Below are 123563 nucleotides of genomic sequence, written 5' to 3'. Positions count from 1 at the left end.
GCTGTGGGATGTTCAATAGAGGCATTTCAACTGCACACTTAGGGAAAATAACCTGCATTTATCCAGCTGTATCTCTCGCTAAGGAAAGTATTTCTGGTTCAGTGAATTCCACTGTGTTCATGACTAGTTAAATGGGTAAATATGGCAGGACCTTGGGCAGGAGGTGCCACAAGCAGCAAGAGATAGTCAATCTTTAATGAGGGAGGAATGGTAGCCAGGATGCGGGAGAACTCTTCTCTGAATCGTAACAGGGTTCATTCGGATCCACGATCAGGAAGCCGCAAGAGTGAGGAAGGGTGTAGGAGGCAGGAAATGGAGCTTTAACATAAAATTATGATTGGGCAACGGGATAGATAATAAGACCATTTTTTTTTAGCGATAATCAACCTGATCAAAACAGAAGATGCAGCTATATTTTATATCTAGTTATCGGAGTAGAAATGTCCCATATTAATATTAGAGTGTAAACCATTGCAGCCATGAGTTTGCACTCATTTGCACTTCTCATGTCTAATGACGAAGCCATTTGCATGCCTCATGGATGTCCCCTACAGCAGCATCCTGACCGACTCCCATGAGCCTCCCCCCGACTGGATCTGGCCAACTAAATGGCTGCACGGAATTACATCATCGTTGGCAAGGTGGTCAGCACTTGCACGATTTGAGTTTGTTTCGGAAGAAAGATGGCCAGTTGCTTAAACAGAACCGATCGAGACTCCTTCACCCCTCCTGACAGTTCTGCAATTTGATTAATTCCCTGAAGTTAAGTGCAGAAAAACTGTCAGTGAATCGTACAGTGACCAAATCTGTGAGAGCTCTTGCCCCACCACAGTGAAAGGTGCAAACTGTATCACAGAAAGACCACAGAAACATCAATGTGCCTCTGCCACCCCTCTTTCCCCTTACCGCGTTTAATTCAGCTCATCTTTGTTATGACAAATATTTTTAAAAATAAGATTCAAGGCATAATGGTTCTACTAAAAATCTGATACAAGTTTAAAATATTGCACAAACAGTTATCCTTTCTACCCTCGAAACAAAGGTTTGTTAACATGACACAAAGGGTCACCACTGAGGAGACATGATGGCCCACTACGAGATTGGTCCTGAGCTTTGCAATGCAGGTTCCATGACCTGAACCCACGCCAGTAAATAGTGACATTACGATAAACCCTCTTCAACTGAACACTGTCAAACTTGGCTGTTCATACAATATGGTGGTGGTGGTGAGAATGCACAGCACTGCACAAAACAAGATCCTGAAAGCCAAAGTCTCCACTGCACAGACCATTAACTAATCTTCACCTGCTTGTGAGCAACTCTCCTACTGCCTCAGTCTTGCAATTGAACCTAAAGATGTTACTACAAACTCTTATTTCAACCATTGTGGGGAGGGAAGAAAGATGAATTTAACAGACACGAGGAAATGCACATAGCTAAGCTTCAGAGCGATGGCCTATTTCAGCAAAAACAGAAATTGGAACATACAGAATAAATAGTACAACTAAATTTGAAATCAGACTGCTCTTACATGTCAGATCAATTAATCATTAAAGACAATACTGAGAGTCATTAGGATCAGTAGTGACGTTTCAAGGTCTGAAGTTAGCATTCACAGATAGCAGTAACAGGTTTAAAAGTGCAGATCGTGCGGTGGGTGACACAGGGAGCACACCAACCCCTGGAGCCCATGTGATCTAACATTCGCCGGCTCTAGGTTGTCCAAGTGCAAGAAAGCATTGTGAAACTCCTGTTCTATTCCAATTACACCTTCAACAAGAACCACGCTTCAGTCACTGGTCTTCTGCATGGCCCACACCAACATCCAGTGGCCCGAATGAGATTTTAATGCTAGTTCGTGTTGAGTTAGAGGCACTAGTGCGTTATTAGGCAAGGCCTAGTTTGAAAGCAGGCTATAGCAAAGAACACATCCCTGGACAAGCTTAGACTTTCAACTCATCACCAAGGAAAATGTGAACCAGAACCCCCAGGTGAAAGGCAACTGAACCCTTTTAACACCCAAAGTAAAATATTACCCAAAAAGAAAGGGTGGAGCGTTAGAAATTTAAAAATGTCACTGCACTGCGTCTGACGGCTGGTATGGATTTGATAATAAACTAAACTTTTTTTTTTAAGTCTAACATTCTTTCCTTTGTTCATGCTAGGGCTCTCAGCCTACAATTTTATACATAAATCTACCAAGCAAAATAGATAAATTGTACCCCATCCGTAGAGAAATATTTTGCCTTTCCTTTTCCCAAAATGAAGATGTGGTTTGGCATTCACACAAAACATTCAGGTCACAATTTTGCCAATGTAATATTCAAACAGAACGTCGTGGGGTAACTTAATGAGTAGCAGCGGCAAAGGAGTGCGGACAGTCTGTGTGCTAACAGGGTACATCCTGACACTCGAGTAAGAATGAGTTGTGAATGGAGGTACTACGGCTTACACACTGTGTGAAGGAGGGTGGCAGAACTCCAAGGGGCAGTTCCGCGGGCTGAGCTGTTTACCTGCCGAGGAGAAAACTAGAGGAATAAAAAATGGCAAATTCAAAGGATCCACAATCAGCCAAAAGGGGAGGAAGGAACTGCAGATGGTGGTTTACGACGAAGATAAGGCACAAAATGCTGGAGTAACTCAGCGGGACAGGCAGAATCTCTGGAGAGAAGGAATGTGTGACGTTTCGGGTTGAGACCCTTCTTCAGTCTGAAGAAGGGTCTCAACCCGAAACGTTACCCATTCCTTCTCTCCAGAGATTCTGCCTGTCCGCTGAGTTACTCCAGCATCTCGTGTCTATCTTCAAAGGAATAATGGGACCAATTAATGGTTCTCAGTGCTCCTGCCCTGGGGAAGCGAGGACGGGCAGGAGTTCCTGCCTTGACTATAATTCAAGCAGAATGGATTGCAACGACACCAGTGGAAGATAGTATCAGATTCAACAACCATTCCTGTCTCTCCTATGAAGCCGAATCCCTCCCTTGCTCACTAATTAAGATCATTAGATGTTAATGATTGGGCAAATCCCAGTGCCAGCACCTCAGCTACATCTACAACAAACCTGTTGCACAACCCGTTTCAATATCAGCCCGCCTGAAATTGCCAATGGCTCAGAGGACCTGCATCAAGCAGACCCACGATCGACACACAGAATTTCAGCACCATTATAAAAGGGAAGGAAAAGGCAACAAGAGCATTCTTAGGAAGAGTTATACCAGTTACCCAGAAAGGTTAATGATTGCCGTGACTCCAAGTCATTATTTAAAGACAACAAAATATAAATATCAGAACATTCGGAGAGGTTCCCAAGTTTGTTCCCTGCTGAAAGGCAGCAGGCACAGATATTTAATTGCGAGTCCATTGCTCGTTAGAGGAAAACAAACTCGTCAGTGCTGTTCCGCTTTGACTTCCCTGGTCTTTCAGACTTGGAGATTTGCACAGTAGTATCCGGTTTGCGAGTGAAGATTTCATCTAGACCATAATCCTGAGCACAGCCCGCTGCAAAGGTGAAAATAGGGTACTTCTCTTTCAAAGACGAGGAACCCAACACCTGAAGGACAGAGAAACTGTTGTTATTAAATTGAATTTGTATTGTTTAAATCATTCTCGAGTTCTCCATGTGTCACAGATGCAATGGTTACGTACAGGTAGTTTAGATACTACTTCAGCATTGGGCTTGGTTTTCTTGGTTGAACACTTATCCTGCTGTTCCAGCACAAGTACTTTGTGTTTTCAATAGTAATTCAACAAAAAAAAATCTTGACACACCCACTGTTTTCCAATCCAGTCCAATGTAGCTCCTTCAACAACATCCATGGCTTTCGACCAACATTTTCCTGACCTCTACGACCACTGAGAACTCTGCCATTCACAAATAGCCTGGCAAGTAGAACCTTATCAAGTGCCGTAGACTGTTTGCCAGAAGGTCAGCACCCTCTATATACAATTAAGAGTGCTTTTCTTTTTTTTATCAAAACTGACCTGGTGCAACAACAGGCTTAAACACCATGTGTTCAAAAGCCTGAACACATCTCAAGCTATTGGTAATCGAAAGCCAACAAAAAATGACTGGTTTACTTTAAAGCTAACTACTCCACTTACTGCTGTGATATCTGACCAGTTACACTTCCTCAGATACCAATACAAGATATTGCATCAATTACTTACTTACCTTTGAAACATTTTCACACAAATTTTCAAAGTCCTCCCTTGTCTTTGCATAAAATCCTATGGTACAGCTGGGATCCATCTTACTGAAGGACAGCTTTCTTGGAGAGATGCAATGAAATGACTGTGGAACAAAATCAACCATAAATAAACAGTTCCCCATGTTGCATGTTACCTTGTATTACAGGTGCACCATTGAAAGCAATTATCGGGATGCATCACAGTGTGGTTTGGGAACAGTTCCATCCAAGACTGCAAGAAATTGCAGCGAATTGTGGATGCAGCCCAGACCATCACACAAACCAACCTCCTTTCCAATGACTCCATCTACACCTCACGCTGCCTCGGCAAAGCCAGCAGCATAATCAAGGACGAGTTGCACCCTGGCCACTCCCTCTTCTCCCCTCTCCCATCAGGCAAAAGGTACAGAAGTGTGAAAACACACATCTCCAGATTCAGGGACAGTTTGTTCCCAGCTGTTGTCAGGTAACTGAATCATCCTACCGCAATCAGAGAGCAGTGCTGAATTACTATCTACCTCATTGGTGAGCCTCGGATTATCCTTGATAGGACTTTGCTGGCTTTACCTTGCACTAAACATTCTTCCCTTATCATGTATCTATACACTGTAAATGGCTCGATTGCAATCATGTATTGTCTTTCCACTGACTGGTTAGCACAAAAGCTTTTCACTGTACCTCAGTACACGTGAAAACAAACCAAACTGAACCAAATGCCTCGAAGCATATCACCAATTAACATTTAAGGAAGCTTTGAGAAACATAACTGCTCTTAAATAGCAGACCATGTAAAGATTAAATAAAGTAGTAAGCTCGTTACCCTGCCTGAAAAAACCTCAACCCAAATATCAAACTATGTTACAATATAAAATTTCACAATGTCAAACAGCAAACACCACTGTGAACTAACAACTTTCCATTCCTCTGCACTAATTCTGGTGCACTGTATAATTAACAAGATTCAATTTTCTCTCTAATAATGTCGTTGTTTTATTTGTAATAAACAAAGAAACTACTGTTTTTAAAATAGCACACACATAATAGTTTTGCAAATGGGCCAGAAAATGAAAAACACCCTTCTAATGCCAAAACAGACAGCCTAATTCTGCTGTCATGATTCAGTCTTTCTGCTCAGTATCCTCCTGACATAAATGTCTCAGCAGCAAAATGCTGAAGTAACTCAGCGGGTCAGGCTGCGTCTCTGGAGAAAAGCAATAGGTTTCGGGTCGAGACCCTTCTTTCTCCTGCTCTACAACACTCATTTGTCCTGAGTACCGTCTATATCTCTCATTCCCCTTTCCCCTGACTCGCAGTCTGAAGAAGGGTCTCGATCTAAAACATCATTTATTCCTTTTCTCCAGAGATGTTGCCTGACTCGCTGAGTTACTCCAGCTTTTTGCGTCCGTCTTCGGTTTAAACCAACATCTAAACCTCCCTACACATAAATATCTCAGCAACTTCTTGGCTAATGGAAACCAGGTGAGCAGCAGGCATGGGGCCCATCCTGTAGCAACGGCCAAGCATTGCTTACCTCCAGTAGGAAGTTGTATTTAGTTACATCCACAACCGGCTGGCAGTAGTGAGGGTCCAAATACAGCAGAAAATCATCTGCAAAGTAATGAAGGTATGAGACGGGAATTGGTTCGGATAGAAGGGCAAATTATACTTAAAAGGCTGACAGTGGAAATGCAATGGTGAAAATTTAAAGACCACATTAAGTCCAGAAATTGTTCATCCCTGTCTGGTGAAAAAATAAAACTTGGAAGGCGGCTCAACTGTGGCTGACGAGGGAAATCGAGGATAGTGTTAAAGCCAAGGAAGAGGCATATAAATTGGCCAGAAGAAGCGGCAAACCAGAGGACTGAGAGAAATTTAGAACTCAGAGGAAGACAAAGGGGGTTAATTAAGAGGGGGAAAAAGAGCATGAAAGAAAGCTTGCAGGGAATATAAAAACTGACTGTAAAAGTTTCTTTAGGTATGTAAAAAGGAAAAGATTAGTGAAGACGAATATAGGTCCCTTCCATATAATCATATCGAAAGGCGTTGCTGGCTCAAAGGGCTGAATAGCCTACTCCTGCACCTATTTTCTATGTTTCTATGAGAATATGTATAACTTCACTGTAAATCAAACTTCCACTGAAAACATGCATCCTCAGCTGGCAGATTTTTGGGGACAATTTGCCAGATTTCTGTGTTCGCAGGCCTAGTGAGCCTTTACAGTTAACACAACTTTCCACTTTTTTCCTTATTCTGTTCAGCATAATTCGCACCTACATATCCAAAATCTCTAAAGGTTATCAGTAGTGGCGGAAAAAATAAAAACTACAGTTAAGGAAGTGGTAACAAGGCACAGAAAATAATTGTTGGAATAAACAATTAATCTGGATTATTGAAACTCTTACCACATTGAGTATATTTTTGAGGTTGTAACTACCAGAATTGATTTGGACTTTAGAGATACAGTAGATAAAATATCCATTGATTTGGCCAAGTGGAATTCTTTGCCACAGAAGGCTGTGGAGGCAAAGTCAGTGGATATATTTAAGACAGAGATAGATAGATACTTGATTAGTACGGGTGTGAGGTTTTGGGGAGAAGGTAGGAGAGTGGGGTTAGGAGGGAGAGATAGATCAGCCATGATTGAATGGCGGAGTAGATTTGATGGGCCGAATGGCCTAATTCTGCTCCTATCATTTATGATGAACAACATACTGATTTAGGCTTTAGAGATACAGTGCGGAAACATGCCCTTCGGCCCACCGAGTCCATGCTGACCAGCAATCACCCCACACACTACCACTATCCAACACACCAGGGAGCTTTGAGGATCTTCAACACTGGAATTTATGAAAATTTTGGATTACATGAGATTGTGGAGAGACAGACAGGCACAGATTGATGAGGGAACATGGGGGGGGGGGGGGGGCGGAAAGGTGTCACAAAGGAAGGATAAATGTTGCAGCCATTTGGTGTTGGACATCGGCTGCTCCCAATCCAGTGAGATAACAAACATTCATAAATCATCATAAAAATACATTAAAGTAAAATAAAATCTCAAGTACCCACAAGTGAAAGTCAGTGGGTTCAATCCTTCACCACTTGCACGCTTCAATTGAGAACTGAATGCACCAAGTGTTTTTCATTTGTGTGAAATGCAAACGTACTATATTCCCTCCCAGCAAATGTTTGCCAATGATGCAGATGCTGTTGTTACTTCCAGCATTATTCCCCTGGTCCTGAGCCCCACACAAATCACTGTCCCTTCCCAGCCAGATGAAGAATAACTAAGATGAGAGCAGGTAGATACAAAATGCTGGAGTAACGCAACGGGACAGGCAGCGTCTCTGGAGACAAGGAATGGGTGGCGTTTCGGTTCGACACCCTTCTTCAGAATCTGTAGGAATGGGTGACGTCTGAAGAAGGGTCTCGATCCGAAACGTCACCCATTCCTTCTCTCCAGAGATGCTGCCTGTCCCGCTGAATTACTCCAGCATTTTGTGTCTACCTTCAATTTAAACCAGCATCTGCAGTTCTTTCTTACACATAAGATGAGAGCAGTCCTGAACTACTATCCACCTCAATTGGAGACCCTCGGACTGTCTTTGATTGGACTTTACTGGCTTTACCTTGCACTGAACTTTCTTCCCTTATCAAGTATCTGTTCACTGTGAATGGCTCGATTGTAATCATGCATAGTCTTTCTGCTGACTGGTTAGCACGCAGCAAAAGCTTTTCACTGTACCTCGGTACACGTGACAATAAACGAAACTAAACTAAACTGCATTAAACATCAATACCTACCTTGAAATCCAATGAAGTAAAGCGAGTGCTTTGGTTTCCCACCAATGATTCCAATGCAACATTCAAGCTTCAGGATCTCCTGCAAACGTACAATAATTAGATGCCTGGTACACTTCCACAAGATCATAAGAAGGCCGCAAGGATATCATATCATATCATATCATATATATACAGCCGGAAACAGGCCTTTTCGGCCCTCCAAGTCCGTGCCGCCCAGCGATCCCCGTACATTAACACTATCCTACACCCACTAGGGACAATTTTTACATTTACCCAGCCAATTAACCTACATACCTGTACGTCTTTGGAGTGTGGGAGGAAACCGAAGATCTCGGAGAAAACCCACGCAGGTCACGGGGAGAACGTACAAACTCCTTACAGTGCAGCACCCGTAGTCAGGATTGAACCCGAGTCTCCGGCGCTGCATTCGCTGTAAAGCAGCAACTCTACCGCTGCGCTACCGTGGGCCAGGGAGATGCACATCAGCAGGGAAGCGGCAAGAACTGGAATCAAAAGGAGCAAGACAAATTGCCTGAAGGGCAGGCACATGTCAGGGACACGTGTTTATTCAGAACTATGGTATCAACCCAAATCCAGGTAAAAGCATGCACCCTTGAGATGAACCTTAATGTACACAGCATTTAAAAAGCAAAATCACTATCAGAGCTGATGGGCGTGAAGGTTACACATACACAATTGTTCAAAACATTGATAATCCAATATTAACCGCACTGTTTACCTTTACACATTGCATGTACACCGGGTTGAGACTTTCACCTCCGAGTCGAACAGGCACCAGGATAATGACGGACTTCCAATCCAAACCAGGAACTTTTCTACCCTTCAGTTGTATCTCACAGAGATTCACCACATCACCTTTGTACACTGCCACAGAGGGAAAAATAGTTGGCAACTTCAAACATGCAAAAACAAGTATTCTCCGAGTCCGTGCCGACCAGCGATCACCCCAAACACTAGCACTATAAGAAAATAACTGCAGATGCTGGTACAAATCAAAGGTATTTATTCACAAAATGCTGGAGTAACTCAGCAGGTCAGGCAGCATCTCGGGAGAATACACTAGAACTATGCTACACACCAGGGAAAATTTATCATTTTTACAGAAGCCGATCAACCTACAAACCTGTACGTCTTTGGAATGTGGGAGGAAACTGGAGCTCCCAGGGAAAAGCCCTGCGGTCACAGGAAGAACATACACACTCAGTCCGAAGAAGGGTCTCGACCCGAAACGTCACCCATTCCTTCTCTCCTGAGATGCTGCCTGACCCGCTGAGTTACTCCAGCATTTTGTGTCTACCTTCAATTTGAACCAGCATCTGCAGTTATTTTCCTACACACTCCGTGTAGTCAGGATCGAACCATGGTCTCTGGTGCTGTAGGCAGCAACTCTACCACAGTGCCCCTTTCATTCACCAGTGTGTACAAATCACCGTAATCTGATTACCAACCCTCTACAAATGAAAAAAAAAAGAAAAGAAAACGCAACGTGTTGGAGTAACTCAGTGGGTCAGACAGCATCTCTGGAGAACTTGGATCAGTGACATTTCAGGTCAGGACCCTTCTTCAAACTGATCGTAGTTTGGGGGGGGGGGAAGCAGAAAAAGCTGGAAGAGAGGTGGGGGAGGACAAGGCCTGGCAAGTGATAGGTGGATACAGGAGAGGGGGGGCTTTGCTTGGCAGATTGGCACAGGAAAGAGATAAGAGTGCAAGGTAAAGAGAGGTGTGAAATATAAAACCAGCCAGGATGTGGGCAGGGGTGTTAATTAAATTTGGAGAATACAATGTTCTTACCATTGGTTTGAAAACTACCAAGTGGAAATAGGTGCCGATTATCCAGTTTCCTGTATCCACCTATCACTTGCTACGGTATGTGGTGCCTACCTCTTTTCCAGCATTTCCCACAAAAGCTAACCCTGCCCCTAATGTAGAAGGGTGCCGAACCAAAACGTGTCCATGTACTTCAGAAAGGCTGCCTGACCCAGTGAGTACTCCAGCACTTTGTCCTTTTTTTTTAAACAGCATCTGCCTTCTATCAATAGAAAGTATTTTTATATTTACTCTGCCAACATTGTGTATTTTATGAACCTTGATAAAATCTGAAATAATTAAAATTAAATGTATATACCTCTATCTGCAGTAAGTAACCTCAATTTAAAAGCGAGTTCTAATCTCACCAGGTTACAAGTCGCGCAGCGCTCAATGTTTACACCCATGAAGAATCAGTGTGCATGTTCACCTGTGCAATCCTGTGATACATAGACAGCAATGCCCAGTGATTCAGAGTCTTCAGCTTTTTCCACTGCTTTTCTAAAAACAAAATGGAGGCCCAGTTTTATGATAGCACGTGACAACGAAGGCACGACTGCAAACCAACTTAGCTTCCCAATATTTCTTCAGGCCCATCTTTCCAAAGGTCTTTCTGATTCTCAACCATGTGGCATTCCCATACACAGCAGAGTGAAAAAAAAACAATTCAATAATGAGAATCACTGCAGCCCCAATCTGAACATGCAGAGTCTTCAGCAGAGGCTGCGATCACTGAAGAACACTCAAGGGAAAAGAGTTCTGGATAATATTTGCTCTCTGGCCAATGAATAAATTCCACTAGATTAACTGGCAAGATCAGGTAATTTAACCCAGATAAACCACATTAAACCACACCCAGATTCCAACAACTCTCAACGTGAAAGAATTTCTCCCTCAAATCACCTATAAATCCCCCTACCCCTTCTACCTGTGTCCTCTTGTTTTGGAGAACCCCACCATCGGAATAAAATTCTTACTATCTACCCCATTCATCCCACCAGGTTTATATAGCTCTATGTCATCCCTCAGCCTCCTCTGCTCTATGGAAAATAAACCCAGCCTGTCTAATCACTCCTTATAATCTATAGGCTCCAATCCAAGCAATATCCTGGTGAATCTTCAGTTACTACTCTAGCACACTCGCACCTTTCTTGTAGTATTACTTTGGACTCTGATTGGTAATGTGCTACACAAATACAACTTTCCATTCCCTTTCCCAAACTTCACTTACTTGATTATATGTGCTACGATGGATGGGCCGTACCAGTCTCCAGCCTTCTTTCCAGAGCTCTTTCCGTATTCTACGAGCTGATGTACTCCAAATGGGGCCTTGGGGTGGTCACCAAACCAGGAAATGATTTTTCGATGCTCCATTTCCTCTTTGTCCATTCTGAAGGGGTCAGCGTTGGCCCGTCTCAATGTCCGTGCCCGGGCCTGTGGAACCGCGGATCCTTGGCCATGGAGGCTTCTACTTCTGTCCAATTGCGAGCCAAGGACTTCAGAGAAAGCTGACCAGTTTGGGATGTTGGACCTGGATGGCGATCTGGTTTCGGCCTCTGACTCAACAGACAGTAACACATCGGGCCAGATCCAGTCTAAAGGAAAGACGGCCATTTAAAACGAGGGCTAGCAATATTAGAAAATAAATTCATCCAAGATAGGAAGTTTACAATGATGTAAAAGCAGAAAATGATGGAAATGCACGGCAGTTCAATCCATGGATCCATGGACACAAACTATTCAATTACCTTTCATCAAAACTGAGCTCGAAATAAGCTGTTTAATTATGTTTAATTAAGCTCACACCGGGTTTTCCCAATGTAGGTGGCAGAGGACAGAAAGAACACAGCAAACATTCATGGCCGCTGCCCATCCTCTAGTATACCCCAAAGTGGCAACTTTTCATTAGAGAAAAGACAGTCGCAAACACAAAGTTATATATGGTAGGAAAAGATCCCATTAAAAGACATTTGGACAGGGACATGGATAGGAAAGGTTTAGCGGGATAAGAGCCAAACGCAGGCAAATGGGACAAGCTCAGACGGGGCTGAAGAGCTTGTTTCCATGCTGTACGACTTCAAGTCAAGTCAAATTTATTTGTCACATACACATACACGATGTGCAGTGAAATGAAAGTGGCAATGCCTGCGGATTGTGCACAAAAAATTACAGTTACAGCATATAAATAAAGTTAATAAGTTACTATAGTGTAGACAAAAATTTAGTCTCTGGGGTTATAAAAGTTGACAGTCCTGATGGCCTGTGGGAAGAAACTCCGTCTCATCCTCTCCGTTTTTACAGCGTGACAGCGGAGGCGTTTGCCTGATCGTAGCATCTGGAACAGTCCGTTTTACTGGGGTGGCAGGGGTCCCTCATGATCTTGCTTGCTCTGGATCTGCACCTCCTGATGTATACTTTGACTCAAATCTGATCCTGTTTTCACCAGGAGTGGATTGGCACTGACCAGGAGCAGGAGTGATTCCTCCACTTTAGTTTAAGGACAGGGAACTGCAGAACCTCTATTGCTAACCTCAGTACCAGGTGACGATTTAGTTCATAAGTGATAGGAGCAGAATTAAGTTATTCGGCCCATCAGGTCTACTCCACCATTCAATCATGGGCTGACCTATCTCTCCATCTCAACCCCATTCTCCTGCCTTCTCCCCTTAACCCCTGACACCCGTACTAATCAAGAATCTAGCAATCTCTGCCTTAAAAATATTCATTGATTTGGCCAAGTGGAATTCTTTGCCACAGAAGACTGTGGAGGCAAAGTCGGTGGATATATTTAATGCAGAGAAAGATACTTGATTAGTACGGTGTCAGAGGTTTTGGGGAGAAGGTAGGAGAATGAGGTTTGGAGGGAGAGATAGATCAGCCATGATTGAATGGTGGAGTAGACTTCATGAGCCGAATGGCCTAACTCTCCTCCAATCACTTATGATGAACAACAATCAGGGGTAAAACATAAAACAAAATGCAAAGTTTACTTCGAGAGAGAAGATGGACAAGTAGTCCTTGGGCAAGCAGCATCTGTCCGCTGCGTAACATGCAGCCCCAGCCACAATCCGTGGTCCAAATTGAACCTTCCAGCGGTGGAAATTCACGACGGTATGTCAACCAGATTCGAGAGCCAAAGTCCTTCCTGAACAACTCCACTACGGGAGGAGGAGCATTTTGGTTGTCTCTTGCCTCGTGAACAGATTCTGGACTTGGTGGCGAATCATCTGATGGTGGGGAAAGAGATGGTTTTGTTATTACTAGTTCTTGATGGTTAGCAACATTCAAAAGGTCACAGTGCGTCCCAGACCCAGAAATGAACGCGTTACCTTCTGACTCAAACTGGTAGCACCGTCCCAGCAGAAAAATAGGGGAGGTTTTGCTGAAATTTGTCCTTCCTTTCACCACCCAGCCTGCAGAAACACAAATCGGTTAGTACAGCCCGTTACTAAAGGCAACTCTTTATAACTCAAGTGCTGACAACACTAGGTAAAAAGGAAGATGGTTGGGAACCAACACGGGACAATACATTCAGGGCTGAATGGGAAATTAAGTGAGAAACAATATATAGGTGTGAGAAGACACTATACACTGGGATCAGCCAATCATCCCTGTCCCGCCTGCAATTGGTCCAAAACGCTGCAGCGAGACTCCTGACGGGTACCCGTAAAAGAGACCACATTACCCCGATTCTGACCTCTCTCCACTGGCTCCCAGTACAGTACAGAATCAACTTCAAGCTCCTCCTATTCACATACAAAGCCCTAAACTGGCTTGCCCCCCCCCCCCCCCATATAAAAAATCTTCTAACCCACCACTCTATCTCCAGGTCCCTCAGGTGGGCTGACTTGGGGCTACTGAGGCTTAAGCTCAGGGGTGACCGCGCTTTTGCGGTTGCAGCTCCTAGACTGTGGAACAGCATCCCTCTCCCCATCAGAACTGCCCCCTCCATCGACTCCTTTAAGTCCAGGCTCAAAACCTATTTCTACTCCCTAGCGTTTGAGGCCCTCTGAGGGGGCGCTGTGAACTGTTTATGTATGTGCTGTTATGTTTGTGTACCATTGTATGTTCGTTCTTAGTACCTGAACTGATGTACAGCACTTTGGTCAACGTGGGTTGTTTTTAAATAGACAATAGGTGCAGGAGGAGGCCATTCGGCCCTTCGAGCCAGCACCGCCATTCAATGTGATCATGGCTGGTCATTCTCAATCAGTACCCCGTTCCTGCCTTCTCCCCATACCCCCTGACTCCGCTATCCTTAAGAGCTCTATCTAGCTCTCTCTTGAATGCATTCAGAGAATTGGCCTCCACTGCCTTCTGCTATACAAATAAAATTGACTTGACTTGACCAAGTGCCCTCACCATATTTGACATTGTTCCATGCCGTCATAAACTTAGCTTTAATCTTGTCCACCTCGTCTGGTTCGTTGGGTTGGGGTCTCTCTGGCAAATTATACTGGCCATTCCAGTTGTTCTCTCGCTCACTGGCTCCTAGGGGCAGTCGCCTCTTAGAATCCGAGGGAGTCACATCTTCTTGGCTCTGGATGTACTGAACGGCAGAAGGCGAGACAGAATTCATTGGTCACGTGGTTAATGGTCAAAAGACACAGCATCAGTGAGCAGTGCATTGATTCCTTTGCCTCCTGGCCATCTAAATTACACAAAGGAAATCCTGGAAGAGAAAAAAAATTACACAACATATTAAAAACCAGCAAATGTTTGGTCATTTTCAAAATTCAAAAGGAACAGATCTAGAACCAAAAGGAACACAAAATAGGCTAAAGACTCAGCTGAGGGTGAAAGACACAAAAGGCAGCAACATTTGCTGGACTGTGTCGGAAGGAACTGTAGATGCTAGTTTACACTGAAGGTAGACACAAAATGCTGGAGTAATTCAGCGGGAGAGGCAGCATTTTTAGATAGAGGAACGGGTGATGTTGCAGGTCGAGATCCTTCATCAGCCAGTCTGTCCCACTGAGTATCTCCACCTTGTTAAATATATAGTATTTCCTTCTTCCCCATGAACTTGCCATTGTGCTGTTTAACTCTCCTTCTCCGTTCCATCAGCTCCACTTCTCGAAAGCTTCATGGAAGACATTTCATCTAAATTTCTATCATATTTATGGTATATACTTTAGATTCACATCTCTACTACAACTACCAAACTCTACACTTTAGTGGCAGCGCAGTGGTAGAGTTGCTGCCTCACTGGGTACGATCCTGACCTCAGGTGCTGTCTGTACATTCTCGCTGTGACTGCCCGAGTTTTCTCAAGGTGCTCCAGTTTCCTCCCACATCCCAAAGTCGTGCAGGTTTGTAGGTTAATTGGTTTCTGTAAAATTGTCCCTATGTGCATAGGATAGAACTAGTATCACAAAATGCTGGAGTAACTCAGCAGGTCAGGCAGCATCCCTGGAGAGAAGGAATGGGTGACGTTTCGGGTCACCTATTCCTTCTCTCCAGAGATGCTGCCTGACCTGCTGAGTTACTCCAGCATTTTGTGATACCTTCAATTTGTACCAGCATCTGCAGTTATTTTCCTACATAACTAGGACAGAACTAGTATATGGGTGATCGCTGGTTGACGCGGACTCAGTGGGCTTAAGGGCCTGTTTCCAAGCTGCATCTCTTAACTCAACTAACCTTCACCACATTGCGGCTGCTGTTTAAAGAAACTCCAAGTGGATTATTCTATTTTAAAATAGGAAGTTATGTCCTTAAATAGATCCATTAGTTGCTGCCTTAATACAACCATGTGCAGTTCTGACCTTGATAGCCTCCTCTCTCTCTCCAGCATGCTGCTACTTACAGAGTGCATCACAGTACCTTCTGAACCTTATTACCGACAATTACAAAATGTGTGATATAAAAACAGACTCGATCTCCAGAGTCATCCATGTTCCATTTCCTCCAATCACCTGTCTAACCAGTTCTGAAATACTAACGTAGTCTGTTCTGTTCAGTAATTATGTGCTACATTCCACTGCCTTAAATGTAGACACAAGGAACTGCAGATGCCGGTTTACAAAGAGTAGAGTATGAAAAAGGGTGCTGACTTGAAACGTTGCCTATCCATATCCTCCAGAGATACTGCTTGACCTGCTGAGTTACTCTAGCACGTTGATTATTTTTCTCCCAGCTTTGAAACCCCGTTTTAAAACAAACTACTTCACTGTCGTAAAACTGCTTACATTTAGCTTTGTATCGACATACTCTTGCTCCAGACCCGTCACTGAAAACTAAGCGTTGGTTTCATCTGTCTCACCCTTTTTGTCATAAATACATCAAATGTTTTGTTAGCACGCAACAAAGTGTACTGTGATACACTCTGTAAGTAGCAGCTGCTGGAGGGAGAGGAGACTATCAAGGTCAGAACTGCACATGGCTGTATTAAGGCAGCAACTAATACGATCATGTATTGTCTTTCTGCTGACTAGATAGCACGCAACAAAAGCTTTACACTGTACCTCGGTAAATGACAATAAATAAACTAATCTAAACAAATCAGGTCTTCATCTCTGTTCTAAAGAAAACAACCATAAGATGAAAGATCTCAAATGATTGTGAACCTTCAAAATTCTCTCCCTCAGAAAGTATGGAGAATGAATCACTGAATATGTTCAGGACTGGAAGAGAAAGATTTGTGAACTACAGCAGAGCGGATTATCGGAAATTCAGTAGACTTGAAACCATGGTCAGAGCAGAGTTGACTTTATTGAATACTTAAGATAGACACAAAATGCTGGAGTAACTCAGGCAGCATCTCTGGCGAGAAGGAAAGGGTGACGTTTCAGGTCTAGACCCTTCTTCAGACTGAGAATTCTGAGAAGACTGAGAAGGTTCTCGACCCGAAATGTCACCCATTCCTTCTCTCCAGATATGCTGTCTGTCCTGCTGAGTTACTCCAGCATTTTGTGTCAACAGCTGCAGCTCCTTCCTACTTTACTGAATAGCTCATTAGGCTCAAGGGGCTGCATGGCCTATTCCAGCTGCTATTTCAAGTTCTTAAGAGCAGCAATGTCACAGGACCACCATCTGTACCAAGTAATACACCATCCCAATCTGCCACTAATCCAAATGCTGGGCCTATACTCAGGTTGTATTTAGAGCTGCTGCAAGATCAAATTACAAGCTTGCCCCGGCGGGATTCAAGATGGCAACCACCACCTTAAGGACTGAAAGCATACATTGTGGCTCCATTGCTCCTGTAATGAGTTCCACAAGATGTTTGGGACAATAGTGCATTAGCTTAGTTACTCTGAGTACATTCCAAAGATTTTAAATTGAACAGTTCTTTTGTAGGTACAGCGCTGCCCTTTGGTAGACAAGAGGAGAATTACGGTACTATTGTTCTCTCCAAATGGACCATACTTAAGGCATTATCCAGGACATTAAATACTAAATTACACTGTTATGGTGTGTAGAGTTGCCCATTTCAATATGTTGTAAAGCTTGTGCCAGGACTGTCTGTGCTACCACAGGTACAGTCAGTACTGGGTTATTAATTTTTCTCATAAATAACAATCCCCAGGCAAAAGGAGCTCAATTATCCCAGGTTTAAAACCAAATTTCCAAAGCCAAAACAAAATGTTGAGGCACAAAATAATGAGCACTGCTCAATAATAAATAGGAGATTAAACTATCTATTTGCTCTGCTGGTTGACATCTCAAAGCTTTTGTTTGGAGATCTGTTTGAGGAATTAAAGTTCAAATTGTAGGAAAGAGCCAAGACTGAAAAGAGTTAGAAAATGGAAAGTAATTTACATTGCATGAAATTCACAAGACTCAACTTAGTCTTTAAGACATCATGGTAGGAAAAGCTGACGGATGAATTCAAGAGATTTAAGATTCCAATAAAAGACAATCTACAATGGAAGACAGTGCAATGTGCTGGTGCTTGTTGACTTACGCCAACATGCCGTTTGGCAAAGCAGGTTACATCCTGGTTTCCAAATGCTTCAATGGTTTCCACATGGTTATTGGAACATCGTCCAGCCCAACCACAAAATAAAGATTTCCACTGTATCTCAGTACAGGCGACAATAAAAGACTAATATAATTTTTTTTCCACTTTTTAGAAAATGATTTTGATACGGTAACAGAAGTAGCCAGTTAGCTGAAGTTGCTGAATTCAGAATTGATTTTGGAAGCCTGTAATGTGCACAGGTGCTGCGTTGTTTTAAGGGAACAGGAGCTCACAGACAAGAGGTGAGATTGAGAGGCAGAATTGAAGTGACAGATAACAGGAAGTTTGGGATTACCTCTGCAAACTCAATGCCGATACTTTACAAACTGCTCATCTAGTCTGTATTTGGTTTCTCTAATACAGAGAAGACCACATGGTGAACAACCAATGCATACTAAACTGGAAACATAACCTCCAGAACTGACTACTTATGTTGTAATTCATTTATTTGGAACATTGAGTCCAATTTTTTCCCCCTTTCCGTTAGTAAAGCCTAACTTGTAGGGCATTTCCTATTCTTATAATTACCCTCAATTGGGATACAGTTCCCTTATAATTAAAAGGCTTTCAGTAACATTCACCACCAGCTCTGCTGAATTATCATCCGTACAGCTATTGGCCTTTTACAAATTGAATTATATACAAATTGAATCAAAATTATGAACTTTAGAATCAAACTAAATATACTCTCCCACTTAAAGAGTAATGTAATAAATATTGACATTTCTTGATAGATCATTTAACAAGCTGATAAGTTCTAGGAGCAGAATTAGGCCATCCGGCCCATCAAGTCTACTCCACCATTCAATCATAACTGAGTCACGGCAATTGTTTTACAAACATTGCAATTACAACTTCACCTTTTGTGAAGAAATCTGGCAGCACGAAGAAACTTCCATATAGTGATCAAGGTAAAAAAGAAAACACTCACAGTCGAGTCGAGTGGTGAACAGCTACAAATGGTTCGGGATGTCTCCGTGAAAGTGAGAGAAGTTGTAAACGCACCCAAATCTGCCACTGGGACATGTAGCTACAATAAGCCTGTGGGTATCATGAACTAACACAGCCTGCCTGCTACACACTACACCACTCCTGGATGCTCCATTGGCAGTTAAGAGTGAGAGGGATGGCAGAGGGATGGCAGGAGGCAGAGGGATGGCAGGAGGCAGAGGGATGGCAGGAGGCAGAGGGATGGCAGGAGGCAGAGTCAAGGAGGAAGAAGCAGATGGATGGGAGAAGGTAGAGGGATGGGAGGAGGTAGAAGCAGAGGGACAGGAGGAGGTAGAGGGAAGGGTAGAGGGATGGGAGGAGGTAGAAGCAGAGGAGGTAGAGGGATGGGTAGAGGCAGAGGGTTGGGAGGAGGAATGGGTAGAGGGACGGGAGTAGGTAGAGGGGAGGTAGAGGGATGGGAGGAGGGGGATGGGAGGAGGTTGGGAGAGGTGGAGGGACGGGAGGTAGAGCAGAGGGTTGGGAGGAGGTTGGGAGAGGTGGAGGGACGGGAGGAGGTAGAGGGACAAGAGGAGGCAGAGGGTTGTGAGGAGGGAGGAGGTTGTGAGGCGGTAGAGGGACAGGAGGAGGTTGTGAGGAGGTAGAGGGACAGGAGGAGGTGGAGGGACAGGAGGTTTCAGAGGGTTGTGAGGAGGGAGGAGGTTGTGAGGAGGGAGGAGGTTGTGAGGCGGTAGAGGGACAGGAGGAGGTTGTGAGGAGGTAGAGGGACAGGAGGAGGTGGAGGGACAGGAGGTTTCAGAGGGTTGTGAGGAGGGAGGAGGTTGTGAGGAGGGAGGAGGTTGTGAGGCGGTAGAGGGACAGGAGGAGGTTGTGAGGAGGTAGAGGGACAGGAGGAGGTGGAGGGACAGGAGGTTTCAGAGGGTTGTGAGGAGGGAGGAGGTTGTGAGGAGGGAGGAGGTTGTGAGGCGGTAGAGGGACAGGAGGAGGTTGTGAGGAGGTGGAGGGACAGGAGGTTTCAGAGGGTTGTGAGGAGGGAGGAGGTTGTGAGGCGGTAGAGGGACAGGAGGAGGTTGTGAGGAGGTAGAGGGACAGGAGGAGGTGGAGGGACAGGAGGAGGCAGAGGGACAAGAGGAGGTAGAGGGACGGGAGTAGGTGTAGAGGGTTGTGAGGAGGGAGGAGGTTGTGAGGAGGTAGAGGGACGGGAGTAGGTGTAGAGGGTTGTGAGGAGGGAGGAGGTTGTGAGGAGGTAGAGGGACGGGAGTAGGTGTAGAGGGTTGTGAGGAGGGAGGAGGTTGTGAGGAGGGAGGAGGTTGTGAGGAGGTAGAGGGTTGGGAGGAGGTAGAGGGTTGGGAGGAGGTAGAGGGTTGGGAGGAGGTAGAGGGTTGGGAGGAGGTGGGGGGACAGGAGGAGGCAGAGGGACGGGAGTAGGTGTAGAGGGTCGGCAGATGTCGAGGCAAGGGGGGGATGCGATGCCCTCTGCTCTGTATGCGGCCCGGTCCTTGTCCTGTCGCGTCCGCAGCGTTAAAGGTCCCGTCTCCACGCTGACCCCTGCCCGCTGCGGGGCGGGTGAGCGACCAATCACAGGGCAGATAGGATAAGGGTATGATCGACGCCCTCACGGCCCAATCGCGGGGCAGATATTCAGATGATTGACGGCCGACAAGCCATTCACAGGGTGCTAAAGGGGCGTGTCTACACAAACACGGACCAATCACAATGTGCCAAAGGGGCGGGGCCGCAGCAGCCAATGGCCGCCGGGCCCGCCCCTATACTGTACCGTCGGGCCGAGCCGCCGCCGCCAGTGCCGCGCTTTAAATTAACGCTCACCTCCACCCGCATCTCCTCGCGCACTCGCCTGCCGGGGAGCGTGGCGGCGGCGGCGTCGTCGCCGAGTTTTTAAAACGGCCTCTTTAGGCCATGGCGTGTGGACGGACGAGGGATTAAAGCGGCGGCGAGCGGCCGTTCCACAACAATCGTCACCACCGGGAACCAACTGTGAGGAGCGGCGCCTTCACCGAGGTCTCCGCCTCGCCGCCGACAGCGCCACCCGTGGCCACGGAGGAACTGCAGCGAAGAGGGGACGCTGACTCGTGCCTGAGGTTTCAATGAATGAATGAATGTTTTACACAAGTGACAGTGAAATTCTCTGCTTGCATACCCAAGGTATGCAAATAGTTGCCCATAAAGCGCGTTTACAAAGTTATGTAAGCATTCGTGCATTTATGTAAGTCAGTCTTTAGTCAGAGGGTGGTGAATCTGTGCAACTCATTGCCACAGAGGGATGTGGAGGCCAAGGCAGTGGATACTTTTAAGGCAGAGATAGATTCTTGATTGGAACAGGTGTCAAGGGTTATGGGGAGAAGGCAGAAAAATGGGATTATGAGGCTGAGATCAGCCACGATTGAATGGCGCAGTGCACTCGATGGGCCAACTGGCCTAATTCTGCTCTTACAACTTATTAACTTCTGAATAGTGTAAGAAAATAATTGCAGATGCTGGTACAAATCGAAGGTATTTATTCACAAAATGCTGGAGTAACTCAGCAGGTCAGGCAGCATCTCAGGAGAGAAGGAATGGGTGATGTTTCGGGTCAAGACCCTTACTGAAGAAGTGTCTCGACCCAAAACATCACCCATTCCTTCTCTCCTGAGATGCTGCCTGACCTGCTGAGTTACTCCAGCATTTTGTGAACTTTGGAATAGTGGTAGAGTTTCTGCCTTACAGCGTCAGAGACCCAGGTCCGATTCTGACAACAGCTACTGTCTGTATGGAGTTTGTACGTTCCCCCGTAATCTGCGTGGGTTTTCTCCGGGAGTTTCAGTTTCCTCCCATACTCCAAAGACATACAGGTTTGTAGGCTGATTGGCTTCGGTAAAATTGTAAATTGTCTCTAGTGTGTGTAGGATAATGTTAGTGTGCGGGAATCGCAGGTCGGTGTAGACTCAGTGGGCTAGTTTCTGCACTGTATCTCTAAACTAAAAAAACTAGATGGAAAAGGGCTGATTGGGGATAGTCATCATGGCTTTGTACGTGGGTGGTCATGTCTCACGAATCTGATCGAGTTTTTTGAAGTATTGTGTTCAATTTCAAGCATCATGTTGTCAAGCTCGAAAGGGTACAGAAAAGATTTACAAGGACGTTGCCAAGACTCGACGGTCTTATTTATAGAAAGAGGTTGAGTAGGCTGCAGCTCTATTCCTTGGAACACAGGAGGATGAGGAATGATCTTGTAGAGGTGTATAAAATCATGAGAGGAATAGATCAGGTAGATGCACAGTCTCTTGCCCAGAGTAGGGGAATCGAGGACCAGAGGACGTAGGTGTAAGGTGAAAAAATTTAATAGGAATCTGAGGGGTAACCTTTTTTTTTTACACAAAGTAAGGTGGGTGCATGGAACGAGGTGCCAGAGGAGGTAGTTGAGGCAGGGACTGTCGCAACATTCAAGAAACAGTTGGACAAGAACATGGATAGGATAGGTTTAGTGGGATATGGGCCAAATGCAAAGGAATAATGGCAGCAGCCCAATTAAATGGCTTAATTTAACCATATCAGAGGCAGGATGAAATATGCTCCCCCTCCCATACTGACCTTTCTGTCCTGGGCCTCCTCCACTGCCAAGAGTGTGACAAAATGCAAATTGGAGGAACAGCACCTCATATTTTGCTTGGGTAGCTCTTAACCCATAATTACGGGTGTTGTCAGAATGGAGTTTGTGCGTTCTCCCTGTGACCGCGTGGGTTTTGCCTGCGTATGTAGGTTAATTGGCTTTGGTAAAATTGTAAATTGTCCCTAATGTGTGTGTGTGTGTGTGGGATAGTGTTATTGTGTGGTGAACGCTGGTTGGCATTTACTCGGTTTGTTTAAACGCGGTATCTCTAAACTATACTTGAGTGTAAATTATGGTTTTGTGTGTTGTTTGAATATATAAGGCTGTGATTCTGCTGCAAGCGAGATTTTCGCTGTATCTGTATCTCACTGTATTTGCACCTGCGATAATGAACACAACTTGACCATTGTGCATCAGGGTGGAGACTGAATGGTTTGACATTTTTAAGAGACATTACTATGAAACCATCTTTTCAGTTTTAGTTCAAAACACAAATTAGCCTCAAGAGTGACGACAAGGCTGTTGTTGAACTACATGGAAATTTTGGTGGAACCTGCATCAGGATTGTTAGCGAGGCCAGTGAACATAAATGAAGGCTGGACAAAGGTTAATAATGAAAATTTTATTTCTCCTCTGGTGCTTTTATCAAGACAGATTACAACTCTAGAAACTAACTGGCGACCACAGGAACTCCATAACTGTAAAGCACTCCACAAACCAAGGTACCAGCACAAAAGTAAACTGCATCAAAATTGCAGCAGCCTCGTGAAACAGTTTGAAATGTTGGAAAGTCTTTGAAACGAAACCTTCCTAATACTGTCAGTAAATAGAAATATAAAAATATCAGTCTAAATAAATTAATTGAAACATGAAGACTCTGCTTTTCCCAGTGGTCTAGAGAGGCAAGAAACAGGAGCAGGATTCTGGATGTTTTCAATCAGATTTTCATCTCTTCCCTCATCTCCCTCTGTTGATTTTGCTTTTCATCATATTCACTTTCTAATCAGTTGTTTAGGGATTTCATTGTACTTTTTCCTTTTTTGTTTTTGTTTCAGTCGAGAGGGTTGATGAGCAAGGAGAGGTGTGTGTTGAATTGTTAACATCTTGTGTGCTTTGGATTGTGAGAGGACCATGCCAAAGGAGGAGCCTTGCAGAATAGTCTCAGCACAACCTGTGGTGACTGGTTTAGGGGATGGGGGAGGCGGGTGGATGCTTTAGGGAAAAGGTATGGGGAGAATCAGGATTGAAACACGTGAAGCAAGTTCGAGGCGGTTTCAGAACCGGGGGTGGTGGAGGGAGTGGAAGATGAGGGCATTTGGTTTTACAATGCCTCGGGTGGGTGGGGGGGGGGGACAAGGAGGACACGCATATGGGACACACAGATGGAACACACAGGACTTGCACTTGGTAGTATCAATTCATGGTTGTCTGGAGCCATTTAGCTGGATTCAGGGAGAGGTAAACAGCAGAGTGAGTGAGTGGCCACCAAGAGCTGCGAGTTCTGTCTTCTCAACATCAAGACACCAAGCCTCAAGTCAGCCAATTGTCACATGCACACAGCACAGAGGTGATCTAAGGCACAGAAGGGAGCTGGAGTTGCCCATCAATATTTAAAAGATGGAAACGCCCCATGACTGTGGGACATGCCATACATAGAGGGGAAGGGAATATTAAAGAACCAAAGGCTGTGGCTACACTAACTCATCACACTGATGCCAAGGAAACCCCCACTGTCCTGCTCTCTCTCCAATTTAAATACACAACTTAATCTTAAAACATGTTATTGCCTTTGCTTCAATCTCTCCCTGCAACAAACCACCTCACCCTCAATGTACAGAGTCACTACTGACACCCTTCTTTCTCGCAGTTGGCCCATGAATTAGGTCAAGGGGGAGAGATCAGCTGCCAGGAAATAGAGAGATATGAAAATTGTCACAAATGATAAACTTTATTTTCAAAACAAACAAAGCTCCGAAATAAAATTACCCTAGCCGAACAGTGTGACGTTACTGAACGAGTCAAATATTCTTCGCAGGCTGTCAGCAGCCAGCAAACCAGCTGGTTAGCCACACTCCACTACCCAGCACAGCAGTCGAAGGTTTGTGCATTTGGTTGCTGCACCATCCTGCTGTGTATTTCCGTACAATTTGCACCTGAATGCATTCCTTCCTTGCAATCTTGCTCACCTCTGTACATATTTCTGCAGTCCCACCAACGCAAAAAGAATTGGCACACAACCCAAAGGCAGAGCGTCACTAAACGTCAGATGCTGTCTGCCCGAGGCCGGCAACCAAACATCGCTTCCCATTCGGCAATCTGCGCCGGACTCATCTCAACACTCTCCAAACAGGCTCCCCCCCACTTGCATAAGAACGGCAGGGTGCCCGCTCTCCGCCGCGCCACAGATACCACAAGGAGTTCACTGCACGAGAAGACGCGGGCTGCGGCAGCCAGCTCCTCAATGCAAACACAACGCTGTTGGGGACTTGACCAACCGCACAAATATCCATGCAAGCCGCGGGGAAGAAAGAACAGCCCGGGTTACTTGGTGCAGTCGGCCTGTTCCCAATCCTCCTGGCCAAAGCCAGAGTACCACCAGGGTGAGAACAGCCCAATGGTTTAAAACTTGAGCATGGAGTCCATGTCAGGGAAATCGTTGGTGACAGTGCAGTTGGGCAAACTCTGCCGGATTTTCTGCAGGTCTCCGTCGGAGTAGGGGTTCCCGTTAAGGTTGAGCTTGGCCAGGGACGGCAGCCCGGTGCACACGGCCAGGAGCTTCTCCACCGTGATCTGGTAGCAGTACTCGAAGCAGAGGGACTGGAGCGAGCGCAGGTCACCGAGGCAGGCCAGGCCCGCGTCTGTCATGGAGCAGAAGTTCGTGAGGTCCAAAGTGCGGAGCTGCGTCAGGTGCTGCGAGATGTGGCGCAGCGACTCGTCTGAGATGTTGCATCCGTGGAGCTTGAGGTGGACCACCTCGGACAGACACTGGGCGGACTTCTCGATGCCGGAGTCGGTGACCCGGTACGTGCCCGACAGGATCAGCACCTTCAGCGCCGTCCGTGACGCCAGGTTCTGCAGGTGCTGATCCGAGAAGTTGGGGACGTTGTCCACCTCCAGGTTCTTGATGCGGGGAGGCAGGCGGGTTCCGTTGGCTGCGGCTGCCGCTGCTCGGAACCAGTGCAGGGGGATCTCGCAGTGCGTCAGCTCCAGGCTGAGCAAGGAAGGCGGCAGGCATTCATAGTTGATGCCCCGCAGGTTCATCTCAATGAGCCGCAGCTCATTCAGGTTCGGGCAGCGTTTCCCGATCTCCAACAGCAAGGCTTCAGTCAGCGACTCATGCTTCTTCACCGAATGGAGGACGCCCTTCACTCTCAGGGTCCGCAGAGTCCCACCCAGGTAATGTCTGACCAGGTGCCAGAGTATCCGCGAGTTCACCTGCGGAGCAGAGTCAAACCACAAGGTTCAGGTTTATGACTGTCACGTGTACCGGGGTACAGCACAAATCCTTGCTTTGCATCCTATCCAAACAGTTCAGATACACTAAACAAAATACAATCAGTTTAAAGTACAATAAGTAGAGCAAAGGGGAAGATACAGAGTGCAGAATAGTTCTCAACATTAGAGTCAGAGAGAGTCTTACAATGTGGAAACAGGTCATTTGGCCCAACTTGCCCACACCGACCAACATGTCCCATCTACTCTAGTCCCACCTGCCTGCGTTTGGCCCATAATCCCTCTAAACCTGTCCTATCCATACATCTGTCTAAATTTTTCTTAAACGCTGCAGTGGTAAAATTGTAGTGCATCAGTTCCATAGACAAAGATCAATGTCCTGAATGGGGCAGTTCTGAATCAGACAGTACCCTGGCTTATGGAAGAGCCGTTCAGAAGCCTAATAACAGAGGGCAAGAAGTTGTTCCCCAGTCCGCTGGTGGGACACTTTTTCAGGCTTCTGCCAGGGGGGAGATGGAGGAATGACCGGGGTCAGAAAGGACTTCGATTACTTTGGCTGCTTTTTCAAGGCAGCGTGAAGAGTGGATAGATTCATTGGCGGGGAGTCTGGTCTGTGTGATGGAGGCAAATTGTGCAAGAGATATTCTGAACAAAAAAAACACACCGACACATGCTACAGGGGGTTTTCAGCTGGGAAACTTTCTCAGTTGCTACACGCTGTGTCACCCATGCGTATCTAAGTGCCATCTGCACCAGTGCCAATGTAGAGAAAATATCACCACGGATCAAGGAAACCCAGAGTGTTCAGAATGGAGCCAACAGGTAGGTCTTCATTCAGGAACTAAATGTCTGGAGTCTCTTTTAGCTCTGATTTATTTCACTCACATGTTTATACTGTAATGTTGTATTCTTAATGTTTTTTGCTTTATTGTTTACTGTATGTTCGTGTTGTTACTTGCGAGCAGAACACCAAAGAACATTCCTTGTATGTGTACATACTTGGCCAATAAGCTTATTCATTCATTCATTAATCATTCATTCATTCAGGAAAAACCTGACATCTAAAACATCACGGTCTTTTTATTATTGATGACGATGGCCTGTTGCAAAATAGAACTCCTAACTGAAAACTAATACTGTTTTTTAAAACAAACCCGATAGCTTCATTTGACCACCAAATCATTTGTAAACTGACAAATTGTTTCTTTCAAGGTGAGGACTTCATGGACAACATTTCAATTTTGAAATCTTACAGAAATGAGCACCAGAATTGCTCCTTACCTTGTATGGGGTTAAATTGACATCTTTCCACAGACCTTTGTCATAAGCTAATCTTCTCCACCTCTTGCAAACTCTGAAAACACAAAGTACATGTAGTTCTGCTAATAATACAAGTTTCATTAACACAAATTCAATATAATGCGATTGATAAACTAGGGAACACTATTTTTATTTTGCGGGTCAAATTTCGACTGGGAACGAGAGAACCACAAAAGTTGCCGAGTAGAAAAAAAGCTGCCGTAGAAAAAAGAATAGTCTTGGATAAACACTGTTTCCATGTCACCTCCATGTAGTGATCAGACAACATTGTAGGAACATAGTCACTCTGTTTCACCACAGGTAGACATTGACAAACAATTGCTTCTATTCACAGTTGTGCAATGATACTCTATTAAAATAGACAATAGACACAGGAGTAGGCCATTCGGCCCTTTGAGCCAGCACCGAAATTCAATGTGATCATGGCTGATCATTCACAATCAGTACCCCGTTCCTGCCTTCTCCTCATTCCCCCTGGTATATATTATAAGCAGCCTTTGGTATTTATAGATTGCAGCAGTAACAAAAATAAACTTATAATTATAAAAAGGACATTTAAAAAAAAAATCCTGCAGGGGAAAAGTAACTTTGCTTTTGCCAATCTGAATCTCTCTAGCCCCGAATCCCATTTCTTCATTGACAAAATCGTTTGTATAACGCAATTTTCTTTAACACGGGGTTTCTTGGACATGCAACTATCTCGTCAGAACAATTGGTCATATTCCCAGGCTGCTTTGAAATTAAAATCCCAGTTTACTGCTTTGTGCCACTTTTGTGCTGGGTTAGGACATTGACCCTAACCTCTGCATTCTGCTTGGTTAGGTTGGTGAACCCAAGGCCTTTTGCGACTTCCCAGGAGATGAAGCTCACTTTTCCACCTACCCCAAAGGGGCAAGTCTACTTGCCCACACCCACCTCCGCCTAAGGGCTGGGCCTGAATATTTGGCCGTAAATCCTATTTCTGTGGGAGGCAGGTTTGTTGTCCCGCTCCTCACCTTCTCTTGATCGGGCCATTCTCAACTTGGTTCATACTTGCCACGAAACGGCAGTTGGCAGCGGCGACTGCGGATGGTTCAACAACCCCGACCGTAGGTGAACAAAGAGGAAGTTGATTGAACTTTATTACCTTCCACCACAGTGAGGAATGTAGAATCCACTGTGGTGGATATTTATGTTAAATTTTATTTTCTGTGGCTGTGTGTCTTGTTGCTTTTTTACTTAGTATGGCTGTATGGTAACTCAAATTTCACTGTAACTCTATTGGTACATGTGACAATAAAGTGATCTTGAAATCTTGTGACCAGAGGCATCATTCAGCATGCTTTTCCACATAGTATGTGTGTGTGTGTGGCGTGGGGGGGGGGGTGTTATGGAATGAGCTGGCCGGTACAATAACAATGTTTAAAAGACATTTGGACAAGTGCATTGATAACAAAGGTTTTGAGGGATATGGGCCACACAAGGGTAAATGGGACAGTCTTGGGTGGTGCATTTTGATCAACATAGTACTGGTAATGGACACAAAAAGCTGGAGTAACTCAGTGGGACAGGCAGCATCTCTGGAGAGAAGGAATGGGTAATGCTTCGGGTGGACACCCTTCTTCAGATGTATTGGTATATTTGCTCTATAACTATGAATCCATGCCCACCCCTCCCCACCTCTGCAGGCCAGTGATGTCTTCCTCTTCCTCCCAGTGATCAGGAACAAGACCATCTCCACCATCCTCTGGGGATCCAAATCAATCATTTTACTCGTGTCTTTCCACACTCCTCCGCAACTGCCCTGGGCAGAGCCCGTCCTCTCCCTCTCCCTCCCCCTCCACATCTGTCGCAAGAGGCCTCGCTCAGCCATGGGGAAGGTGCTGCTTGTTGGCTGGGTTTGCCCCTCTACCCTCCAGGCCTGTCACTTGGGCCTTGGGGAAGAGGCTGGGGGTCTCCCCCCTCCTGCTCTCCACCCTCTATCCTCTCTCCCCCTCCACCCTCAGCCACATCCCCGCCCTCTCTTCTCCTGCTCCGGCAGCCGGGCTCCCCCTCCTCACCGGACGAGCCTGTCTACTCCCACCGTCCCCTCCGCAGGGCTGACAGCTGCCCCCTCCCCCCCCCCGGTCCCCCGGCCTGTCCCCCCCCAGCCCCCGCTCCCCGGGCTCGTCCTCCGCCGGCCGCCTACCTGCTGATGCGCAGCAGGTCCCGAGTGGAGAGGTAGGACAGGATCTCCACCAGCACGTTCTCGGGCAGCGAGTTCAGCGCCGCCTTCTCGCCCAACACCGCGGCCATCTTCAGCCGGAGACACAAAGTGGACGACAACATCCGCCTTCCGGAGCTCAGACCGACTCCCGGCGCCGCGGCCTCCCGGAGCAGCGCCGCCAGCGGTCCAGAGCGGCAGCGCCGCCAGCCCGGCCTCCCTGAGCAGCGCCGCCAGCCCGGCCTCCAGGTGCAGCGCCGCCAGCGGTCTAAAGTGGCAGCCTGGAGCCACAGCGCCGCCCTCGAGCTGCAGCAACGCCGCCCCGAGGGTATCGGGGACTCTGCTCATCCAGAGTCGCAACGCCCCCTGCCGGCCTGGAGTCGCATTTCCCAATCGAGCGCATCCTGAGTCACAAACCTTGTCCAAGTGTCATTGACCCAAAGGAATTGTAGCAGATCAACAAACCTCCTGAGAGGAACAACATTTTGTTGCTCACTTTCCTCTTTATTCTACAGTTTGGCCGGGGCAACAATTCCCAGCTCTGTCCCCTGTGGTTCAAATACCACAGAGAGGATCCAGGGGGACATGTGGACAGAGCAGATGCTGACACCAGCAGTTGCTTCTTCACCGAACAATGACTTGGGTGGAAGGCCGAGACTAATTTCAGTCTCAGGGTTCTCAAATAAAGGAATTACACACACTGGTGACAAAATTGCTTCATGTTTATTCTTGACCCTTTTAAGTGATTCATAAAATAATGTGCACAAAATGTAATTCCCAATGTTTAAAAATCCAGCCACGTCCTACAAATTACAAAAATAACAGACCCTCTGAAATGTGTCGGAAAGAACTGCAGATGCTTATTTATACCGAAGATAGACACAAAATGCAGGTGCAATTCACCAGGTCAGGCAGCATCTCTGGAGAAAAAGAATAGGTTTCAGGTTGGAACCCTTCTTCAGTCCGACCCGAAACATCGCCTATTCCTTTTCTCCAGAGATGCTGCCAGACCCTCTACAAGTAACAGGAGTAAAACTGCATTGAACTACTGAAACAAATATTTAAATTAAAAATAATTAATGTGTGTAATGAATTGCAGTAACGAAGAAACTGATCAAATAGCAGTGAGATGATGGAGTGACTGACAATCAGCACCATCACTGCACCATTTACACATACGTTGCCAGAGACAAGGCACTAACATTAGTATGGCATTTGTGGGAGGGGAGGTATTCACTTTCCACAGCCGACAAAGCTGTATCCTTAAACATTAGGCAAGCACCCTAAATTTTTTTTTTTTGGGGCTTCAAAAACATTTCAATACACAGCTTCAACTTATAACTCTGGTCCCATTTGTAGGAATAAGAGCAGGAAATTGTAACCGTCTCACGGGATTCATACAAAACCATAACATATAAATATGGTCAATACAGATTAATGATGTGCAGAGAAAGAACACTGGATAAACCAAGAGAAGAAGGACGAGAAGGAAAGAGGGACAAAGAGGGAATGAGGCAGGGCGAGGAGAGAGGAAAAGATAGCAACAATAAATGATCGCATGAACCATTCCGTTCTAATCTCATCCCATTGGCCAAAGGCACTCAACTGGGTGAAGCAGAAAGACTGATGAGAGGAATGCACGCCCTCCCGGAGATATCTTGTCCTCCATCTTCTCTCCAGTGCAGATTTATCCACTTGCTTCTGATGTCCACTCGGCTCCTGTGTGGAGGTGGTGGCACGGCCCATCGTCACGTTGTGCGTTAGAAGCATGAGTGGAAGCGCAGAGGGACCTCGACTGCCGCTGCCCTTCAGTGGGGCTTTGGCACATGCCCATCCACATAGAAGTTCCTGGTGATTTTAGGCAGCGTGAGCTCCATGCCTTCCAGTTCTTTGGTGAGGATAATCTGACATCCTAGCCGAGAGGTGATCTGCAGGACGGGTGCCATGTCCAACATGTCTTCCTCGCTGGAAACAAACACATTCATCTCATTGAAAGTTGCAATCGCCTCACCCCTTTGCAAACTTTATAAACACATATTGGTCGGCATGGACAAGTTTAGTTTAGTTTTTTAGTTTAGAGAAACAGTGTGTAAACAGGCCCCTTCGGCCCACACCAACCAGCGATCCCTGTACATTAACACTATCCTACACACACTAGGGACAATTTACATTTATACTAAGCCAATTAACCTACAAACCCACATCTTTGGAGTGTGGGAGGAAACCAAAGATCTTGGAGAAACCCCTAGCAGGTCAGAGGGAGAACGTACATCTCCGTACAAACAGCACCCGAAGTCAGGATCAAAGCCGAGTCTCTGGCACTGTAAGGCAGCAACTCTACCGCTGCACACCATGCCACCCTTGGGCCAAAGGGCCTATTTCCTTGTTACATTGAACAGGAACCGGTTTCCTCCCACACTTCAGCCTACAATGTTTGTGCCAAACATGATCTAAGTTAAACTGACCTCATCTGCCTGTACATTACCCATAATCATCTATTCCCTGCACTTTCATGTGCCTATCTAAAAGCTGTGCTGTATGATTCTTTGGCTCAATCTGTTGATGTGTTAAAACTATCACATCTCGCTAACAAAATATCTACCCCTATCTTTGGATACATTTTGCCACGACTTCCTACCCTGAGCGACAATGAAAGCCGACTGTGAGAACATCACATTTTAATTACAGGCTTTTCACTGCAGAGCTCTGAAGTGTTTTTGTCTCCTTCATGACAGTTACGCAACTTAGGATCAAATAACTTTGTTTCTCAACTTTTCCTGGAATTTGATATGCCAGTGTGTGTGTGTGTGTGAGGATATCAATGCAATTGAACTATGCACAAACACTAAGGTAATTAAATACACCAGTTGAAGTAATCCCCAAGCTTTAGACCGCCTACGCGGGTTACTAAACATGCTTCTGTCTACAGTGGCACAGCTGGTAGAGATGCTGCCTCACAGCATAAGAGAACGGGGTTCAATCCTGACCTCGGGTGCTGCCTGTGTGGAGTTTGCACGTTCTCCCTGTGACTGCGTGGGTTGTCTCTGCGTGATCCGGTTTCATCCCACACTACAAAGACGTGCAGGTTTGTAGGTTAATTGGCCTCTGTAAATTGTCAATAGACAATAGGTGCAGGAGTCCATTCGGCCTTTCGAGCCAGCACCGCCATTCAATGTGATCATGGCTGATCATTCTCAATCAGTACCCCGTTCCTGCCTTCTCCCCATACCCCCTGACTCCGCTATCCTTAAGAGCTCTATCCAGCTCTCACTTGAATGCATTCAGAGAATTGGCCTCCACTGCCTTCTGAGGCACAGAATTCCACAGATTCACAACTCTCTGACTGAAAACGTTTTTCCTCATCTCAGTTCTAAATGGCCTACCCCTTATTCTTAAACTGTGGCCCCTTGTTCTGGACTCCCCCAACATTGGGAACATGTTTCCTGCCTCTGACGTGTCCAACCCCTTAATAATCTTATACGTTTCGATAAGATTCCCCTCTCATCCTTCTAAATTCCAGTGTATACAAGCCTAGTCGCTCCAGTCTTTCAACATATGACAGTGTGCAGGGAGTGGATGAGAAAGTGGGATAACATAGAATTAGTGCGAATGGATGGTCGGCATGGAGTCAGTGGGCCGAAGGGCTGTGTCTTTTCATCTATAGAAATGTGTGTACTTGTTAGTATGTGTGTATATATACACAGATTTTTTTTCTCTCTCTTGTTTATCATATTGTTTACAGTGTACTATGTTTACATATTCTGTTGTGCTGCAGCAAGAATAAATTTCATTGTTCTATCTGGGGCATATGACAATAAAACACTCTTGACTATTTTACTGTGCAATATATTTGGATTTTTTTTTAGGTACTTGAACTGCACTATCTGACTGTATATTCACACTTCACCAGTGGAAAGGAGTAGACTCATGACAAGGTATCCTAGCGATATCCAACATTAACTCTAGTGGCAAAATAGTACACTGTTAGTTCATTATTACCACAGAATGCATTTTTATCATGCACATATCAAAAACAACAGTTAGACAAATGGAAGCTAAAACAAAGCACATCGCGCATCAGTAAATAAGCGTGGGTACATTAGATCCCGCACAATAATCTTTACCTTTCAACCGCTTCAGGTAGTTTATCAAAATGCTCGTCATTCACATAGACGTGGCAGGTCGAACACGCCAACGAAGCTTCACAAGCACCTAACAGGGAAAGAGAATGATGAAGTGCAGGAAGGAACTGCAGATGCTGGTTTAAACCGAAGATACACACAAATCAGACCAGACCAGGTCTCCTCCATTGTCAGAGTGAGGCTAAACGCAAATTGGAGGAACAGCATCTCATATTTCGCTTGGGCAGCTTACAGCCCAGTGGTATGAATATTGACTTCTCTCACTTCAGGTAGCCCTGACATTCCCTCTCTCTCTATCCCTCCCCCACCCAAGTTGCACCAGCTTCTCGTTTTCACCCAACAAACAATGGCCTGTTTCCTTTATCATTGTTATTTTTTTTGCATCTCTTTTATTCATTGTTCTTTATCTCTCTACATCATCGTCTATATTTCGCATTTCCCTTATCCCTAACCAGTCTGAAGAAGGATCTCGACCTGAAACGTCGCCCATTTCTTCTCTCCAGAGATGCTGCCTGTCCCGCTGAGTTACTCCAGCATTTTGTGTCTGTCAAAGGGAATGATGAGTTGTAACTTTCTCAAGAGTGAAGTGTGTTGCCTCTGCAAAATTAGGTGGATAAATCTGAGCAATGCTGGGGGAGGAGAGGCAAGGGAGAACTCTCTACCATTGTTCAGCTACACCTGATCTTGCTCGGTATACAGAGTACACACCACTGACTCATCACATGTCCAGGTGCTTGCACACACACACACATGCCTACACAGTGCTGGGGTCACTCGGCATGTCAACCAGCATCTCTGGAGAACACAATTAAGTGACAGTCTGAACAAGGGTCCCGACCCGAAACACCACCTATCCATGTTCTTCAGTGATGCTGCCCAACCTGCTGAGTTACTCCAGCACTTTGTGCCTTTTTTTCTATCTATCCATCTCTTTTACGAAACTGCACAGGCGAGGAGTTTAAAGTTCTCTCCACAAATACTCACCCTCTAGATCAACCCCATGTTCCTGGGCCAAGTAGAGGACGTTGTCTCCTACTTTCCCCTTCACGGGAACTCTCTGCCCGGATCGGTCGATGAAAGTTACATTTACTCTGAAACAAGGAGAAACAAGGTTGGTAACACGTGTAGGAAAAAAACTGCAGATGCTGCTTTAAATCGAAGATAGACACAAAAAGCTGGAGTAACTCAGCGGGTCAGGCAGCATCTCGGGAGAGAAGGAATGGGTGATGTTTCGGGTCGAGAACGTTACCTATTCCTTCTCTCCCGAGATGCTGCCTGACCCGCTGAGTTACTCCGGCTTTTTGTGTCTACCAAGGTCTGTAACACCATCGTTTATTCATGGTTAACATTAATTATCCAAGATTTTCCAATTTATTGAAAGGTGGCAGTTAAAATTAACACAAGAGCGAAGGAATTGGGCCATTTGGCACATCGACTCAGCTTCATCATTCAATCATAGCTGATCTTTTTTTCAATCTCAACCCCATTCTCCTGCCTTCTGTTCATTACCTTTGATGTTCTTACTAATCAAGAATTTATCAATATCCTAAAAATACCCAATAATTTGGCCCCCATCACCGTCCTTGGCAGTGAATTCCAGATTCACCACTCTCTGGTGAAAGATATTCCTTGCTATCTCCATTCTAAAGATATGTCATTTTATTCTGAGACTGTGCCCTCTGGTCCTAGACTCTCCCATTACTGGAAACATCCTCGCCACATCCACTCTATCTAGGCATTTCATTATTTGCTAGATTTCAATAAGATCCCCCCTCATCCTTCTAAACTCCAGTGAGTACAGGCCCAGAGTCTGCTCATAGGTTAACCCAATCATGACCGGAATAGGTTTCGTAAACCTACTCTGGACCCTCTTCAACGCAAGCATCGACATCTTTCCTCAGATATTTTAGTTTAATTTGGTTTAGAGATACAGTGCGGAAGCATGTCGTTCAGCCCATCGAGTCTGCGCCGACCAGCAGTCCCAGTACACTAGCACTACCCTACACACTAGGGAAGAATTATCATTTTTACTGAAAGCAATTAACCTACAAACCTGTATGTCTTTGGATTGTGGGGGGAAACCAGGACACACAGGAAAAACCCACGCAGTCACAGAGAACGTACAAACTCAGTATAGACAGCACCCGTAGTCAGGATAGAGCCCGGGTATCTGGCACCGTATGGCAGCAACTCAACCGCTGCGCTGCGCCACCGCGCCGACCTGGGTATGGGCCCAGTTTACTCCTGAAGGTGATTTCCTGATTGGAAAGGGGTTCTGGTTTCTTTGTCAGGTTTTAGGTTGTGGCTGTGACAGAGGCTTTCTCTCAGAAGTCACATTCACAGCCACCGCAAACTCACAGCAAGTCAGATCCCTGGGTTTCATTGTACATCAGGGTGGCACAGCGGTAGAGTTGCTGCCTTATGGCGCCAGAGACTCGGCTTCCATCCCGACTGCGGGTGCTGTCTGTACGGAGTTTGTACGTTCTCCCCGTGACCTGTGTGGGTTTTCCCCCGAGATCTTCGGTTTCCTCCCACACTCCAAAGACGTACAGGTTTGTAGGTTAATTGGCTTGGTAAATGTAAAAAATAAATAAAAAATTGTCCCTTGTGGGTGTGGGATAGTATTAATGTGTGGGCATCGAAAGGGCCTTGCTGTATCTCTAAACTAAAGTCAGGCCCTGTGTAAATACCACACTGGGAATAAGTATGAGCTCACCATGACTCTGCAGATCTGAAGCCAAAGCTCACAAGGAAAGAAAGTGTACATCACAGCATGATGCAGCACATTTTGACAAAAGAATAAGGAAACAATCTGTGAGCAGAGCACAACGGGAGATGAATCCCCCAGTGCTGAGTTCTTGTACTCACACGTCTGTTGAAGTCTCCGGCTTCTGGCCTGCGTCCTCACACTGATGGGCATCTGGAGGCAAACGAGAGTGATCACCATGTTTAACCCCAGAACACACAATGTCACACTCAATCTGCCCTTCGGTCAGTCCACAATCACTCTGGGTATGCCAGTGCATATCTGCCACGTCCATGTGTAGGAAAGAACTGCAGATGCCGGTTTAAATCGAAGGTAGACACAAAATGCTGGAGTAACTCAGCGGGGACAGAGAGCATCTCTGGAGAGAAGGAATGGGTGACGTTTCGGGTCGAGAGCCTTCATCAGATCCGATTGATGCACAGAGTCTCTTGCCTAGAGTTAGGGGAATCGAGGAAACAGAGGACATAGGTTTAAGGTGAAGGGGAAAAGATTTAATTGGAATCTGAGGGAGTAACGTTTTCACACAAAGGGTGGTGGGTGTATGGAACAAGTAGTTGAGGCTGGGACCATCCCAACGTTTAAGAAATAGGCAGGTACATGGATAGGACAGGTTTGAAGGGATATGGACCACATACGGGATATATGTGGGTAGACACAAAATGCTGGAGTAACTCAGTGGGAGAGGCAGCATCTCTGGAGTGAAGGATTCTCTAGAGATGCTGCCTGTCCCACTGAGTTACTCCAGCATTTTGTGTCTACCTTCAATTTCAGGATATCTTTATTTGTCATCCAAAAAATAAGTTTTTTGGACGAAATTTAGTCACCCACAATCTAACAATAAAAGCAATAAAATAAGCAAATTACACAGCCCCAACCAACACAAAATGTCACCCATTCCTTCTCTCCTGAAATGTCCCGCTGAATTACTCCAGCATTTGTGTCTATCTGCAACATCCATGTTCAGGGACAGCTTCTACCCAACAACAGTCTGAAGAAGGGTCTCGACCCAAAACATCACCTTCTCCATCTCTCCAGAGATGTTGCCTGACCCCCTGACTTACTCCAGCATTTTGTGCCTACCTGCCTCTACCCCCAGTTCCCACCTGCTTCCCTTCCCATTCCCCCACATTTGCCATTGACACCTCTCCCACCTCCAGTGGACCCCTCACCGGCCTCTCTCCACCCCTGTACCCGGCCTCTCTCCACCCCTGTACCCGGCCTCCCCCTGTACCCCGGTGCCTCTCTCCCACCCTGTACCCGACCCCTCTCTCCCCTGTACCCGATCTCTCTCCCCCCCCCCCCCCTGTACCCGATCTCTCTCCCCCCCCCCCCCCTGTACCCGGCCTCTCTCTCCCCCTGTACCCGGCTTTCACCGGGGAGGGGGGTGAAGACATGATTACAACCGAACCATTTACAGTCCTGTATCTCTAAACTAAGATGTACAGATACACAATAAGGGGAATAACGTCTGGTGCAAGGTCGACATCACAGACACAGTCTACCCCGGGCCTCCCTCTCCCCGGGCCTCCCTCTCCCCGCCCGCCCGCGGGCCTATAAACCCAGGCTTCGCACCGCCCGGGACCTTGGCCGTCTCACCGGGCTGCAGGTGGAGGTGACGGGCCCGGTACAGGTGGAGGTCCCGGGTCCGCTCAGGCCGGGCCCGGTGCTCCCACCTACGGGCGGCCCCCGCTGCGAGTCGCAAGCACCGCCCCAGCCCGCTGGCCGCCGCCATGACAGCGCGACGCCCGGCCCGGCCTCTTAAGGGGCACGTCGCGGCCAGCCCGCCCGTCCCGCCTCTTAAAGGACACGTCGCGGCCAGCCCGCCCGTCCCGCCTCTTAAAGGGCACGTCGCGGCCAGCCCGCCCGTCCCGCCTCTTAAAGGACACGTCGCGGCCAGCCCGCCCGGCCTCTTAAAGGACACGTCGCGGCCAGCCCGTCCGCCCGGTCCTGCCCGGCCTCTTAAAGGGCAAGTCGCCGCCAGCCCGGCCTCTTAAAGAGCACGTCGCGGCCAGCCCGCCCTCTTAAAGGGCACGTTGCGGCCGGTCGGCCAGCCCGTCACAGCCTCTTAAAGGGCAAGTCGCGGCCAGCCCGGCTTCTTAAAGGGCACGTCGCGGCCGGCCCGCACTCTTAAAGAGCACGTCTGCCGACGTGATCGGTTGCCAAGGCAGACACAAGATGCTGGAGCATAGATGCTAGAGGAGCAAGATAGACCACTCGACCCGAAAACCCGTAGTGCGTCACGGCGCCATTTCGAGTAGGCAGAAACATATAAAAATAACAAAAATCTGTGAATTGATAGATGAGATATATTCTGCATTTTAATGGTATCATCACACATACTGTTCCCCCAAAACACTGATTACACTGCGAGAGGCAGAGCGAACGGCGGGTTTTGCTTACTAAAATGGCGGACGTTACGCTCCTTTGCGGACTATACTTCCGTATAGGCGATTTCAACGGAGTGGTCCATCTTGCTCCTCTAGTATCTTTGTGCTGGAGTAACTCAGCGGGTCAGGCAGCATCTTGGCTGACGTTCCGGGTCGAGACCTCTGATGCCAAAGTTCCCATGGGGGTATCGACACAGGTGGGATTCTCTGCCACAGAAGTCAGTGAAGGCCAATTCACTGGATGTTTTCAAGACATCTACAAGCCACCAGCATCTACAGGACTCCACACACCCATGCCACCGTCTGTTTGAACTGCTTCCATCTGGCAGACGTTACAAAGCCTTCTACACCCGCACCTTCAGACTAAGGAACAGCTTCATCCCTAGAGCTATAGCTACTCTCGAGTCCTGCTGAGAGCCCGCCATGATCTGTCTCTGCCCCCAGGATCATCTGGCACAACTGACCCCTGCATGAACCTTTTTTTGCACTTTACCTTGTTCCCCCTTTTTCTCCCCCTCCCCTCCCTCCCCCTTCCCCTCCCCTCCTCCCTTCTTGCTGTTTACAAGTTCGCTGTGATTTATTTAAATATTTGATATGGAAGCAACAATCAAAATCTCATTGTACTTGTACAAAGACAATAAAGGATATTGTATTGTATTGAGTTAGATTTAGCTCTTAGGGCTAAAGGAATCAAGGTATATGGGGGGGGGGGGGGGAACAGGCACGGGGGACTAATTTTGGATGCTCGATGGGCCAAATGGCCTACCCCTACATTATTTTTTAATGTTTCTATGACACAATGCTGGAGTAACTCAGCAGGACAGGCAGCATCTCTGGAGAGAAGGAATGGGTGACATTTTGCGTCGACACTCTTCAGAGGATGATGAATCTGTGTAATTCTTTGGCACAGAAGGCTGTGGAGGCCATCAGTGGATATTTTTAAGGCAGAGATAGATTCTTGATTATGGTGTCAGAGGTTATGGGGAGATGGCAGGAGAATGGGGTTAGGAGAGAGATAGACCAGCCATGATTGAATGGCAGAGTAGACGTGATGGGCCGAATGGCCTAATTCTATTCCTGATGAGAAGCAGCAAGATGGTAACAAACAAGGAACTGCAGATGTTGGAATCTTGAGTGAAGAGTGATTTGTGCATCGATGGAAGGAATGCCCCCTTGAGCAACTGGTGACCAGACAACTAATATGACAAAATGGAATAAAAAGATGTGAGCGATTCATATATATAGAGTGAACATGTTGCCGGAAATGGATTAGGAAATAAAGCTGCTTACAGGAAGCAAAAAGCACATATAAAGTTTAAAACATTTGGTCTTTAAATCATATATGTAGGACCAGGTCTGAATACCAAACAGTGGTGCGATTATTTTTTAAAGATTTAAAGACCACTCAACACATGAGAAAATTCCAATTTTATTAGAGATGTAACATATACTCTCCAAACTTGAAATTGCATTTGTTTTCTAACTAATTATGCAGCTAAACATAGGTCCAATGATTAAGACACTATCATCCTTTCAGGCCCTTTAATTATTTCTTGCATCTCTCAGAAGCTGGATGTTCAGATGTACCTGAACAAAGGGAATGCAACCCTCCAGATCTGGGCTCCCATCTGCTGTTATCTCCTCCCCCACATGCTGTTTTGCTGCACATGATGATGATAGCAGTACATTGAGTTTCTCCTCCATCTGTGCATGGCCAAAGGGCTAAACAGTCAACATTCGTCCCCATAATACTGCAGGTGTATTAAAAGGAACGAGTCCTTTATATTTATTCCAGATCCATGCTGCACACGTTATAGTCGCCTGTTTTATTCCTCTCCTTATTCCTTCAGAATGCCATGGCCATTCCCTCCAAGTGCAAGCAGGAACCTTGAGGCAAGCAATTTAACTGGGGTCATCAGACACCAAACCCATTCACTTCCAATTTAAGGCCAAACTGCAAGTGAATCACCATGACTCAGGAGTCAACATCAACCCTTCGAAGAAGAACCAAGGCAGTCAGAAGCTCAATCTCCATCTGAAGTGGGAGAACCAAGCTAAGGGGTCACAACTGGCCAGAGAGGAGGTTGGGGTGCCGGGGGCGGGGAGGGGTTGGAGAGGAGGAGATACTGGGGGCTGGTATCCAGAATTGCTCTTCAGCATTTCATTGAAGAGAAGTTGCAACATCTTGTTGATGTTGGACACCCACTCTTCATTGCAATAAGCCCTCACAATGGCGGGGAATCAAGCCCAATTAGGACTTTATCAGAGTGGATCTGATAGTTTGGCTGTTCTGGAGCCTTGCCTGATGTAATTGCACAGAGTTCCTGCAGTAATATGATCAGGTTAGAGTCAAAGCACAAAGTAAATATGTTGTTGGACGGTGCAACAATATCAGGCTAGGTAAGGTACAAAGGTCTTTATTCATTCATAGTAAGCACTTTCTCACATGCAGTTTATGCACATCAGAACTTTTTTGGGCCCACATTTAGCTATGCCTCTGCACTCCCCACCCTCCCCTGTCCTAATGGCACAAAAAGGTTTCTCAGCCCTTCGCCATTGCCGGTGTTTTTTGTTGGGGGGGGGGGGGGAGTTGGGGGCAGGAGAAAGAGAATAGGTTCCTGCAGAGGAAAATCATCGTTTCTGTAACTCTCGCTGTTCATCGTACTCTTATGATCCCTCGTGAGATCAAGGAAGCCGAGAGAATTTAAATTCCGCTGTGTTGAAATTAAGCAAATTAGACAAATGCTGAGTGAAACCAATTCATTTGCAACTCCCAGAGGGGAGCTAAAGGAGAAGATATATTCTGCAAGCTTCAGACAAAACAGGCCAGTTTACTAGAAAACACAGAGCAGCACAGGTAGTTACTAGTTTCTGCAGCTTTAACCTGGAGCCAGTATCTGAGAAGCTGAAACTATTTCTTATTTACATTTACGCTAGGGTCCCATATTTGCTAGTTTAGGGTTTCTGCCCAAGCCTCACAGGGCAATGCTCAACATAAAAGGACCACGAATTAGCCGACATCAGAAACTTAACATAAAATATTTGCAGAACAAACTTGCGGTAACAAGAAACTAACACAGGCACAAATGCATGCGCCAAATGAAACGGCAAGGACGAAAATAAGTTACCCCTACCACTCAGATTTTTTTTTTTTTTTACGGTAAAAAGGATGAGCATGTAACCCTTTCACTGCAAATAATTCCCTAAAAATTGGATTAAAAATAATTTCTAAATTAAGGCAAAAGTTGATTCACAGAATGAAACGAAAAATTAGGAAAAACACCAAAAATAAATCCATAGATGTTAGGGGTATGCACAAGGACCAGAATCCAGACCAGACAGAGTCATGACAAGCTTTAAAAGCCAAAATTGTGGTGCGGACCAATTAAAACAAAGGGAAAAAACTCAAAAAGAATTCCACTTCCTGGGAAACACTTAAACCAAATAGTACTGTAAATCACGAAAGAGAAATTACAGCTTACAATCCCGGGCTTTGAAGTAAAATACTCGGTTAAAATGTTGATATATAAAGTGCACATTTTGCTGCAGCACCACACACAATGTGGCCACTTACACAGAGACAGGGTCAAATGAGGTTTGTCTGTCACAGTTGCAAGGTAGATATGGTATTTCACAGTTTTAAATTTGCAGAGAACGTACATGCTACATGCACGGTTGAGGTGTTTACTCATCTGCCTCATTCACAGGTCTTCACGACCATGATGTTGTTGACGGGAGACAGAAACGGTGAACTGTTTCCTCCCTTGCTGACCCAGAGCAGGTTTGTCTGCAAGCCCACACTGGGTCATTGTGGAGTTGCCATTCTGAGTGCTGCAGGGCCATGATTCAGTCAGTTCTGCAAGTCCTAGCTTTATGCATATCCCACGCTCAGATACAAGATAGTCCCCTTCCCCCAAAAACATTAAAGGAAACAAAAATGACAGATTAAAAATATCTATACAAGATTTACACCCTTAAGAAAAAAAAAAGAACTGCGTCATTCTAGATGGAAACACCAGGTCCCCAGCTAAAATATCCTCTTCCTCTTCAAGTAAGAGTCGGCGTAATGGCCGCCCAGCCCCTGGGAATGCTGGCCAATGTAGCCTCCCTCTGGGCTGGGCTCAGGTGATGGGATCAGATGAGAAGCACCCCGCTTGTGACCGATCAGTGGAGTCTGCAAAAGAAAGAATCAAGTTTGTGAGTTAATAAGTTGTAGCAGCAGAATTAGGCCATTCGGCCCATCAAGTCTACTCCGCCATTCAATCATGGATGATATACCTTTCCCTTTCAACCCCATTCTCCTGCCTTCTCCCCGTAACCCATGACACCCATACTAATCAAAAATCTCTACCTTAAAAATATCCATTCACATGGCCCCCACAGCCTTCAGTGGTAATGAATTCCACAGAATCACCACCCTCTGACTAAAGAAATTCCTCCTCATATCCTTCCAAAAGGAACGTCCTTTTATTCTGAAGCAATGACCTCTGGTGCTAGACTCTCCCACTAGTGGAAACATCCTCTCCACATCCACGCTATCCAGGTATTTCACTATTCGATAAGTTTCAATGAGGTCTCCCCTCATCCTTCTAAACCCGAGCGAGTACAAGCTCAGTGCCATTAAAAGTTGATCATACATTAACCCACTCATTCCTGGGATCAAGGTCATTTATAGACCAATGTTTAGCTTTTCCATTCCATGACCACCCCGCAATCAAATTTTCAATTCTATGATCCACGCTTCAAACGTCAGCCGTACATGGTGATATTTTACCCCATTACAGCAAGTGACCAAGAATTTGACAGGAGAAAGTAAAATAATCCAGCAAGAAACCTGAAAGTAGACTATAAAAACTACCAGTCTGAAGAAGGCTCTCAACCCAAAATGTCACCTATTCTTTTTCTCCAGAGAGGCTGTCTGACCTGCTGAGTTACTCCAAGATTTTGTGACCATCTTCGTTGTAAACTGACATCTGCAGTTCCTTCCTACACATTTTGTTTATAAACTACCATATGTTTATGAAAAAGATCATCCAAAGTTAAACTTGGCCCTTACAGTCTAAGACTGGAGAAGCAAACAAAGCTCCACCAATGTCTCAATGACTGCTGACCAGTAGCTCTAACATCGACTATAACGAGGTGTTTTGAAAGATTGGCTATGGCCTACACTGACGTCAGTCTTCCAGATAATTGAGACCCATGGCATGGAATACAGGTATGTATTCTTATGAACCTCGGATGATACTTCTGGTGACGCTACTGATAAGGACAAGATTTGCGAGCTCAGCATGCATGAAACTCATTTATACAGTAAGCTTTACGTGGTAACACCAGGAAAAATGTGAACAATCTCATCCATCTTTTGAAGACAACTGGATTTATACCAACGCACTAGACAAATGCATCACCCTGTGGCTCGCACCACCATCACTAACATCATTCCAGCCATGCAATATCCCGACGTTCCTCTGCACTCTCTCCAGCGCAACCACATCCTTCTTACAGCATGGCGACGAGAATGCACTCAATGCTCCAAGAGTAGTCTAACCGATCTTTTATAACGTTGCAACATAACTTACCAACCATTATATTCAGTGCCCCAATAACGACCTCACAAGTTTATAGGAGTAAAATTAGGCCATTTGGCCCATCGAGTCTACTCCTCCATTCAATTATGGCTGATCTCTGTCTCCTAATCCCATTTCACTGCCTTCTCCCCATAACCCTTGAATTTGTCTATCTCTGCCTTAAAAATATCCACTGACGGCATCCACAGCCCTCTGTGACAATGAGTTCCACAGATTAACTACCCTCTGACTAAATGGCTTCTACCCATTCATTCCCGATTTGCAGAAACCTAGATCAGCGGCTATAGCACGAAGCACATTCCTGTGCTCTACAAGGTCATGGCACGTTTCCAACATAAAATGCAAATACATAGAAGCAGGTCAAAATGCGAGTGTTACCTTCAGCAGGGAGCCGGGTGGGGAGTTGGAGGGCCGAGCACCCAGGAGGCCTGCCCCGGAGCTCAGCAGTGAGTTTACCTGCAACAGGACAAAGGGAAGATATCAACAATTATTTAAACAGTAGGAAAAACATAATCATTGGACATCTAGCCCTCATAAAAAGCCTGAGAAAGCTTCTTCCCTCAATGCAAAAAACACATTATTTCTCTAAATTATTAACCAGCCTGAAGATAGAATACAAACCTCAGTCATTTTAAGATAATAGATTTGTTAGTGTTAAAGGGACAAACATTACGAGGATGTTGCCAGGACGAGGGTCTGAGCTATAGGCAGAGGTTGAGTAGGCTGAGACTCTATTGGAGTGCAGGAGGATCAGAGGTGATCTTAGAGGTGTATAAAATCATGAGATGCACAGAGTCTTGCCCAGAGTAGGTGAATCGAGGATCAGAGGACGTAGGTTTAAGGTGAAGGGGAAAAGATTTAATAGGAATCTGAGGGGTAACATTTTCACACAAAGGGTGGTGGGTGTATGGAACAAGCTGCCAGAGGAGGGAGTTGAGGCAGGGAGAAGGGTCTCGACCCAAAACATCACCCATTCCTTCTCACCAGAGATGCTGCCTGCCCCGCTGAGTTACTGCAGCTTTTTGTGTCTATTTTCGGTTTAAACCAGCATCTGCAGTTCCTTCCTACTCTTGAAGAAAGTTAGACAGGTACCCCGATAGGGATGACCTGAGATGCAACTTATTTTGTGTATTCAACTGTGGCATGAGATGTACAAGAAACCCGTTCAGCAGCTGCATTCCACACTTGTCAACGTGAACATAACAGCAAGCTTGCACTCTTAGTTGCTCACATTCCCCCCCACCCCGGCTTTGCTGATAGAATCTTATGCATTGGAGAGTCCATCATACAACAGCCTCGACAGTGTGGGCTATCATTTAACCTATTGTGTCATTGACAAAATATTGCACTTCACAACAGTACGAGTGTGCATAGTGATGCAGCTTCTATCATTGGTGTTCTACCTGGGAGGAGGAGGGGCCCTGTCGGAGTCCCACTCTTAGACCACTAGCGAAATAGGATGTGGGCGAGCTGGAGTACAGTGGGGGTGTGGCAGATTCCAAATCATTGTAGCCACATGGAGTTGATCGCTAAAAAAAAAAAAACAGATGAAACAATCCTTCACTATAAACAGAGATAACTCATTCAACATTTAATTCATTTAAGATCATGCATAACTTCAGGGATGTTGAAAGCTCAGCTAACGTTTACTACTTTATATTCTCCCACCTATAAGGAGCATGACCAATGGAGTCACACAACTGCATTGGTCTCTCTTCAATGGCTCAACTATGAAGCACCCATATACAATCTGGACAGTTTATACTGGCAGGCTCTCTTTCCATGGTCACCATAGTAACCAAAGATGATCTCATTTAGCACAGACTTACACACAAAGCTACTAGGAGGAGAACTTAGATAAAATACCCTCCAATTCTCATTTGTAAGTGGACAAAGATAACTTGATGAACCACTCATGTGGGTTTCTCCAAACAGAGTCAAATACCCCACAGATTGACCTCGGCAGGCTTGAGCAGATTCACATTGTGCATTTAATAGTATCGGCTAACTAATTTAGACACTCCGTAGCTCTGTGCCAAAACAAGAATTTATAATTTTGTTTCCTTAATTAACAACCCTAATCATTCCAGTTCCTGTCAAGACACAAAGCTCAATGGCCGATGAGTATTTTAAAACTAATCCTTTAAGCATTTGAAAGGTTCTTTAGATTAATCTTTACCTGATTTGGGTCAGATTCGTAACCTCCAAGTCCAGAGTCAAGTGGAAGTTGATATCGCTCCATCTCCCTTTCCTACAAATAAAGCGTTGATTAGTTAGACATTCCCAAACAATTCCCCTTCTTAATACATCGTCTCCTTGTTGGGTCAATCCAAATAATATCCAACTGGCCATTGTACACAGGTTATTCAAACATCTATTGTACCCCTATCAACACCATACATTGTTTGCCTCTCTGTCAGTCATAATTGGGAATACCTGACTGCTAGCAACCTTTCTTAACTCAGAATAGCTGAGGCAGACTGTTGTTATCCAACCACTTCAATTGATAGGAATCAGCAGCAAACTCTACGGAGGCACAGAGTCTGAAGAAGGGCCCGAACCGAAACCCATCCTTTATTCTCCAAAGATGGTGCCTGACCCGATGAGTTACTTCAGCACTTTGTGTCTATCCGGTATAAACCAGCATCTGCAGTTTGTTTCTAGAGTCATAATTTTCATTGCTGTGTATTAGGTTAGTACATTATCTTGAACGCTCATTTCGAATCGGGCATTTCCTTTGTAATACTCACATCACTATGATCACGTCCATAGCTGCGCATTCCTCCCATGCCATGGTCACGGGACCTTGAGTATCTCTCCAGCTCTCTATCCTAAACGGAAACAAAATTCAGTCAAACTGTCTTCACTGTAGAAACACTTTGTCAAATTCTCTCTCCTTACATTTACTTGCTCGTCTCTCATTCAGTTGGCTATTATAATCAATCTCAAAGGGACAGTTATCAGATATTTACCCTTCATTGGTCAAACAGCTAAGCCTCGAATCAGCACTCTTGCTCCAACTGGTATTAGCCCCTTTTAGCTCAGTGGACAAATAAAAACCTCAGATTCGTAACTGTTGCTCTGGTGGACAGAAGTCAACTCAATGCTGACATGAAACGGCAGTGGCACAGCGGTAGAGTTGCTGCTTTACAGCAAATGCAGCGCCGGACACCCGGGTTCGATCCCGACTACGGGTACTGTTTGTACGGAGTTTGTACGTTCTCCACGTGACCTGCGTGGAATTTCTCCGAGATCTTCGGTTTCCTCCCACACTCCAAAGACGTACGTTAGTAAATTGGCTTGGTAAATGTAAAAAATGTCCATAGTGTAGGTTGGATAGTGCTAATGTACGGGGATCGCTGGTCGGCACGGACCCGGTGGACCGAAGGGCCTGTTTCCGCACTGTACCTCTAAACTAACCTAAAAAGGAATCAGAGAATTCCTGCTCTGTGTTTTTCCAACCCAACTATCCTTCACATTAAGAGAGCTCCAACATCGCTCCTCAGTGTCATTAAATTGATGAGAACAAGACCCAACCGAGCTCACCCATCCCAAGAATAGCGCATAGAATCTATTTCTTTGTAATATTTACCTCACTCCTGTCACGGCTATATCCTCGATATCTCGGATCACATGATGGCGTATAATGCTCCACATCCCTTTCTCTTTCTCTTTCTCTTTCCTGCCACGATAAAATTTACACAGTTCACTCAAAATATACTTAAGTTTTGCTAAGTGCTTAGTCGCAACGGTTAAGGTTGGCATGCTAATGCATAGAAAGCAATTACTCCCCTCTAGCACCAGCAACAAGATGTTCCAATAGAGATCGATGGAAATCCAGAAGAACAAGAAACTGAGACCTTCCAGTATTTCACAGAGATTATGCATGGGATGAACCCACTCCACTCTTAAGTGTTGTTAGTGGAAAGGCAGATATTGGACAAGGCACTAAGAGAACCTTTTTGTTTAGATTCAAATAGAACCACAGTTCTTCAAAACCCACCCGAGTTGGCACATAGGACTTCGATTTAACATTAATGAAGTACTTCCTCGCATAAAAGTTGCAGAATATATATTTTTAGCAACGTATTCTCAAATCCAATTTAAGTAGTTTCCCCTCCCCATAGTATTTCAAAAGCTGGATGCAATCGGACTCCCACTGTTGTCTAATGCAATTACAACTCTTGCCTGAATTTAATAACATTTCCCGTTTCGGAATGAGCTGTAGAGAGATTTCACAAATAAGTAGTTGTTGAATGGACAATATTCTGTGGATAAAAACTAAAAAAATATATATTTGCACAAGCTTGTTAGTCACAGCAAATTATAACTTTGTCTAAAAAAGGTTCAATGGCAGATGGCAATACCTAATTATGCTAAAATCCAACACCCTGGCAACAAAGACATACCTGCCCATAGTCCCTGTAAGAATGGTTGTAATTATCATAGTTTTCCATGCTGCCATAACTCGATTGACTGCCTCCAGTCTCTGGATAATCACCGATGCTAGATCCATGATGAATTCGGGGGCTGGAGCTTGGGTAGTTTCCCAGAAGACCAGTACTGTGCCCATAGGACATTGAATTACTGGTGTTGGCTGTTGAAGAGGAGAGCATTATCAATGTTAAAGCCAATATATAGTTTTGATGTAGGATATGGCAGGTATCGGCAAGGGGGATCAAGGGAGTCTCTTTAGGAATGTAGAGTATGTAAGAGAAAATCAAAGGGAAAGTCACAGAACTCACCAGCAATCTTTCACTTTCATTGCAGAGCATGTCACAGAACAAAAAGCAACAGCCAACCTTTTTTTACCACATTGTCCCCATCTTTTGCCATTTGAACAAAAGTAAAATATACCTTATAGATTGTTCCTTACCAGACAGATTAGTTGGGAACACACTTCGTAGATTGAGGTATGGATTTTGAGGCATTCGCAGATCTTTTGGTGGCTCTCCCAACAGAGATGGCTGCAACAGAAATTTGGTGGTATTCATGACTGGATCAACTACACCAGTAAATACATCAATGCTTGTTAACACAAATAGTTTTATCTTCATTCTAATAAATGTTCTTCCATTCCCTATTGCATTCCAGAGCGATGCAAGTTTAAATTTATCAAGAGATATTTGCAAATCTTTCTGTACCACAACCAATTCCATAGCACCATTAACACAGTAAAAACATCATGGTGCTTCACACAAATGTTGTCAAGCAAAATTTGACTACAATCTGACTTCTAGCGCAGATAACCAAAACATTGATCATGGAAGGGAGACATAGACCAAAGATGGGTCCCAACCCAAAATGCTGCATGACCGAAAGAGTTCCTCCAGCACTTGCAATTGATCAAATAAGTTGAACTTTAGTTTTACAGGAATTAGTGTTCATTGATCCATACTGCTTACTATTAATATTGTACAAGGCAGACATTTATATTCCCAAGATAGACACAAAATGTTGGAGTACCTCAGAGAAGGAATGGGTGACGTTTCGGGTCGAGACCCTTCTTCAGACTTATATTCCCATTTGTTATTCTCCTATGCAGTGTTTCTAGTCGAACAATCTTTCTATCATTGCCCATAATTAGGGACAGAATATCTGAAGTGCAGTTTGAACAGTTGAGTATAGGAGCAAAGAAGTCCTTCTGCAGTTGCACAGGGCCCTAGTGAGACAGCACCTGGAGTACTGTGTGCAGTTTTGGTCTCCAAATTTGAGGAAGGATATTCTTGCTATTGAGGGTGTGCAGCGTAGGTTTACTAGGTTAATTCCCGGAATGGCGGGACTGTCATATGTTGAAAGACTGGAGCGACTAGGCTTGTATACACTGGAATTTAGGATGAGAGGGGATCTTATCGAAACATATAAGATTATTAAGGGGTTGGACACGTTAGAGGCAGGAAACATGCTCCCAATGTTGGGGGAAGTCCAGAACCAGGGGCCACAGTTTACAAATAAGGGGTAGGCCATTTAGAACAGAGATGAGGAAAAACTTTTTCAGTCAGAGAGTTGTGAATCTGTGGAATTCTCTGCCTCAGAAGGCAGTGGAGGCCAATTCTCTGAATGCATTCAAGAGAGAGCTAGATAGAGCTCTTCAGGATAGCGGAGTCAGGGGGTATGGGGAGAAGGCAGGAACGGGGTACTGATTGAGAATGACCAGCCATGATCACATTGAATGGTGGTGCTGGCTCGAAGGGCCGAATGGCCTCCTCCTGCACCTATTGTCTATTGTCTACATTTCAGAACTTGAACAGACTTTTCTTTCAGTCAGTTTAGGTAGAGATCACAATGTAAAAGATAAGAGGAAGAGGTTTAAATTAATCTCAGGCATCAGTTCGTATTTTCTAGTGCAAACACTCCTCTAGGATAATCACTTTCCTAGCATTCTTTTAAGAATAAATTGGCTCTGCAGGAATAAACTTCCACTATCTACAATACTCTACAATATTCATAATCTACAATCTATAACACAATACGTATCCCTAAACTAAACGGAGGTAAGACCATATGATTAAGTCCATCTCACCCCTGATGTAGCCAAGCCAGCCTCTTGAGACATATTCTGGTTCCTTTGTTTCTTCAAATCATTGAGCACAGCACCCAGGATAGAGGTGGGGATTCCTTGCAGAGGAGCTGGAGGAGAGGAGACTTGCCGAGAGTGAGATGGATTCTCCATCATGCCCATCGCATCTGCCGGCATTTGTCCATGATATTGTTGGTTTGGCATTGGCATCATAGGTGGATTCAGATGTCCCCTTTCAGAATTCAGTCCTGCAAAGGGGATAAATAATAAAAGATCAGAAAATAATTTAATTAAAATACAGACTGAAACCTTAATTAAACCAGAAGTAATTCTTCAATAACACAATTCAAAGAGGGACACTGTCATCTTCAAATAACATTACAGATACGCTACTTCTACAATTCATTGTTCTAAAAGGAAAGTCCTGAGATCTAAAATTACAATAGGAAGTTCTCTAAAATGGACAGATGGGTTGCCAAAGAACCTTTTACCTCACAGCCTGGAGTTTCAGGAAGTTGTCAACTTAAAGACAGGCCCTCAGAAAGAAAGAGAAACTGAAGAGGAAGGGGTAATGACAGACTGCTCAAAAACAGTCACTGATGAAGATAGGCTGAGGACCATCAATCCAGTTGGCTTATTGGCCAAAGCATTTTATTTTTCTGAAAGTGGTATTTGAATAACATGGGAAAAATTAAAAAGGTTAAAAATATATATTGTGTTGATTCTAGTCATTACAAAATCAATCCTTCGACAAGGTCCCACATAGGAGATTAGTGGGCAAAATTAGAGCACATGGTATTGGGGGTAGGGTACTGACATGGATAGAAAATTGGTTGACAGACAGAAAGCAAAGAGTGGGGATAAATGGGTCCCTTTCGGAATGGCAGGCAGTGACCAGTGGGGTACCGCAAGGTTCGGTGCTGGGACCCCAGCTATTTACGATATACATTAATGACTTAGATGAAGGGATTAAAAGTACCATTAGCAAATTTGCAGATGATACTAAGCTGGGGGGTAGTGTGAATTGTGAGGAAGATGCAATAAGGCTGCAGGGTGACTTGGACAGGTTGTGTGAGTGGGCGGATACATGGCAGATGCAGTTTAATGTAGATAAGTGTGAGGTTATTCACTTTGGAAGTAAGAATAGAAAGGCAGATTATTATCTGAATGGTGTCAAGTTAGGAAGAGGGGATGTTCAACGAGATCTGGGTGTCCTAGTGCATCAGTCACTGAAAGGAAGCATGCAGGTACAGCAGGCAGTGAAGAAAGCCAATGGAATGTTGGCCTTCATAACAAGAGGAGTTGAGTATAGGAGCAAAGAGGTGCTTCTACAGTTGTACCGGGCCCTGGTGAGACCGCACCTGGAGTACTGTGTGCAGTTTTGGTCTCCAAATTTGAGGAAGGATATTCTTGCTATTGAGGGCGTGCAGCGTAGGTTCACTAGGTTAATTCCCGGAATGGCGGGACTGTCGTATGTTGAAAGGCTAGAGCAATTAGGCTTGTATACACTGGAATATAGAAGGATGAGGGGGATCTTATTGAAACATATAAGATAATTAGGGGATTTGGACACATTAGAGGCAGGAAACATGTTCCCAATGTTGGGGGAGTCCAGAACAAGGGGCCACAGTTTAAGAATAAGGGGTAGGCCATTTAGAACGGAGATGAGGAAGAACTTTTTCAGTCAGAGAGTGGTGAAGGTGTGGAATTCTCTGCCTCAGAAGGCAGTGGAGGCCAGTTTGTTGGATGCTTTCAAGAGAGAGCTGGATAGAGCTCTTAAGGATAGCGGAGTGAGGGGGTATGGGGAGAAGGCAGGAACGGGGTACTGATTGAGAGTGATCAGCCATGATCGCATTGAATGGCGGTGCTGGCTCGAAGGGCTGAATGGCCTACTCCTGCACCTATTGTCTAATCCAATTACATTGGTTATAAACTTTACAAATGATTAAATGGCATACGGAAAGCTCAGAATAAAAAGGTCTTCCAGATCCTCCATCATCATGTCATCTTACATGGCGTCTAAATGGAGCAGAATATCTCTTGTGGCCCATGACATTGGGAGACCTTCTCCGCCATAGGCCTTGGGTCCTTCATTTATGATCTGTTCAGCTGCATGATGCCACACTGATCTTGCTCATTGACCCACTCTGGAGAAGGTGACGCCAGTTGAAAGTTACTGTGAAATAATTACCACTGAGCAGCAGGAAAGTGGCTACTGAAAGACATATGTCAAGCCACTGACTCATGAGCTAACTTGCCTGCTTTGACTCACCAAGTCACAATCTTGAGATGTCCGTGACATTGGCATGGCCCCTCAGTATTTTGCCTGGGCAATAAGCAAGTTAATGATTTGATGGCGATACTCAATAGAAAATTAGAGAGCAAAGTTGATTTGATGATAAGAGGCAGAAGGGAGCAGTCGACTGATTTTAATATGACGGGATGTCTGGAATTAGTATACCGCAGGGATGGATACTGGGACTACATAATATCTAGGACATGTACAGTAAAGTGTTGGGAACTCAAGAGTTATGATGTACAGAAGGACTTTGGTCTGGCAACACAGTTGGATTAGGTAGTAAATCATGTCATTTATAAATCTTATTTATCCTTGGAATATTACTGCTGAGGTGACCCGTTGTCTTGTCAAATACATTTCATTGTACCGTTGACCCTGTGCCAACCTACATATGAAAAAAATATATATTATTATTATTAAATAAAGTACTTGGCATGGTTTCCAAAACTTGGTCATACCTGACGGTGAATTACCAAGAAGCCCTTTTCCTGGTTGTGGTGGTCCTCCAAGTCCTGGGTTTTGTTGCAAAGCTGCTAAAGGAGATTCACCCAGAATCCCAGGCTTCTGAAAAACACACACAGACAATGCTGTACTTGTGCCTGGCCAAGGAATGCTCAATTCATTTGAATGGAATCATAGAACAGTACACCAGGCCACCATTCCGCCCATCCAGCATGGGTCAGGTCATTCCAACAAAAATCAAATCAATTCCATCAAAAATTAACACGTAAAGAAATTAATTTTTTGGGTTGGCACAATGTATCTGCAATCACCCTCACTTTTCTCCCCAAAACAGAAAGCCGGCCTCATATCATAAGCGTTCACGTCGTGGGGTTGGAAGCTGGAAGTGTCCTGAGCTAATTCTGCTACCACCATCGTCTACTGTACAAGTGATGGCTTCCACTGATTGTCGCCGGAAGCTTGCGCCCTTTTCAGGACGAACGATGACAGTGATGTAACATTTGAATGATGGACTCGAAAGAAGAACAGAAAGCCATCAACAGCTATGTGAAGAAATCTCTATTGAATCCACATGGTTCTTGAGAGAACACCATTAGGTAGAATAATTCTCTTCCATTTGTCTTGAATGTACCAATCACTGGAACACGGAGTGTAGGATAAGCCAAAGCACAACTCCCATCTCATACCTTATTTGTCCAACATACCATCACTTTTGCTGTAATTGTCATCTTTAATTTCTCTAATTTCATCCCTAGCTGGATCATTATTAATATATATGTATTAATAATGTATGTAAATCATTAAATAGTTTTATGTTTCCTTTCCTTGCAACATGTGTTGAGATCAGACGTTAATTAAGGAGCCTCCTTCTCAATTCAGCCCTTTTAGCACATTTAATTTTAATTAATCCCAATTAGCTGTTTTAAAGGCCTTTTCATTTTGAATTCAAGAGAATTCAACTTGACTCTTGCATTGCTAAATCTGCCACCTGGTTCTCTTGTCAATAACAGCAGGATGTGCACAGCCAGCTCATGGATGTAATATCCTGGAATCTGAACCAATGTGCAAACAACAACTGACTTCCATCCCAAAAAATGGTGTATTTTCAACTACTCATACAGATTTCACCGAGCAAAGCCAGCTGATTATAGCATAAATTTCACTGGCAACTCAATGAAAGGGTGCAAGATACAATCTGCAAGAATCGGCACAAATGCAAATCAAATGAGGGTTAGAAGGTTATGAGACCATTCTAAAACACCAACCACTCTTTTCAATGTGGTTACGATAGGCACATTGATGAAGATGGGGTAATTAGAGCAAAACTATTGAGGCACAGAAATAGGAAGCTGCAGAGACCGACTGCCGACGACTTTTCTACATCAGTTTCATATAAATGGAAGGCAAAGATCATCCACAATGCGCAAGAAAAATGTTGTTATCATCTGCTGGATTATATAATTTTAGTCATTCCTGTAGTTCCTTCAATCATGCAATGATCTGGAGTCAATATGGCTGAAAATCATTCCAAACACAAGAGGACAAAACAAAGAGAAAGGATTTAAACCAAGAAAGTTTAAATTGAAATAAAGTTCAATTAAGTAAATGAGACACTTGCAGAACTGCCAACGATTTCATGGTGAGCATGTTTTACTCGGGGTAATAACAAAACCATCAATGCTTCATGACAGTAACTCATATTTACATTTCAGCAAAAGAGAAAAAAAGTAGAGACTGGTGCAATTACTGGAAACACTACGCCTTATTAAAATTGTAATCCTTTCAAGTTTGTACTCAGGCTTCAAAGCAAATATTCTAATCTCTTTACCCTTTGCAAGTGTACGAAGAGATTTACCTGGACTTGTGCTGGATTTTGGCTCTGTAAAAGTAACTGCAGGAGGGCGGCACTTAAACCAGGATTCCCCAAAAGTGGCATTGTTGGGGCAGCTCCTAAAATTCCTGAAAGAAACGAAAAATTGATATCCATTGAAAAAGATGCTAGAAATCTGAAAAATAAAAAGCATATTGGAAACACTCGCTGTAACAATTACAACTACTGCATCCTGCACACTGTAAACAACCCAAGGAAGATAGTGGTTAGCATTAAATGTACATCCATCTGCAGCTGACGCACTGTTACTTACCCTGCAGCCCAGCAGCTCCTCCATGGATCAGTGGGTTTAAGAGAAACTGCAGTGTTGCTGGATTATTAAGACTGTTCAGAATCTGCACGGGATTAGGCTCCGGGAGAAGACCTTTCCCACGGTTCATTGCCTAGGACAAGAATGAAAACAAATGAAGACTATATTTAATGACTACGTTATTAGAAGTGAATGGAATGTTCAAGATTGAACTAGGCTTTCCTAATAAACCGCTAAGATCTCTATTTCCATTCAGTCTATATTTTAAACATTATGATGATCAAACGCTCTAAATCAGCACACGAGAGTAAAGGTGAAGCTGACTCACCATAGCTTGAGCTGCTATCAGGGCAGGAAGCATGCTCCGTCCCGGGGGTCCAGGTGCACAAAATGACACCCGAATGTGGTTGCCGCCGACCCATATGCCATCCATCTCTTGCTGCACATCCTCTGCTTTGTCTGCAGTTTCATATTCCACAACAGCAAAACCTCGAAATTGCCCATCGGGTCCTTGAGCCAGCTGTATCAAAAAGAAAATAGAACATGGGTGAGCGGGGCAAGGAATAAACAAAGGTAAACAAGCAAACAAGATCATGATCCTCAGGGGTTGGTGGTTTATTCTCTGAAACTACTCTCAAAAATCAAAATACATGTCAATAGGCCATAAAACCATTCATTCCACAACTGAAGTGTAATCCCTGACAGAAGGAAGGCTCGTGTGGCCAAAGTATCAAGGTAAGCAGTTTGCTGTATAGGCTTGAGATCACAAGAAATTTCTGCAAACAGTTGAAAATCCTATGTGCCCACTATTGAAGAGGGTTGCAAGGCCAAATCACTGGATCTATTGAAACTCAATAGTGAAGAATGCTGGACAGTCGGGGTCAAGGGATATAGGGATGGAGTGGGAAACTGGACAACACACAAAGTCTGTCATAACTTTATTGAAGGGTGGAGAAGGCATGAAAGTCCATATTTGTTTCCTCCTTTTTTATGTTCATAACCTCAAAAGCCTTGCAAAATTAGTTATCCTCAACAGTATTTTTCAAAAATGTACTTTATAGTGCATGCATCGAGGCAAGCCTGAATAGTTATAGTGCAAAAACTGAAATATTGTGAAGATTTAGCGGATGCTCCTCATCATATGAATGCAGACAATCAGCGGTGACGAATACCGATCCTCTGGATTTACAGAGGAAGAATTCAGCATGCTGTGCTTGGAGCAAGCTGACTTTTATCTGGCAAAGAACCACGGCACAATTAAAAATAATATAGAGTCATTTTGAGAGCACTTAGTAATCTCTTGCAACTAAGTGGAAATTAATCTTGAATTTCAACCTACTCTGTCATAAAATAGCAGAAAACAAAACAGAATTAGCAGCAGCCAGCTGTGCAACCCAGTACAGCATTTCACAAGAATCAAATTTGCAATAAGTGCTATAAAATCAACCCATGAAAAGTCACTAATTTGTTGGAAATGAGAATGAGTGTTCCTGCTGCACCAATCACACAACATAAACCAGTGTTTGATTACACTTTTGTGCGAGAAAACTATTGAATCTGAAGCGTGCACCAAGTCTGCCATATCGCATCCAGACTGCACCAACTAATCGACCTATTGAAGTTGTAGTCCTAGTAAAAAATACTGTACTGGTTTAGCAGTCTTTTCATGCCATGTTCATTACTTCAGTTGTTCAGTATCATTCCTTATTTTCTTCAGTTCAACTGCCAAGGAATGATGAAAGACCTAACGCTGCCATCTCCTCTGATGAATACCAAAATTATTTATTGGACTAGAATATCCAGCATGTACAACACCCTTTCTATCTCCCGAGTAACAATTTCAAAATATGTACTGCAATTTGCAATGGCTTCAATTTTGTGCTACAAATGAGATCATCCTAATCATTAGCACATTCAGGATGTTCCTCTTCCTTAAGACCAAGGTTTATCAAACAAGTATTTTCCTAAAGAAACCAAGAGGCAGCTAAAATTGATCAATTTAAGATGGAACGTTGTCTCATCCATGAAGAGAAATCAAATAGTACAGGCCTTACTCACTGTTGTCTACAAAATGAGATAACCTCAAATAAATGTACAGATAGGGCATATAGTCCCAGGATTCAATAATATTTATTAACATCTGGGATGAGGAAAACCTTTTTTCACTCAGAGCCTATCCATTTTATACTGCTTTGGATGCTCATTTAAGGGCAAGATCATGAGATGTTTGGGGCACGAAGAGAATCGGATGTTGGAGATAGGCTATGATAATTTTAAAGGGGCCAGTCATTAAAGTTTTACTACCTCATGCAACGTCACTAGTATAGAAACAAAAGCAGAAGACAACTATCCACCTGCAACATCTGTACCATTAAAAAGGCTGAAAAGTTACAAATAAATAATTGAAGTAAAACTAAGCAAGCCTTTGCCACACAGAATGCTGGTTATTAATAATGGAGAATAGGATGCTCATAGGTTTAATCATCCTAGACTTTAAGAATGCCTGCATCCCAAGACTATTGGTCATACCTGACAGTAGACTGGTTGATGGAGACTGCTGAAGTCTTGACTGAGTCCCTCCAGGTCTTTGTAATCATGTGGTAGTTTGTCCACACACAGGCACTTAGAATGCGTGAGATCAAGAGTCAGTTGGTTCACATCTGTCCAGTGAACATAGAGGGTCCGCGTACCCATCTGCTTTCCCAGCAGCTCCGATTTAGCACGCGCAGCAGAGTCCTTCTTCATGTATTCCACAAAACCATAGCCTTTAGAGTGTCCAGAGACCTCGCTGTACACAAGAAAGCATCGTTCCAGGTTCCCAAAAGGCCGCACTAACTCCTCAAATTGCTGCTGAGTGAAGGAGCGTGGCAGATTGGCAATGCACAGCAGAGCATCGGTAGGCTGCAGCTGGACTGAAATCTCTCGGTCTCGCAATGTGGACTGGTGAAGTTTCTCAATGGCAGAGTTTGCTTGGTCCCTGTTTAAGAGCGTGACAAAGGCTAGAAATAAACAAGAAAACAAATCATTAATACAATATAACTGATATATTCCAAAGAGCTTTCTAATGGTTTCTCAGTGAATGGAGTCAAGGAAAAATAGGAATAGTTCACGTCTTTAGTTTGCATGGAAGGCTGTTGGGAGTGGAGAGGTGGGGTAAAATCTGAACCTTATTCACATGTAGATAGTTGTTTAAGTGAAATCTTATTGAGGATGATAAAAGTATAAAAAAGGCAACACTGGTATACATTATTACTTAAGTACAAATTAGAAAATATAAATCAGATGTATAAATTGAAAGAATATATTCAGAAATATCCAAAACTAAAGCTTACAAAGAATGATACATTTTTCAGGTCTATTAATAAAAGAACTGGGAGGTTATTTTAATGAACCAGACAGGGATGAACAGAATCAAGTGACATGACTCTACAAATTGAGAGGGAGAAGGGAAAATCGGAAGTGTCAGTATTACAGTATAGCAAAGGGGATTGCAGAGGCATGAGGCAAGAGCTGGCCAGAATTGACTGGAAGGAGGCCCTAGCAGGGAAGACGGCGGAACAGCAATGGCAGGTATTCCTGGGAATAATGCAGAAGTTGCTGGATCCATTTATCCCAAAGAGGAGGAAAGATTCCAAGGGGAGTAAGAGGCACCCATGGCTGACAAGGGAAGTCAAGGACAGCATATAAATAAAAGAGAAGTACAACAAAGCAAAGAAGAGTGGGAAGCCAGAGGATTGGGACTCTTTTAAAGAGCAACAGAAGATGACTAAGAAGGCAATACGGGGAGAAAAGATGAGGTACGAGGGTAAACTAGCCAATAATATAAAGGATAGTAAAAGCTTTTTTAGGTATGTAAAGAAGGAAAAAATAGTCAAGGCAAATGTGGGTCCCTTGAAGACAGAAGCAGGGGAATTTATTATGGGGAACAAGGAAATGGCAGATGAGTTGAACCGGTACTTTGGATCTGTCTTCACTAAGGAAGATACAAGCAATCTCCCAGATGTTCTAGTGGCCAGAGATCCTAAGGTGACGGAGGAACTGAAGGAAATCCACATTAGGCAGGAAATGGTGTTGGGTAGACTGATGGGACTGAAGGCTGATAAATCCCCAGGGCCTGATGGTCTGCATCCCAGAGTATTTAAGGAGGTGGCGCTAGAAATTGTGGACGCATTGGTGATCATTTTCCAATGTTCTATAGATTCAGGATCAGTTCCTGTGGATTGGAGGATAGCTAAAGTTGTCCCACTTTTTAAGAAAGGAGGGAGAGAGAAAACGGGAAATTATAGACCAGTTAGTCTGACATCAGTGGTGGGGAAGATGCTGGAGTCAATTATAAAAGACGAAATTGCGGAGCATTTGGATAGTAGTAACAGGATTGTTCCGAGTCAGCATGGATTTACGAAGGGGAAATCATGCTTGACTAATCTTTAGGAATTCTTTGAGGATGTAACTAGGAAAATTGACAGGGGAGAGCCGGTGGATGTGGTGTACCGTGACTTTCAGAAAGCCTTTGACAAGGTTCCACATAGGAGATTAGTGGGCAAAATTAGAGCACATGGTATTGGAGGTAGGGTACTGACATGGATAGAAAATTGATTGACAAACAGAAAGCAAAGAGTGGGGATAAATGGGTCCCTTTCAGAATGACAGGCAGTAACTAGTGGGGTACCGCAAGGATCGGTGCTGGGACCGCAGCTATTTACAATATACATTAATGACTTGGATGAAGGGATTAAAAGTACCATTAGCAAATTTTCAGATGATACAAAGCTAGGTGGTAGTGTGAACTGTGAGGAAGATGCTATGAGGTTGCAGGGTGACTTGGACAGGTTGTGTGAGTGGGCGGATGCATGGCAGATGCAGTTTAATATGGATAAGTGTGAGGTTATCCACTTTGGTGGTAAGAATAGGAAGGCAGAGTATTATCTGAATGGTGTCAAGTTAGGAACAGAGGACGTACAACGAGATCTGGGTGTTCTAGTGCATCAGTCACTGAAAGGAAGCATGCAGATACAACAGGCAGTGAAGAAAGCCAATGGAATGTTGGCCTTCATAACAAGAGGAGTTGAGTCTAGGAGCAAAGAGGTCCTTCTGCAGTTGTACAGGGCCCTAGTGAGACCGCACCTGGAGTACTGTGGAGTACTGTGGATATTCTTGCTATTGAGGGCGTGCAGCCTAGGTTTACTAGGTTAATTCCCGGAATGGCGGGAATGGCGGGACTGTCATATGTTGAAGGACTGGAGCGACTAGGCTTGTATACACTGGAATTTAGATGGATGAGAGGAGATCTTATCGAAACGTATAAGATTATTAAAGGGTTGGACACGTTAGAGGCAGGAAACATGTTCCCAATGTTGGGAGAGTCCAGAACAAGGGGCCACAGTTTAAGAATAAGGGGTAGGCCATTTAGAACTGAGATGAGGAAAAACGTTTTTAGTCAGAGAGCGGTGAATCTGTGGAATTCTCTGCCTGAGAAGGCAGTGGAGGCCAATTCTCTGAATGCAATCAAGAGAGAGCTGGATAGAGCTCTTAAGGATAGCGGAGTCAGGGGGTATGGGGAGACAGCAGGAACGGGGTACTGATTGAAAATGATCAGCCATGATCACATTGAATGGCAGTGCTGGTTCGAAGGGCCGAATGGCCTCCTCCTGCACCAATTGTCTATTGTCTATATGGGGAAAAAGCAGGAACGGGGTACTGATTCTGGATGATCACCCATGATCATTTTGAATGGCAGTGCAGGCTCAAAGGGCCATATGTCCTACTCCTGCACCTATTTTTTATGCTTATTTTAGTACTTCTCTCCAGCTCCATTAAAATCCAAGACTAGGATTCACATGTGGGCAAGTTCATTGCTCCCTGGCATATAGCACAAAATCACCTCGGGTAGTTTACTATTTACAGTCAAGATTTTAGTTCTGAGTCTTCATTGAAATCTGGGCACAAAGGAGATAATCAAGAACACTTACCTGTGCCTTTGTATTTGTCTACGAAGCAGTATTTTAGATCATACTCACTCAGCAATTCATAGACTTCCTGTAAAACAAGTTAGAGGAATCATAAAAAATTTGAAAGTTAAGATTGCACTCTGTGCTGAAGGTTTTTGATATTTATTCAACATATTTCCCAACATTAAGTAAAATATCCAAAAACGATTGCAGTTTTAAAAGGTGAGAGGCTACACGACAATCCAGTGAATGCCAATTTGTTCCACTAGCCTGTCAGCTCATCAAGTGGAGGCACTGCAACTTCCCATAACCTTCATAGACTGACCCACAATAAGCACTCATGATGAAACATTGCGCTTGTATGTTGCTATGTAAAGATTTAACTTTTTACATGTCGTTTAACGATCACTGTCAAACCCTCTCCCAATGTTCATTGTTCAATCTCTCACCCTCTGAAGTTTGAAAACCATATATGACATTAAATAATGCATTGTAGGAGTGATAAAAGGAACACATTTTTTAAATTCTTCAGGTCTCTCTCTCATTCTTTATCACTCACACAAAGATCTGCTGTAGTGATACATCAGCCCAGTATACAGTACTTACTAAAAATGAGGCGGCTCAGACTGCAAACTCTTTCAAGTATGGCATGACCAACTTATCTTTGTGAATTCAACGTTTCTCACTCATGAATATATTTATTGCATAAACTGAAGTAAATGTTGCCTATGACTCTTCTTTATACTTTGCAGCATCAGCTGACACATTGCCAAGCCACAGGGATCAGGCTCTCTAGTGAGTGAGTGAGTGAGTGAGCGTCTGTCAATTTTTCCCTCAGTTCATTCCAACAGGAAACACAAGCATATTTCTGGAACACTCACTATATTTACAAGAATGTAAATACCAGAGGCGACTAGAATCTTGATTGTTTGCACTGTCAAATAGCCAATCAAAACATGTTTTAGGAATGGCACATTGGATAGACTACTAAATACAATTCTGAGGGAGGAGACTGATTGACAAGAAAAAAACAATTTTGTACGTTGACTTTGTCAGGTGCCGATCTGACATTTATCTTCAAAGTTTCATTAGAACAGCTGGATGGTGGTGGCGGTGTTGTGTACCTGAATGCATCCTTAAAGTGATCAGTGATTACACAATAGAACAAGATTATTATGCTATTATTCCACAAGTCACTGAGTGTACAGGCATTTCTGCTTCATTTATATTCCTGAGAAGAGCTTCACCAGTACCAGTCCTCCTTACAAGAATTTCACCTAAATCAATCCCAAAACATTTCTATTTTCAAGTTATAGGAGTTGAATTAGGCCACTAGGCCCATCGAGTCTATTCCGCCATTCAATCATGGCTGATCTCTGCCTCCTAATTCCATTTTCCTGCCTTCTCCCCATATCGTATCCACATTGTCATCCAATCTGTCACCCCACTTTGAAAATTAAAACCAACCCTGCACATGCTTGAAATCTAAACCAGAACATGCTAAGCACTCAGCAGGTCAGGCAGTATGTCTGGAAGAACAGAGTTAACAGCTTAAGTTAAAAAAAACTCTCTCTTTCTACAGATGCCACCTGACCTGCTGAAGTTCCAAGCGTCTTCTATTTTTGTTTCTCTTACTTTCCCCAAAAATAAGTTTTCCCACCCGTACCATTTCTTGGCTCATCCAAGATCAATTAAATCAATACAGATTGATTTTACTGAACTGCAAGTAATTTATTCATGCTTATCGCACCACCTCCCTGTAGTGCTGAAGTGGAAAGGGAAGTCAACAACAGTTTTTAATCTGATAAATCACACAAAAATAAGTTACTTACCCAAAGGTTTGGCCAGGAAAATGTACAAACGGATGTTCACATATTGATACATGTGGATACAAATTGAATTTATACAATGTGTTTCCCAGTGAGTACTTGATTGAGGAAGTGGGAGAGAAGTTTGCAATGGCGACCGGAGATGATATTAAAAGAATTGCAAGGTTTGCAACATTGGAAGGCAAAAGTAGAGGTAGTGGAAGGACATTCAGAAAGTTCTGTGGATAGTAAAGTGGCCCAGATATGCATGGCACAATACTCAGTCAATTACAAGACAGTGAAGAAAGCGAATGGTATGTTGGCATTCATAGCGAGGGGATTTGAGTATAGAAGCAGGGAGGTTCTGCTGCAGCTGTACAGGGCATTGGTGAGACCACGCCTGTATTGCGTACAGTTTTGGTCTCCTAATCTGAGGAAAGACATTCTTGCCATAGAGTACAGAGAAGGTTCACCAGATTGATTCCTGGGATGGCAGGACTTTCATATGAAGAAAGACTGGATAGATTCGGCTTGTACTCGCTGGAATTTACAAGATTGAGGGGGGATCTTATAGAAACGTACAAAATTCTTAAGGGGTTGGACAGGCTAGATGCAGGAAGATTGTTCCCGATGTTGGGGAAGTCCAGAACAAGGGGTCACAGTTTAAGGATAAGGGGGAAGTCTTTTAGGACCGAGATGAGAACGTTTTTTTTCACACAGAGAGTGCTGAATCTGTGGAATTCTCCGCCACAGAAGGTAGTTGAGGCCAGTTCATTGGCTATATTTAAGAGGGAGTTAGATGTGGCCCTTGTGGCTAAAGGGATCAGGGGGTATGGAGAGAAGGCAGGTACGGGATACTGAGTTGGATGATCAGCCATGATCATATTGAATGGCGGTGCAGGCTCGAAGAGCCGAATGGCCTACTCCTGCACCTATTTTCTATGTTTCTGTGTTTCTAAGACAGATACTTTGCTGTGATCACACCTGTGCAGAGTCTATCTACCTCCCCTGAAATTCATTGGTATTATGGAAACTGATCTGAATCAGCCACATTTACTGCTCGTGCACGGGGAATACAGAGATTGGCTTTGCGTGGAAAATGACTGATGTCCTGACTCCCCAAAGCTACTCCATCATCTACAATACAAAGGATTGTGATGGAGTTCTTAAACTTGGGATGAATGGCACTCCAACAACCCTCTAAAAGCATGACAGCACCCAGCAACCAGCCTAACTGGCATCCAACCTGCTTGTTAACTGTGCACATCACAGGCACTATTGGTAAGGTTGCTTCGCAAAACCATGATTGCCCCCCTCCAAGATGGATAAAGGCAGTGGTCACACAAGATCACTTCCATGTGCAGAATCCTCTCCATATCAAACATCCTGACTATTGCCTTTTCTTCATTGCTGCCGAGTACGTTAAGAAAGTATATTAACTGCAAATACTGCAGTGATTCAACGAGGCATCTCACAACCTCCTTCCTAATGGTAATAAGAAAAAGGCCTTGCCAGCAATACCATATCCTGTAAATAAATAAAGGAAGAATCCAAAATGCAGGGGCAGTTGAGACAGCAGAGAGCAAAGACAAAGCTTGAGGCAATGCCGTCATGAAGAAAAATTAAAATTAAAATGGGGGAGAGGGGGAGAAACAGCATGAAACACAACAGGAGCAGTGCTGGTATTTGATGCTCAACCTGATAGAACAGAGCAATGCTCAGGATTGGAAATGCCATCTTTTGGGTGAAATTGCTTGTCCTTTTAAGCAAGAATAAGCAATTCCACGACATTCACTGAAGTAAAGGGGCTTTACTGCATTCTGTAAAAAAAGTTAATCAATTATTGAAATAAATTTCTGTCTGAAGAAGGGTTTCGACCCGAAACGTCGCCCATTCCTTCTCTCCTGAAATGCTGCCTGACCTGCTGAGTTACTCCAGCATTTTGTGAATAAATACCTTCGATTTGTACCAGCATCTGCAGTTATTTTCTCACACTATCTTCAGGCTCTGTGTGAAACCCTGCTATTTATTTTAATCCCCATTCTGGTGAATTTTAAATCATTCATCGTTCAAGTTTCAAAATTTAAAAACAGCAAATATTGGAAAGAGTAAAGCACTTTCCAATAAATGAAGGTGGACAATCAATTGAGAACTTCCCCCAAATTCAGGCAACCTGAAGTGCAGGCTGTTTGCCCCTTAAGAACTTAGTTATCGGGGGCGGTGGGGGAGGATAGGAAAAAGGGTGCACAGACAAAATCACATACGTTAAACTCATGCACTGAAATTAAAACTTTATCATAAGCCCATCTGAAGACCATTTTCCAATTATATAATCCAACAATTAGGATTTGTTTACAATGGCTAAAAATAGCAATTTTGATGTTTTCTTCCTGAACGTTTCATGGCTAGCCTCAAAGTCTAACAAAAGACATCATGGTGCACCTTGAAATCATGCCATCAAATAGTTGCTTTATACTTTGATCATGCTCTACCCGAGTGGCCTGGTGCAATTTAAACTCATCCCATAACTTCTTGGAATACCCAACTCCCTTATAATTGAAACAGAACTCTTTAACTCAAGGAAAACCATTCCAGCTATCTAGAGACCATTAATATAGCACATTTATGAAAATCTCTTCTTCACATTGTGACAAACGATGTTAAAATGTTTGGCTAAGTCTCAATCATTCACATGGAAGAAAGGGGGAATAAAAACTGGCTAAACTGGATTTTTAAAAACATTTGGGAGTTTTGAAAGCTGTGCAAGATGGGAAAATAATTTTATTGCAGTAACACTATTGATTTCCTTCAGGTAAACTAAGTTTTGCACAACAAAAAATGTAAATGGGCCGATAAGCATTTGAGAGGGAAGTTATTGTTAGCTGCATGAAACGAAGATGGTGAAATGAATCTTATGGTATTGTGCGCCAGGAGCCATTAATGTGCTCCTTCATGTGGAGATTGGCAAACAAGCATACAGTAACTTTCAGCTCACCAAAGTTCCCTTTTCTGAAAATATGGTTCACTCCAGATTTCTTTAGTTTAGTTTATTGTCAGTGAAAAGCTTTTCTGAATCTGATTTTAAGAATTTGCACAATATTCAACATCCAGGAGGACATCTGCTCATGTCAGGTCATAGAGGGGCTGCCTGAGTCAACTGGAGAAACAAGGAACTGCAGATGCAGGCTTACAAAAAAAAAAGGACACAAAATGCTGGAGTAACTCAGCAGTGCAGGAAGCATCTCTGGAGAACATGGCTAGGCTATGTTTCAGGTCAGGACCTTTCTTCACTCTTTCAGCATTCGATCCGCAATTACGTGTGTCACAGCTCCCAACATACACACCAAGGCACGTTTTAAATCAACTGATGGTTTCTGCCTCTACCATCTTTTATGATAGGGAGCTCATAATCTCCCACTTTTTGGGTGAAAAGCTCTCTCTTCTCTTCCCCTCTGGTCTTTCCAGCAGATTCTATGGCCCCAGATTTTTAACCCCTCAGATGGACCCCTCAAAGCTTATACAGCAATCAAATCTCCCTTCACCCTGTTGCAAAGAACTTTACATACAACTGAATAGCTTCTTGTCAGCTGTGATTCACTTCCTTCTAAATCAGACTGGATTCACGTCTCACTTCAAACACAAAAAATAGAAGTACAATTAAATGGTTGGAGTTTTTCTATTAAGATCATGAAACAAGATCCCATTTATTCTCCAGGGCGGACATACAGAATACCACTGCGCTAACTTTAAGTGAAATACTTCAGATTTCCAGATCAAGTAGTTACTTGTAACAACTCGCATAAACATTAATCGTCACATTCTTTGCGGAAACCACAAAATGCTGGAATAACTCAGTTGGTCGGGTAACATCTGTTGTGTCTTCGGGTTTGATGTCCTGATAATAACGACACAATTCAGGTTGTTTCAGTTGCCTTAATTTACTCCTTTATTCAGCTCCTTGCCTGTGTGGCGTAGTGATACTGAAAAGTGCTTACATACCTAATCACAGTGTGTGTGTGTGTGTGGTGAGTGTGCCTGATACAAAGTAGTGCAGGAGGTTGGGACTGCTACAATGAATATGTAGCATATGTAACATCCCCCCTTCTCAAAAGAAAAGAATAAAAGTTAGTGACACTAGAGGATTTCCAGAGCGAGGGTGGCAATCCTGTAGCAGATACCGTGGGATTATTCTGCCCACATTCATGGCATTCTGCTTTCTACTATACTACACAACAAAATATATAATGGCAGCTTGTTTTCTTTCAGGTAGTGCGTAGCCAGTCAAGAGTCATGTCTTGGCGTGACTTGTGACTTGTCCCTTCCAGTGCTAGCGATAACGCGCTGGGGGTAAGATGTTGCTCCTGGATCTAGTAGATCTGGTTGTTGCCTGCAGTGTTGCACTCGATGTATTGGTGACTTGTTGAGTCGTTTCCTGGCCATTGGTTGGTGCTGGTTGACTATATAACTCACTGGTAGCAGTTTGTGAGAATGTGTTGTCATCAATGGCAGGTGTTGCTGTTGCTGTGGGTGGTGTCCTAGGAGTTGCTGGTGTTGTCTTTGAAGTTGCAGGTGTTGACATTTCAGGTGTCGGGCGGATGTGAATTCTGTTTCGTCTCAACTGCCTGCCCGGTTCTGTCTCTATGATATATGATTTTGGGGTTCCAGCCCTACTGGTGATTTGTGCTGGGGTCCATTTCTTTGTTATTGGATCCTGAGCATGTACGTTTTGGCCTTGAAATAGTTCAGGCAAGTACTGTGCATTTTTGTTGTATTGTTTCAGCCCCTCCTCCTGGGCAGCTGCCAATTTTGCCCTTGTTTCTTCTTGGTCGATAGGGGGTTGGATTTTGCTTGGCAGGGTGGTTTTGTATTTCCTGCCATTTAGCATTTCTGCAGGAGACTTCATGTCAGCCTTTAGTGGAGTTGCCCGTAAGGATAATAGTGCCAGGTTTGGATCCTCCTTTGCCTCTCGGCATTTTATTAGTATTTTCTTGGCTGTCTGTACTTGCCTTTCAATAAACCCATGGCCCTTTGGGTAATGTGGTGAAGATGTTGTGATTTTGAACCCGTATTCGGTGGCCAGCTCTCTGAATTCCCGAGATGTGAATTGGGTTCCATTGTCACATACGATCTGCTCAGGTATTCCTTGCTCTGCAAACAACCCTCTAACAATTGACACAATTGTTTTAGCTTTCAAGTCCTTTATGTTTCTCACAAATGGGAATTTGGAGTAGTAGCAGGCCATAATCAAATACCATTGCTGGTTCTCTGTGAACAGGTCTGCTCCGATGGTTTGCCATGGCCGGCTTGGGATATCACTGGGTGTCATTTCCTCCTTCTGTTGTGAATTCCTGTATTTTTGGCATATGTGGCATGTAGATACCAGCTTTTCTATGTCCTTGTACATGCCTATCCAGTACACAGCGGATTTAGCACGGAGTCTGCACTTTTCCATTCCTAAGTGTCCTTGGTGGATCTTTTCGAGGATTTCTTTTTTCATGGACTTGGGTATGATGATTCGTGATCCGGCCAGCAGGACTCCATTCTCTACCGAAATATCATCACGGATGGTCCAGTATTCGCGGAGGATAGGCTGAACTTGTTGTCTCTTTTCTGGCCACCCCTGTATTACCATTTGGGTGAGGAGCTGGAGTTCTTCATCTCTGGCTGTTTCCTCTTTAATCTGTTCCAGCTTCACGCTTGTCACACTCACAATGTGGTGGATCTTTATGCTCAGCCCTTCCATCTCTTGTTTGTCATGTGTTGATAGTCTGGATAGGGCGTCAGCTAGCAGCAGGTCTTTTCCTGGCTTGTATCTGATGTTGTAGTCGTAGCTCTGTAGCCTCAGTAATAGTCTCTGTAGTCTGGCTGGTGCTTTGGTGAGGTTTTTTTTTCCGATTTGTTCTAGAGGGCGGTGGTCTGTTTCGATGTCGAAATACCTTCCATATAGGTAAGTGTGAAATTTCTCGCAGCCATAGACTACTGCTAAGAGTTCTCTCTCTATGTTTGCGTACCTTGATTCTGTAGGAGTGAGTGCTTTGGATGCATACGCAATAGGTCGGCCATTTTGTATCAGTACTGCTCCAACTCCTCTCATGGAGGCATCAACTTGGAGTGTTACAGGTTTCTGTCTGTCATAGTACTGCAGGATCGTTTCTTTGCTGATGAGTTGTTTTAATTTCCCAAAATCTTGGCTATGTGAAGCACACCAATCAAATTCAGCGTCGTCTTTCATCAATTCACGGAGATTTGCTGTATGATTAGCAAGCTTAGGTATGAAGACTCCCATGTATTGTATGAGCCCTAGGAAACTTCTTAACTGTTTCTTGTCTTTGGGTTCCTCCATGTGGTTGATAGCATCCACTTTTGTAGGGTCCGGTTTCACTCCTTCTGCAGAGTAAATCAGTCCAAAGAATTTGCACTCCCTTTCTTTGATTATGCATTTGTCTGCATTGAGCTTTATGCCGGCTCTTCGAGTTTTTTCCATAGCCTCATGGAGGTTGTAATCATGCGTGTTTTCATCTCTGCCGTATACTTGGATATCATCTGCTATCCCGATTGCCCCTTTACAGCCTTTGTATGTTTCATCTATTTTCCGCTGGAAGACATCTTGACTCACCTTCAGCCCGAATGGGAGCCTGTTGAATCTGAATCTGCCAAATGGCGTGTTGAAAGTGGTGAGCATTGATGACTTCCGGTCTATTTTGACGTTCCAATATCCATTGCTAGCATCCAGCTTGCTGAACACCTTGGAACCGGCTAGTGCGGGTGTGATCTCTTCAAGGGTTGGAGTTGGATAATGGTCGCGCTTCAATGCATTGTTCAGATCCCTGGGATCAAGGCATATCCTTAGTTTTCCGTTTGGCTTTTCTTTGATAACAATTGAATTTACCCAATCAGTTGGTTTAGTTATTGCTGTGATGATGCCCTTTTCTTCCATTTCGTTTAGTTGTTCCCTTAGCCTCTCTTTCAGTTCAAGGGGAACACGGCGGGGTGGGTGGATCACTGGCTTCACACTGGGGTCTACTGTGATATGGTATTCGTATTCCTCAAAACAACCAACGGTATCGTCAAAACACTCTGGGTACATGTCCATCAATTCTTCTTTGTTCCTGATGGGCGGCCGGTTTTTGATGGGTATGTTTCTGTCAATTCTGCAGGAGTTTGTCTTGATTTCATAGTTGATTGACACAATCTTCAGTCTTTGGCACGTGTTCAGGCCGAGAATAGCAGGTCCTTTCGATTTAGTGATGAAGAAGGGGCATTTCACTTCTTTCCCTTTGTATGTTCCTGCTATGATTATTTTGCCTAGCTGTGGGATTATGGAACCTCCGTATGCAGCTAGGACTACATCGCTACTTCCAAGGATTCCTTTCCTGACGCTGCCATCTTTTGTCATGTGTTCAGGGAATATCTTTCCGTAAAGATTGACTGGTAAGATATTGCTCTGGGCTCCAGTATCAATTTTGAGCCTTAGATTAATCGTTGTTCTTTTCTTTCCCACTTTTTTCTGTAGTTGTATTATAGTATATGCTTCCTCTCTGTTGCTATGTGTTTTGCTGTTTCCCATTTCGTGGACGTCAATGGTCCCAACGGAAAGGAATTCTTCCTCAGAGGTATCTGAGGTTATCTCCTCTTCCTGTTGGACGTGTGCGTGTATTTGTTTCCTTCTCGTATTTCTATCGTTCTTTGACCATTGCTGCTTTGGCTTGGTGCTGTATGATTTTGTTGACCTACACATTTTCTTCCAGTGGTTAGGCCTCCCACATGAGTTGCAGGTAGTCCCGTATGCTGGGCACGCCCTGCGATCATCAAATGCATGCTCTGTACCGCAGTTCCAGCAGCTTCTTTGGCTTGCTTGTTTGTTTGCATGCCTAGAAAATGTCTGCTTTGGAGCCTTTAAGGTGGAGCCAGGGTCACGTTTTGAGAGAGCGTCTATATTCACTCTGGTGCTGCTCTGAGATGAGCCAACTTGAAGGCAGAGGGAGGACATTTGTTTCCTTGTGGCTTCGAAAGCTCTGGCAGCATCTACGGCGTCTTTTAGGTTGAGGGTGTCTTTCCCTATTAGGGACTTTTGGACCTCTTGGTGGGCGCACCCCCATATTAGCTGGTCGACAATTCTGTCATCTTCATCACCAAATCTGCATTTCTTGGCCACGTTCCTTAGTCTCGAAAGGAAAGTGTCGGTTGTTTCTTGTGGGTCTTGTCTTAGCCCTTGGAACTCATACCGATGGATTCTGTGGTTTGATTTGGGCTCCATATGGTTCGCAAACCTTTCAAAGACTATTCCCGGATTATTGCAGTCAGGCTCTGTTAAGCTCCAACTGTTAAAAATGTCTAGACCCTTCTCCCCGAGCCATAGTAAAATATAACTGACCTTCTCTTCATCTGCAGTTCCTTTCAGGAAGCTTTTAAATGCCAGCTGGCTCTTTTGTTTGAATTTCTTGAACGCCTCCACCACATCATCGGCGTCCCAGTTCATCGTAGGGTGGAGGCTCATTGCTGCTGTGGAGGCCGCCATCTTGTGTTGTTAGGCGGGTGCACAAAAAAAATCAATTTCTCTGCAGCCGCTGTTCCTAATTCACAATAGCGATTCACAATAGCGCGGGTTTTTACTCGAAAGTCACCGCTGCCACCATGTTGTGTCTTCGGGTTTGATGTCCTGATAATAACGACACAATTCAGGTTGTTTCAGTTGCCTTAATTTACTCCTTTATTCAGCTCCTTGCCTGTGTGGCGTAGTGATACTGAAAAGTGCTTACATACCTAATCACAGTGTGTGTGTGTGTGTGGTGAGTGTGCCTGATACAAAGTAGTGCAGGAGGTTGGGACTGCTACAATGAATATGTAGCATATGTAACAACATCTGTGGAGGATACACAGAAAATGCCGGAGTAACTCATCAGGTCAGGCAGCATCTCTGGAGAGAAGGAATGGGTAACGTTTCGGGTCGGGGCCCTTTCTTCTCACTTAGTTTGGTGAAACTTGCCGTGTTCGAAAAATTATTTGTGCCACTTCCTACAAATAAATCACACATTCAAAAGCACACCACTCAGAAATGATGATATCAATGTGCAACAAGGAACTACAAATGTGCAGAAAGGAACTGCAGATGCTGGTTTGCACCGAAGATAGGCACAAAATACTGGAGAAACTCAGCGGGAGGAAGCAGCATCTCTGGAGAGAAGGAATGGATGACGTTTCTGGTCGAGACCCTTCTGCAGACTAACAATTGAAAAAAACATTTTTTTTTAAATTGCAATGTTAATAAAATACCAATCGTGTCACGTTGTCGAGTTAAAGGAACAAAGATACTCAAAATGTTGGAGGAGCATTTTTATGTGTATCTTCGGTGTAAACCAACAGCGTCGGGTTTCGACCCGAAACGTCATCTATTCCTTCCTTCTATCCAGAGATGCTGCCTGTTCCCGCTGAGATACGCCGGCATTTTGTGCCCATCTCAGGCGGAAGGCACCATGTGCGGTTCCTACTTCCCCTGCATGCACGTTTCATGTGCGGCTGTTTTGCGGGGCAGACGGGGAACAAAGGGCGCCTGCAGAGACCGCGCTGACGCCGGCCAGCCAGCACGGCCGGGCCTTGATTGACAGCTGACATCCGGGTTAGCGCGGCCCGGGGCCGGGCTGACGACGTCGCCGCCGCCATGTCGAGCGCTGCGGCCTCACACCCCACCCCACACCCTCGCCGCTTCACCTGGGTAATGATGTCCAACGGCAGGTTCCTGATGATGATCTTGCGCCGGTTGCGGAACTCGCGGCGGCTCCGCTCCAGCCGCTGCTCCCTCTCCTCGGCCTCCAGCTCGGCCAGCGTCTCCTCGGGAGTGCGCGGATGAGTCGCGGCCTCATCCACATCGTCTTCCAGCAGGTCCGACTTCCCCCCGTCGGAGCCAGAGTTTGGGCCATGGCTGGACCACTGTTCATCGTCCGAGAAGTCTTCATCTTCCTCCTCCTGTCCTTCTCCGCGGTTACATTCCTCATTTTCATCCTTTTCCTTCAACTCGCTCGCCGGCGGAGTAACGGTCGCCGCCATCTTGGATTAGCAACAGGACCGTCGCGTGTTATTGGCTGGACGGGTTGAACGACGTCGTGACCCACCTCTGAGTAAGACGGGCGCTGATTCGTCTAGGTTCCAGACATTCCTTCCGGTATGGGCAAAATCTCGCGACATTTGATGGGCTTCAATTAGATACACGTCCTTCCACGTGGAAGGTGGTCTCTCCATTCACACGTTGCCAGACCCGCTGAGTCAACTCAACAAGTTTTTGTTAAAGAGTAAAAAGGCTTTCAAAATTGTTCAGGGGTTTTAAAGACACTTTGAATCACTCCAGGCCCATCTTTGCACAGCAAGATCCCACACAGTGAGAACTCTAATCTTTAAATGGAAGATAGACACAGTGCTGGAGTAACTCGGCAGGCCAGGCAGCATCTCTGGAGAAAAAGGAATAGGCGACTTTTCGTGTCGAGACCCGAATCTTTTAAGTGGTTTCATTTTACTGCTCCACTCTGAAATCTCAAAGTATGCCGACTTTGAAGAATCTTTCCTCTCTCCCTTCTCCCAGAGAGTTGTGAATCTGTGCAATTCTCTGCTATAGAAGGCAGTGGAGGCCAATTCACTGGATATTTTTAAGAGAGAGTTAGATTTGGGGAACAGGGTACTGATTTTATGTGATCAGCCATGTAACCATTTGCCTGGCATTGCACCCTCCTCTCTTTTCTCCCCCTACTCTAGTCCAAAGGAGAGTCCCAACCCAAAGCATCACCGCCACAGATGCTGAGTTACCTCAGTACTATGTATTTTGCTCAATCTTTTTTAATGGGTGTGTGAGGTCATCAACTCGGTGAAAGACGCTCTTTGGTCTGCCCGAGCTTTGTTGGCCTCCCGGCAGAGCGAGATGTCCGTCAAGGAATGTTGCCGACTGGCCCACTGCAGACTGCAGGAGTACGTGCTGAGGGACGCACTGAAGCTTGGTGCAGCCAACGCCAAGGCCCTGTGGGGGAGGACCACAGTCTAGTGTCCTTCCGCTGCTGGACATGGGGGGCAGGGTGTGGTGGAGAGAGACGCCCCTCCAAATAAGGGATACTGGGTAAATGTCTGTAAATGTATGTAAATTTGGAAGTAAATGCCTGTATTGAATGTGTAACCTCCAGAAATGTCGGATGGGTTTGTTTAAAAAAGATGTTTTGTAAATGATATTTATTACTTGAATAAAGTATTTTTTGATATTAAGAAAAAAAAAAAAAAAGTGTGTGAGGGATAATACTGGTACCTAGTTCTCGGGAAACCTCTTCCACTTTATCTGTACACTGGATAGCTATTCCCTTTATCATGCATCTGTGCACTATGGATGGCTCAATTGTAACCATGTATTGTTCTTCAGCTGGTAGACACAAAATGTTGGAGTGACTCAGCAGGTCAGACAGCATCTCAGGAGAGAAGGAATGGGTGACGTTTCGGGTCGAGACACCTTCAGACCTAATCCTAACCCTAATTTTCTAAATAAAAGAAAATGATTGCCACTCCCCTTACTTACTCTAACCTCTCCCCTCCTTTTCTAAATAAAAGAAAGACTCCCCTGGCTGACCATCTATCTCCACTAGAACTTTTCATTTCTAACTGCCGGCAGAACATCAACTGCCTCAAATTTTCCACTCCCCTTACTTACTCTAACCTCCCCCCTCTTCCTCTCCTCTACTTGTCCTTCAGCTGATTGGTTACCACACAAAGACTTTTCACAGTACCTCAGTACACATGACAATAAACTAAACTCAAACTAATAGCGCAAATAGATTGATTTAATACCTCCTCCACAGTGCGGCACTCTCTCAGTGCTACCTTTGTATAGCATAGTGCTCCTTTTGTACTATCCCTCCAGCAATGTGAGGGATCTGAGGTTACATGAACACTGACCAAGCGTCAGTCAGTTTGGTTTACTCTTTGCTGAAATAGCATCTATATACTAAAACTTTCGTTTGTTTGTTCCTGAACTACAGCCAAAACGTTGCACGATAGCGCAACAATTTTAGGCCCACCTTACTCACTGTTGTCTAAATCTATCTCCTAGGGGGAGAGGGAAGGGGAGGGAGGGAATGGGAGGAGGGAGGATAAGGGGGGTCCACTTGGTCTAGTTTACTCTACAAAGATGCAAGAACAAGCAACAGCAGACAGTGACAATGAATATTTATTATTTTCAGAAGGAATAATTACAATGCAAAAACGCAATATGATTATCAGAATAAAATAAAGTAATTGCATGATAAATGATGTGAGTTGGCACGTGCTGTAATTCAGGCTAGACAAGGAATATCTGCAGATAACCCACATCCATCTTAATTTCAAGCCCCGTTATCCTAAATATTGGCAAGATAATTTAACCTGCTGCATAATTAAATAAACCAGCCGTGCTACCCATTTATAACATTGTCACGTATACAGATATTGGATGTTTGGCTCGCCATGTGAAACCCATAAGTATTTCTGCAAAAAAAAAGTTTGTTTTCAACTATCTGGTGAAATATCAATGCTTCCCATAAGTACAGGGTGCGGGTCAAAGCTCTGAGAGCTGATAGGAGATTTACACGAGAGAAAGCAATGACAAGTGCACACCAGGAGTTCCTCACATCCCAGAGCAGCTTCTTCTCTCAAAAAAAACATAGTCTGGAGTGAAGCCAAATAAGCAACAGTTGATGCACTGTCGCAACTTGCCAGTGCAGGGACTGAGAAAGATGCAGGCAGCAGGGCGAGGCCACCCTTTACAAGTGGGAATTTTGAACTGGGAATCTGCCCTTTACACATCACTGGGCCAAAGTCCTGGAGCACCCTCCCCACTGACGTTGTGGTAATACTGAACCACGTATCTGAGGGCTCAGGTGGTGAACCACCTTGTGGGCAATTAGACTCGGCCGGTAGGTCCAGCCCGGCCCGCCCACCACAACCCAAGGACTCACTCGCCGAGGACAGAGGATCACCCGCCACGGACCGACGGCAGTCAGCCTGGCTCGCCCACCACGGGCTCCAAACTTGGCTCTGAGCCACTGGCATCGACGGGACCCACGACATGCCGAGAGAGAGGAGAGATCCGCACGCAAGGTGGAGTGTTGCGAGCGACGGGGAACCCATGCCGCTGAGAGCGAGGAGGGGACCCGTGCCTACGAGAGCTACCTGGAAGGGGGCTGCGGAGAATGTAGGGAGGACCTGGCGAAGGGGGGGGGGGCAAGCAGGAGATAAAGCTGTTCAGTGAACCTTTGTAACTTCGTCAGAGCCAGAAATATGGCGACTCTTGTGTGCTGCCTGTGTGAGGTCTGTCTGCTGGTTGATTTTAACGACTTGAATGCAAAACAAAGCATTTCACTGTACCTAGGTACATGTGGCAATAAAGTATCATTGAATCATTCAATTGCCAGCTGGCATAAAGACATCAATAATGATATTCCTAATCACATTCCAGGATCGTAACATTATCAATCAAGAGAATCTATTGACTAGCTCCTGTTTTGCCTCATTCCTTTACAAAGTGCAAATCTGTGCACACAGAGCCTTCCACACACTATTCCAAAACAGTTTATGCCGCGCTCAACCTGAACTTGAAATAATCAGTTTTAAATAGTACTAAAGTGGGGCCCATTCCTCGTAGAGGGGGGGCAGGGAAGGGGAGAGGGTGTGACCGAGGAGGCCACTCTCTCCTCCCCCACTCCCACTAACTCTCCCCCACCTTCCCTTTCCCCATGACACCCCCTTTTCCCCCACTCACTCCTCCCCACCTCCTTTCTCCATTACCCCTTTCCCTCACTCTCTCCTCCCCCCACCCCCCATTCTCTCCACCCCAGCCCCAATCTTACTCTCCCCCAGTCCCACTCTTACTCTCCCCCACCCCCCCTTTCACCCACTCTCTCTTCCCCCCACCACCAACCGCCCTCCCCCCCCAACCCTGCTGTCCCCCTACCCCGCTATCTCCATCACCAACCCCCCACCCCCGCTGTCCCCCACCCCCCCACCCCCACTGCCCCAGTCTCACCTCCTCCCACGCTCCCCGTCCCCCCCACTCTTACTCTCCCGGAGCGGCGGACTACTGGAGACGGGCAGCGCGGCTGTGGCCTAGCCGAGCTGGGATTACTCACGGCGGTTGTGCAGGAGAGAGGGGAGAGAGAAGCGAGGGGAGCCCCTGATTGTGGGCGGGCGGCTCCGCTAACGGCATCCATCTTGTTTGTGCGAGTGAAGAGAGAGGCCGTGCGTGCCGTGTGGTGACGACAGATGCACAGCACTTTGAAAAAATGTGTTTAGAAATGAGAGTTGGAAACTTTCAAATGTGTGTAACTTAAAAAATATAGGACCGATTTAAATGAAACTTGTTATAAACAGTCGCCGCGAGAGTGGTGATTAAGGTAGCGCAAAGATTGTGGGGCTATGGTTTACCGTTTTGGCAAAATCACAGAAATACATATATTTACATACGGATATATATATGTATATATATATATATATTTATATATATATATATATACACACACACACAAGATCTGAGTTTTAGTAATATAATAATATATATATAGATATATATATATAGATAGATATTGGCCACGTTCTTGTGCAATACAGCATGACATACATTATTCCCATCATTGACAATCAATCACCAAATATAACAGTGCAGCCAATTAAAAACAAACTATACGTCACAAGGTATTTTAAGTTTTCCATATCTTTGGTGATTTTCAAGCCGTTTACATTCCACTTTTCTTTGTCCAGTTCAAATGATTCACAATCAAGTTCTTGTTGAACAATCAAAGGTAGACACAAGATGCTGGAGTAACTCAGCGGGTCAGGCAGCATCTCTGGAGAGAAGGAATGGGCGACGTTTTGAGTCGAGACCCTTCTTCCTCTTGTTGAACAATCGGTGGCTTGCTTTACAATATACCCATTATCAACCTTTGGGCATTTTATTATAGAGGAGATAGTATATTAATGCAAATTATTGGGAAACCGTAGCATGTTTCCTCCTGGCGTGCCGTCCTGCGTTGCCTAGTTCAGCTTATTGTCCTCACAAATATGTCACCATCGTCAGTGTCCTCGATAATGAGCACAAGATCCGCGGCTCTGCTCCTTCTCTTTGTGCTGAAGATCAACACAAAATGTCTGCTCTGTAATTCCACCATTTGTTGCATTTTTCATGAATTGCATCGTGGAAGACTTCCCCTGGGCAAGGCGTAGATTGAGACGCACCTGCTGATCCAGGAAGCAGTTTTGTGTACACTTATACGTCACAGCTTATAAAACGATCGTCCGCCATGCATCAAAGGGAGGAGAAGTGGAGGACAAGCCATCCATCCTACTTTCGTTCCTCACCCGATTTTCCTCACGGAACATTGTCCACCTTGTAAGACACAAAAAGCTGGAGCGGGTCAGGCAACATATCTGAAGAAACGGACTAGGTAACGTTTTGGGTTCAGACGTGACATCCTTGGCTGGGAAGCCTCCAAGTCCAATTGACTAATCAGCCCGGAGAATGTTAGTAGGTGTCATTCAGCCTTGATTTAAAAGGCTGTTCAAAAATCCTTTCAATGCTTGAGCTGTGCTGGGAGTGAATGATGTTCCACACAGGGGTACAAAGAATAAAAACAAATTCTCAGGACTCATAGTTTCAAAAATATGAATTGTCTTTCCGCTGACTGGATAGCACGTAACAAAAGCTTTTCCCTGTACCTCAGTACACGTGACAATAAACTAAACTCAAACTGTTGAAAAAAATTAGAAGGTCAATGATTAAACCTCTTTGAAGGAATTACAGAGTGCCAGCTACATTCTTGGTTGCACTCTACAGAAGATGTTCCACACCCAAAAGACCAGAGTTCATGCCAGCCTACCAACAACAGGTCAGTCGGGAGCAACAACTCCACACGGCACCCAGCCAAGCTTGGAGAATTCCCAAAGCTACATTAAGCAGTGGCCACGGTCATCAAGCAATGGAGGAACCCTCCTCCATGCTCTGCTCCACTGTTTTACAACTACATCACAACTAAGCCCAGTAGATCGCAACCAACTTTCCCAATGAGTATCGTCAACTACAGGTTTATCATGCGAAGTAAGTGCAACTATCAGTTTGTACTAACACGATTTATGAAGTGCCTTTCCATATTTTCATTGAATTGCAAGATTATAAAGTGTTTGAATACGAATAGAAGTGGTTGTGGAACAGTGTGCATACACTGTAAAAAGCGCAGTACCAGAACCCAGGAGGTGGTGTTGGTCAGACTGCCTGCTCAATCCCTCACAGGTGCATAGACCCTCGGTCACCTGTATCGACTCATGGTGTTGGGACTTCTGCTTCTGTTTAAGAGTTTCCTGGCTTCATCGACCTTCCACAGCTTCTCTCAACTTGCAGCTCACGTAACCTTAGCACGATGACACCACTGATGCATCTCTGAATATACTCCAGACTGCAGCACTGGGCAGGGTTATAATGAGGAGACAAATAGATTCTGCATTCAGTGAAATCCGCCATATTGCAACCTTGGCAGGGGAACAAACGAGGGTTCCTCTCTCTAACATGATGCTTGGTAACCTTATTTGGCAGAGATAGTGCAGAAATGGCATGCAACAGTACTAATATAAGAGAAGACGGCGGCGAATTTCAATTCCCAACGCTATAAACCTTGAAGCTCGATCCCCAAAATTGAATTGTTGTCCATTACGTATCATAAATCAAAATATATAAAGTATATATATATATATATACTAGCATTTTTAAGACACAAATACTGACAGTATTAAAAAGTAAGAGGGTCAAATGAACCACAGAATTCTTGTCATAGTTCTGAAAATAAACATTGCTACACCAGTTTTGTTGTGTGCCAGAGCAAATTATATCAGACACTGAACCACATCTTTTAAGCTTCATTAAGACTCACAGGCATTGTTCACAGGGAAAGTCAAACTGCATTTCCCAAGATTGAATTATCCACGGCATTTCAACTCTGAAAAAAGTTCGTAAAGTGTTGGATGTATGCCGATGTGTCCTTGCACTTGTCTTGAAATCAGGATACTCGTACACCCACCCTGAATACTTGGAAGGAGTTAAAAATGTTGGCCTTCGGCAGAAGTCCTTTTCAGTCACGCTTCTTGCTTGCAATTCACCAAAATCTACATTGAACAGCAATGATCTAAATGAGATTCCAGTGCTACAAATGTGACCGGTATTCTTTTAGTCTTTGCACTGAGACACAATATTAAGGCCTGGGCTCTTTGTCTCAGCACAGTTTGAAGAACTGTATAGGGTGCTGTATCAATATCCCAGCCAACAGACAGCCATGATCAAACACCAAGAACAAACTCTATGCCAGCCAAGGGAGATGGCTATGCACAATTTGGCATCGCTGTTGCTGCTGTTGCAACAGTTAACAGCTCTCTGTTGGGGAGAGATCGATGGGGACAGGGTTGATCAGGAGGGCAGCAGAGGGAATAATAAAGAAAGACAAAGGTTGGTTGGAAGCTTTCAGTGTTTCTCACTTCTGGAGAATGCTTGACGTTTCAATCTTTTTGTATCTCTCGTACAGCTTCTGGAATATTGGAGACAACTCCTGGAATTTGGGTCGTCGAGCTGGGTCGGATTCCCAACACATGTTCATCAGCTGATAAACCTGCAGGGGAAAGAAAAGTTAAGTGTGCTTAGTTCACCGTTGGACTGACAGGGAAATGGCAGGCTTAGAGAAGCCAAAGAGGAACAAGCTAGACATCAAGAGAATTACGCAAAATAATATTCTGAAACATAAATGGTAACATATGCAACAAACAATCCATGGCTTTGAACTACAGGGATGAAATGAAAAGGCAAAACACTGCAGCAAATAAATTTCATGGCAGGAAAATGCAAGGTTATACATTTTGGACCGATAAAGTATATTTTTGTAAATGGGGAAAAGCCAGCAGTGGAAGTCCAAAAAAAGAATGAAGCTGGTGTGTTAATACTGAAATGTTGTGGAAAGGTTAGACACTTGAGACACTGTTGTACAGGGATTAATGCTGGAGGCAAGGTATCTTAAGCCTTGGTCAGCGAAACCCAGGCTGATGCAATCAGATCAAGGCCAAACAAAGTTGGAAAGGATGCCGACTGTGAGAAAAAGAGTGTGATGCAGATTTACTGAAACAAGAGCTGAATTGTAAGGTTTAAAAAGAAACAACACAGGACACCATTTTGGTACGTCTCACCCACTCTTGAAATCATACCAAAGAAAATAAATTCAGAAGAGTTTGGTCATTCTCAGTTGTGCAATGGGAGTGGCTGTGTGTGTGAAATGAAACCATTACGCTCACAGCCAGAGAGTTATGCTCTTACCTCCAATGGACAGGACTTGGGACATGGTAAACGTCTGCCTCTTTCCAGTAGGTCGATCAATCGGACCACCGTCATCTGTCCGTGTGTCACTCCGATCATCTCAATAAATTTCTGAGTATAAAATGTTCAAAAGAATTGAGTTATTCTTTCATGCATTCATAGCTCCTTCACAAGCTCATGGAGTTCAGAGAGGGAAAGATGGAGGCTTGAACTAATGCTCTGGTTTGTCTCACATACACTTGGACAACAACGGTAAAGGAGTTGAAACTACCTTAGGAACAACCTGGTGGGTCGTTAAACAAGTGATTTCCATTGAAGGTAGACACAAAATGCTGGAGTAACTCAGTGGGACAGGCAGCATCTCAGGAGAGAAGGAATGGGTGACGTTTCGGGTCGAGACCCTTCTTCAGTCCTGAAGAAGGGTCTCGACCCAAAACGTCACACATTCCTTCTCTCCCGAGATGCTGCCTGACCCGCTGAGTTACTCCAGCATTTTGTGTCTACCTTCAATTTAAACCAGCATCTGCAGTTTTTTTCCTACACTATGATTTCCATTTAAGTTCTCTGCTTGCATTCATGAAGGCAGCTGCACACCATTTTAGTGCGTCAAAGCCGAAATCGTTTTGCAGAAAGACTTAACTGGTCATAGTGACCTTTCTGCAGATTGATTCTGGACACTGCATGGTCAATTGAGTAACAGCAAAACAGGTTTTATAAGAAAATAACTGCAGATGCTGGTACAAATCGAAGGTATTTATTCACAAAGTGCTGGAGTAACTCAGCAGGTCAGGCAGCATCTCAGGAGAGAAGGAATGGGTGGCGTTTCGGGTCGAGACCCTTCTTCAGACCGAAAAACAGCAAAACAGGTTTGATGCCTGATGGACACTGGGAGTTGGGTCCAGGTCCTGCCACGTTGATGGGATTACTCCTGTTCTGCGTGCGTTCCAGCCTGACATTAACAACCTTGACCATGTGTGCAAGCGAGAAGCAAAGGATACACAGAAAATGCAGGCTTAACATTTGTTTGCAGGAGTTGGGATCTCTGGAGTAGGAATCTGAGGGGTAACCTTTTCACACAAAGGGTGAGGGGTGTATGGAACAAGCTGCCAGAGGGGGTAGTTGAGGCTGGGACTATCACATTATGTAAGAAACAGTTAGGAACAGCGGGACTGTCATATGGTGAAAGACTGGAGCGACTAGGCTTGTATAAACTGGAATTTAGAAGGATGAGAGGAGATCTTATCAAAACGTATAAGATTATTAAGGGGTTGTTCACGTTAGAGGCAGGAAACATGTTCCCAATGTTGGGGGAGTCCAGAACAAGGGGCCACAGTTTAAGAATAAGGGGTAGGCCATTTAGAACGGAGATGAGGAAAAACCTTTTTCAGTCAGAGAGTTGTGAATCTGTGGAATTCTCTGACTCAGAAGGCAGTGGAGGCCAATTCTCTGAATGCATTCAAGAGAGGGTTAGATAGAGCTCTTAAGGATAGCGGAGTCAGGGGGTATGGGGAGAAGGCAGGAACGGGGCACTGATTGAGAATGATCAGCCCTGATCACATTGAATGGCGGTGCTGGCTCGAAGGGCCGAATGGCCTCCTCCTGCACCTACTGTCTATTGTCTAGAACAAGTTTAAATATGGGCCAAATGTGGGCAGGAGGGACGAGTGTAGCTGGGACATGTTGGGTGGCATGGGCAAGTTGGGCCAAACCAAAGGGCCTGCTTCCACGTGCAGCAATGAGTGTGAGCTGTGGTGGGAGACCTACCGCAGGGGGGCTCTGACGACCCTCACAATACGTCAGCAGCTCGTACAACGTGACTCCAAACGACCAGACGTCAGAGGCAAAATTGAATTTTCCTTCCTTCAGACAATCAATTGCATACCTGGAATAAAAGAGAATGAAAATGATACCCAAATCCAGCACCCGATCATTAATGTATTTCACAGCTAACCGCAAAAGAACACACCCTCCTCACACAGCCTCTGATCAGCGTACAGATACAATACACTCAGTGGGTGGTAGACAGAAAATGCTGGAGTAACTCAGCGGGTCAGGCAGCATCTCGGGAGAGAAGGAATGGGTGACATTTCGGGAAACGTCACCCATTCCGTCTCTCCCGAGATGCTGCCTGACTCGCTGAGTTAGTCCAGCATTTTGTGTCTGCCTTCCATTTTAACCCTCTTCTGCAGTTTTTTTTCCTACACTCGGTGGGTGATTCACTTGCTGTGTAAAGAGGGGTCGAGTACATGGAATATATTCTCGAGAATTTAGGAGATAGACAATAGGAGCAGGAGTAGGCCATTCGGCCCTTCGAGCCAGCACCACCATTCAATGTGATCATGGCTGATCAATCTCAATCAGTACCCCGTTCCTGCCTTCTCCCCATACCCCCTGACTCCACTATCCTTAAGAGCTCTATCTAGTTCTCTCTTGAATGCACTCAGAGACGGCCTCTACTGCCTTCTGAGGATTCGACAGATTTCTCATCAAAACACACAGAACTGAAAGGGTTTGACGGGTTTGGCGAGATGGAGGGAAGATGTTTTCCTTGGCTGAGGAGCCTAAGACTAGGAACACAGTACAAGGATAAGGGCGACTTCATTGAGGACTGAAATGAGGAATATTGTCAAGGAGGGGCTTGTAATCTTAAACTCTCTGCTCTCGAAGGTTTTGGGGACTCGTTGCTTCATTCGAATCACAAAGCAATACAAATCTGCATTTTTAAAGTTTAGTTTAGAGATACAGCGTGGAAACAGGCCCTTCAGCCCACCAGGTCCGCGCCGTCCAGCGATCCCCGCACAGTAACACTATCCTATACTCACGAGGGATAATTTTTACATTTACCAAGCCAATTAACGTACAAACCTGTACATCTTTGGAGTGTGGGAGGAAACCGAAGATCTCGGAGAAAACCCACGCAGGTCACGGGGAGAACGTACAAACTCCGTACAGACAGCACCCGCAGTCGGGATCGAACCCGGGTCTCCGGCGCTGCATTCGCTGTAAGGCAGCAACTCTACCGCTGCTCCACCGTGCCGCTGCATATTAAGGGAATTAACGCTTGAGGGATTGTGCTGGAAAATATTCTGCGGCAGAAAATCAGCCCTGATGTTGGTGGGTAGCAGAGCAATGGGCCGGGTGTCCAATTCCTGCACCTATTTCCCATATTCTTATTATCCCATTGAATGGGCTGAGGATTCCTCCAAGCTGAGAGAGAGAACTGCTAAACAATACAATGAAAGCCAGCAGCTACATACTTGTGTAATTAACTCATCTTTCAACCATGAGTATTATTTGTCACAACCACTCCCAGGTAATATAATGTGTAGGAAGGATCTGCAGATGCTGGTTTAAATTGAAGATAGACGCAAAAAGCTGGAGTAACTCAGCGGGTCAGACAGTTTCTCTGGAGAAAAGGAATATGTGACGTTCGGGTCAAGACCCTTCTTCAGACTGAGAGTCAGGAGAAGGAGAAGAAGCAGGGCCTTCAGAAGAAGGTCTCGACCCACAATGTTACCTATTCCTTTTCTCCAGAGATGATGTCTGACCCGGTGAGTTCCATCAGCTTTTTGCCTGGTAGTACAATCCGCCATCTTAGCAGCAGCAGCCAGCCACTTTAGGGCTACCACTGTTGTTGTGCAAGAGCTCACCAAAACACAGGGCTATCTCCATCGTCCTTGACCCGGTAATAGTCCTGATGCTCAGGGATGGCTTTCGCTAGCCCAAAGTCCCCGATCTTCACCACGTTCTCGTTTTCCACCAGCACGTTTCTTGCAGCCAGGTCGCGGTGCACGTAGCGCTGGGACTGGAGGTAGGACATGCCCTGCATTGTGGACAAAGAGCAGGAGTCAGGGTCAACTGCTAAACACCCATCTCCACGAAGCAATCCCTGCTCAGCGACCAAACAAGACGATGCTGAAGACGTTGACGGAAGACGCACATGTAGAGACCAAAGAGGAGCTTGCCAGCTGTATGGAGGACAGGGATGTGTGGGGCGTCCATCACCGTGCCCGTCGGAAACAAGCACCACTGCGTCGCTAATGTTTTCAACTATTTTAATTAATTAGCACATCACCCCAATGTAATACATAAACACCAGGCATGAAGGCCACTGTCCTGGACTGCTGGGCACTGGAAGGGCTTGAGTCAAGAGTGTTTATTGTCATATGTCCCTACGTGGAACAATGAAATTCTTACTTGCAGCAACACAAAAGATATGTAAACATTGTACTCTGTAAAATCCATACCAAGCAGCAAAAAAAAGTTCAGTACATATTAACTACAGTAACAATATAGTCAGTATATATAACCGAAAATAAATCGACATTAGTTGTGCAAAGTCAAACACAATGTCCCCAAGTTTAAATAATTTGGAGTCTATTTGGAGGTTGAAGTGTTTAAAGGCCATTAAATGGTCATTAAATGGGTCATAGATAGACAGACCCACCCTGAATTGATACTTGCTTCTATGTTTTATTTTGGATCGACATTTCCTTGGAACAGTGTACTACTGGTGGTCCCCGGCTTACGATGCTTCGACTCACGATGTTTTGATTTTGCGATGGTGCAAACGGCAGTGGCCCGTAGCCAGCCAGCCGCCGCTCGCTTCCGGCCACGTGATCGCGTGTACTACAACGCATTTCGAGTTACGATATTCTCGGTTTGCGATGGGTTTTTCGGAACGTGACCCCATTGTAAGTTGAGGAGCACCTGTAATTGTCTTCTGAACTTGTAGTAACCTTACTTTTGTTTTAAAAAAAAAAAAGGGATATGGGATGCTTAAATAATTCGACCAGAACGAACCGTGCAAGTGAGTCTTGTGTTACCTGACAAATCTGCTGCGCGAACAACAGAAGCTGGCCGAGTCCCACGTGGTGCTTGGGGAGGTAGTCCCGCAGGCTGCCCAGAGGCAGGTACTCCATGATCAGTTGTACAATCTGCCCTCCTGAGAACACAATCAGTGTAGACATTTGTTAAAGACCGGGAGATGTGCACTCACTCCTGATTAGTTTTTTTAAAATTTTAGAGATACAGCGTGGAAATTCCTGAGTTATTCCTCAGCCTGCCTTTCGTCTCTGCACGCTGGGCACTGAGATTTATAGACAATAGACAATAGACAATAGGTGCAGGAGGAGGCCATTCGGCCCTTCGAGCCAGCACCGCCATTCAATGTGATCATGGCTGATCATTCTCAATCAGTACCCCGTTCCTGCCTTCTCCCCATACCCCCTGACTCCGCTATCCTTAAGAGCTCTATCTAGCTCTCTCTTGAATGCATTCAGAGAATTGGCCTCCACTGCCTTCTGAGGCAGAGAATTCCACAGATTCACAACTCTCTGACTGAAAAAGTTTTTCCTCATCTCAGTTCTAAATGGCCTACCCCTTATACTTAAACTGTGGCCCCTGGTTCTGGACTCCCCCAACATTGGGAACATGTTTCCTGCCTCTAACGTGTCCAACCCCTTAATAATCATACGTTTCGATAAGATTTCCTCTCATCCTTCTAAATTCCAGTGTATACAAGCCTAGTCGCTCCAGTCTTTCAACATATGACAGTCCCGCCATTCCGGGAATTAACCTAGTAAACCTACGCTGCACGCCCTCAATAGCAAGAATATCCTTCCTCAAATTTGGAGACCAAAACTGCACACAGTACTCCAGGTGCGGTCTCACTAGGGCCCTGTACAACTGCAGAAGGACCTCTTTGCTCCTATACTCAACTCCTCTTGTTATGAAGGCCAACATTCCATTGGCTTTCTTCACTGCCTGCTGTACCTGCATGCTTCCTTTCAGTGACTGATGCACTAGGACACCCAGATCTCGTTGTACGTCCCCTGTTCCTAACTTTGATAAATATTTTTATTAAACATAAGTACATATTAATAAAATATACTTATCACATACATTCGTAATATTGTTAATATTAACAATTATGTCTTATATATTTCTATACTTTTTTTCCCAGAGAGGGAAAGATAGAGAAAAATAAAATAAAAATAAGAAATCCAAATTGGAGAAATGAATGGAGTATTAAAAAAGTTATCTATCATTGGAGATATATCCATGATTTATTATACATAATTCTTCCTCCATTCCATTATTCAGGCCACAGTCAGGTCCTCGCACCAAGCCATTTTGACCCTTTAAATATGCAATAAATGGAGACCATATTCCTCTGAAAAGATTCAACCTGTCCATTAGTACAAGTCTCAATCTTTCCAGATGAAGTGTCTCCGACATTCCTGTAATCCACATTTTAATTGTGGGGGATGTAGGACCTTTCCAGAATTTCAATATTAATTTTTTCCCAATTATTAAACTATAATCAATAAAAATTCTTTGATTCATTGTTATTAATTGATCTGTTTCTAATATTCCCAGTATTATTAAGTTTGAGTCAGGGATCAGCTTCATATTAACAACATTCGAAATTATTTTAAATATTTCTGTCCAGAATTTAGTGATTTTTTCACAGTTTGTGAATATGTGCGTTAAGTTAGCTTCCAATTGCTGACATTTGTCACAAATGGCAGATATATTTGGAAAAATACTATGTAGTTTAGCTTTTGAATAATGTAGTCTATGTAATATTTTAAATTGTATAAGAGAGTGTCTAGCATTTAGCGAACAGTGATGTATGTGTTGTAAACTTTCATCCCATATATCAGGTCTAATAATTTGACCTAATTCATTTTCCCATGATTGTCTATATATTTCTGTCCTTGGAGCGTCGTTTTCCAGTAAAATATTATAAATATATGATATCAATTTTTCTGTATTTGGGTGTTTATTTAGACATTCATCTAAAATCTCTGTCTTTCTATATCTAATTTCATGTGTATTTGCTTTTACATAATCTCTAATTTGTAAATATCTAAAGTAATCTTTTGAATGTAATCCATAAATTTGTTGTAATTCTTGAAATGAAAGGAAAATTTTTTCCCTATAGAGATCTCCCATCTTATTAATTCCACAGTTTTTCCATTGTAAAAAACCTTTATCTATCATTGAAGGTTTAAATGTGATGTTATTTACAATAGTAAGAGCTAGTGGTATACATTCCAATTTTAATGTTTTCTTTATTTGTTTCCAAATACGTATTCCACTATCTATTATAAGGTTTTCACTATAGGTTTTCTTACTTATTTTATTATTGGCGAATAAAATCGAACTAATTTCAAAGGGCGAACAATCTTCTTTTTCCATTTTTAACCAGGTTGGTTGTTTATCTGTCTCTACTAATCAAAAGTTAATATTTTTAATATTGACTGCCCAATAATAAAACATAAAGTTTGGTAGAGCTAGACCTCCTAACTTGACACCATTCAGACAATACTCTGCCTTCCTATTCTTACCACCAAAGTGGATAACCTCACAATTATCCGCCATTTGATGGAGCTGGTGCTGAGAGTAAAGCCGAGTGCAAAGGCCCATCAATGATGCCCGCATCCTCCATTACCTTGCTCACTGCTGCTTCCTTTGTACTTGACGATGTTGTCGTGGTAGAGAGTTTTCAAAATCTCAATCTCTCGGGTCCAGCTCGTGTGGAGTTCCTCATTGCAGTCCGACTTCAGCGATTTCACTGCCACCACTTCCCCAGTGCCGTCATTAAATGGGTCATAGATATACAGACCCACCTTACCAAAATGGCCCTGAAACGAAGCAACATTATTTAAACCACCGTGCACTTCCACCGATCTCCCCGTCATTCACCCGGCTTCAGGCTGGGCAGCACAGTCGGGAAAGCTGCTGCCTCACAGCGCCAGAGCCCTGGGTTCGATCCTGGCCCTGGGTGCCTTTGTGTGGAGTTTGCACGTTCTCCCTGTGATCGCATGGATTCCCTCCGGGTGCCCCGGTTTTCTCCCACATCCCAAATACGTGCGGGTTTGTAGCTTAATTGGCCTCTATCAACTGCAGCTAGTGTGCAGGGAATGGATGCAAAAGTGGGAGATCATATAAAATTAGTGTGAATGTGGGATTGATGGTCGGCATGGGGTCGGTGGGCCGAAGGGCCTGTTTCCATGCTGTATCTCTAACCAGTCCCCAGCAGTTGCCACCTACCAGTGAACGGCCCATTCATCCTATACCCTGGAGCATGCACTGGCAAAGTATATGTTGAGGGTGGGAGTAGGGTGTTATAATCCAATGCTATTAAGGTTGGTATGTCTACCTTGTGCATGAATCGTGTCGGCAAGTGTAACATTCACTGCAGCAGTCGGAGCCTGTTAAGTGTCTTAATATTCAAGTGAGAAGCATAGTTAGGGCAGGCAGTCAGAACCTCCCCCCCCTCCCCCAGGGTGGTAACATCAAAGACCAGAGGGCAGAGAGTTGTGAATCTGTGGAATTCTCTGCCTCAGAAGGCAGTGGAGGCCAATTCTCTGGATGCTTTCAAGAGAGAGTTAGATAGAGCTCTTAAGGATAGCAGAGTCAGGGGCTATGGGGAGAAGGCAGGGATGGGGTACTGAGTGTGAATGATCCGCCATGATCACATTGAATGGCGGTGCTAGCTCAAAGGGCCAAATGGCCTACTCCTGCACCTATTGTCTATTGGCATAGCTTTAAGGTGAGATGGGGAAAGTTTAAAGGAAATGGGCACAGCAAGTATTTTGTTCAGAGGATGGCGGGTGTCTGGAAAGCACTGGCAGAGTTGTGGGGAAAGCGGATACAATAGTTGCATTTACGATGCTTTTAGTTAGGAACATGGATATGCAGGCAGAGGAGATTAGTTTATCTTGGCATTGTGTTCGGCGTGGCATTGTGGGCCGAAGGGCCTGTTCCTGTGCTGTACTATTTTATGTCCTAGATCGAATCTAGCACTGAAACACTGATTTCAGAATCACTCTGCCCAGTAAGATGGGCCACAGTCTAAGAATAAAGGGGAGGCTATTTAAAACTGAGGTGAGAAAAAACTCTTTCACCCAGAGAGTTGTGAAGTTGTGGAATTCTCTGCTACAGAGGGCAGTGGAGGCAAATTCACTGGATGAATTTAAAAGAGAGTTAGATAGAGCTCTAGGGGCTAGCGGAATCAAGGAGTATGGGGAGAAGGCAGGCACGGGTTACTGATTGTGGATGATCAGCCATGATCACAATGAATGGCGGTGCTGGCTCAAAGGGCCCAATGGCCTCCTCCTGCACCTATTTTCTATGTTTCTATGGAACCAGACATTTGCAGTGAAACATGAGGCAAACAAACCGACCTCAGTAATTGACCCTCGAGACAGGAGTTTATTCAGAACAAGCATCGACCAACAGTGAGGGTCAAGGTGTAAAGAACCTCACCTCTCCAAGATCTCGGACTTTCTTCAGGTAGCGTTTCTGGAAGACGGTCGGGTCGGAGACGGTTGGCACCGAGTTTTCACACGAAATATCTGGATCTGGGGGTAAAACAGATAGGACAGATATTAGAGATAGGAAAATGGATCAGGATGGAGCAGACAAAATGTGTAGGAAGGAACTGCAAAATGACCATGGATTGACCCTGAGTTAAATGTAACCACATACAGGACAAGTAAATCCAGCCTTCCAACAGTTCACATCCCCTTCGATACACTAAAGGCTAGTATTTGAAGTAATCCTGTCTGAGAAACATCTAACAGAGTTGTACCCAACCCTCAAGAAAATCCTTTTAGTTCATTTTCACAAGTCTTGAAATGTCACCTCTCCATGCCCTCCCTGCCCTGCTGAGTTACTCCAGCACTTTACTGCTATATTACTGCTGAGTTACTCCAGCACTTTACTGCTATATTACTGCTGAGTTACTCCAGCACTTTACTGCTATATTACTGCTGAGTTACTCCAGCACTTTACTGCTATATTACTGCTGAGTTACTCCAGCACTTTACTGCTATATTACTGCTGAGTTACTCCAGCACTTTACTGCTATACTTTCTGTGTCTGGTTAGTCCTAAACTTGGAGGTCGGACTTGACAACATTGATGGAATTAAATGTACATCCTCCCATAAGGAACTGGAAGACAAGGAGCATCTCGGTGCTAATGCTGCTAAGAGCCCACACGCAGGGATCAGGAGCGCTCCATTTGCCTGCAACCCACAAGGAAGGATGCAGAGCGGAGGTAGGGGGCAACAGAGGGGGGCGAGGGAGCACTTACTCTGCTGCTGCAGCAGCGTGAGCTCCCGCAGTATGGTCCTGAAGGATGGCCGCTGGTTTGGCTCGTAGCTGTGGCACAGGCTGTTCAGGTCTGCAAGCTCCTTGCAGGACGGCTCTGGAAGCTGCCCCTTCATCTCATAAAACCTCTCTTTCTGTAAGCAAAACAAATTTCAATGACACTTTATTGTCACATGCACCTGGGTACAGTGAAAATCTTAGTTTTTGCATACAATCCGGTAAGATCATACGGCAGACCTCACCCAGATTGAGGGGAGATCTTTTAGAGGTGTACAAAATCATGAGAGGAATAGATCGGGTGGATGCACAGTCTCTTGCACAGAGTAGGGGAATCAAGGACCAGAGGACATAGGTTCAAGGGGAAGGGGAAAAGATTTAATAGGAATCCGAGGGGTAACTTTTTCACACAGAGGGTGGTGGGTGTATGTTTAAGGATAAGGGGTAGGCCACAGTTTAAGAATAAGGGGTAGGCCATTTAGAACTGAGATGAGGAAAAACTTTTTCAGTCAGAGTTGTGAATCTGTGGAATTCTCTGCCTCAGAAGGCAGTGGAGGCCAATTCTCTGAATGCATTCAAGAGATAGCTTGATAGAGCTCTTAAGGATAGCGGAGTCAGGGGGTATGGGGAGAAGGCAGAAACAGGGAACTGATTGTGGATGATCAGCCATGATCACATTCAATGGCGGTGCTGGCTCGAAGGGCCGAATGGCCTCCTCCGGCACCTATTGTCTATTGTCAAGGATCCGTCATCAACATTTAACAAGTGAGAAGAGAGTTGTTGAAGTTGTGGAGATAAATGGAAGTGTTTGTATCTGGCACTTAGATACAGGCAAGGAAAATAATCCCAATTGAAACTGCAAGATACTGAATCACATGAAGTGGAAAGAACGGAAGGGTGGGTGGGTCACCTGTAAAAGATAATGCCTCAACAGACTGAGAGCTGGTACTGGTCGCTGTAAAGCCACTCTCAAGAAGTGGGGTCATATAGACACTGAAGACGTCATCTGCATATGTGGCACTGAACCACAAACGATGGAGCACCTATAGAGATGTCCTCTATTGGAGCACCAATGCAAAGCTGAGGGCCTCACAGAGGACAATGATATTGCTAAGAGTTGTGTTCAGTTTTGGCTGAAACACAATATCTAGCATGTGTGGACACGATAAGAAGGAGGTCAGGACCCACAGTGTGAGAGGGCAACAGGTTCAAGCCTGCTTCACCGTGGCAGGTACAGCTCAGGTCGTGCTTCAGTTGGGTTCTACAGGTCAGCCCTCACTTGCTCCCTCCCACCTCCGTGCCCCAACCCAGGCTAAGGTTGCAATTTACCTCTGACAGAGTTCGTTCCTTCAGTGGAACATCTCCATTGCAACAGATCTCCAACACCGTTGTTCCAAAGCTCCACTTGTCGGCACCCAGGCTTAATTTGTTAACGGTCTGTACACACTCTGGGGCGATCCAAGGAATTCTCTCCACACGCTCTAGGAAGCCAAAGATTGGTAAAAATTAGGGGTTTCTCAAAGTGCTCCACCAAGACCCTCACATTCAACCCTTCGTTATAGCACATATATAAAATCCACATCCTCAGGTTACAGGGGTGGCACAGCCGTACAGTTGCTGCCTTACAACACCGGAGACCCGGGTTCGATCCTGATGACAGGTGCTGTCTGTGTGGAGTTTGCACGTTCTCCCTGTGACCTTGTGGGTTTTCTCTGAGTGCTCCGGGTTCCTCCCACAGTCCAAAGACGTGCAGGTTTGAAGGTTAATTGGCTGCTGTAAATTGTACGGTAGAACTAGTGTACGGGTGATTGTTGATCAGCGCAGACTCAGTGGGCCGAAGGGCCTGTTTCCACGCTCTATCTCCAAAACTAAAATTAAAATCCAACTGTGTCTATCTTACGGAGAAGCAGTCACAGGGAAGTGAAGAGGTGGTGGTACCCTCAGAGTGCTTATGTTTACAGTTGAGTTTCCCATCTAACCGTCCGTCCTATCTGTTACCTAGTTCTCTTGTTGCAGTTCCTGCATAATTTATATTTACAAAATCCCTTTGCTGGCTTCACCTAGCACTAAACGTTATTCCTTTATCACGCTGTATCTACACACTGTAAACGGCTCGATTGTAATCGCGTATTGTCTTTCTGCTGACTGGATAGCATGCAACAAAAGCCTTTCACTGTACCTCGACAATAAACTTAAACGGAAACTGAATTTTAAGACCAGTCAACATGAGGCTGAGAGGATGATGTGACCCTGTTCCACACCAAGACACATAAAGCTGGAGTAACTCAGCGGGACGGGCAGCATCTCTGGAGAAAAGGAATAGATGACGTTTCGGGTCGAGACCCTTCTTCAGACTCAAGTTGTCGTTTCAGCCAGGACAGGATGGCCCTGCAGAGAGTAGTGCGTTCGGCAGAACGCAACATGGGAACTACACTCGTCCCCCTGCAGGACCTATACATCAGGAGGTGCAGATCCAGAGCAAGCAAGATTATGAGGGACCCCTGCCACCCCAGTAACGGACTGTTCCAGATGCTACGGTCAGGCAAACGCCTCCACTGTCACGCTGTGAAAACGGAGAGGATGAGACGGAGTTTCTTCCCACAGGCCATCAGGACTGTCAACTTTTATAACTCCAGAGACTAAATTTTTGTCTACACTATAGTAACATTAACTTTATTTATATGCTGTAACTGTAATTCTTTTTTGTGCACAATCCGCAGGCATTGCCACTTTCATTTCACTGCACATCATGTATGTGTATGTGACAAATAAACTTGACTTGACTTGACAGCCAGACCAAGTAATCGTGCTTCCTGAAATGCACGGACTGACCTTCTCGAGAGAGCACAGTGAAGCTGATGCCTGGGTCGCTGACTTTGATGAAGGGGCTGCTGCCCTCCCCCAGCCCTTTCCTCGCGACGAGGACATTCTTGCAGCAAATGTTACCGTGCACCATGTTTTTGTCCTCCTGAGGGTTACAAGAGAAAACAGAAGTCAAACCACAGGTCACCAGAGTTTGGGCAACAAACCGTCGTTCTCATCACAAAAACAGATATATTCAACGTCTGAAGAAGGGTCTCGACCCGAAACGTCACCCATTCCTTCTCTCCTGAGATGCTGCCTGACCTGCTGAGTTACTCCAGCATCTTGTGAATAAATACCTTCGATTTGTACCAGCATCTGCAGTTATTTTCTTATTCGACTTCCACTGTCGTGTTCATTTAAAGTGGGTTGTAATGTGCTGGTTCCCAACCTTGGGACACACCCCAAAAATCAGCCGGCAACGGGCTTGAAACTGGACCGTGAGAGGGTCCAAAGAAATGTCATTTCATGCTTTAATGGTGTTTTCAAAAATTGTAATTGGATTTTTATTTAATGCTTTCGTGTTCTGCACTAAAAACTGCAACGCCAACATAAAATGATTTGAAAACACAATTCTCTTTGGTCAGAGGGTGGTGAATCTGTGGAAGGCAGTGGAGGTCATCAATTGATATTGTTAAAGCAGAGAAAGATAGATTCTTGATTTGTACGGGTGTCGGGGGATGCAAGGAGAAGGCAGAAGAATGGGGTTAAGAGGGAGAGATAGATCAGCCATGATTGAATGGCAGAGGAGACTTGATGGGTCTAATTCTGGCTCCTTTCACTTATGGACTTGGGAAATTATTTTGGCAAAATAATCAATTCATTTATCATGCTATCTTAAAATATATGCCTCGTCAATATATTCGAATAATTTTTGGCCGTGGATGGAAAAAAAAAGATTGGTAGTATCACAAAATGCTGGAGTAACTCAGCAGGTCAGGCAGCATCTCAGGAGAGAAGGAATGGGTGACGTTTCGGGTCGAGACCCTTCTTCAGTCTGAGTTACTCCAGCATTTTGTGATACCTTCGATTTGTACCAGCATCTGCAGTTGTTTTCCTACACAGAAAGATTGGGAGCAATTGCTGTAATGTATTGACAGTTATGAAAAACGATTATCTTTGAATCTATGTGGAGGCGTTCAGCGTGACCTGGTGAAATACTGATGCGTACCAGATAGCTGAGAGCACTTGCAAGCTGCTGGATGACTGTCAGGCTCCACCCTGGGCTCATCTTCCCTTTCTCCTTCCGCAACATGACGTCCAGTGGTCCAAATTCCACGTATTCTTCCACAATGATATCTGCAACGTAGGAAAGTGATTACTGACCTGCAACAAGGCAAGGGCAGACTAGGAGTGTCAGAGGGAGAGGTGGAGAGAGGGTGGAGAAGGGGTTTGGAGGGGTGAGAAACAAGGAAAAAGAACCAACAAGTTGGCCACAAAATGTCCAAGGCAACATCACTGTTGTATTATCATATTTGGAGACTATGTTGTTGTGACATGGCAATTAAGTGCAGGACGTACTGACATCGTGTGAACAGAACAGACCATTAAATGTGAACTAAGGCACCAAGTGTTGTCTCCGTCCTTTCCTTTTATGTGTACTTCACAACAACAAAACAGAACAATCGTACATGTCTTCTGACAATACTATACTTGTGTTTCTTCACCCCTCCCCACCCTAACTTCCTCGTACCCTCAACCAAACCTTCCTCGCCCCCTCACTCAGCAACTCCGATCCTTCTCACCTCCCCGCACACTATTTATCGCGCCCTCTTCAAAGACAGCTCACGGCTTTATATCTTCTCTGGTTAATGCAGGTGGCTAATTGTGTGGCTGCAAGATGAGTGTGGAGCGAACCTCCCTCCCCCTCACTTTCCCACAGAGGACCAGGTAGAGGAAAATAGAATTATTTGCAACAAACTATTATGTCATTCAGACTCCGGTTGAAGATGGAGTGCGGCATTAGTTTAGTTTAGTTTAGAGATACAGCGCAGAAACAGGCTCTTCGGCCCACCGAGTCTGCCTTGTCCAGCGATCCCTGCACACGAACACACTAGGGACAACTTACAATTTTACCAAGCCAATTAGCCTGCACATCCATACGGCTTTGGGGTGTGGGAGAAAACTGGATCTCCTGCGGAAAACCCATGCAGGTCACGGGGAGAACGTACAAACTCCATACAGACTGCACCCTTAGTCATGATCTAACCCGGGTCCCTGGCGCTGTAAGGCAGCAACTCTACCGCTGTGCCACCGTGCCTCCCGGTGTTAATCAGTAACTGTGCGAGGTGAAGCTTACCAGAGGAGCGGCAAGGAGGCACAGCAGTAGAGCTGCTGCCTTACAACAGCTCCTCCCACACTCCAAAGTTGGCATGGACTTGGTGGGCTTCTTACTGTATCTCGAAACTAAGCTAAACTAAAAAACAATGACCGCGAAGGTCTCTTTATAGACCATGACCCCGAGTCCAACCTGGCAGGATGTTTGAAGCCAGACTGACTGGGGGAAATTACAGTGATATACTGCTCATGATATACTACAAGTGCTGGAAATCTCAAACAAAGACCAAATATACTGGAAACATTCAGTAGGTCATGGAGCATGTGTAGAAAGGGAAACTGAATTCAATGTTCTGAAGTGGTGGTCTTCAAGCTGAAGAGTTAACTCTGCTTCCCTTTCCACAGATGCTGCCCGACCTGTTAAGTGTTTCCTGTTTTTGCTTCAAAGGTCAGCTCCCATTAATTTTGCTGACAGTTCAGGATACAGAGTGGGAGAGATTCCGGTTTGGAACCCAAGTCAAGAAAGGGAGGGGAACCGTGGTTTACAGGAAGAACAATAAAAGACACCAGAATATACATATACACAAACGTTCATCTTTTGTCTCTTCAGGATGGGTTTCTGTTCACTGCTGTGATCAATCGTATTTCTCCGAAAAACAGGGACAGGTTCGGAACGAGGTATTTGGGACCCGTGTGAATGTGGGTGCGGAGAATCGGCGTATTCCATCGTTATAACAAAGCAAGGATTCATGAACAAAACCAGACAGTGAAATAAATACACAGAGTAAAATAAAGATGGCAATTACTTTCTGAGCCTCGCACACAGACTCCATGAACAAAGGCCAAGTGAGCGTGTGAAATCTGACTCATCAGACTTGCCAGCTCGAAGAATGCCTGCAAAGGGACAAAAATATATGATGTGAATCACACGTGCCAAATAATCCGGGTGTCAAAAGATCACGGCTGTTGGAACATAAATTATCGGGGTACACGTTATCAAAACCCCAGATGCACAAGATGGCAATTCAGCAGATTGAAGTTGAACTCCCTGGTATCGGTCTCTACCTGAAACGTCACCCATCCCTTCTCTCCGGAGATGCTTCCTGTCCCACTGTGTTACTCCACCATTTTGTGTCTATCTTCAGCCACAAGGAACTGCAGATGCAGGAATCTTGTGTTAGAACACAAAGTGCTGGAGTAACTCAGTGGGTCAGGCAGCATCTCGGGAGACATGCAGAGGTGACAAACCCGCTTGCTCCAAATCGAATGGCATTTTCAGTAACAACATTTTGTCTCGTTCAGCTTACTTGGCATACAGCTGCGGTCCAGATAAGATTAACAGCGAGAAGTTTATTCGTTCCATTGTCAATTTTGTGATTTAGGGTACAAATATTCGCCAGACTAACGATCCCAAAATGTTACAAGTTAAATATGTCGATGGCACAGTCGTGACCGATTCACCATGAATATATGCGGGCAGCTGGGATTATTAAAGCTTACCATGGTGTTTAATTTGTATCCTAAGATTGGAGGGTCAGTTTTATTCCTTGGGGTTTTGACTATATTGCAACTCCTTGTCTGAGTTTGTGCCTAAATCTCAGTGCTCTTAACAGCCAGCAAGAGCATGACAACTTCCCTATTAGTGTAGGGGAAAAAAACTGCAGATGCTGGTTAAAATCGAAGGTATTCCCGGTGGCTCAGCACTTCAACTACCCCTCCCATTCCCAATCTGACCTTTCTGTCCTGGGCCCCCACCATTGTCAGAGTGAGGCCCAGCGCAAATTGGAGGAACTGCACCTCATATTTCGCTTGGGTAGTTTACACCCCAGCGGTATGAACGTTAACTTCTCTAACTTCAGATAGTCCCTGCTTTCTCTCTCTATCCCAGTTCTCCCACTAGTCTTCCTGTCTCTTACTACATCCTATCTTTGTCCCGACCCCTCTCCTGACGTCAGTCTGAAGAAGGGTCTCGACCCGAAACGTCACCCATTCCTTCTCTCCCGAGATTCTGCCTGACCAACTTCCCTATTCGGCTTGGGCTCCACCCCAGCCATTCCTTTTTCTCTCCGCTCCTGTCCAACAGAAGGTGCAGAAGCTTGTAAGTGCACATCACCAGACTTAGGAACTGGTTATCACCTGTGTTATCAGACTTCTGAACAGTCCTTCCATAAGCTAATTCACCTCTACCCCCATTGCAGACATTGGTCTTTGTCAATGGAACTGATGCGCTGCAATGCTGAGAACTACATTCAGCACTCTGTAACATTCCCTTTGTTCTATCTATTTTACTTAATTTTGAAATCAAGATCCCTCTAGAGACACCCGAAACGTCACCCATTCTTTCTCTCCAGAGATGCTGCCTGTCCTGCTGAGTTACTCCAGCTACCTTGGGTCTATCTACGTTGTAGACCAGCATCTGCAGTTCCTTCCCACACAAGCACTTCCTCCTTTGCATTATATTTAATGCTGTTTCGTAGATAAACGCACAAAGTTCCTTTAGAATGGTCCTGACCCTATTCTTGCTATTGAGGGCGTGCAGCGTAGGTTAATTCCCGGAATGGTGGGACTGTCATATGTTGAAAGACTGGAGCGACTAGGCTTGTATACACTGGAATTTAGAAGGATGAGAGGGGATCTTATCGAAACGTATAAGATTATTAAGGGGTTGGACACGTTAGAGGCAGGAAACATGTTCCCAATGTTGGGGGAGTCCAGAACAAGGGGGCACGGTTTAAGAATAAGGGGTAGGCCATTTAGAACTGAGATGAGGAAAAACTTTTTCAGTCAGAGAGTTGTGAATCTGTGGAATTCACTGCCTCAGAAGGCAGTGGAGGCCAATTCTCTGCCTCAGAAGGAAGTGGAGGCCAATTCTCTGAATGCATTCAAGAGAGAGCTAGATAGAGCTCTTAAGGATAGCGGAGTCAGGGGGTATGGGGAGAAGGCAGGAACGGGGTACTGATTGAGAATGATCAGCCATGATCACATTGAATGGCGGTGCTGGCTCGAAGGGCCGAATGGCCTACTCCTGCACCTATTGTCTATTGTCCCAAAACATCACCTATCCATGTTCTCCAGAGATGGTGCCTGATCCACTGAGTTACTCCAGCACTTTGTGGCTTTTTTTTTTTGTGAACAGGAATCTGCAGTTCCTTGTGCCTCTGTAGTTTAGCAGTTTACAGATGCAAGTGCAGGATATTCCTTTTTGCTTTGCTCACCAGCGCAATGTCCCTGTGACTGGGGTCAAGCACTTTCAGCACCACACGGATATCCCTTGCTTCACTGTGCTTCTGTCCACTCGAGGAGTCCATCTCTTCCTCGTCTTCCTCGTCCTCCTCCTCCTCCTCCTCTCGGATACAGAATCTACCAGCGTAGATATTCATCCTGGTTCCTCGTCCCAAATGATGCTCCTGAAAACAAACGCAAAAACAAATTACTGGAGAGTTTTGGCTGCAATTTTAAATTCCTCTTGCTCTGTTGATCCATTTGTTTGATGATTCTGTGACACAGTGTGTTGGTGTACTGACCTGACCAGACTCTATTTGAGGCTTTTACCATTCTTTCCTTTAGACTCTAGATACACAGTGCGGAAACATGGCCTTCGGCTCACTCTGTCCATGCCAACCAGCGATCCCCGCACACTAGCACAATCCTACACACTAGGGACAATTTACAATTTTACCGAAGCCAATGAACCTACAAACCTGGGGTATTTATTTCACAAAATGCTGGAGTAACTCAGCAGGTCAGGCAGCATCTCAGGAGAGAAGGAATGGGTGACGTTTCAGGTCGAGACCCTTCTTCAGACCCGAAACGTCTCGACCCTAAACGTCACCCATTCCTTCTCTCCTGAGATGCTGCCTGACCTGCTGAGTTACTCCAGCATTTTGTGAAATAAATACCTTCGATTTGTACCAGCATCTGTAGTCATTTTCTTACACAACCTACAAACCTGTACGTCTTTGGAGTGTGGGAGGAAACCGAAGCACCCGGTGAAAACCCATGTGGTCAGAGGGAGAACGTACAAACTCCGTACAGACAGCAGTCCAATGGTCAGGATGGAACCCTGCTCTCTGGCGCTGCAAGGCAGCAACTCTACCGCTGCACCACTGTGCCACCCAAAATACTGTTCCTGTATTCGAACACATTCATGAAGGTTTCCTGGGGCTCAGGTTTGACCATTTCCAAATTGGGCATATTGCCCAATGATGTTATTGTGGAACCGGAATATCCTCAGACAAAACAAAGTCGTTGCCTTTGATCAAACCAGCAGAGAATGAGACATCAGTGCAACAATGAGGGCTCGTTTCAGATGAAATTAAATGAACCACATCCATCGGCTCTTTTGAGTACATTAAAATGTTCACCTGCACAGCGATCACCCGTACACTAGTTCTATCCTTGCACACCAGGGACAATTTACAGAAACCAATCAACCTGCACGAATTTAGGTTGGGAGAGGAAACCGGAGAAAACACATGCGGTCGCAGTGAGAATGTGCAAACTCCACACACACCGCCCATGGCCAAGGTTGAATCCGGGTCTCTGGCACTATAAGGCAGCAACTGTACCGCTGCGCCACCTAACTGTTACTGGGACAGTAGAGATCCACGCACATGAGGAGCCTTCCAGCAGGCTCGTTGTCGATGTGGAAAGGCCTTGGGGTGTCAGGAAGTGAGTCACCAGGCAGGTCAAGTATCTGACCTGGTCTTGTAGCCTTCACATGTGTATGGCTAGGAGTGTGCAGGGAGCAACACCAGATGCTGGTTTACACCGAATATCGACCCAGAATGCTGGAGTACCTCAGCAGGGCAGACAGCATCTCTGGATAGAAGGAATGTATAATGTTTTGGATGGAGACCATTCTTCAGACCGGCAAAGAAGGGTCTGGACCCGAAACGGCACCATTCCTTCTATCCAGAGATGCTGCCTGGCCTGCTGAGTTACTCCAGCATTATGTGTCTAACTTCACATGTATATGGCTGGTCTACTTGAGTTTCTGGTCAATGGTGATCCACCCCTCCCTCACCCCCCAGGTTCTCCAGCGTAAGTAATCCTTTCGGCATCCACCCCATCGGTACTTTTAAACAACCTGGGTTCAATTCTTTTGAAGACGACTGAATGGAGAAAATCCCAATCAAATCGCATATCGTTGGTTCAACCAAAAGCACGGCAAAACATTGCACAAGTAGTGTAGGAAAAAAACTGCAGATGCTGGTGTAAATCGAATGTAGACACAAAATGCTGGAGTAAATCAGCGGGTCAGGCAGCATCTTAGGAGAGAAGGAATGGGTGACGTTTCGGGTCGAGACCCTTCTTCTGAAGAAGGGCCTCAACCCGAAACATCACCCATTCCTTCCCTCCCGAGATGCTGCCTGACCCGCTGAGTTACTCCACCATTTTGTGTCTACATTCGATTGCACAAGTTGATTTGAACGCACACACCTGAATTATTTCTTCCTTCCGTATCTGGTGGAAGCTCAGCTGGCTCAGATTTAACTGGGCTGCGAGAGGTCGAATTTCGGTATCTTTGCAGTTTCTTGTTATCAATAAATTGGAGAATTCTGAAAGCATAAAAAAAGAGTGGAGCCGGTCAACATTTATGCAACAACATTTTAAGCGTTTTACAAGAAAGGAGTAGCGTCTTTTCCTTTGCTCAGATTTTCTCTCTCTCTCCACTGACAATGCCGAAAGTACTGGGTGTATCCTGCTGCTCTGATCTGGTATCAGGTAAGGAGAAGACAGACACAAAAATTTGGAGTAATTCAGCGGGACAGGCAGCATCTCTGGAGAAGAGGAATTGATGACGTTTCGGGTCGAGACCCTTCTTCAGACTGCGGGTCAGGGGAGAGAGGAACGATATAGACGGTACTCAGGACAAATGAATGGAAGACATGCAAAAAGCAACAATTATCAATGAAATGTAGAGCCCACAATGGTCCATTGTTGGCTGTGGGATTGGTAATAATGACAGCGGAACTCAACAGGACGACAGTGATACTAGTACGACGACTAGGTTTGGGCGAGGGATGGAGAGAGAGGGGATGCAAGGGTTACTTGAAGTTAAATGAGTGAAGTAAGGGTTAGAGATGGCAGGGAGAGAGGAGGTGCAAACAAATGAAGACATGTTCTAAATGATTCGGCAGAGTTCAATGCCAGTCCTTACCATGTGGCAGAGGGGGGCAGCATTTGTTGACCACGTAGCTTTCGTTCCCCGATTTCAGCATGCAGCCCTTCAGGCTCCCGAGCAGTTCCTTAACACTGGGGAAGGATCGCTCCCATCCCTGCAGCACATATGCATCTGGAGCCTTCCTCTCGATCTGAAACTGCTTGATGCCCTGAAGTCCTCCAGACCCTCGAAACACTTCATACTGAAAGAGGATTATCAGTTTATCACCAAAAGTGACAACATACACATAAGACCAAAATGAAATACTTTCCCTATTCAAAAGAAAGCTGTGTGTCCAATTCTCTGGAGGTGGTAGAAACAAGTAATTGCAGGTGCTGGTTACAACAACAAAAAAGACACAAAGTGCTGGAGTAACTCAGCGGGTCAAGCCAGCATCTCTGGAGAAGGACCCAAAAAGCTGGAGTAACTCAGCGGGACAGGCAGCATCTCTGGAGAGAAGGAATGGGTGACTTTTTGGATCAAGATCACACAGCAGGCACAGCATGAAATGAACTACTTTTTCCAAAGTTAAATACTTAAAAACATGTCAAAAATACAACTAAAAACCATTAAACCCTGATGAGGGTGGGTGGGTGAAGAAAACTCCGATCTTCAATAATTATTTTAAGACAGTTGAAGCAAGCTTTCGATCTTTCAATCTAATTTTTCCATTATTTTGATTTTAAAAATCCATACCGAATAGACCACTGTTGATATAGCTTTGTTTATAAAAGTCTCCAAGTTATTCCAAGCCTCGTTCTCACCTTCCAGTGATATTGATTACCAACTGCTGCTTGTTGTAGCAACAGCTACAACATTACTACAAAATGAAATGAGACCATTTCCTTCTTGGGTCCCAGGTGGATAATGAGTCTCCCAGTGTTGATCACCGATAAACAGACAAAGCTTCTCACGTGCATTCAATACCAAGACACTATTGTTGGCAATGGGGAGTTAGACATTTGCAGAGGATTTCCTATCTGGAACTGAAATGCAGACACAAGGAACTGCAAATGCTGAAATCTTGCATAGAACACAAGGTGCTGCAGTGCCACGGTGGCGCAGCGGTAGAGTTGCCGCCTTACAGCGAATGCAGCGCCGGAGACCCAGGTTCGATCCCGACCACGGGTGCTGTCTGTACGGAGTTTGTACGTTCTCCACGTGACCGGCGTGGGTTTTCTCCGAGATCTTCGGTTTCCTCCCACACTTCAAAGACGTACAGGTTTGCAGGTTAATTGGCTGGGCAAATGTAAATTGTCCCTAGTGGGTGTACGGTAGTGTTCATTCGCGGGGATTGCTGGTCGGAGCGGACCCGGTGGGCCTGTTTCCGTGCTGTATCTCCAAAACTAAACTCAGTGGGTCAGGCATCATCATAGAACATGAATGAATGGGAAAGGCAGACCAACACGTCCTCAGCTGGGCTGAGTAGTGGCAAAAAAACAACTCTAACCCTCACCCAGCCTCCTCCTCAGCTTCTCTGCCATTTGCACATTCTAATCAGACCCAATGTGCCATTCAAGTATACCTGGCAACAGTCAAGGAGAAAGTCTTGCACTCCACAGAGCATGGTCTCACACCCACCCATTGAATGCCAATTTATGCACAAGCTGGACAAACAGCACACAAGCGTTCGGGTGTCAGAGGTCACGGGGAGAAGGTAGGAGAATAGGGCTGAGAGGGGAAGATAGATCAACCATGAGTGAATGGAGGAGAAGACTTGATGGGCCTAATTCTGCTCCTATCACCACACGTACCTCAGGTTTCTCCTTGCTCACAACCGTCATGATGATCTTGTTGAAGTCTAACGCACTCCATCGCAGCACATAAAGCCCCTCCTTGTTCTCCTCTCTGCGCAGCTTGTTGGTGACATAGTGCGGTCTGTGGGGACGGGAAGCAAAAGATTGAAGGTCCACTTTCTTTTGATTTTTACATCTCAACAACAACACAAAGTGCTGGTCAGGCAGCATCTCTAGAGGACATAGATGGGCTGGGCCAAGTTATTCCAGCACTGTGTCTCGTACTTTGTGAACTAGCATATGCGGTTTCTTATGTCTACATGAATAAAACAAGGCAGATACAATAGTGGCATTTAAAAGGCTTTTAGATAGACACATGGATATGCAGGAAATGGAAGAGTATGGATCACATGTTGGCAGGTAAGATGAGTTTAATTTGGCATGATGTCCAGTACAGACATTGTGTGCTGATGAGCCTGTTCCTGTGATGTTCTCTGTTCTAAGTCATACGATAATGCATCTCATTCTATATTTCACCAGATCCACTCTGAATTATTTGACGAGCCAGCACACAGCATGGTTTTCTCCACATCTATCATATGCAGTATGCCTTTCTGAGAATGTCCAACAGGACTGCATAAAGGGGCTATTGCCAAAGGGTGACTTAAACGCAAGGAATTCCTGCAAATGTCGACCAATTCCATGAACATATTCATAAAATATATGAACAGCACGGTAACTCAATGCTGGCAGCAAGACAACTAAAATGGCTGCAATTACACGATCTGACTGCACACTCACACTGTGTACAGCCAAGATAACTATGTACAAAACATCTCCCTTTGTCCTGTGCAGCGCCACCGGCTGCACGGGAGGAGCAACGGATCCTCCCACCCCAGAGTCCATCAAACATCGCAGTTTCCTCCCATATTCCAAAAGCGTGCAGGTTGGTAGGTTAATTGGCTTCAGTAATCTGCCCTTGTGTGTAGGATACAAAAGTAGGATAACATGGAACTAGTGTGCGGGTGATCAATGGTCAGTGTGGACCTGGTGGGATGAAAGGCCTATTTCCATGCTGTATCTGTCTCTAAAACTAAAAGATATGATTGGAAAATGAAGCTGACACCTACTGCATTGGTCCATGGATGCCGCTGGTGATGCTCAGGACAACCCGCGAAGGAGCAACCTCACGACACAGGTAATGGTGTGAGTCAGTCGTCAGACGAGAGTAGCCGTCAATCAGCGATGCAAAGGAAAGTGCAATCTTATGACAGGTCAGCACCAGGTCCTACAGATACAAGGGAAAGGAATTAACATTGAAAAAGTGTGGACTTAAACTGTACTGCAAATGCCTCATTTTTAAATGGATTTTTTTTGGAAAAAGTAATTACATTTTACATTTTTTAATTTAAAAATATCGTTTACGTCATTCATGTGGGCCGCACAGTGGCGCAGCGAAGAGACCTTCTGCCTTATGGTACCAGAGACCCAGCTTCGATCCCGACCACGTCAACAGTCTGTAGGGGTTTGTACGTTCTCCCTGTGACCTTGTGACAAAATGCTGGAGTAACTCAGCGGGACAGGCGGCATCTCTGGAGAGAAGGAATGGGTGACATTTTGGGTCGAGACCCTTCTTCAGACCCTTGTGGCGACTCCTGAGAGTTAGGCCGAACCCTCGGCACTGAGACTGACAGGGTCTGGGCACTGCCTAGTCCAGGGGGTTTCTCGGCAGGGGTTGTGGAGAGAGAGGAGAGTGAACATGTGTGCTGGCAGCTTGTTGGGTTAATAAAGCATCCCGACTGGACTAACTTGGCGTCCAGCCTTATTTCAGGCTGAAGTGATCGCTCCCACCACACCCTGATAATTTATTGTATATTTATTTGGTGTGTTACTGTATTAACAAGCCTGTGAAGCTGCAACAAGAATTTAATTGTACTATTCCCGATACATATGACAATTAACTCTTGACTCCCTTCATAGTGTTTCTCAGCCATGATCCTGGTAATCTTTAGTACTCATCTTTAAATATTTCTCTACAATAAATGTGATCAATGATTAGAAATTTTATCTACATTCTACAGTTGCGAGATTATTATGTTTTGTGTTCAATTTTTTTCACACGAATATCTGCTAAAATGAAGTGTTGCATCAGCAGGAAGAGGATTGGGAAACACAGCATGATAAATATTTTAAAAATGTAACGAAATCTAGTTTGAGAAAACTCTGAGCATTGTTGAACAGGTTCCTGCTAGCAGAGGCACTCTGCCTACACACACTCAATCGCTCCCAGTGTTTTCGTACAAAATTGAAATCAATCCCAAATCTGATCTAACTAAATATTTTCCGGACATCACCCAACCCAAATATTAATATTAAAATGTTACTTGCATGCCAGCAAGGTAATACTAGCACGCAAATCATCTTGACCTGGATAAAGCACCGAACCAAGCTCGCACATCAAACCCAGAATAAATGCCAGACACTAACTCAACAGGTATAAATAGCTGCCATCAAGTAGCCAAGTTCTACGCAGGCTGATGCACATATCTTTTCCCACAACCTTTTCCTCAGTCCCTCATTCTTTTCCCCAGCTATCTCCTCCGCCTCCAGCGGCACGGTGGCGCAGCGGTAGAGTTGCTGCCTTACAGCGAATGCAGCGCCGGAGACTCAGGTTCGATCCTGACTACGGGCGCCGTCTGTACGGAGTTTGTACGTTCTCCCCGTGACCTGCGTGGGTTTTCTCCGAGATCTTCGGTTTCCTCCCACACTCCAAAGACGTACAGGTTTGTAGGTTAATTGACTGGGTAAATGTGAAAATTGTCCCTAGTGTGTGTAGGATAGTGTTAATGTGCGGGGATCGCTGGGCGGCGCAGACTCGGTGGGCCGAAGGGCCTGTTTCCACACTGTATCTCTAAATCTAAAAAAAAATATCTCCACTTCCATTAACCCATCTCTCTCAGCACACTCTAAGTAATGCCCTTCCTCCTTCCTTCTCGCACTTTCACCACTCCAACCCTCCACTCACCTCTTTTCTCGCCTCTGGATTTCCATTCCTCCTTTCCCTCCACTTCCTACCCATCTCTCTCCATTTGCTTTCTCCCTTTTGGGGGCAAGGCTGCTCGTCAGGCACCTCTATATCTCTGACTTCAGGAACCATGTCTGGGCCGAGGAACTCCATGTGCCAGTCTAATGTCGGCTGGCCACAGCTAAGCGAGTGGGTGGTGGACACCTACAGGTAAGATGCAGGTGGCTGGTGAGCAAGATCCTGACTACGGGTGCTGTCTGCACGGAGTTTGTACGTTCACCCTGTTACCGTGTGGGTTTTCTCCGGGTGCTCAGGATTTCCGACCACACTCCAAAGATGTGCTGGCTGGTAGGTTAATTGGCTATGGTAAAATTGTAAACTGTCCCTAGTTTGTAAGTTAGTGCTAGTGTATGGGATGATGAGATTATTAAGGGGTTGGACACGTTAGAGGCAGGAAACATGTTCCCAATGTTGGGGGAATCCAGAACAAGGGGCCACAGTTTAAGAATAAGGGGTAGGCCATTTAGAACTGAGATGAGGAAAAACTTTTTCAGTCAGAGAGTTGTGAATCTGTGGAATTCTCTGCCTCAGAAGGCAGTGGAGGCCAATTCTCTGAATGCATTCAAGAGAGAGCTGGATAGAGCTCTTAAGGATAGCGGAGTCAGGGGGTATGGGGAGAAGGCAGGAATGGGGCACTGATTGAGAATGATCAGCCATGATCACATTTAATGGCGGTGCTGGCTCGAAGGGCCGAATGTCCTCCTCCTGCACCTATTATCTATTGTCTAACGCTGGTCAATACGGACTCGGTGGGCCGAAGGGCCTGTTTCCACGTTGTATCTCTAAAGTCTAAAGAACAGAGAAATTCTGAAGAGAGATTCTGTGAGCTCAGTGATAGAATAGATTTTAAAGTAATGAGCTGAAGGTCAGCCAAAGCAATAATGAAAATCTTAAAAGGCTGACTCGCCTTCCTGTGTTCCCGTGTCGCACTACAAGTACTTGCCTTCAACATATTCAATTTAGCAATAACTGCTCCAAATTGTGCAATAATAAAGGGTGGTTGTCAACAAATTGGCACACAGTTGAAACATTTATTGAACAGGGGGGGTTAAGTTATTGCTCTGAGCTAGCATTCAGAATAAAAGTAACTTCACTAAAAGTAAGTTTCACCACAGAATAAATCGAACTCCTTCACACCAAGAGAGAGAAAAAAGGAAATGGTGATATGGATTATCTATTTATTCATGCTCTCAAATCTCAAAGACAGGGAGCCACACTCCACACATGAACTAAAACGCAGTTCGCCGTTCTCTTATTGGGTGGCGCAGCGGTAGAGTTGCTGCTTTACAGTGTCAGGGACCCAGGTTCGATCCTGACTACGGGTGTTGTCTGTACAGTGTTTGTACGTTCTCTCCATGACCTGCATAGGTTTACCCGGGTGCCCCGGTTTCCTCCCACACTCCGAAGTTTTGTAGGTCAATTCACTTGATATAAATTCAAAATTGGCCCTAGTGTGTGTAGGATAGTGTTAATCTGTGGGGATCGCTGGTCGGCAATGACTCGGTGGGCCGAACGACCCGTTTCTGTGCTGTATCTCTAAACTAAACCAAACTAAAGTTGCACGGAACTGAAGATAGTTGGAAATTCCTTATGCACCGTGTCTGACACCATGAAGGCAAATGGAATGGTTCGAAAGAGACAACTGCCAAGAAACCCTGTGGAGTTAATAAGTCTTCCCAACTGACCAGCTTTCTATCTAGTCCCCCAAAGTGATCAGCATTTCAGTTGCAAGAACTAGTTTTAAGTAAAACAAATCCATGCAAAATCAAGGCGAATCATATAAAGAATCCTAATAATTTCATTGTATTAATCAAAGTGAATGTCCCGTTAACAAGTTTGATCTGACAAGACTGATAAAATACTTAGGGCTTGCAGGATCCTGCTTGCTCTGAGTATTATCATTCTTGTGATCTCAAAACCATCTCTGATGGCTGAGAAAGTGGATCAAACGGATGAACCAGATCCCAACTTGGCTCCAGATATGTTGCCCAATCCACTACGTTAGATAGACACAAAATGCTGGAGTAACTTGGTGGGACAGGCAGCATCTCTGGAGAGGAATGGGTGACGTTTCAGGTTGAGACCCCACCTCAGACCTGAAGAAGTATTCACGACTCGAAACGTCACCCATTCCTTCTCTCCAGAGATGCTGCCTGTCCCGCTGAGTTACTCCAGCATTTTGTGTCTACCTTCGATATATACCAGCATCTGCAGTTCGTTCCTGCACATCTGCAGTTCATTCCTACACAAGGTATTCCAGCACTTGGTGTTATCCCAACTTGAAGGTTCTGCTGAAACCACAGGACCTCACCTTAGGTACAGGCAATAGCAGGGCCTACTTCTCATTAGGGAGTCCAGGTGTAGATAAGGAAAATGTCACATGGATTCCCAAACCTGAGAGGAACTGAACATAGAAAATAGGTGCAGGAGTAGGCCATTCGGCCCTTCGAGCCTGCCCCGCCATTCAATATGATCATGGCTGATCATCCAACTCAGTATCCCGTACCTGCCTTCTCTCCATACCCCCTGATCCCTTTAGCCACAAGGGCCACATCTAACTCCCTCTTAAATATAGCCAATGAACTGGCCTCAACTACCTTCTGTGGCGGAGAATTCCACAGATTCACCACTCTCTGTGTGAAAAAAAACGTTCTCATCTCGGTCCTAAAAGACTTCCCCCTTATCCTTAAACTGTGACCCCTTGTTCTGGACTTCCCCAACATCGGGAACAATCTTCCTGCATCTAGCCTGTCCAACCCCTTAAGAATTTTGTACGTTTCTATAAGATCCCCCCTCAATCTTCTAAATTCCAACGAGTACAAGCCGAGTCTATCCAGTCTTTCTTCATATGAAAGTCCTGCCATCCCAGGAATCAATCTGGTGAACTTTCTCTGTACTCCCTCAATGTCAAGAATGTCTTTCCTCAGATTAGGAGACCAAAACTGTACGCATCTAGATGTTGGGCCTCTGTAGATGACAAAAGTAATCAACACTCAGATATGGCCACTGGCCACGTACAATGAACAGCAAGGTGGGACCCCCTGTGAAAACATACACAAGCAAAAAGAGAGATTGGGAGGAGACAATTATCACTCACCAGACACTTATTATCCTGTCGATGAACGCTGACTCTACATTCAGAGATGCCAATGTGCGTAATCTCCTTGAAATCACAGAAATATATCCATGGCTTCTCAGTGAACTCCACGGCTTCATTTACTTTGTTATTACCGTGGTCTCCAGGCTTTCCCTTCCATCCCGTCTTTTTGATGGGGGCAGGCTGTATAGAAAGAAGGCACAGAGCAAGAAGAGGTGGATCCAGATTCAAGCACCTTGCTTCCAACAGGACACTTAGCTATTAATGGGAAGCAATTCATCGTAAAGAGAGTTGCTGGTCCAAAGGCAAAAATTAACAAGCAGTTTAGATTTAAGTTTGCAAGTAGAATAAACCATCATGACTCAATGCCAGCATTCTCTTTTTCAACCCATTTCCAAGTTGAAGAAGTGAGCATGTAACACAGGTAAAGCAATTGCCCAGATCTGAGAATGAATTACACAGATGGAAATGCCGCCTATCACACGTGACATTAAACCGGAACTTTGGGCACTTTCCATGAAATAAAACAAACGTTCACGGGACATTATTTTGAAGAATGGGAAGCTATCCTGGGTATTGACCAATGCCTATCCCCAAAGCAACTTAAATGAAACATGTCATCACATTACATAACACAATGTTAACTGAAGAAGCTACGAACAAAAATGTTACTGCAGCCAACTTTAAAATGACTCCAATTTGGTGTAAAGTGCATTAAAACTGGGCGGCACAGTGGCACAGCAGTAGAGTTGCTGCCTTGCGGCAGCAGAGACTCAGATTCGATTCGGACTACGGGTGCTGTCTGTTCGGAGTTTGTACGTTCTCCCCGTGACCTCATGGATTTTATCCGAGTGCTCCAGTTTCCTCTCACACTCCAAAGACGTACATGTTTGTAGGCTCAATATGTTGGAGTAATTCAGCGGGTCAGGCAGCATCTCAGGAGAGAAGGAATCATTCCTTCTCTCCGGAGATGCTACCTGACCCACTGAGTTACTCCAGCATTTTGTGTCTACCTTCGATTTAAACCAGCATCTGCACTTGCTTGTAGGCTGATTAGCTTGGTATAATTGTAAATTGTCCCCAGTTGTCACAAGCTATAGGAGTAGAATTAGGACATTCGGCCCAACGAGTCCACACCGCCATTCAATCATGGCTGATCTCTGCCTCCGAATCCCATTTTCCTGCCTCCTCGTTTGCAGAATAGTGCTACTGTATGGGGTGATTGCTGCTCGGTGTGGACTCGGTGGGCCGAAGAGCCTGTTTCCGTGCTGTATCTCTAAACTAAAACATTTGGAAAGATACAAAAAGGCATAAAAAGTGCACATGCACTTGCAAGGGGTCCCAGGGAGTTCCTCAGGGCTTGAAATAATCCAGGGAACACGTTAAGGCTTGAAAGATTCCCAGGCAGCATGCTATGACTTGCAAGTGATCTCAAGTAGCACGTCATAGCCTGAAAGAATTTCAAGGAGCAGGTTGGGGCTTGCAGGAGATCCCAGGGAGCCAGCCGCAGCCTGCAAGGATTCCCTGGGAGCATGTCAGGGCTAGAAGGAATCCCAGGGAACACGTCAAGGCTTGCAAGAGTCCCAGCGAGCACGCTGGGGCCTGCAGGGCAACTATAGGAACATGTCAGGACTTGCAAGGGATCTCCAGAGGTATGTTAGTATTTGCTCCAGTTTCCCCTCACACTCCAAAGACATACATGTTTGTAGGCTCAAAATGCTGGAGTAATTCAGCAGGTCAGGCAGCAATACTGCCTCAGAAGGCAGTGGAGGCCAATTCTCTGAATGCATTCAAGAGAGAGCTAGATAGAGCTCTTAAGGATAGCGGAGTCAGGGGGTATGGGGAAAAGGCAGGGGCGGGGTACTGATTGAGAATGATCAGCCATGATCACATTGAATGGCGGTGCTGGCTCAAAGAGCCGAATGGCCTCCTCCTGCACCTATTGTCTATTGCAAGGAATCCCCAAGAGTATATCAGCATCTGCAAGCCAATAACAGACACAAACTGCTGGAGTAACTCAGCGGGTCAGGCAACATCTCCCCCTTTTCCTGAGATACTACCTGACCCAGCAGTTTGTGTTCATCTTTGGTCTAAACCAGCATCTGCAGCTCTTTGCTTCTATCAAGACCATCGAGCAAGAACATTAGGCAGAGTTCCCGCATTCAGTTGAAGGTTCTTGTTGGATGGTTTGTGCAGGGGCAGGGACTGAAACTGTTTAAAAAATGCAAGGAAGTGAACTAGAAATAGCTATCGAAAAGCCTTGTTCTGGCAATCTGTAGTTTGAGCACAAGTAATCCACAACTCTGAATGAATGAATGAATGAATGAATGAATACTTTATTGTCACATGTGACAAGTCAGAGTGATTTTATTTGCTTGCATACCCAAGGTATGCAAATAGTCGCCACATAAAGGGCAATTACAGGTGCTCCCCGGCTTACGATGCTTCGACTTACGAAGGTATGACAAAATGCTGGAGTAACTCAGCAGGTCAGGCAGCATCTAGGAGAGAGGGAATGGGTGACGTTTCGGGTCGAGACCCTTCTTCAGACTGATGTCAGGGGGGCGGGACAAAGAAAGGATATAGGTGGAGACAGGAAGACAGTGGGAGAACTGGGAAGGGGGAGGGGGGAAAAAGAAAGAGATAGAGGAACTATCTAAAGTTGCATATCTAAAAATGCTTCGACTTATGATATTTCGACTTTGCGATGGTGCAAACGGCAGCGACCCGTAGCGAGCCACAGCTTGCTTCCGACCACGTGTTCACGTGTATTCAATGCATTTCGACTTACGATATTTTTGGTTTCCCATGGGTTTCTCAGAACGTAACTCCATCCACTGTAAGTTGAGGAGCACCTGTACTTAACACTGTCTTCTTAAGTAGTCTGCTTAACATTAACCCCCACGTCCTGCACCAATCTGAAGCCTAGCGCTTACCTCCTTCTTCACTGCTCTCCACTGTATGCCATCCGTGCCGGTCACCAACACCTCGCACTCCTGGGTAACCTGTTCAGGGTGGATAATGGCCTCTGAGGACTTCACATAACACCGGCCGTTAATGTAAGGAGTCCTGCTGCTTTCCGGCAGCACCTCCAAGTGCAGAGCCTGGAAGGTCTCGCCTCCAAAGTCGCTGCAGAGGTTCTCCAAGGTGGAGAGGTACTTGAATATAATGTCATGCTGGATCATCTTCATGGAACCCGTGGCAGGCAGCTGGAAGCCCCGCACAAATTTCCGAAAACCTCGTTTTAGGCGGATCCTAGTCAGGGGATTGCTTTTCTCAATTTTTATCCGGAACGCCTTTGGGATGCACTCCTTAAAACTGATAGAAAAGCACAGAGGAAGCTGATCAATGAAAACATCTAAACAAAAAGCTTCAATAAGATGACAGAACATTCACGGAAACCCAGATCCCTGGTGACTTGCCTTTCTGTTTCCACCCATCCCACGCAAGCATTCCCACCTTTAACCTGTTTGTTTCAAAGCCTTTCAGTGCAGTTTAGAATTTTCCTATTTTCTTTAAAGTTTAAGGTGAGAGACGGGAAAGATTTAGTAGGAATCCGAGGGACAACATTTTCCACACAGAGGGTGGAAGGAGCTGCCAGGAGGTAGATGAGGCAAGTGCTATCACAACTCTTAAAAGACATTTGAACAGGTACATGGATATGAAAGGCTCAGAGGGATATGAGCCAAACACGGGCAAGTGGGACGAGTGTAGATGGGGAATCTTGATCGGCATGGGCAAGTTGACCGAAGGGCCTGTTTTCGTGCTGTAAGGTTCTACGGCTCCTCTCTCTAGACCACGTTCTGTACGACAAGCTTTCCCTTGAAATCCTTGGTTGGTGAAACATCCTCTTGTTGTTCCCTTCCCTCTTGCTCCTCCACGCACTGGGCTGCCTCTCAAGCAATTTAGATTTAGATTTAGAGATACAGCGCGGAAACAGGCCCTTCGGCCCACCGGGTCCGTGCCGCCCAGCGATCCCCGCACATTAACACTATCCTACACACACTAGGGACAATTTTTACATTTGCCCAGCCAATTAACCTACATGCCTGTACGTCTTTGGAGTGTGGGAGGAAACCGACGATCTCGGAGAAAACCCAAGCAGGTCACGGGGAGAACGTACAAACTCCGTACAGCCGGCGCCCGTAGTCAGGATCGAACCCGAGTCTCCGGCGCTGCATTCGCTGTAAGGCAGCAACTCTACCGCTGCGCCACCTTGATGAAATCTCAACACCATTTCCTCCAGTGCCCTTACGTCCCATATTGACATCAATCTGATTATTAAGACCCAAGCACTGCATTCCAGTCTGTTGCCGGGGGCACATTTGTGTGAACACACGTGAAGCGCAATGAGCACAGTGCTTCTGAGAATATGGGGCGGAGGCAGGAGAAAGGGGTTGAGAGGGGCAGGTAGATCAGTCATGACTGAATGGTGGAGTAGACATAATGGCCTTATTCTGCTCCTATTCCCTATGAACTCATGAACTATTTGCGTGTGTGCTCACACACCTGACTTCTTTAGCCACGTCCCCGAGCGAGCGGCTGCTGTGTACCGCGATGTACGAGAGGTGAAGAACAGCCATTCCCAGACACTCGTTCTGGAAGACGTGCATGTCCTGCTCTTTCGCCGTTTCCCGGAGTGGCGCAATGCCGTTTATGAAGTCGTATTTACCCTGAAAGCATACAGAAGCACCAATCGTCAGAAGGAAAGGCGGAGAAAACTCAAGAGAGAAACTGTTGATGAAATGCATATTAGAGGGATACTAGACCAAGTGGACCCGTTGGGCCCAAACCTCTCCTGCATTGGTGCAGCACCCTTTCCTCCCCCTCTCCCCTCCCCTCTCCCCTTCCCCTCTCCCTTCCATCCCCTTCAACCCCCCCTTGTCCCCCCTCCTCCCCCCCCCTCCCTCCCTCCCTCCATGGGAGATAGATTTAAACTTTAAAACGTGAATAACTTTTAAAATATAACACCGATTTCAACAAAATTTCTTCCATTAGCACCAAAGGGACAACAGTGACAAAGGTGGGCCTAAAATTGTCGCGCTATCGTGTAACGTTTTGGCTGTAGTTCAGGAACAAACAAACAAACAAACGAGAGTTTTAGTATATAGATGGGCCAAACACGGGCAAGTGGGACTAGTGTAAAATTCAAACCTTCAGAAGAAAATCTAATAAATATCTGAAACTAAATCACCTGCAATGGTACAAACACCCTCAGGGAATGGGACTAGATAGCTCTATAAAGGGCCAGTATAGATGTGAAGGGCCAAATGGCAACCTAATTTGCTGTTACGATTCATTGAGAGAACTTGACATACGGGTAGTTATGCTAAAACGCAATAGGTGCTTTCCTAAGAAGCCTTGCATTTTAGAAAATCGCATTATAAAAATAATAGTGTCAATGGGGAAAAAGGTAATTAGGGGCTAGTGTGTGTGGCAGAGTGTTGCAATAACAAAGTTATGGTGTCCACAGGATGTACAAAAATAAAGGATATTTTCCAACAGGCTAATTTTGAAGCTGCAACCCAAAAATACAAAAGGTCAATGTTTAATAGTGTATCATTGCACAAGTAAAGTTCCCAAAATTTATGACTCTGAGGTTATGGAAACATGTTATTAGCAGAACCACTTATCATGTGTACTTCATCAACCTTCCTCTCCATAACACCAAGCCCACCACAGGGCAATGAAAAATTAGATGTAGAGGATTTAAAAAAAAAGCATGGTAAGAACTCAATCCACCTGTGCATAGATGTAATTCAGGGACATTGGATCGAACAGAGGGCTGCTTTGGTCGAGTTTTTCAGGATCGCTCTTCCTTGGACTCCATCGATGGACCCACGACTCCTTTTCAGTCATACAATGCCAATTCTTGAAATAAAACCTGCAAACACAAAACATTATATGCAGGTGACGCCCAGAACGTTCACACACCAAATGCCTATCTTGTTATGTCTATGTGAATCTGGGTTTATCAATGGGTAAGCCAAATTTGAAACCATTTACAAGGTGGTAATCACCAAGACTTAAACATTTATGTAAGAAACGTATGAACAGAAAAGACAGTATTTCTGTTTGTCTCCGGCATTACTTCTTCCCACACCTCCAGACTCAGGGACAGTTTCTTCTCAGCTGTTATCAGGTATCAGTATCATCCTACCACAACCAGAGAGCAGTGCTGAACTACTCTCTATCTCTTTGGTGACTTTCGGACTATCCTTGATCGGACTTTGCTGACTTTACCTTGCACTAAACGTTATTCCCTTATCATGTATCTCTACATTGTGAATGGCTCGATTATAATCATGCATTGTCTTTCCGCTGACTGGATAGAACGCAACAAAAGCTTTTTTTTCCACTGTACTTCGGTACAATAGACAATAGGTGCAGGAGGAGGCCATTCGGCCCTTCGAGCCAGCACCGCCATTCAATGTGATCATGGCTGATCATTCTCAATCAGTACCCCGTTCCTGCCTTCTCCCCATACCCCCGGACTCCGCTATCCTTAAGAGCTCTATCTAGCTCTCTCTTGAATGCATTCAGAGAATTGGCCTCCACTGCCTTCTGAGGCAGAGAATTCTACAGATTCACAACTCTCTGACTGAAAATGTTTTTCCTCATCTCCGTTCTAAATGGCCTACCCCTTATTCTTAAACTGTGGCCCCTGGTTCTGGACTCCCCCAACATTGGGAACATGTTTCCTGCCTCTAACGTGTCCAACCCCTTAATAATCTTATACGTTTCGATAAGATCTCCTCCCATCCTTCTAAATTCCAGTGTATACAAGCCTAGTCGCGCCAGTCTTTCAACATATGACAGTCCCGCCATGACAATAAACTAAACAACCTAAACCTTTCTTCTTCCAAAAGCTCGGCCTTTCCTCTGGAAATGTGGTGCAATTCCACAGACACCAGTAGCTCTCCAGGATCTTACTCACAGTCGTGGGCAAGGAGCCAAATTGCATCATCGACGTCCTGAAAAATCCCCCGCTTCCCAGCTCTGCCAGTATAATCTCTAGCAGGTGTGTGACTCGCGGTAGAAAGGCTGGCCAAATGTTGCATGCTCCTGCATTACAATTAACTGTCCGATATTGGCACAGAGAAACTTCCCACGTTTGCTTACAACAGAGGTACAAAGCAGGAACGCACAGGAAGGAACTGCAGATGCTGGTTTACATAGAAACATAGAAAATAGGTGCAGGAGTAGGCCATTCGGCCCTTCGAGCCTGCACTGCCATTCAATATGATCATGGCTGATCATCCAACTCAGTATCCCGTACTTGCCTTCTCTCCATACCCCCTGATCCCTTTAGCCACAAGAGCCACATCTAACTCCCTCTTAAATATAGCCAATGAACTGGCCTCAACTACCTTCTGTGGCAGAGAATTCCACAGATTCACCACTCTGTGAGAAAAAAAACTTTCTCATCTCGGTCCTAAAAGACTTCCCCCTTATCCTTAAACTGTGACCCCTTGTTCTGCACTTCCCCAACATCAGGAACAATCTTCCTGCATCTAGCCTGACCAACCCCTTAAGAATTTTGTAAGTTTCTATAAGATCCCCCCTCAATCTTCTAAATTCCAGCGAGTACAAGCCGAGTCTATCCAGTCTTTCTTCATATGAAAGTCCTGCCATCCCAGGAATCAATCTGGTGAACCTTTTCTGTACTCCCTCTATGGCAAGAATGTCTTTCCTCAGATTAGGAGACCAAAACTGTACGCAATACTCCAGGTATGGTCATACCAATGCCCTGTACAACTGCAGCAGAACCTCCCTGCTCCTATACTCAAATCCCCTCGTTATGAATGCCAACATATCATTCGCTTTCTTCACTGCCTGCTGCACCTGCATGCCTACTTTCAATGACTGGTGTACCACGACACCCAGGTCTCGTTGCATCTCCCCTTTTCCTAATCGGCCACCATTCAGATAATAGTCTGCTTTCCTGTTCTTGCCACCAAAGTGGATAACCTCACATTTATCCACATTATATTGCATCTGCCATGCATTTGCCCACACACCTAACCTATCCAAGTCACGTTGCAGCCTCCTAGCATCCTCCTCACAGCTAACACTGCCCCCAGCTTCGTGTCATCTGCAAACTTGGAGATGTTACACCACAGATAGACACAAAATGCTGGAGTAACTCAGTGGAACAGGCAGCATCTCTCGATAGAAGGAATGGGTGCCTTTTCGGATCGAGACCCTTCTCTCGAAACAAAACGTCACCCATTCCTTCCATCCAGAGACGTTGCCGGTACCGCTGAGTTACTCCAGCATTTTGCGTCTACAAAGCAGGAACACTGGGCAATAGTAGGAGTGAAACTGTGGTTCACTTGCAAGCGTCTTTAGGACGGTAATTTCAGATATCTTGGAAGAGGAATAGAAAGCTTTGTAGAGCAAAGCTGGGGAGAGCGAAGGGAAGATCAGAGGAACGAGGGACACAGGAAAACTTTTGTTAACAAGGATATGGGCATGGATAACCGAAAAGGATAGTCCGAAAGTCACCAAAGAGATAGAGAGTAGTTCAGCACTGCTCTCTGGTTGTGGTAGGATGATACTGATACCTGATAACAGCTGAGAAGAAACTGTCCCTGAATCTGGAGGTGTGGGAAGAAGTAATGCCGGACAAACAGAGGTGATGATGGTTTAAATATCACTGCATCATGATACACCTGTGGACCCATTGGAACCAGAGACAGGCAGGTAAGGAAGCAGTGATATTGGACTTAACTAGACGGAATAAGGTTGTGTACATTCAAGAAGCTCCCATGGAATTTCAGGGCAACATGGTGGTGCAGCGGTAGAACTGCTGCCTTACAGCGCCAGAGACCCCGGTTCAATCCTGACTACGGGCGCTGTCTGTATGGAATTTGTGTGTTTCCCCCAGACCATATGCGTTTTCCCCGGGTACTCCGGTTTCCTCCCACACTCCAAAGGCAGTGACTCAAAGGCAATGACTTTGTTTTGTCCGAGGATATTCCGGTTCCACAATAACATCATTGTGCAATAGGTCCAATTTGGAAATGGTCAAACCTGAGCCCCAGGAATGTGTTAGAATACAGGAACAGTATTTTGGGTGGCACAGTGGCGCAGCGGTAGAGTTGCTGCCTTGCAGCGCCAGAGAGCAGGGTTCCATCCTGACCATTGGACTGCTGTCTGTGCGGAGTTTGTACGTTCTCCCTGTGCCACATGGGTTTTCACCGGGTGCTTCGGTTTCCTCCCACATTCCAAAGTCGTACAGGTTTGTAGGTTAATTGTCTTCGGTAAAAATTATAAATTGTTCCTCATGTGTGTAGGATAGTGTTAGTGTACGGGGATCGCAGGTCGGCGTGGACTCGGTTGGCCGAGGGCCTGTTTTCACGCCGTATCTCTGAAACTAAAACCAGTTCTACCAGTATGTCCATTTGGCAAGATTAAACAATAAAGATGGTTTAAAAATAGTAAAGTAAGCAATGCGAGTAATAAATAATCCAATGTCAACACGTACCTCATGCGATAATGTAGGGTCAGACAAAGGTCCTTGTTGATCTTGAAGATGTGATTTGGGGGGTACCAATGATTTTCTTTGAGGTCACATAGAGCGTACAGACTATGACACAGTGGGGAAATTGCTTGAAAGAAAAATAAATACATCATAATATTAGACCATGTCTTCAATTGTTCCTCAAGTTTTTGGAGTCCAATTAACACAGCTAGCAATAGAAGTCTAACACTGAGCGTGTCATGTGTTAACTTGAATGGTCAGTGGCCAGCTCCTGATGGAAAGAAGTGAGCCATGATGCTTCCTATGCTACTCAAGTGGAGCTTCATCCTAACAAGCTACAACAGTGTGCAAGCTATTTAAGGGCGACTTCGTGGCACAGCAGTAAAGTCGCTGCCTTACAGCACCAGAGACCCGGGTTCGATCCAGACTACGGCTGGTGTCTGCACGGAGTTTGTACGTTCCCCCTCTGACCACGTGGGTTTTCTCCGAGTGCTCTGGTTTCCTCCCACATTCCAAAGGCGTGCAGGTTTGTCGATTAATTGGCTTCTGTAAATTGTCCCAAGTGTGTAGGGTAGAACTAGTGTACGGGTGTCAGCGGTTATGGGGAGAAGGCAGGAGATTGGGGTTGAGAGGGAAAGATCGATCAGCCATGATTGAATGGCAGAGTAGACTTAATGGGCCAAATGGCCCAATTCTGCTCCTCTAACTTATGAACAACATACAAGAATGTATTTAACCCATGGGCATCCAAAGGTCAGTGATGCATCCTATCCCACACCAAGGCCAACAGCCATTTCCCCATTTTCACCCACAATTATCCAACAAAGAATCACAATTCGAAATCTCAGTTCCCCCTCCTCTCCAAAATACAAGAATGTATTTCATTCTAAAGCCACTGGGGAAAATAACTCTCAAAATTAAACTCAGATGAATTAACACGGCAGTGACACAGAGAGCAAAGTGAAGACTTCCTTACAGCATTTCTGTGCTGCAATGATGCACACGTCCTCCGCAACCATGTCCCCATCTGTGAAGACAAGATCTTGCGTGCCTTCATTCGACCAGTACAGGTGCACTCGTAGACCAGGCCCCGCTGAGGAATGGCTTCCGTCGAGTTCAGTCTCCGTGTGCGTTAAGGTGCAGGGGCACAGAGCCATGTTCACGACTCGACTTCAACAGCCAGTCTACGGTGGAGAGAGAAAAACAAATGCACAGATCAGATGTCAAGAGTCAAGAGTGTTCTATGGTCATATATCCCAGGTAGAACAATGAAATTCTTACTTGCAGCAGCACAACAAAACATGCAAACATGGTACCCTGTAAACAAAACATGTAAATAGTACCCTGTATACAGGAGATCCGGAGAGTGCGGCACGGTGGCGCAGCGGTAGAGTTGCTGCCTTACAGCGCTTACAGCGCCAGTAGACCCGGGTTCCATTCCGACTACGGGTGCTGTCTGTAAGGAGTTTGTACGTTCTCCCCTTGGCTTTTTTACGAGATCTTCGGTTTCCTCCCACACTCGAAAGACATACAGCCTTGTAGGTAAACTGGCTTCGGCAAAATTGTAAATTGACCCTAGTGTGTGTAGGATAGTGTTAATGTGCGGGGATCGCTAGTCGGCGCGGACTTGGTGGGCCGAAGGGCCTGTTTCTGCACTGTATTTCCAAACTAAACTAATATAATAAAGAGAGAAAAAAAAGTATAGTGTGTGTAAATATACACACATTCTCACAAATACATATATACATGTAGATTATATATATATATATATATAGAGAGAGAGACAGATATAGATATATATATATATATAGATAGATACACACACACACACACACACCATTTGGAAACAAACCGATAACTACTGGCCTTGGCTCAGTAAGTGACAATGATGCCTGGATTGAGCTGTACGCATTAATCTGAGCATATCGTGCAAGCTAATATTTCATTGTAGGTGCAATGGTGCATCACACAGCCATCTCCCCACGTCCTCCAGAGCTGCTGTCTGACCCACTGAGTTACTCCACTATTTTTATTTCTGCCTATTATTGATATTGTGGTTACTGCTCCATGTATGACTCTGCTCTTATTAGACTGGATTCATCTGTAAAACAGCATTTACTTAAAATTTAATTACTAGCAATACAAAGCTACAGATGTTTCATACACGCAAATCCCTTTTTTAAATAAATGTTGCAACACATCCTCACTGGGATGGAGTTTTTAACACATTGGTGAGAATATCCAAATGGAGATGGTCTTATTCACCAGTGATCAGACCTCTTGGGAATGATGTACTTCCACATCTGAAAGCAACCACATGTTCATTATGAGGAACATAAGCAACTGCTCAGTGAAGCGACCAAGCCACAAGAATACACCGTAGAAACAAAAGCTTTATTATCCAAGTTGACAACCCTGCACTTCAATGATTCAATCATACTTTCTTGTCAGATGCAGTGCAGTGAAATGCCTGGTCTCAACCCAAAACGTCACCCATTCATTTTCTCCAGAGATGCTGCCTGTCCCGCTGAGTAACTCCAGCATTTTGTGTCTATCTTCGGTGAAATGCTGAATATCGTCTTCAGGCAGAAGAATCTGCAGATGCGGGAATGCTGCCTGACCCACTTCATTCCTCAGGTATCACCGAGCAATTGTTCACTCACTGAGAAAACCCTTTTGAACAAATCTAACTTACGTGCAGGAATGATGCAAATTGTTTTTAACAATTTCATGCAGAATATCAAAGCGAGATCTGTTGTTAATTAGAACGACAAGTGCACAATGAAAATCAGTACTGAGAACATAGAACAGTACAGCACAAGAACACAGGCCCTTCGGCCCACAATGTCTGGCCCGAACATGATGCAAAGACTATCTCTTCTCTAACTGCCCACAATCCATATCCCTCTATATCCATATACCTATCCAAAAGCCTCTTAAATGCCACACTCATATCTACATCAACCACAAACCCTGGCAGCACGTTCCAGGCACTCACTACCCTCTGTTTCAAAAGAAGTTGCCCGCACATGTCCTT

The 123563-nt window shown here is 45.0% G+C and overlaps 5 protein-coding genes across 8 annotated transcripts in view; all 5 read right to left on the bottom strand.

Moving 5' to 3' along the window:
- Positions 1-2753: 2753 nt before the first annotated feature.
- On the bottom strand, positions 2754-20711 carry LOC144610737 (cysteine protease atg4da-like). Of its 3 annotated transcripts, none has more exons than XM_078429674.1 (11): positions 20557-20711; positions 14178-14364; positions 13145-13228; positions 12806-13042; positions 11047-11410; positions 10246-10316; positions 8728-8873; positions 7989-8067; positions 5719-5795; positions 4172-4291; positions 2754-3550 (listed from the first exon to the last, which is right to left on the bottom strand). In XM_078429674.1, the coding sequence occupies exons 1-11, from the start codon at positions 20566-20568 to the stop codon at positions 3368-3370; spliced, it is 1560 nt and encodes a 519-aa protein (XP_078285800.1). In that variant the 5' UTR covers positions 20569-20711; the 3' UTR covers positions 2754-3367. The 3 variants fall into 3 exon arrangements, with proteins under 3 accessions (XP_078285800.1, XP_078285797.1, XP_078285799.1); XM_078429671.1 differs by having other exon boundaries at positions 14178-14487; positions 20557-20709; XM_078429673.1 differs by lacking the exon at positions 20557-20711 and adding an exon at positions 18713-19858 and having other exon boundaries at positions 14178-14487.
- A 2262-nt stretch (positions 20712-22973) lies between these two features.
- Positions 22974-29416, bottom strand: LOC144610536 (F-box/LRR-repeat protein 12-like). Its single transcript, XM_078429317.1, has 3 exons — positions 29277-29416; positions 27071-27143; positions 22974-25771 (listed from the first exon to the last, which is right to left on the bottom strand). Exons 1-3 carry the CDS (start codon positions 29414-29416, stop codon positions 24956-24958), a joined length of 1029 nt encoding a protein of 342 aa, XP_078285443.1. The 3' UTR covers positions 22974-24955.
- Positions 29417-30008: 592 nt separating this feature from the next.
- fdx2 (ferredoxin 2) lies at positions 30009-37970 on the bottom strand. Of its 2 annotated transcripts, none has more exons than XM_078429270.1 (5): positions 37797-37970; positions 36302-36353; positions 34418-34524; positions 33416-33503; positions 30009-31256 (listed from the first exon to the last, which is right to left on the bottom strand). In XM_078429270.1, exons 1-5 carry the CDS (start codon positions 37930-37932, stop codon positions 31100-31102), a joined length of 540 nt encoding a protein of 179 aa, XP_078285396.1. In that variant the 5' UTR covers positions 37933-37970; the 3' UTR covers positions 30009-31099. The 2 variants fall into 2 exon arrangements, with proteins under 2 accessions (XP_078285396.1, XP_078285399.1); XM_078429273.1 differs by having other exon boundaries at positions 36302-36632; positions 37797-37929.
- A 2039-nt stretch (positions 37971-40009) lies between these two features.
- On the bottom strand, positions 40010-73442 carry raver1 (ribonucleoprotein, PTB-binding 1). Its single transcript, XM_078429677.1, has 16 exons — positions 73062-73442; positions 61567-61633; positions 58127-58596; positions 55926-56117; positions 55601-55730; positions 55312-55415; positions 53453-53558; positions 50699-50943; positions 49052-49142; positions 48585-48772; positions 47768-47857; positions 46926-47006; positions 46355-46426; positions 45579-45704; positions 44554-44631; positions 40010-42761 (listed from the first exon to the last, which is right to left on the bottom strand). Exons 1-16 carry the CDS (start codon positions 73395-73397, stop codon positions 42615-42617), a joined length of 2523 nt encoding a protein of 840 aa, XP_078285803.1. The 5' UTR covers positions 73398-73442; the 3' UTR covers positions 40010-42614.
- A 3931-nt stretch (positions 73443-77373) lies between these two features.
- The window catches only part of tyk2 (tyrosine kinase 2), a 77307-nt gene continuing 31117 nt past the window's right edge, over positions 77374-123563 (bottom strand). The window contains exons 2-24 of the mRNA XM_078429614.1: positions 121503-121710; positions 120530-120653; positions 116782-116923; positions 115549-115712; positions 113976-114357; positions 111040-111222; positions 105988-106145; positions 104876-104999; positions 103119-103323; positions 102398-102516; positions 100171-100362; positions 97762-97849; positions 95850-95977; positions 94649-94784; positions 93146-93297; positions 91803-91953; positions 90973-91067; positions 89153-89345; positions 86520-86638; positions 85344-85516; positions 83458-83575; positions 81694-81804; positions 77374-80998 (exon numbers count right to left, since the gene is read on the bottom strand). Of these exons, the coding sequence (XP_078285740.1) occupies positions 80864-80998; positions 81694-81804; positions 83458-83575; positions 85344-85516; positions 86520-86638; positions 89153-89345; positions 90973-91067; positions 91803-91953; positions 93146-93297; positions 94649-94784; positions 95850-95977; positions 97762-97849; positions 100171-100362; positions 102398-102516; positions 103119-103323; positions 104876-104999; positions 105988-106145; positions 111040-111222; positions 113976-114357; positions 115549-115712; positions 116782-116923; positions 120530-120653; positions 121503-121683 (3573 nt within the window). The 5' untranslated portion in view covers positions 121684-121710 and the 3' untranslated portion in view covers positions 77374-80863. The remainder of the gene's footprint in view (positions 80999-81693; positions 81805-83457; positions 83576-85343; positions 85517-86519; positions 86639-89152; positions 89346-90972; positions 91068-91802; positions 91954-93145; positions 93298-94648; positions 94785-95849; positions 95978-97761; positions 97850-100170; positions 100363-102397; positions 102517-103118; positions 103324-104875; positions 105000-105987; positions 106146-111039; positions 111223-113975; positions 114358-115548; positions 115713-116781; positions 116924-120529; positions 120654-121502; positions 121711-123563) is intronic.

The sequence above is a fragment of the Rhinoraja longicauda genome, chromosome 37 (assembly GCF_053455715.1).
Source record: "Rhinoraja longicauda isolate Sanriku21f chromosome 37, sRhiLon1.1, whole genome shotgun sequence".
In the NCBI taxonomy this organism is placed as follows: Eukaryota; Metazoa; Chordata; class Chondrichthyes; order Rajiformes; family Arhynchobatidae; genus Rhinoraja; species Rhinoraja longicauda.
This window is presented reverse-complemented; position numbering and strand designations above follow the sequence as displayed.

Excerpts from the sequence above, each read along its gene's own strand:
- LOC144610737 (XM_078429671.1), bottom strand. The coding sequence starts at position 14,394 with ATGAATTCTGTCTCGCCTTCTGCCGTTCAGTACATCCAGAGCCAAGAA. Across the intron at positions 13,043-13,144 it reads CTACCAGTTTGAGTCAGAAG|ATGATTCGCCACCAAGTCCA; the intron begins GTAACGCGTTCA and ends CCCCACCATCAG. Across the intron at positions 5,796-7,988 it reads TTACTTCATTGGATTTCAAG|ATGATTTTCTGCTGTATTTG; the intron begins GTAGGTATTGAT and ends ATTACTTTGCAG.
- LOC144610536 (XM_078429317.1), bottom strand. The coding sequence starts at position 29,416 with ATGTTGTCGTCCACTTTGTGTCTCCGGCTGAAGATGGCCGCGGTGTTG. Across the intron at positions 27,144-29,276 it reads GACCTGCTGCGCATCAGCAG|AGTTTGCAAGAGGTGGAGAA; the intron begins GTAGGCGGCCGG and ends TTGTGTTTTCAG. Across the intron at positions 25,772-27,070 it reads TCAATTTAACCCCATACAAG|GTGAACTCGCGGATACTCTG; the intron begins GTAAGGAGCAAT and ends TCTGCTCCGCAG.
- fdx2 (XM_078429270.1), bottom strand. The coding sequence starts at position 37,932 with ATGGCGGCGGCCAGCGGGCTGGGGCGGTGCTTGCGACTCGCAGCGGGG. Across the intron at positions 36,354-37,796 it reads TCACCTCCACCTGCAGCCCG|ATGCCCATCAGTGTGAGGAC; the intron begins GTGAGACGGCCA and ends GTTTGCCTCCAG. Across the intron at positions 34,525-36,301 it reads CCGGAGACTTCAACAGACGT|AGTAAATGTAACTTTCATCG; the intron begins GTGAGTACAAGA and ends TCCTTGTTTCAG.
- raver1 (XM_078429677.1), bottom strand. The coding sequence starts at position 73,397 with ATGGCGGCGACCGTTACTCCGCCGGCGAGCGAGTTGAAGGAAAAGGAT. Across the intron at positions 61,634-73,061 it reads CGTTGGACATCATTACCCAG|GAAGTCTATGAATTGCTGAG; the intron begins GTGAAGCGGCGA and ends CTTGTTTTACAG. Across the intron at positions 45,705-46,354 it reads ACGAATCTGACCCAAATCAG|CGATCAACTCCATGTGGCTA; the intron begins GTAAAGATTAAT and ends TTTTTTTTTTAG.